At 42.3% G+C, this 144,179-nt stretch overlaps 1 protein-coding gene and 1 pseudogene across 2 annotated transcripts; both read left to right on the top strand.

Annotated features, from left to right (window-relative positions):
* Positions 1-24,963: 24,963 nt before the first annotated feature.
* Tek (TEK receptor tyrosine kinase) lies at positions 24,964-122,312 on the top strand. Of its 2 annotated transcripts, none has more exons than XM_038334959.2 (23): positions 24,964-25,353; positions 55,834-56,145; positions 64,321-64,431; positions 64,829-64,981; positions 68,986-69,117; positions 69,554-69,694; positions 76,740-76,868; positions 79,958-80,109; positions 86,557-86,701; positions 87,017-87,178; positions 89,176-89,310; positions 93,978-94,265; positions 100,998-101,297; positions 103,560-103,711; positions 105,016-105,226; positions 107,060-107,170; positions 109,475-109,665; positions 110,209-110,322; positions 115,501-115,571; positions 116,377-116,417; positions 117,274-117,370; positions 120,496-120,595; positions 121,333-122,312. In XM_038334959.2, exons 1-23 carry the CDS (start codon positions 25,302-25,304, stop codon positions 121,405-121,407), a joined length of 3,375 nt encoding a protein of 1,124 aa, XP_038190887.1. In that variant the 5' UTR covers positions 24,964-25,301; the 3' UTR covers positions 121,408-122,312. The 2 variants fall into 2 exon arrangements, with proteins under 2 accessions (XP_038190887.1, XP_038190886.1); XM_038334958.2 differs by having other exon boundaries at positions 24,965-25,353; positions 103,560-103,714.
* LOC119816313 lies at positions 70,376-72,208 on the top strand (annotated as a pseudogene).
* Positions 122,313-144,179: the final 21,867 nt, after the last annotated feature.

Genomic DNA, 144,179 nt, shown 5'->3' with positions numbered 1-144,179 from the left:
AGCTTGAAAGCCTGATCTCCCAAACATCTTCGGAGCCCATTTCCATCATGACACTGGATGCGGCCCAGCACGCTGCTGTGTTTTGAATGCTCTTTTAATGGACCTCTTCCTACCCACCATTGTTCCAGAGCTCTTACAGTAAGACCTTACTGTCTTGGAAAACAGTCAAAGTTCAGTAAACACAAAGAACGTGACAACAAACACCAGTCTGCTCGTTACCCGGGGTTATGGCAAGCTGTGTGTATTTTGTCTTTACGGATATAAATGGCAATGGAAATATGACCACAGAAAGGCATATTGGTACACACTTGTAACCCAGCACTTGGGAGGCAAGGACAGGAGAATCAGAAGTTCAAGGCTAGTCTGGAACACATGGGGAGACTATCTTAAAAAAAAAAAGCAGACCTTACAAATAAGATAGGTTTCCCTCCCCAGTCCCCAAGTCAGCAGTTAATAATTTCCTTAAATTTGGTGTTTGTTTCTCAAGTTTTTTTTTGCAATCATATGCAAAATATGCATCATATTAACAAAATACAGAATTGTTTTATATCCTTGTTTCCCCTCCCCCACTGGATACTATTTCATTGAAAGCTAGCTTGTTGTTTTATGTATCTGTTTGAACTGCTGTTCTGTATCTCACTGTACAAATGATGCATGGACAACTTCTTTGAACGGTCCTAGTAATTGGCATTTAAGTTGCTTCCTAGCTTCCCCATTCAAGCGATCTGGGTGCTTCCCATGTGTTCGTGTACACCTTTTAAAACATGGCTGGAGATGGGCGAGCTCACAGAGAACATGGGTTTTCAGTCAGGTTTCCCTAAAGAGTCCGTGATGAACTTGGCATTTTCAAACTTTAATATTTTAAAAAAGTGTTGCTTTAACCTGGTTCTTGGATGACGGTTGAAGTCCAGCACTGTCTTGTGTCAGGATTGGACATTGATTCTCCTTCTGGAATTATCAGTTCCTCTACATGTTGCCTATTTTCTGCTACATTTCTTTTTATTTCAGAGGATTTTTTTAATCACAGTTTTATATCCTGATCATATATGTTATTAGTTGTAAGTACCTTTTCTCAGGATGTTCCATTATTTTTGGATAAGGTAGTGGTTGTCATTTCATTTTTTGATAAGAAGAGTGTTTTTAATATTTATTGAGTTTTAAGTTTTTTTCATACAAAATATTTTGATACTATTCATTCTTTTCCCGTAACTTCTCCTAGGTTCTTACCAATTACCTATCCATTCTACTCCTGTTCAGACTGGGTTTCTTTGTAGCTTTGGAGCCTGTCCGTCCTGGAACTTGCTCTGTAGTCCAGGCTGGCCTTGAACTCACAGAGATCCACCCATCTCTGCCTCCCAAGTGCTGGGATTAAAGGCATGTGCCTTCACTGCCCGGCTTCAACTCTTGTTTCTAAAGGGATACCTTAAGAATGCAAACTGGGGACTGCAAAGACAGCTCAATGGGTAAAAGCTCTTGCCAGAGCACCTGAGTTAGGATGCCAAGAATCTATGTAAAAACCAGATGCAGTACTATAAACATCTGTGAGCCAGGCTTGCAGCTACAGCATGAGGGGAAGTGGAGACAGAAGAATTGGCCCAAAGCTCACAGGTCAGGAAGTCTGGAGTATGCAGTGGGCCAGAAGCAATAAGAGAAACCTTGTCTCAACAAAATGGAAGGAAAGAACCAAAAGTTGTCCTATTACCTATACATACCACATGCTCATCGTTGTATCTACACACCTGCACACACACACACACACACACACTCTCTCTCTCTCTCTCTCTCTCTCTCTCTCTCTCTCTCTCTCTCTCACTCACACACACACTCACAGTAATAATAATTTAAATTTGAAATTTAAATAGTAACCATATCAAAATTCAAAGTAACTGATATGTATTGGTATACAAAACTGGTATTGTATTGGCACACAAGTCTCACTATTCCTGTACTACTAAGCACATGGTAACAAACAAGAACAATTAGTTGATGGATAAGTGAATGGTCTTTATTTCAGTGCTGTGGCTTGAACCCAGGACCCCAGGGCATGTTAAGCATACACTCTACCAATGAACTACACTACCATTCCAGTAATGATTATTTGTCTTAATAGCATAACATTTAGAAATAATAAGCTTAAATCCCAGGTTGATTTAATCAAAATTTGAATTTTAAGAGTCATCAAAACTCTTAAAAGAGTGAGCAGTTCCCATAGACTCTTCCCGATGGAATGTCCTACTTCTCAGGTAAACCATACATCACAGGAGCCCCACAATTCAGCTTATGTTAGTAAGGAAGACCATGGTGACATTGCAGTGTTCTTTTGGGTTCCAAAACAATATGGACATAGAGCAGAAAAGTTAAGAGCCATAACTGGGTATGATGTCCTTGCCTAGTGTCAGGAGGATCACAGCAAAAGGATGTGCCAGCTGTGTAGCAAGTTCAAGGCCATCCTGGGCGAGCTACAGGAGACCTCATCTCAAAAAAAAAAAAAAAAAAAAAAAGAAAGAAAGAAAGAAAGAAAGAAAAAAGAAAAAGAAAAAAAGAAAAGCCTAGATTCGGGGGGGGGGGGGGGTCCATAAAGTCTGTTGTTCGGCCCAGCACTGCTACCTGTGAGCTGATTCTCAGTTTCAGCAACTATAGAATAGGAAAATGATATCTCCTTCAGTCTGAGTTGATATACTGAGGCAGTAACATAGTTTTCAATGAATGTGTTCCAGTTCACATTTTGAGATGAAGGCTATTATATAGTACCAGGCATTATATAATGGAAACATGTATATTTAATATTTTTTAAGATTTAAAAAATTATCTATGTGCTGTGTGTCAGTGTGTGGGAATGTGCACATGTGTTTGCCTAGTGACCTAAGAGGTGAGAAGAGGACATCTGATCCCTTGGAACTGGAGTCACAGGCAGTTGTGAGGTACTTACCATGGGTGCTGGGAACTGAACTTGAATCCTCCAGAAGAGGAATAAGCACTCTTAACCACTGAGCCATCTCTACAGCCCCCTAGATTTCAGTTTTGATTGACATTTAGGTTAGTATCATTACAGCAAGCAATACCTTTCCACAGGAGAGCAGATGTCCTCGGATGATGTGTTTCCTGCTGGGTTGGGGTGGTGCTGGTTACCCAGTCAGGGCTTTGCAGAGGCAGTGTGTTGTTGAGCTATAGCTCCAGCCCCACTTCTCTCATGATTTCTGGTGAATTGTCATAGTTGGGCAAGTTTCAAGTATTATTGCCTAAGCCTTTTATTTTTAAAAAAAATTGTTAAATCCCCTTAAGCCCCATTCCCATGTCAATACGTGGAAAAAGCCCAGTGTCTCTCCATCTGCTTTCCCCCTAAAGTCATTAAATTTTATGTAGGTGTATTTTATATGTACTTACATATAAACAAAGGCATTTTTTAGCATCATTAGTTAAAAATAGCCCATATTTTCTCCCTGAAATTACTTGAGAGAAAGAACAAGTTCTTTGGATGAAATTTGAATTTATCTTTTTTGCTTATTTTGGTTTTTTGTTTGTTTGTTTTTTGAAACAGTAGCTTTGGGGCCTGTCCTAAAACTAGCTCTTGTAGACCAGGTTGGCCTCAGATTCACAGAGATCCGCCTGTCTCTGCCTCCGGAGTGCTGGGATTAAAGGCGTGCACCACCACTGCCCAGCTTGAGTTTATCTTTGTAATGGCCACAGAGTGTTCTGGGATTGGGTAGGGCATTATGCAGTCTTTGGCACTGTAGATTATGCTATAATACACACCCATATATGTCCTTTTCTGCCGAAGCATCTGTTGCTGTGGGATAGATCCCTGGGAGTGGGTAGCCAGCTAGGATTTACACTTGCATTTTAATTTTAAAATTTTTGCCGGGCAGTGGTGGCGCACGCCTTTAATCCCAGCACTCGGGAGGCAGAGGCAGGCGGATCTCTGTGAGTTTGAGGCCAGCCTGGTCTACAAGAGCTAGTTCCAGGACAGGCTCCAAAGCCACAGAGAAACCCTGTCTCGAAAAACCAAAAAAAAAAAAAAAATTTGCATTTTTAATTTAATAACTAATTTTAATAGCAAGGCCGATCACTAGCAGCAAGCAATAGAGAGAATTCATCTTCTGTAGAGAATGCCGCTCACACACAGCCATCGCTTGCATGGCAATGGTGACAATAAAGGGTGGTAAGGAAGTTCCAAACAAAGGAGCACTCCACTGGGATACATCCTCCTTTTTATTACTGTAACTAGGAAGTGGAGTGAGGCAGGGGGATGGGGCAGGGGCAGGGGAGTTGAGGAAGAAAGATTACAGAAATAGAAAAGTTCTCAAGTTCACTTTCATCTAGAGCTGACTTTCCCCTCCACAGCGGGCAGCACTGTCCTGAAACAGGATGTCTGAGCAGTTTGGTAAGAGTCACGTGGCACTGCGCACTTTTCCTTTCAGACTCCTGGGCTTCTTTCGGCTAAGCGTTTTGTAGGTGCAGCACACCAGCGCATCCCACCAAAGCATCTTCATCTTTTCTGCGGTGGTGAACCAAGGAGGCAGAGCGCCAAGGATGAAGGTTCAGATGATGCTGAGCCCTGGTCTTGTAGTATGCTTAGATGCTCCAGGGTTAACTGCTCAGTTTACACGTTTATAGTGCATCTTTGAAAGAGGCAAAATAAAATATTTTGATTTTTGAGTACATGGTTGTAACTCCACTACTAGGGAAGCTGAGATACGAAATCACAGGTCAAGGTTAATTTAGTCTACATAGAAGACCCTGTTTCAAAATAAATAAATAAAAGTAATAAAATGCCATGGTTTGGAGTAAAAAAAAGTCTTCTAAAATATATTTATCAGACATTTGTGTCAAAAGGAACATTAACAGAGGCTAATTATATTTTAAAGTGTCTCCATTAGTAATTTGTATTAGGAGATATGAGTTTTCTGTATAGAATATAGTATATAATAAAGATTAACCTGATCTGCGCATTTATTTTTATTTTCCAGATCTGGTAGACAGCCTAGCACAGTGGTGCTGCTGAAGGTCCTTTCAGAGCCAGCCTGGTTGCTCAGTACCACTGTCTTTAAAGAGGCAATTGTTAAAAATTGGCTAACGGGAAATTGTTTAAGATCTGTAAACAACTCTCAGAAATCTCTCCTTCATCTACTAGGGAAGCACCCTGCTTAATCTGTGGCAGTAAACTAAGATTAAAAACACCTCTGGGTGGTGGTGGCGCATGCCTTAATCCCAGCACTCGGGAGGCAGAGGCAGGTGGATCTCTGTGAGTTCGAGGCCTGGTCTACAAGAGCTAGTTCCAGGACAGGCTCCAAAGCTACAGAGAAACCCTGTCTCGAAAAACCAAAAAACAAAACAAAACAAAACTGTAAGATAAAATCTGAAACAAAGCGCATACAGACTAACAAACAACTAAGACTAGCTCAAGCTGCTCTACAAATATGTTCTCTAAATAGGAAAAGAAGCTTTATTAGGCTACTGTTTCAGCTCCTGGGGAAATTTAGACCCCGAGAAGGGTACTTAGTTTCCTTTTACCTTCATTTTCTTTTGCATCACAACTATTGTCCCTAGACAAGGGCATCTTTGAGAACATTTATTTATATGTATTTTAGAAAGGAATTTGATAGCTTTTGAAAGAGCTAAACAGACTCTGTTTAGTTCGTTATTTTAAATAACATCAATTCAATTTAAGTGGGCAGAGCGTTTATAAGAAGGTAAAGAAACCTTTTCTCAAACCCTGTCAAAAAACAAAATGTTTTTTTTCCATTAACACTAAGTTGGCTCCTGTCATCAGTTCTCAGTTTGTTCACACCCTGGGCCTGGTTTTTCTCAGGCCCCCAGTGCACTGAAGAGAAGAGGGGAAGGCAGGCGCCAGCATCCTTTCCATCCTGGGACCAAGAAGGGCCTAACTCTTCTTTTAAGTCCAAATCTTCAAAGAGAGTAATGGCTAGAAGAATTAAAACTGTCAATCAAGGAACACACGGAGGATACCTGGCTAACACGGAGGCAACTCATAACATTGCTCCACAACTGGAAGAAGAAAGAAATCTTTAGAATTACAACTAATAAAACACACATGTGAATAGCTTATGAAATCTGCTAAAGTTCCAAGTGGGTTCTCCATTATTGAGAGAGTTTTCTGGGAGGGTGCTCAGGAAACCCAAAGATTCTCTAGCACAAGATTCATAAATCCAACACAAACCAGGCCTGCTTCTCTACTTAACGATACTTGTTCTGGCTAAGTAGAAGCTGGTAGCTGTGTGCTATTTATACTTTGTACTTATGGAGAAACCAAAACAGAGAACCCACTAAAGTAACTCTTCAACCAAGAACATGTAATCAAACTTCTACAGAGGAGCTTATCATTTGTAAGTGAATCCATCATTGTGCCATGTGGTATCCGGAAATATTAATGGTCTTCCTGCTCTTGATTATGTTTCCATTTTTGTTACCATTTACATTAATAAAACTATAGAATTACTAAGCATAGATTGTAGAACCTGTATGTTTCCATTTTTGTTACCATTTACATTAATAAAACTATAGAATTACTAAGCATAGATTGTAGAACCTGTGTACTTTGGGAAGAGAGAGGGAGAGAGAGGGGGCAGGAGAGGGAGAGAGGGAGAGGGACAGGGAGAGGGAGAGGGAGAGAGGGAGAGGAGGAGAGGGAGAGGGAGAGAGGGAAAGGGAGAGGGAGAGGGAGAGAGGGAGAGGAGGAGAGGGAGAGGGAGAGGGAGAGATCAGGGTGTAATGGTTCACACCTGTGGTCCCAGCACTTGGGTGACTGGGGCAAAAGGATCGCCATGAATGCAAGGCTAGTCTAAGCTACACAGTTCCAACATAACATGGGCTATAACATGAAACTATCTCAACACACACATCGCACACACACACACGTGTGCACACATCACACACACACACGTGTGCACACACATACGCATGCACATGTCGGGAAGGTGTTTTACATTTCCTTCTGTTTTCTGCCTAACCATGTCTTGCCTGCTCCCGTAGCCTCACCTCTTGCAGGCTTCATCCATTTGTCCTGTATCCTCTCCACACCTCAAAGCCCTCAGCAGCTCTCAGAGTTTTGGTGGACAGTGAGCAGGAGCTGATCTTTTTGTTATGAATAGTGTTCAATCCATGGGGTGTTCCCTACTTAGTAACTAATAAGAAGCCCTCTGTTTGGTATGCCCAACCTGCAGAGCTTAAATTATGCATTCTCAAACTTATTTTCAATAAGTACTCATTGAAAATTGGCCACACTTTCTGTGATCTTGGATGTTATTTATGGAATATTTCATTGTAAAACAGGAATGGAACTTGCTATCTTTTGTGGTTGTGGAAGATTAAGATAACACGGCAGTCAGCGCCTGTCCTGGGTTCTGAGAAAAACGATTGCTTACTGTCTCTTTTCTGAAAACCAGGGGGCGAATGAAATGCTTGACTTGTTCTAAAGAACTCGGGTTATCCTAGAATGAAGATTTCCTGGTGCCAATAAATGTCTCCTAACTAACTATCAACTTTAGGTATTCATATCTAGGAAATATGAACCTTTCCTGTTTATTTATTTTAAGAGACTCCCGTGATCAGATGTTTGAAACGCTACCATTCAGGACGTGAGAGATTCTTCTATTTCTTTCTACCACAGCAAGGCTTTTAGACATTTGTACTACAGTTAGATTCTTTATCATATTTTGGTTCCATCCTCAGGCATTAATTTCTAAAATTTTGCATGCTGTACGAATTTATTATTTGTAAACTTCTTTGGCTTGGCGAATCTGTAATGCCATTTATCTATCATTTCAATGCCAGGCAGAATTGCACTGTTGCCTTGAAAGTCTGCTGTGTTCTGTCGGTGTAATACTTACTCCCAAGCCCTGGCGCCCACAGTTCTGTTCACTGTCATTATAATAGTTTTTGTGTCATTATAGCCTTGTCCTTCCCTGAATACTGTATAACCGGAATCATCAGGCTACTTTTTTTTTTCATATGGCCTTGCGTTTTTAAAGAGTCATCTACATCTATGCTCAACTTGATGCTTCATCCTCTGTACCATCGACTAGTATTTCATTGGGTGGGTGCATTTGAATGCTTCTCTTGTTTGCTTTCTATTGCTGTCATAGAAACCATGACCAAAAACAAGGGAGGAAAGGGTTTATTTCAGCTTACAGGTTCAGGGTCCATCATTGAGGCAGACCAGGGAAGGAGCTTGAAACAGATGCTTGAAGCAAAATCAAGACAGCAGGACACCGGGGAGTGCTGCTCACTGGCTAGCTCACTTACAGCTACCTGCCTAAAAGTGGGCCCGCCCACAGTGGGCTGGGCCCTTCCACAGCGATTAGTAATTAAGAAAATTCTCTTGAGCACATACCTAGGAGTAGAATTTCTAGATTATACAATAATTCTGTGCCTAATCATAGGCGTACCCATAGGCCAAACCAATGGCGGCAGTTTCTTCCCAGGTGTGTCAAGTTGGTTAGCCATCATGGACATTCAAGACATGTTTTTATTTCATGCACAGGGTATCTTAAAAACTTCTGATATTAGTATTAGTCTTTTTACATGTCTTTGTCTTCTGTTTGTGTACCATTTCCTTCAGGTAATTTCTCTGGCTGTTTTTGTAAGCTTCTGTTCTTGCCTTAGTAGAAGCATCTGCGCTGGCTGGCTGCCTGCTGAGGAGTGTGAGACCTGAAGGCCCCGTTGCTCTGTTGACAGGGACACCCTCTGCAGCAGGACATTCCCTTGGGCTGCTCAGTCTCTTCTGAGTTGGTCCCTATCCGGAGGGGAATATTGCCAACTGTCCTGTCCATAAACTGGATAGGTGGGAGGCCCCATTTTAAATTCAATTCCAAACTTCAGCCTGACCCTACTGCTCGGTCTGTATGGACCAGAAAACCCAGCTTTGCCACCATCCAGAGAAGGCCCACGCCCTTGTGAAAGCCTCTCTGAAGTAGCTCACACCCACAAACACATTGTTGGTGTGCAAGTCTTTGAACATCTGTAGTATTACCTTGCTACTGTTTTCAGGTTTGAACATCTGCCGTGTTACCTTGCTACTGTTTTCAGGTGGACATTTTCCTCACCCAGCAATGACCCAGGTGCTCTGAGCAGTCTCTCCGACACATTCCTCCACCTTTGCCCTAGCTGACCTCTAACCTACTTTCTCTTTCTATGAATTTGGCTTGTCTGAACATTTTATATAAACAGAGTGATACAATGTGGCCTTTAGTGACGGAATTATTTTCCTTAGCCTCGTGTTTTCCAGCTCCATCTCTGTTGCTGCACACGCCAGCATTTCATTTTTTAACTGCCAAATAAAGTCCGTTGTATAAATACAACATTTTGTTCTTATTTGTCAGTTGGTGGTTTGGAGAGTTTTGCCCTTTGGGGTTTTATTATGACAATGCTTCTCTATCCCATGAGCATGTTTTCATATTCCTTAAGTGCCTATTTGGGAGTAGAATTTCTAGATTATACAATAGTTCTGTGCTTAATCATCGGAAGAAGAATCCGTGCTTTTCATAGGGTTTATTTACTTATGTCCCCAGAGCAGCACTCGAGGGCTCTAGTTCACCACGCCTGTGCGACACGACTTGCCTTTCACCACAGCCGTTCTCGCACGTGTGACATTTCGTTTTGTCTCGCTAGTCTTTTTTTTTTTTTGGTTTTTCGAGACCGGGTTTCTCTGTAGCTTTGGAGCCTGTCCTGGAACTAGCTCTTGTAGACCAGGCTGGTCTCGAACTCACAGAGATCTGCCTGCCTCTGCCTCCCAAGTGCGCCACCACCGCCCGGCTGTCTCACTAGTCTTAACAGACTCTTTTAGTCCCACCTTACCCTGTCTCTCCCCTCACACGTTGGTTTATGATGCTTGAGGTTTTTCTGAGGCATCTACTGCTTCCGGCTGGTCTCAGGGTCCCAGCGTTTCTACCTGTGAGCTCACTGGCCTGGGAGTTTCTAGCTTCCCAGATTTTGCAGCTTCCTTTGTCTTGTTTGCGTTCATGTCCAGCCGTTCGCTTTCATTTATTTTTAAGAGGGGAAAGTAGATAACACATAACATCATAGCACTATCCCTCAAGCAGAAGTTTGCTTTCGTTCATATTTACACTGTTACCAGATTTTTATTTTTATTGGTAAGGGGACGGAGGCCACGTGAGTGTTTCCTGTTGCTGAAGGAGGTGACGGTGCGAAAGGCACACTGACTGCATCGTTGCTCTTGGAAACAAACGCAAACAGACTTCACTCCTTCACGGTGCGTCTTCACTCTTGGGATCCCTGACATTTTATATGGATGTGGCTGCTGTTGCGTTCGTCATTTAGACTGAGTGGTCACTGAGACTGGGTCTTTTGTGCTGTCTGCAATGGATGGTCGCTGACTTCATTTTAAATACTTTAACAAAATAGTGCTATTTATTTATTTATTTATTTATTTATTTACAGAACCCAGGCAGTGTGCTAAACGCTGTGCTTGCACTGTCTCGTTTGGTGCTTTAACAGCCTTTTGAAGTTCATTCCTCCCAGAGTAACATTACACAAGGAGGCCAAGCCCCTAGTATCTCGTGGAACATGCTAGGGCAGGGTGGGAATAGGTGTTCATGTCTACCTTTTCTGATCCTAGGCGTCTCTGTCTTACTAGAGTTCTACACTGTACTTCCTGAAAGCCTTGGTTTGTTCAGTTTGTAGGCCGGCCAGTTTGGCTAAATCTGTCAGGGCAGTATGCCTACAAGTTATTTATGGATCTGTCACCAACATATCAAATTAAACATATACAATGGATTCAATACATTTTCCTATATGTGGATTTTCTGGATTGTTTGTGTTCTTCTTGTTTTGTTGAGATGGTCTCATTATGGAGCCCAGGCTGGCTAGGAGACTCTGATCCTTCTTCTTGGCCTCTGAGTGCTGGGGTTAGAGGTGTGCACCACACCCCCAGCCTTGGCTTTCTGTTCTTTGACCCAGGTTCAAGGCTACAGAATTTATTACTTAACCTTATTAACACAAAGCTAGAATGCAGAGTCATAGATGGTGATTCAAGTAGGACTTTGACAGCAGAAAATGACAAGCACAGGATCTGTACTCTTAGCTTGTGAAGAAATATTCTGCAAAACACAAGAGGAAAAAAAAAACCTCTTTACTTTAGGAAAAGTTAGTTTCTAATTCGGGTGTCTCTGTTAGATTCCACATTCCAACTGCCATTTGTCTCAGCATTCAAGGGGAAGAGCTGATGGCCACCTTGGGAGCACTATATGCTTGAGGAGACTCCACATAGCCTAAGGGTTCCAGGTTCAGGTTTTTTTTCCTTCTCCACATTCTGCCCCTGTCACCTAAGCGATAAACAGAGAGAGAGTTGTTAAGACAAAGGGAGAAGTTACCATAACTCCAGGAGGGCGGGATGTCTTGTGGGAAATTAGCCTGAATGTGCCAGGAAAAGAGAAGAGGCTATTGTACCCGCAGTGCAGAGGGCAAAGGGTGGTGGCCCCAGATAAAACCGGAGAACTTGGTACAGTGGCCTCTGGAGGGTTCCGCAAGTCAGGCCAACGTTTCAGGACAGATCTGGTGAGGAGCCCTTGAGTCATGAAAGGCAGGAGACTTGTGTGGTCTTACACTGAGTCCCCACTCTTGTATCCCTCAGAGATCAAAAGGCAGAGATTTAGGACTAAGTCTTTAATAGTTCGGGGTGGTACTTAGTTTTCAGAGGAATGTTGCTTAGTTATTCTTACTGTGAGGAGCCTGTGTTCTTCCAGCAATGTATTCTTACGGTGATGAGCCATTTATCATTTGTGGACACACACACATGGATATTATAAATCCTGTGGCAAAGATGGACTATCTTCTGAGAGCTTCCCGGGACATGTAAACCATCAGGATAGCAACACGGAACTGAACAAACTCCTGACTAGCTGAGATGTCTTCCTTTGCTTTTCCAAGTGTCAGAATAAACTCCAGTCCAAAACAGCTTCAAGTCTCCACATTTCGTGCTGTAGCATGAGACATAGTTATGGAAGTATCTGCAGGAGACAGAGTTAAATGGAGCAGAGTTGTTACTATTGGGAAGAGACAGTCTAATAATGAAGGGAGGACCGGAAGGCAGGTGTTCTGCCTTAAGAGGCCAGGTGCCACAGCAGACCCTGACTCAACTTTGCCTGTGGGGGCTACAGGAAGTCGTGTTCCGTGAGGATGATGGTGACAGCTATCATTCTTAGGCACTGTATTGGTGCTTTACAGCAAGTGACAGGGCCGCAAACTCAGACCGGCTCTAGTCTCCTCGCTGGCGCCCACCACCTCGCCGTCAATAAAATCCGCGTTTTCACCTTAGCATGTCCAATTCTCTCTGACATTAATTTTTTTAAGATTTGTTTATTTTGTACATATGAGTATTTTGCCTGCGTGTCTGTTTGTGTACTACATGCATGGCTAGTCCCTCTGAGGCCAGGAAAAGGTATCAGTCCTCTGGAACTGCAGTTGCAGCTGGTTGTGAGCCGCCATGGGTTCTAGATATGAACCCAGGCCTTCCGCGAGGGCAAGAGCTCTAAGCCCCCAAGCCGTCATCTCTCCAGCTCCTGTTCTCTCCAGCTTGGATGCTGCTTTAGACTCGTAGTTCATGTGTTTCGATGCAACATTTCAATATTCATCTATCAATGAGTTTTCTGGGCTTCAGTTTTTAAAAATTGAGCATGCCATTGCTCCCAAAGTGATCTCAGGATGAAACGCTGATCATGACAGTTTCTGACTCAAAACATTTTATTTCCAGTTGTTAAAACTTTAGTGGGGATACAAGTGGGCCCAAGTTTTGTTCTTGCTGCTTTTTTGTTGCTTGTTTGTTTTTTAATGGAAATTGTCTCTGGAAACACCTTTTCCAATACATTTCATCCTCTGTCAAACACCTACATTTTGTCCCGTGTGATATATTATTTCATACTTAGGTATTTTGACTTATATTATTGACCCATTAGTCAGAAATGCTAGCCTCTCCTCGCTCTAGTACCACGGTTCCCCTGGTAAGCAAAAACCTTGGCCTCAAGCTCCAGATTCGCTCTATGCAAGGTGAAAGTCTGAATGAAGACATGACCACGAGGAATAAAAAGTCTGCTGTGTTAAACAACAATAACAAAAAACACCCTCATAATTAATATTTTTTAAATAATGCTTCCAAATAAGGAACTCTGAAGATAACAATTTTTAATAAGGATAAACGGATAACTTTAACAACATCAGTAATAAAAGAAAATTTCTAAATTTGAAAAAACTTAAGAAATGAGTTACATACATGAAAAATTGTCAGAACTAAAAAGGTAACAGTCAGTCTGTAGTTAGAGGTGGAACCTTAACTTTTTCCTCTTAGAAACTGGAAACATAAACCCTGAAGATGAAGTCAGTAAGGTCTAGAAGCAATCAAGCCAAACTGAAGATTCCAGAACATTCCAGCAACAGTGGAGCACTCAGGGATTACCAAGAGTGACCACACTGTGGGCCGTAAAATAAACCTTAACAAATTTAAAATGGCTAAAGCACACAATTTATGTTCCCTAATCATAGTAGCGCTGACCTAGAAATCTTTTACAGAAGAGACCTGGGATATCCCTAACATTTTGGAAACAAAACATTTTTCTAAATTCATGGCATAAAGGGAAAATTTGAATTAAATGCAAAATAAAATCTAACGCTTCAAAATTTGTGGGCAAAACTAGAGGAATTTTCCCTTTTTCTGTTAATAATTTTTTAAAAACTAAAGCATAGCTACATTATTTCCCCATTTTCCCTTTCATTTTGTACATGAACACACACACACACACACAACTTGCTCAGTTTGTATAATGTTACTTGTAAATATATGACTTTAGGACTGATGACTTGGTATTGAATAACTAATTGTGGGGCTTTTCCCAGGGAAAAACATATCTCTCACTCTCAGCATCCCTTAGTTACCTATAACTCTTTGTCTATGGGTTGGGACCCCATGAGAGTCTCCTTCCATGTTAGGATGTCAAATGGTGTCATTCTTGTTCAGGTCTTCGTTAGGCCACCATCTTGACGTATAGCATTATACGATTATGTTAAAGAAATGCTGCCAATTATCATCATGTTTCTCCTTAAATAGATTGGAAAACAACAGATTAACTTCAAAACAAACAGAAGGACACAAGAAAACACAAACAACTAAAACAATGTTGAGCAAGTAACAAGTCCTGGCAAGGATACAGAGGAAAAAGGACTCAGTATACTGTTGGTAGGAAGGTGGTTTAGTAGAGCCACCGGGGAAACTTATATGGAGGTCCCTCAAAAAAGTACAACTAAGACATCCATATGAACCATGTAGCCCATCTTGTGTATATACCTGTCTTACTTTGCTTTCTATTGCTGTGATCAAACACCATGACCATAAACAACTTGGGGAGGAAAGGGTTTATTTCATCTTACAGCTTGTCGTCCATCACCCAAGGAGGTGAGAACAGAAACTCAAGGCAGGAACCTGGAGGCAGGAACTGGTGCAGAGACCATGGAGGATGTTGCTTACTGATTTGCTGCTCATGGCTTGCCCAGCCTGCTTCCTTAAATAACACAGGATCCTCTCTCTGACCAGGGGTGGTACTACCCACAGTAAGCTGGGCCCTTCTACATAAATCACTAATCAGTGTAATGCCCCCCTCCCAGGAATCTTCTAGGAGTGTTTTCTTAATTAATGCTTTCTCTTCCCAGATGACTCCTCAAAACTAGCCAGCACAATACCCAAATGAACGAAATCAGCATAGAGAAGAGATTCCTTAATACTCAGGTTTACTGCAGCAGTATTCATAATGACTAATAAAGTAAGTCACCCCAGGTGTGATGGATGGAGTCTTTGATGGAATTGAAGAATGGTTCAATAGTTATAGTTTTCCTTAGTTATGATAAAAGATAAAATAGATCTAAATATTGTAACTGTAATTCTTGCTTAATAACTGTTTTGTTACATGTAATTTTACTATGTTAAAGTTAAAGCCTTTCTTTTTTGTTTAAACAGAAAAAGGGGAAATGATGGAGGAGTGTCTATGTGTTACTTTCATTATTAATAAAGAAACTGCCTTGGCCTTTTAAGAGGACAGAAAATTAGGTAGGCAGAGTAGACAGAACAGAATTGTGGGACAAAGAAAGCCGAGTCAGGCAGACGCTTCAGGCAGTCGCCATATGCAGTCGCCATGCTTCTTTCCGAGATGGACGCAGGTTAAGATCTCTCCTGGTAAGGCACCACTTCGTGGTGCTACACAGATTATTAGATATGGGTTAATCAAGATGTGAGTAAGAGGCTGAAATTAATGGGCCAGGCAGTATTTAAAAGAATACAGTTTCCGTGTAATTATTTTGGGTAAAGCTAGCCAGGTGGCGGGACACAGCCCCGCCACTCCTTTCTACACAGGTGCCTATCAAAAGGGTAATTGAATGAAGAATTTATAATACATAGATACATATAATTAATAATAACAACAAATAATAAAACCTTGCCATGTGCAGCATGGGATTAATGATCATCATGGTAAGAGGAATAGCCAATCGCAGACATGTTGAAAAATTCTAAAATCTAGCTGGGCGGTGGTGGCGCACGCCTTTAATCCCAGCACTCGGGAGGCAGAGGCAGGCGGATCTCTGAGTTCAAGGCCAGCCTGGGCTACAAGAGCTAGTTCCAGGACAGGCTCTAGAAACTACAGGGAAACCCTGTCTCGAAAAAAAAAAAAAAAAAAATTCTAAAATCTGTGGCCGAACAATTTAAGTATGATTAGCATCATGTACTTGGACAGTAGCAAAACAACTGCCCCGCTTTTGATCTTCAACAGTGAGGGTTGGGTGTGGGGTAGGGGGTAAATCCATTTTTCTACTTTAGATCTAGTTTTAGCTGTGTGGTTCACTAAAAGAATGTTTCAGAAGCAATGGTGTACCAATGTTTAGCCTATGCTTCAAGAAAACTTCCTTATTTCCACTCATTCTCGGATTTCTGACCCTGCCACATAAAAAGGCAGGCTGATGTGCTAGCAGACGAGAGGTCTGGGGTCCATCCATCTCCATCTTCATGTCTGAAGTTATAGCTAAACAACTCACATTTTAGTGTGGACACAGGAGGCCGGCTGAGACAGAATGACCCAGGGCAACTGGAGTTCACAACAGAGGAATGAGACCCATAAGTAGACATGCACTCAAAAGAAGCCCATGTCAACTGGCTACAAGGTGGATGAACTGTGCAGATGTAGCTCAGCATTGGAGTGGTTTGTTATACCATCAGTTACTGCTGCAGGAATGGCTCACGGATAAGAGGACATCTGAACTTTATTTTCAAAGATGAGTAGAAGTTCACCTTTTCTTTTTATTTATATTTATTTTAAAGCTTTTTTTTAAAAAAAAAAAAAAAGAAAATATTGGGATTTGCTCCATTCCCATTGTGAGTATTTTTATTACATTTTCTCTTCTTATGCTAAAGATTGACCCCCCACCCCCACCCCGGGATAGTACATGTTAGGCAAGAGCTCTGCCACCAAGCTACATCCTCTGCTTGAGTTTTTCTTCCTTCGTTCATTCATTTGTTCCTTCCTTCCTTCCTTCCATTTTTCTTTACTAGGAGTTGAACCAAAGACCACTATGAAAATGGTAAGGGTTCTACCACTGAGCTATATCCCATCCCATGCCACGGCTACCATGGCAAACACTGTTGCCTCTTCATCTTCCCCTTTCCTCCTCCTCTGCAGTGTTTATTTTCAAGTAGGATCTCACTAAGCCTCCAGGGCTAGCTCTGAGCTCACTCTGCAGCCCAGGCATGCTTTGAAGTTGTGATCCTCCATAGTAGCGGGGACCACAGGCTTGCTCAATGAAGCCTGGCTAATTTTTGAAGGCTTCTTTCTCCTAATAGTTGAGGGTATTCTGGTCTCTCTTTGCTTTAACAACACAGGTTCATCAGAAATAAAGTACATAGCTCGGGCCTTAAGGGACTTAAGTGTATCTGAGAAGATACCACCTGTGCCTAGAAAATATCAGGAGGATAAAAAAAAAGGCATGGTAATGGGTGATTTATGGCCCAAAGGGTACCAAAGCAAAGAACGACGGAACCTCTTGCTGCCGGTACCACTCAAGGCATTTAATTACACAATGCTTGGTTTTGTTCTTTAACCTTCCTGTTATGATGCACTGCCACTGCTTGTGTAATTACGGACTTCAAAAGCAGACGGCATCCGCTACTGCTTGTCTCTTCTTCTAAGGACTTATTGTCCACTTACCAGTTATATGCTTACGACAGAGAAAAGGAATTAGTAAAACAGAAAGAGAAAGGAAAGGAAAATGGCCCCTAACAGGGTTTCAGGAAAGCGGTGGGGAGAGGGTTAGGTATTTTCCACAGCCGTCCCCCAGAGTGGGTGTTGTCGCTTCAGCTGTGCCGGCCTGGCTGAAGGCCAGGGCTCGATTGTTGAGGGCCCTTCCTCTGCTGCTAAGTGTTAAGGACAGCAGGTTCACAGAAAGCTTCATGGATGCCTGGAAGAAGCCAGAGGAGATGACGTGAAGGCTCAGTGCCACTGAGCAGCAGAAAGCAGAATGCCTGGGCTATGCTACCAGTCATGGACACCTGATCTGACCACTCAAGTCCTGTAGGCGAGGGTCACTTGTATTCAACCCGTTTTGCCAGCGAGGGTTTTAAATACATCTACTGCCAAGGCTCTGCAGCTGTGAGGACTCCCTTTCAGCTTCTTTCATATATTTTCTCATTGCTTTAGCACAGTGGTTCCTAACCTTCCTAATGCTGAGACCCTTTAATACAGGTCCTCACGTTGTGGGGATCCCCCAACCATCAAATTATTTCATTGCTGCTTCATGACTGTAATCTTGCTACTGTTATGAATTGTAATGGACATATCTGGTATGTGGGATATCTAATATGCGACCCCTGGGAAAGGGTTGTTCAAGCTCAAAGGGGTTGCGGACCACAGGTTGAGAACCAGTGCTTTAAGAGGTACTGGGCTTGTAGAAAGCACGAAGAGTAGAGTAACGATGGTTATTTTGTTTTGTTACGCCACAAAAACAATCAGCAGGCACTTGAAGGTTTTAGTAAGTTTAGTAAGTGTGAATGTATAAACACGTCACCTTGTTCTCACCAGTTCTTAATCAACACACCCTAACACCTCTGTCCCTCCCCGTTCATCAACTCCACCTTGTAGTCTAACATTTGGGCACTTTATCCTGTACTAGAATAGGTATACATTTTGTTGTTAGACTGTTTCCTGGTTTTGATTATTATCAATAATGCTCCCAGAACATAAATTTTAGAGCACATCTTTTAGTTTTGCTTGTAAATATCATAAAATAGTCCAAAGGTGGTAGTGGTTGTGGGTAGAGAAGGAAACCATAAAGTGTTTTTATTCAATATGTATTTGATACAAATAATTATTTTTCCCTTTTCAAAGATGTGGAGTCTGAAGTTGAGACACCTGAATGGAAGCAGCCACATCACACCGAGAGTATATTACAGATATGAAAAAGAAAGCCTGGTCTTGCCTGGCTTCAAAGCCCTTTTATCTATCGATCTATCTATCTATCTATCTATCTATCTATCTATCTATCTATCTATTTATTTTTATTGAGCTCTATATTTTTTCTGCCCTTTTCTTGATGTGCACATATGAGTAACAATGGAGATACCTTAATTTTTATCAGCCCACTGGATATTTCTATAAGACTTAATGTGAAGGGAGATAGAAGGGTACAAGATGGGTTCATGGGAGTAGAACAAAGGTGGGGAGAAAGAGAATTAACAAAAACTAGTTCTGTTTGAATATGTCATAATGAAACCTAAATTACAAAAGACCCACTCTATGTTCCTCTCTGTGCTCTGTCTTGGAGATTTAGTGGCAAAGAAATTAGGTATGTTCCCAGTTTTGTGGATGACGCAGTCAATTAGGGGGCAGAGGAAGACATACAAAAAGATAGACACGAGTGTATGATTAGGACCATGAAAGAAACGAAGAGGAATAGGGCAAACTATTCCTATTTAGATGGGGTGGTCTTCAAAGGCCCATTAGACACTGAAGTTTAGAGCAGTGGTTCTCAACCTGTGGGTCGTGACCCCTTTGACAAACCTCTATCTCCAAAAATGTTTACATTATGATTCCTAACAGTAGCAGCATTACAGTTATGAAATATCACTGACGTTAACTTTATGGTTGGGAATCATCACCCCATGAGGAACTGTTTGAAACAGTTGCAGCATTAGGGAGGTTAAGGACTGGTGGTTTAGAGGCTGAGAGCTAGAAGACAAATGACCAGGTGAGGGCAACCATTCCAGCGGATGGAGCGGCTGAGGGCACAATTGATGCCCATCTCCATGGTGGATGGAGCGGCTGAGGGCACAGTTGATGCCCATCTCCATGGTGGATGGAGCGGCTGAGGGCACAATTGATGCCATCTCCACAGCGGATGGAGCGGCTGAGGGCACAGTTGATGCCATCTCCACAGCGGATGGAGCAGATGAGGCACAGTTGATGCCCATCTCCATGGCAAGGCTCCTCAGGGATGAAGATGCACAAATGATGACCACATCCACTTTCTAAAGATGGTTTCTGAGAATGTCCAAGGATCATTCATTATGCCTTGGGAAAAGGCTTGTCTAGTGAAGGAAATGGCCTGTCTCTCTTATTGGCTGTCTCAGCAAGACAACCCATTTAAAAACTTCCCAACCTACTGCCCATCAGCTCTCCAGAACTATTGGTCCCAAAGCATATTGGGACGCCCCCATTCTTGTCCTTTGATAGGTTCTTTATACTCTGAGATCCAAGGCGCGGATATTCCAAGTAGAGAATCTTGGAAAGTCTGCCCGTGACTAGCTTCATGTTATACCTGTACATTATAACACATCCTAAAGATTCTGATTCGCCAGAGAAAATTTGCCCAGACCATTTGACCAGCTGCAAAGTGGAAACCCAGGAGCACTTAGGAAACTAAGTCACTATTCTGGATGATAATGGAAAGAAACAAATGGGATTATTATCTTTTTAATTTTAAAAGTTGCGTATTTCATTTTTATCACATTTTATTTATTATCACTTTTATAATATTTTATTCATTTAAAATACCAACCATAGTTCCCCCTCTATCCCCTCTTCCTCCTCTCTTACCTCCCCCCCCCCCAGCTCACCCCTATCCATTCCCTAGAAAGGGTAAGGCCTCCCATGGGGAGTCAACAAAGCCTAGCACTTTCAGTTCAGGTATGACCAAGACCTTTCCCCCTGCTTCAGTGCTGAACAAGGCATCCCACCATAGGGAATGGGCTCTAAAATGCCAGCACATGCACCAAGCGTAGATCCTGGTGCCAGTGCCAGGGGTCCCACAAACAGCCCAGGCTACACAACTGTTGCCCACATGCAGAGGGCCTTATTGGGTCCCATGCAGACTCCCCAGCGGTTGGTTTAGAGTCAATGAGCTCCCATGAGTTCAGGTCATTATTAAAGTGTCTGGAAGATTAAAATAAGCCACATCACTCTTCTGGATAATGGAGTATTAAACTTTGGCATCTTACCTTGCCTGCAGAAGGAAGACTGAGGTGGAATCAATCTTTCTGGGTAATGGAAGAAGAAAGAATTGGATTACTATTTGGGGGGTAACATTACATCTTACTGGCTAGCAGGGCAAAGGACACCAAGCTGCTTTTCAGAGTAGCAAAGAAAGCCACCCAAGTCGATGCAGCAAGATTGTCCTTTCGACTCAGGAGAAAGTCAACAGGGCAGGTGTGGCACATGCCCATAATGCCATCACTGAGGCTGAGGCAGAGGATCATGAATCCCAGACCAGCCTAGTCTGCTTAACAAGGCCCTTTCTCAAACAAAAATTAACCAAAAAAGAAAATAGCTACCCGGGGAGGCTGTGAGCAACAGAGACCACCTGAGTGGTCACCGAGCATAAGGAAAGCTTGTCTGCAAATGTAGGTGCTTGGAAATGGTCTCAAAGGCTTTCCATCACTGCCTCATACGGCTTGATCCTGGTGGACTTCGGAAGGCCTCTGCCGCCATGTTCTTATACAGAGCACATTAGCCGGGCGTGGTAGCTTGTGCCTATAATCCTGGCACCTGATAGTTTGAGGCAAGAGGATTGCCATGAACCTCAGCCCAGTTTGAGCTACTGTGTAAGACTGTCTCATCCCCTTCCCAGTTCTACCAGAAATCAAATGGACAAAGAAAAAAATCCAGACCACAGGCTTTCACTGTGACATTGGCGCGAAGAACTGCCCAGATGAAAGAGTCTGGTCCCAGCCTGGGAATGCCAAAAGTGGGACCATTGGTTTAATAATTTCATACTTATAAGATGATAGATCCAGATGAGAAGTTTTTTTTTTTTTCAAGTCTTTATAACTGAAGAAACAGGATGACTCAGAAATGACTAAGGCAGAGCTGGGATTAGAACCCAGTAAGTCAGATTCCGAGTCTGTTTTATATTGCCAAAACAGGACTTTCTTAGGAATTCTAGAGAATGCCTTTTTGGCAGAGCTCTTTAGACTTAACTAAGAACAGATTGGAAAGATGAAAAGAAACATACTAAAATCTAACAAAAATTAGGCACAGTGCCAGATAATTCTGCATATTAATATGATTATTTCCATTTTTGAGACAGGGCATCTTGTAGCGTAGGATGAATTCACTATGTAGTCAAAGATGACCTTGAACTCAATCCATTCCAAAGTGTTTGTGTCCCTTATTTGCACCACTGTTTCCCCAAATGTTTGATCTTAAAACACCTGTGGAGAACGGCATGGCGGCTCACACCTCTGGCCTCAGCATTTGGGAAACCCCCAAGATGGGTGGTGGCAGGCTAGCTATAACATACAAGTTTCAAGTCTGGGCTGCAGGGCTCCATGAAGGAGCTATTACTGCCATTTAAAAGGTGCTAAAAGTGATAACAGCTCTCAGAATCTTATGTCTGAGCTGGTTGTGGCCATGTCAGAGGAGCGGCAGGTGGCAATTGACTTCAGGAGATTGGCATGCCAGAATGTGAGGCACTACTGATGGTGAATCTCGGATTGGCAAGGCCTCTGAGGGCTTCGGCTCCAGAATGTCTCTTGCTTCTGCTGTGTCTTTACTTGCTTGCTGCTGCCATTTTTCTCTGGTATCTGGCGAGGTGTGAATGGGTAATGGGGGTGGGGAGGGGCGGGGAGATCCCCACTGCCTTTAATGTAGTGTGATTATCTCATGTAAATATCCCATTGTACTGGGCATTTTTACCTGTGGATTATTATGAAGATGATTTCCTCTTACAGTGTACTGTTTAACTGAAGCAATGATTTTATACAATCATAGTGTCTGCTTAAATAGGATTTTCATGACTGAAGGTGTTTAATAATTATAGTAAGGGACTATGATAGAGGTTAGTTTAGTGGAAACTTAATATAGGTAAAGGCAGGATATAGCATTGCCCCCACCCCTGATAAAGCAGGGACTGCAGAGGATAGAAAATAAAAACGAGGAAGTGTCATGCAGCTAGGACTTAAGAGTTTCCTTCGAGGAGCTGTGTAGACTGTGGTTTAGGTTAACGATTAAGAAAAACAATTAAGTCCCAGAAGCTAAGCTTGCTCGGGTTCTTTTAACCTTAATGTTGAGAGCTGTGTACAGGTTTTCAGTGTGCATCACAGCTGAAACAGAGCTTTAAATAATGACTTAAGGTTAAGATGTTTCTGTTAATGACTTTGAGATAGAAAATCTTGGGGAACAATTTAAATTTTAGAAAGACAGTTTTAATAGTTGAACAAGAGACTCTGGGAGCAGGAACAATGGCAGCCTGGCTATTCCTGGCTGATGTACCTTTCTGGCTGGGATGGGTTGGTGATCAAAGGTGATGATTAATTCCTTGTACCCATGTCTGCCCTCGGCTTCCTGATATAAAAAACTGTTGAGTGGATATGCACTCTGAGGATTTAAAGCAGAGCTGACTGGTTGTTTTTCATATATAAAAGTTTAGATTTGTGATTCCTGCAAGAATTTTTATAAGATTACCTTTTAAGATAGATAATAAAATAATTGATCCTATCCTTGTAACTGCAAAATGCAGCCTGCCAGTAAAAGAACTGACTAAGAAAAATACCTTGCTTGCTTACACTCTGTTAATCAATAACAACTGCTTGGACACGAATGTATGTGGGTTCTTGAAAATAACTTTTCACCTGTAATACACAAAATGCCTAATCATGTAAGGGAAATGGGAAACATGTCGCCTTTTTACATGTGTTCTTTGTAATCACTCACTTGAAAAATCGGATACAACCACATTATCATCTTTATATTGCTTGAAAGATTTTGCTGGAGGAGGAAAATACCAGGAAAGAGGTAGAAGGAAAGTTAGAAGGAAGACGTCGAGAGAGGTACAGAAGGGATACATGTGGAGAGAGGAAAGAAATGAAGAGATTAGGGAAGATGATAGACCCTAAAGGTGTGTGTGTGTTCCCCCCCTTTTTCGCTGGCCCCAGAGAGTTAAGTTTTGTCCCCTCTCTGTACCCACAGAGTTAAGTTTTACTCCCTCAAATAGAAAAGTTGAGTGACTAGTTCGCCAACTCTATGGATCCCCCTCAATCCCTGAGCTGCTGAAGGCTCATCTTCATGGCAGCAGTTCAAGCCAGTGTCCGCCCTCAGATGTGCCTGAGGACTGAACTCAGCTCTCCACCCCTCAGGCTGGAAGCATCCCTGGCTCTCAGTAACTGCTAGCAAACTGCTAAGGTTGAATCAGTGTTGAGGGGACTCAGGGGTGCTTGAGGCCAGAGCTGAGTGATCTCCCCGCTCAGGTCAGAAGCACTGTGGACACTAAAGATCATTTCTGAAATGATAACACCTAGGGCAGAAATTGTTCAAGACCAGCAGCACAGTCTTTTCCTGTGTCTCATGGGAAAGGGAGGGGCAAGTCTTTCTTTGTGCAAATTCAGGTGAAGTGGGATGCTTGCTTTATCCTTCAGGGAGAGATTAACACTGAGAACGAACGCTCAGCTGGATAAGCTTAGGGTGCCCCAGCTTGCTGGAGAACCCATCACTCCAGTGGTTCTGTATCTTTTGACCCATAGACTCCGCTCCTACAGACATAATCACTTTTGCTTGCTCTTTATAGAGATACCTTAATTTTTGTTTATATTTTCTATGTATGTATGTATGTATGTATGTATGTATGTATGTATGTATATATGTATGTATGAGGTCACATATGAGGTACACATTTCCAGGTCTCTGTCTTTCCATCACATGGGCTTTGGATTGAACTCAGGTATGACTTTACCTGCCGAGCTATCTTATCTGCCTGATATTTTTCAAAGATCTGGACTAATCCAGGAGTGGGGTTTACAGTTGTCATCTCAACACTCAAAAAGCTGAGGAAGGACCATCGTTCAAGGCTAGCTTGGGCTATAGAGTTTGTTTCCGGTTTACCAAGGCTATAGAGTAAGTGCCTCTCTCAATCTGCTTCTGAAATACTGTCTGCCAATAACCATGAAATTATTCATGTTACTAAAATCTTCCCATGCCAAGTTCTGCAATAAATTAGATCACCCTCAAATGAAATGCTAATAAAAATTAAAGCTGTAGCCAGTAGCATGCGTATATTTGGGCTCGGGGCCAACAAACAAGCCGTCTGGGTGTAAGAAAATAGGCTAATGGTTGTGGAATCTAGTCTCCCGTGGCTACACTGAGAGCTGACCTCAGCCCTGCTCACTCAAATTGATTGCTTTCCAGGTTATGATTCCTCATCACAGGAAGCTTCTTTGCCCAATTCACACTCTGCCAGTTAAACTCAAACACAGAGCAAATGCGGATCCCGGAGCCCCTTCTGTCAGGGATCCCGAGTGCACCCCAGAGAACTGCTCAGTCCGAGAAGGGCTGGTCCTCAGCGCATACCATACATAGGTGGAGGGCTTGTTATTCAATTCCTGGCCTATGAGAGGATACCCCTATTGTTCCTGAAAACGCTGACCAGGACCTCACTTGTAACAAAGATCCCTCTGCTCCACAATCCAGGCAAGGCAGGAGCCGAAGCAGGAAAGATAAGTGTTTGGATGAAGGGCAGGATGGATAGGGCTTGCCGTGCCCCCAGTCCTGCTGATACCAAGTGCCTTTAAGATACAGCCTTTCCCATCCTAATCTACAAAGGAAACAGGAAAAAGGAACTTAAAACTCCCTGCGCTCAGACAGAAATGAGACTGTTACCGCCTGCTTCTGTGCGATTCCTTCTTGCCTCCGACTTGTAAACAAGAGCAAGCAGACCATGCAAGTGGCAAGTCACGAAGTTGTGGGTTTTTGAAAGGCTCCCAGGGACCTCATGCTCATCTCTGGACGCTGGATGGGGAAATCTGGGGAAGTATGGACTCTTTAGCCGGCTTAGTTCTCTGTGGGGTCAGCTTGCTCCTTTCTGGTAAGTTTTGGCTCGATGTTTATTTATTATTTATTTGTATGTCATATTTTAAAACACAGTGACGGCTCAGCTTTCTCTCTCACCAATCCTTCATTTTGGTGATGCTGACACTTGCTTTTCTGTGACTCTCCAGTTTACACACGTAAAGGCTGAAGTTCAGATTCCCCGCGGGCGGCATGAGTTGGGTTTCCCAGCCATCCCTTGTGGATGCTGCCTCCTGGGTTGCCATGGCCTCTCCCAGGACGGGGTAGCCACTTTATTTGAAGGGATCTGCTTATTTAGGTGTATTCTTTCTTGCCTCTCATTCTGGTGTGTTTCCTTATCGCTAACAACAACAAAAAAAAAATCAGGTTGTAATTACTTCAAAGAAAGTCTTTTTTTTTTTTGTAGCAACAAAGTTCTTACCTATCAGAGTACAGATTGTCATTATTAAATAAAAACAAAGAGTGTTTTTCTGTTAAAATTTCAAATCTCGGTTCATTTCAATCCCACTATTCCAATTCGAGGCTTTTCTTTCTTTTAGGTAGGAGTCAGGGAAATTAGGGTTATGCCACTGCCTTTAGTCTTTTTGATGTTTCACACTGAATAAATCATAAAGAACAGCGCGATCTAACTTAGCAGTTACCAAGGTCACTGGATTCAGGACTTTACCAAATCCTGCAGTGGCCACAGGAAAGAGCTGGTAAGAATAAGCTTGGGTTTTGTGTGTGTATCACAGACACTACACAGTGGGCAACCTTGTAACTCACCCAGCATATGCAAAGCATGCTGGAGAAACATCAGGATCCAAACTGCGGATCACAGATGTATTATTGCCATGGGTTCCTCCCTAGTGGTTTGAAAATAGTCTAATTATCGTAATGAAAATGGAATTAACACAAGAAATGAGTTTGGGAAATTTTTACCAAACTTACTGGTGAGGATTTTATATAGCAATAGAAATTGGATATAAATGCTTGTGATGTTATTTTTGTATTTCTCTATATGCTTAAATGTTTTGTTATTAACCCAGTAAAGTAACATAATGATACATAATTTGCCTTACAGATAGCTCTTCAATTTTATTTCAACAACCGATGTATCAGAAATGTAATATTTTAAGAATAACACAAACTGCCAAAAGGAATGAGTATCTACGATGGTGTCAACTACTTATATAGTAATTCATAACTAGTATAAGCTACTACATGTCTATATTACTACTAATATTAATGTAGAAATAGGTTGATTTCTCCATTATTATGTCTTTAAAATAATTATCAAGAATGTCTACTTTTGTCTTGCTTTCCAAGTGTCAGATTTATTGGAGACATAATCTGGGACTGATTTATACCAGAGATTATAATAGTGCAAAGCCCAGGTACCAGCTTTTGCTCTGATGTAGTTTTAAGTTAAATAAAATGGTAGTATGCTTATGTGCACACACATGCATGCACACGCACACATAAATACACCTGATTTTAACTTACTATTTCCCCTTCAGTGACTTTGTTATGGCATTTTGAAATAAAAGTTCAGAAAAATTGTCATAAAATCAAACAGAAAAATTCTGTGACCAAAATAGTTGTCTCATTGCTGCTTGACTTTAATTCCTTGAAAGCAGTTTCTGATGGGAAGGTGACAAGCAGGAGGAGGCCATGCTCTTGTTAGAAGGTAGAATACAGAAAGGTTAGTTTCTGGGGAAGGTCTGTACTGATTCCTAATTTTTATTCTGATTCTAAGCCTCCATGAACGTGAATGTTGAGGCTCGGTGACCACAGCAACAGCCACAGGAGTCCCTTTTTCGAGTCAGTCTCCAACAGTAGACCTCATTAATGTGGCAAGGGATGTAGGGCTAATATGTTTATTGTCTGCTTGGTGGCCTCATATTCCTTTTTGGGGGGAACAAACATGATTGAAAAATAAAGATTTTATATTTGCCCATATAAAGGTTGTTCTGCATGGCAAATCAGCCTCTAATACATAACCTCAAAGAGGTCTGTAGCTCAACAACTCAAGATTCTGGACTTTGCTCCTTCTACTTGAGAATTATTGCCAAGTTCAGCTTGCAAATAAGTTCTCATAACTTAGTAATATTGCCCCACTTCTTAATTCACTATCTCATCAAACCTGGCTGCTTGCTCTAAAGAGCTAGATACCCTTAAAAAAATCACCTTTCTGTTTGATCATAAATGTCCTACATGATTTACACTGGTGGGAAATCTAAAGTCTTTAGGTCACACATCTTAAGCTATCTTTCCTGTCTTGTCTGACATTTTAAACAACTGGATTCGGAGATAGCAACGATGTTGTCTGGGGTGGCGGAGGAAATGCAATATTTAGGTCAGGAAAGAGGACCCAGGTGGCGCCTCCTCCTTGAGCTTGGGATCAGGACACCTCTTGGAGTTGTTTTCCAAAGGAAGAGCTGGCCTTCTTCAGAGATGTTCTTTTCCAGCCATTGCTGTTGTTAGCACTTCCCTCTCAGCCTTGCCCTGAGGAACTTCCGGGAAGAGTCCAAATCTTCTAAGATGTCTGTCCAGCAGGAAAAAGAGTTGTTCAATTCACTCTCAAAAGACCAAGCTGTGTCCTCTAGACCAGTGATTCTCAACCTTCCTGCTGCTGCAACCCTTTAACACAGTTCTTCATTTGTCATGACCCTCCGACCATAAAATTATTTTTGTTGCTGCTTCATAGCCGCACCTTTGCTACTGTTATAAATTATAATGTAAATATTTTTGAAGATAGAGGTTTGCCAATGGGGTTGCAACCCATAGGTTGAGAACCACTGCTCTAGACAGGATGGCTCTGAATTCTTCTGAAAATATCAGTTTGTTACTTGTGGTTCCACCTGTCAGAGGATGGGTGTTACCATGTTACCTTTGATTCCTCGTGGGTGGCTCTCTAGTTACCACATAGAATCAGGATTCAAGAAATTTCTTTAATCTAGAAGGGTTGGCCCAAAGCAGAAGATACTGTTTCAAAAATAGTTAAATGTCAAATTTGTTATTTGAGTTAAAAACAAATTATGAGCCGGGCGGTGGTGGCGCACGCCTTTAATCCCTGCACTCGGGAGGCAGAGGCAGGCGGATCTCTGTGAGTTCGAGGCCAGCCTGGTCTACAAGAGCTAGGTCCAGGACAGACTCTAAAAAACAAAAAAAGCTGCAGAGAAACCCTGTCTCGAAAAACCAAAAAAAAAAAAAAAAAAAAAACCAAATTATGAACGTTCATTGTTGGAGAGAAGTGGTTAGTTTAAAATTCTTGAGAATCATAAGTAGGTTTTGATAAGACACAAAATTAATAGGAGCTCTGCTTACGTGAAATATGATGCATAAGTTAGGTGCAAATGAGAAATGATATCGCCTCAATGTGCTGCGTAGAGTGTACCCATTAAATACCAAAGACCCAGAGAAACTTGACAGCCGATTGACAGGGAAGATGTAACAGTTTAAAATATAGATGAGGAATCACATGTTTGAGTTATATAACATCAAAGCTCAAATAGATAATGACAGCACACTAATCATTTGTCTTTTTGGATGAGAATAATCATTTCTCCGGGTTGCTATAGTATCAAATATGACTCTGCATGTCAAGTGCTTAGTAAGACCTACCTCAATGAAGCCTGTTTAACCAAAGGAGAAGCCTGCCACCAGCATCGCTGTGTGAAGCAACAGTGATGTCATCTCTTCCAGCATCTAGGTGAAGCTCTGATCCCTTACAGTCTTTTCTCATGTGTCTTGGCTCTTGTCTATGGAATCTTATCCATTTAGAAACAACAATTTAAAATTTAAATACTTTTTTTTTTTTTTTTTTTTTTTTTTGGTTTTTCGAGACAGGGTTTCTCTGTAGTTTCTAGAGCCTGTCCTGGAACTAGCTCTTGTAGACCAGGCTGGCCTCAAACTCACAGATCCGCCTGCCTCTGCCTCCCGAGTGCTGGGGTTAAAGGCGTGCACCACCACCGCCCGGCTTTAAATACTATTTTTTGTATGGGTTGTTTGGCTGCATGCATGTCTGTGTATTATGTGTATGCCTAGTGTCAGTAGACACAGAAGAGGGCACTGGGTCCCCTGGAACTTATGGATAGTTGGGAATCAAACCTGGGTTCTTAGAACTAGATGCTTTAACTGCCGAACCATCTCTCCAAACCCATAGAAATAGCATTTTTAACCCCCCACCCTGCAAACAGTGCAACTTTCCCTAGGCTAGTTCTTCCTTTTCATGTTTTGCTCCTAATCCCATACAGACCAGTGATGTCTCTTTGAGTTTGGGGCAAGTAGATTTAACTCAATTTGATTCTTAAAATTTTTTACAACTGATGCCATTCATTTTCTATTATTATTAGTGCACTCATTTAACTTCTAGTGATTTTTTTTTTAACTAAATAGAGTTTAACAGTTGTGGTAAGGAACACTTGGCACTCTATAGTAGACCTGGAAGAAATAAGGAATGTTGTAGACAAGGTTGAAGCCACATTCAAACACTATTTATAGTAGAGCAAGTTCATAAACAATGAAAGTAATAGATTTTGTTATCTTAAAAGGTTAATTTTTACATAAAATTATTTCTTTGGGCATCAAAAATAAAGGATAAATGCAAAAGGATGTTTAGCAAGACTTTTACTTAGTATTATGCATTTTATAATTGTTGAATACTTCCTATAACATATGCACAGGCTTTATTTGATAGACATTTAACACATTTTTGCAAGCCTTTTGATATCCATTATTTGTATTTGGTTTCAGTCAGTGGTAGTTTACTGAAGACTTACTTTGGGCCATGTCAGCACTGGAAACTAGGATAAACAAGGTTGACCCATCCCCCCCTTTACCTCACAAAGCTCATATTTTAGTGGGAAAATAGGTGCTGAATTGTAAGATTTTGTGATAAATGATGTAATTGTAATTAATACAAAATAAAAGTATTTACAAGGGTGATAGAATTATTTATTAGATTTCGTGATACAAAATGAGATCACAACATCTAAATTCTATATAAATATTTCTTTTTGGTTTTTGCTTTGCTGGGGATCAAATTCAAGGTCTCGTGCATGTTAAGCAATCACCCTATTAGTGAGCTAATTCCACAACTCTGAAACATAACTTTTTAGCAATATGTAGACACATGCATCTTTAATACCATCATTTAGATGGTAGAGACAAGAGGAGTGTGAGTTCAAACCAGAACTGGATTGCATAAGGCATTTAAGTCTAGCCTGAACTACACAAAGAATCCCTGTTTCAAGAACGAAAGACTGGGTATGTAACTCAGTAGCAGAGTCCTTGCTTAGAGTTTACATAGTCCAAGGGGTTGGTCTTCAGCATGATAATTGTTAAAATTATAATAAAAAGTAAGTAAACATTTAATTAAAAGTCATTAACCACTATAATGACTTCACTGACTGCTTATTTTAAAAAAGAGAAAAGAAATGGCATGGGAAACTTGCAGGTTGAGGTATTTTTTTCTCTTTAAGAACTTTTAAATAGTCACAAATATTTTTTATGAGTTATGCAGAGGCAAAGGTTTTGGAGACCAGTCTCCTTGTAACTTGTGTAACTTGTCTCTTGGACTGACTCGTAACTCTGTCTAGCCAGGCAGCTAACTTGAGATCCTCCTGTCTCTGCCTCCACGGTGCTGAGATGGTGGGAGGAAGCTACCATGTCTGGTCCAAATTATTTTAAACTCAGAAGAAAAACAAAGACTTTCTGTTAGCAGAAGCAACCCAAAAGTTGGTTGGTGGTATGAAACCGTGGGTCAGGCTGCAGGAAGTGGAGTGGAGTTGGAATGTAAAGTATTAAGGTTGGAGTCAGGCTGGGAAGGGCCTTGGGGACTACTTTAAATAGCTTGGATTTTGTTCTCTATATGTTAAAATTTAGCAGAGTGCTAGTCCCCTTATAACACATCCGATTTAAGCTCTGGAAAATTCACTGTCATAGTTGTGTGGAAGACAGATTAAAATGGTGGAGACTGTAGGTTGGGTCCAATATGGCTTCTCAGCCTTGTAAGCAAAAAGGCTACAGGGATGAACAGCAACTTCGAAAGAGGCTTAGGAGAAGAAAATGCAGGGTTAGCGATTGGTTGCATAAGGGAGAGGGGAGCAGCATTCTGGTTTGCGTAGAGATGGTGCCAATCAATTTGCCGGGAAATATGGGAAGTATGGCAGAAGTAACTGGTGGAAGAAGGGCTAGGGGAGAGCCAATGATGATTTTGTACATGTTGACGATGAGATTGCATTTGAAGGAAAACATTGAGCAAAACTTGTTTTTTGAGATCTGAAAGTCGAAAGAAGAAAATTAGGCAAAGGAGACACAGAAATCTTGATAGTGAAGGGTTTTTATAAAGAGCTAGCCGGGTACGGTAGAAAGAGAAACGCCAGTCAGATCTCTTTTGTGAAATCGCCAGCCACAGGAGGAGTTGTCAGGGGGAGGACAGCTAAGATGCAGGTACCAGGGTGACAGCCTCCAGGCCTGCGGCATTAGCCTACAGACGAGTTACTTTACAGAGAGCCAGGCAGCTGCACTGGCTGAACCAGATCTGGGAGAGGGGTCAGGAGATCAGCTGGCGTCACTCCCAGCCTCCAGGAAAGGCAACATCTAAAGCTGCCTCCCTTGCTTCTGGTATTTTAAACTGATAACCCAGTTCCCACCAGTCTGACCAGGCTCTTCCTTAGCTTACATCACAAATAGAGAACGAGTTTTAGATGGAGTCGTGCTTGCTCCCTTCTATCTCCAAGAGTCTATCTATCTATCTATCTATCTATCTATCTATCTATCTATCTATCTATCTATCATCTATCTATCTATCTATCTATCTATCTATCTATCTATCTATCTATCATCTATCTATCTATCTATCTATTTATTTAGAGCGCGCGTATGCCTGCGCGCGGTCGTGCGTCATGGCGTACATAAGGAGGTCAGAGTTTGGTTCTCCCCTTCCACAATGTGAGTCTTGGAGACAGAACTCGGGTCTTGTGAGCTTAGTCTTGTGAGCAAGCACTTGGCTGCCTCCCCTGTTTCTTCAGGAGTCTGACCATGTTCCCTCGCCAAGGCTGTGGGAGCAGGGATGAGGATCAAGGTCTGCCAGTTGGGCAGAGTCTTTACTCTCTGGTACATCTGCTGATGATGGGGAGTGAGCTTCCGTGGTTCTAGGACTGACTTTGTGTGCAAGCGACAGAGATGGAGACATCCAAGGATCAGTCACAGGAGTCGGTAGGGCTGAGAGATGTTGTGGGCGGCTGCTGTTTGCTCCCCGCCTGTCACGGCTTGATCAGGGAGGTGTGCGTGGTGGCCACACCCATCTCAACAGATCTGTCAGCTTTCCCGCTTTTGTTAGAGGGTGATATCATGCTTCCTGGGGGGAGCTCTGGAAGACAATGCGCAGCCACTTTCCTCTAGATACAATAGGCGGAGTCAGGAAGGTAGTATTGACATTGCTGGGGCCCAGGAGCTACTCGCTGCTCTGCGGCCATCAGATGGTGAACCAGCGTAACCTTGGCACGCTGGCCTGGCTCGCACAAGGCGTCTGGCTGCGGAGCCAAAGAGGACTCCACCCTAGGGACAGGAGTGCTTTAGACATCTGGGAATCTGGGATGGGCTTTAAATTCAGATCTCTATGTCAAAAGCAATCCAAAACAAAACAAAACAAAAAACCCAACCCAATCCAACCAAAACAAAACAATAGTCTTACCAGCAATAACAAAAGTGAGTAGTGTAGAGTGAACACGGATGTGCCAAGGACTTTAAAGTAACTTTTAACATCTTGTCTAGTAGGTATTGTTCCTCATTTTTTAGCCCAGAGGTAACCAAGGCTCACATGGTTAAATTACTTGCCAAAATCTAAACTGCGTGGCAGATATATAATATTTGGAACCTCCTAACATCTGGATTCAACAGATGTCATCCCTTCCGTCTGTGACTCGTATGGGGGCTGTCGGTCACTGGACACAGAGTGTCCTTTCCATCTAAGGACAGCTGTTGGCTCACTCGGAAGATGCAAAACCCAATAGGAGTTTAGAATTTGCCTGGGATTTTATGGGGACTTTGAATGAAAGAAGTTCATTCTCTTTCTTCACCAAGGTCGGAGTCTGTGGCCACTCAGGGAAGCTGGTGATCTGGATGAGAACTAGCCTGAGAGCAGAACAGAACCATGACAGGCACTGATAGTATTTAACGCCTGGGTCCAGCGCTGTGGGACCAGAGACCCATCCCTGTCTCTTGTGATAATGTGGGGTTTCGTTATTTGCTGCGACTACCTTGACCTGGTTTCTGTCTTCGGAAAGTGAAGCATCCCCAATGACCACGTACTTGCCTGGGAATGATGGGAAACAAAGCTAAGCAGAGCAATCCTTACAACATGCCTCTGGGCTGATTTCTGACAGGTCGCTTCAGGCTGCATCCTGGACAAGGCTAATGGCATTCATTCATGTGGTCTGGGGAAAGTTTTCAAAGGAAAGCTACTTAGCAGGACTTGCTACAGTGTCAGCGTGTGATAAGCATCCAAATAATCAGATATTCTTAACTGCTTCATGTCCAAAGCAGGACCTTCTTATGATGCCTGATGTTGGTCTGTTCAGAGCAGGCCTTCATTCCTGAGCTAATCTGTTGATGTATATATGGGGATGACTCTCTGGCTTCTTTGACTGCCTTAAGACCAATCTTGTATCAGAAAAAAAGGAGAGAGGGCCTTAAAGGTCTGGGTTCTTGGGCATCTGCTAAAAGTCTGGATTGTCAGGTAGGGAAATTCCTTGTTGGTGCACTCATCCAGCCAGCAGGATGGAGCCGCTACTTTCCCCAACTTCTGTCCTCTGGCTCTTGGCTTAGCAGAGACTCTTAGGGATGACTACCACCTGTAAGTGTCTGCCTCCTTTCAGTTACCCTCAGCCTATCTAGTTGACAGCTGGTGAACTCAAGCAGACTCTGTCACTTCTTTTTTTCTGCTTGTGGGGTTTTGAACCTAGGACTTTATGTGTGCGGGTCCAGATGTGACTACTGAGCGCCACACCCTGAAAGTTGGCCTCACTTGTGATGAAGCTTGTTGCTGCCTCTGCTCTGCTCACGTTTCCCCACTTCCTCCTCCTAGTTGCCCCCTTTACTCCATCTCTCCTTCTCCTAGTTGCCCCCTTTTTTCCGTCTCTCCTTCTCCTAGTTGCCCCCTTTTCTCCATCTCCGTTCTTGTGTCCTGCCGCCTGCATCTGAGAACACAGTGCTCTTCTTGGGTGGATCTCATCCTCTTCCTAGTTTTCTATTCGAACCTCCAACTTCAGAATCAAGGAGGACGAAGGGGGTTGTAGTAGGTTGTTTGAAATCCTTCTGATGCCAGTTTTGCCCACTGCATCAGCCTGTTGTGGCTCTCAGTCCCTCACATGATGGAGCTGTGCTCCATTCCTACTGGGTTCCTTTCAGTTTCTAAACCTTTACCCTCAAACCTTTGTGCATTTGCATTTTGTTGGGTAGTTTTTTTGTTTGTTTTTTGGTCAGCTTGATGTGAGTTAAAGCTATCTGGGAAGAGGACCCTCAGCTGGGAAAATGCCTGTTTCTAATTGGCCTACAGGTCAGTCTGTGGAGCATTTTCTTGATGAATGATTGATGTGAGAGGACCCAGCCCACTGCGGGAAGTTCTGCCCCTGGGCAGGTGGTCTTGGGCGCTATAAGAAAACAGTCGGAGCAAGCCAGCAAATAGTGTTTCTCCATGGCCTCTGCTTCAGTTCCTCCCGTGAGTTCCTGTCCTAACTTTCCTCAGTGATGGACTGAAGTGTAATATGAAACAAACCCTCTCCTCCACAAGTTGCTCTTGGTCATGGTGTTTATCACAGCCCAGAAACCTGACTGAGACATGTATATACTGTTTCCTCTGCTTGGACTACGTCACCTATCAGACATATTTATAATTAGTGGTTGAGCTCACCTGTTATTTCTAGAAATCAGTCTTGACCTTCCTGCATAAGTTAGGGGCCTGCCTTCTATTGAGGCAAAATAAATAAATAAATAATAATAAAAATGGCCCTAAGGGCAAAGGCAGTCACTCGGGATATAATCACATGGACTGAGAGCGAAGGGCCAGAATCGTACAGAAGGTACGGTCAGGTCAGCCATACAAGACTGGTGCTGTCAACTGACTGAGGAGTCTTAAGAAACAATATTCTCTCTGGTTCACATGGGAATGAAAAGGAGGGACATAGTTTCATTGTGGTCTTCCTCCATCATTGGTTAAGAGTTTCATAGGAAAAATACAGCTGGTGAGCAGTGGGGGCAGTGTGAATGGGCCCTGGAGGAGCTACTTTGTGCCTGAACCTGCTCAAAGTTCAGAAGTGGCGGCTGACCAGGGAACCTTTCAATCTGGCGCCTAGCAACTTTCAGATATAGGATGCTTGCCTCTGTTATTATATTTGGAACTTTGGCTTTATTTTTTGCCTACTATCTTTATTTGTTATTTAAATATTCTTAGCACTAGGCATATGTTTTACACAAGTACTGGCAGAGCCATGCTTAATAAGCAGGTTTGCTTTAGATTTAATGTTCTGAGTGTTTGTTCCTCTGAATGCTTTATACAGTAGAATTGCTCACATTAAAGTTGCATTTATGCTTAGGAGAATGTTTTAATTATAATACCCATACGTCTATGTATAGGTGAGTGTTCAATGGGCTATGTCATATTAATCAGGTATTCATATGCAGAAAAGATCAGCATAAGTCCAGGAGCCCCTGCATCAAGGGGCAATATGGGTAGATGAGGAAACATAGGGTCCCACCTGAGACGATGAGCCCAGAAGGGAGGAACTTTTACGAAAAACGGTGGAGGCATTAACAGGAGAGGAGAAGACCTAGAGAATCTGGCTATTGACTGTCATTGTTGCAAAATGTTTTTAGTGACTGGACAGGGGCTGGGTTGCAAACTAAGAAAGTATATCAGGTAAGCATAGATTGCTTTCTGAGAGATGTCTCCTGTCTGGCAGCTCCCCAATTCCATAGGCTTTTCTGTGAGCTTGATTAGGGGGTGGACTGACCAGGAGAAGGATCCAGGGTCTTCTCTCTACCATCACCGACTCAGGATAATAGAAGGCTGTGCAGGAGTTTGAAGGAGGTAGGGAGAGCATACTGTCCACTGCCGCTGAAACAAGGAATTATTTTAGGTTTGTGAATGTATCTTAATAGGGATGAGTGGCTTTTTTGAGGTGTGTGTGTGACACTTTGTTATCTAGTACAATAGTGAAATTGGCATTTTCATGCATGTATATGTATACTATATAGTATACTATATACTCATGTCTACTCTCATTATCCTCTCCTGCCCTACCCCCAGTAATTTTTTTTTGCAATTAATCTTCTTATTTTCATGTAATTTGGCAGGGAGTTGTGGATCTATGAGTTTAATTAGGTTGCTTACTGGACCCTGGGCAAGGGTATTTTTTTTTTTTTTTTTGGTTTTTCGAGACAGGGTTTTCCTGTAGTTTCTAGAGCCTGTCCTGGATCTAGCTCTTGTAGACCAGGCTGGCCTCAAACTGAGAGATCTGCCTGCCTCTGCCTCCTGAGTGCTGGGATTAAAGGCATGCGCCACCACCGCCCGGCTTGGGCAAGGGTATTTTTATAGGAGCATGAACAACTTACCAGTGACTACATGATTGGGGAAGATGTCTCTCCCTCCTCCAGCAACCATGAGCTGTCTACAGTTCTTTGGGGTAGGTAGAGCCTTGTGAGTCTTCCCTCAGGCAACAATTAACTGCTGAAAATCTAGAATCCTCAGAAAAACTTTAGTTTGTTGGTTACTGCCTTTTCAAAACAGAGAGGCAGAAAGAGTGGTGGGTGGAGGGGAGGAAGGGGAGGAAAAGAGAGAGACTCCCAATGTGTTCATGCTAGCCCCATGAACTAGCTGGTCCACTTCCTGCCTAAGCCGCCTGAGTCTACAGGTGTGTGCTGCTGCACCTGGCCAACCTTTTAAGAACTAGAGATCATGTGACATTAATGTTCTTCATTGTAAGAAATGCTGTTTCAGTTCAGCCTGCTCATTTGATAGATGCTGACAGAGATGCAGAGAGCTAAGCATTTTGCTTGAATCCCTTAGCTCTTGAGAGTTTAAATGTCTTCATTTGAGAGAGCGTGGAAGGCAAAAGGACATTGCTGTGGTGTAATGCTCTTGTACACTTGTAATCTTGTACAGATTTGTTACTTGTATTGGTTTAATAAAATGCTGTTTGGCCAGTAGCCAGGCAGGAAGCATAGGCAGGGCAATCACACTAAGAAGAGGAAAGGCAAAGACACAGTCGCAAGCCAGACGCAGAGGAAGCAAGATGAGAATGCCTCACTGATAAAGGTACCAAGCCACATGGCTAACACAGACAAGAATTATGGGTTAATGTAGGGTGTAAGAGTTAATAATAAGCCTGATCTAATAGGCCAACCAGTTTGTAATTAATGTAGGCCTCTGTGTGTTCCCTTGGGACTGAGCGGCTGTTGGACTGGGTGGGACAGAAACTTCAGTATATACATAAGCACTTAAAACGAGTCCCGTGTGGTTGCCTGGCTTGAAATCGTAGTCCTGCTTGATGGTTACATTGATTAGCTCTGTGCAAGATGTTACTCCCCAAACTCAGTGGCTAAACTGATTTAGGATTTGGTTCCTCACCTGTGTCTTGGGCTGCCCATGCTTGTACATCAAGGAGGTTCTGCTGCAGGCGGCAGCAGCTGGGGCAGCTCAGCTGCTTGCTGCCAGTGTGGAGTGTGGGTTGTTCAGCTGGCTCAGCTCATACACCTGCCTCTGTGGGCCAGCAGGTTAGGCTGGGTATTTATTTTCCTGATGGTATTGGAAACTCACAAGGGCTAAGTGGAAACTGGTAAGTGAGATTTCCTTAAGAACTCATTTAGGATAGCATTTAATAACCATGCCAAGCGTAAACTCAAGGACTAGAAAATACATTAGACCCTGCAAAGGCTAAAACAAGTACATGGATGTAAAGAGCGAGGAAGAGTTGGAGCCAAAAGTTCAATCTAAAGCACCTGCTGTTAGCTTTGAGTACAAGAAACTTCATCTGTAAAGCTTCCACTGTAACAGTACCCACATTAAGGTGCTATGTGGGGAAGAAAACGAGTCACTTCTTACAGACATCACATAGAGCAGGGCTTGACCATAGAAGATATCAAGGAAATGTTAGCATTGTCTCTACTTTATCTACCTAACATGACCATGCACGCACAGACTGGAACAGAAAGGTTTGACTTCACCATTTGTCTGGATTCTCAGTCCTTTTCCGTCAGCAGAAGGACCCCGAGGAGAAGCCTTCTAAAGAACCCTCAGAGAATTCATTTGTAAGAATTTCATTTTCTCGGTCTTGGAAGTACCTCAGAGCCACAGACTCCACTTCCCGCCCCTGCTTGGGCTTGCTCTGTTCTGCCCGGCTTCCCAGCCCCCCTCCATCCTGCGCATGTCACAGCCAGTGTCAGCACCGCAGGGCACACAAACCACCTGCCAAGAGGTGTGGAACCGGAGCCAGAAACAGCCGCCAGCTGCAGGAGCTCTGCCTCGTCCAGAGGCCTGGAGTAATCTAACAGGCCTGACACAGCCTGACCACAGAGTGACTCCAGACTAATTCCAGCATGAGTAACATGTGAGTCCTCCCAGCTGCTTCTGGAAGCAAACAAAGGCAGGGCTGCTGCCAGCCCCGGGGGAAGGATCCCCTCTGACTGTATCAGTGTTTTCCCAGGGATGACTCTCTCTAGGGAGAGCCAGTGACTTGGGCTAGCTTCTTTTAGGCATCCCCAAAGTTTCCAATAGATTAAGTTCTGACAAAACTCAGAAGTGTATAACCCTCACTTAGCCCACTTTCCCCCCTTATGGAAGGTGATTAAGAACACTGGTAACTGGGCAAAAGGATGTGGGCCAGAGCCCTATTCCACTACATATGACCTTGGACAGGCCATGTTGCCTGTGTGGAACAAGGATAACAACGTCACCCACCCTAACGAGTTGTGATATGAAGCATGACCAGTGTCTAGAAAAGTGGAAATTAATAACAAATATTCAAAACTATTAGCTGTCATTATTTCCCATCTCTCTGGGCAATAATGCTAAATTTTCCTCAAAGCCCCTGTCTTTAAGATTCTACATCTATTACTCTTCCCTTATCTGTGGTTTTCTTTTCCACATTTTTTGGTGCTTATCTGTTAATGTCAGGCCAAAAATATTGCATAGGAGACTCCAGAAGTAATCACACGTTTTCAGTTGCTCACCATTGTGATTCAAAATCTCTTCCTGTTCAGCTGCTCTGCCTCGCAAAGGCCTTTGTCCAGTGTGTCCGTGCTGTATACACTGTCTGCTCCCTGGTCACTGGAGCCGCTCTCTGGGATGCCATTCTAACCATTGTGGTGTCACAGTGCTTATATTCAAACAGCCAGCATTTTAAACTAGTGGTTGAAAGGTGATAAAATTGTCATGGCGTCAATGTGCATGCGCTAAGGAGACTCCACGGGCAAGGCAGTATAAGATGTGACCTTGTTAGGGAAAGAAAATGTATATGCTGAGGTTGCCGAGGTTTATAGTGCGAGTCTGCGGAACTGTGAAGAAACAAGAGGTTGTGTTAACTTCACTGTTGTTTGTCATCTGACAAATGCTTAGTTCATAAAGGCATTAAATGAGTGTGTTCATTAGATGAGTGTTCATGGATAGCCAAAACAGCATGCATGGAGTTGGGTATGTTCTATGATTTCAGACTTGCTGTGTAACATGGACCGTCCCGCCATGGGTAAAGGAGATTGCTGTGCACATTATTCTACTCCATGCCATTCCCTCTCAGCACACTTCATGGGTCCCCAGCCCTTTCTGTTCTTGAACTATTTTCCCCCAAGACTGCTGTTCATTTATTTACTTAGTAAATGAGTATAACGTAGATGACAACTTAAATCCTCTTCGTTCTACCATGTGGGCCAGAGTCTTTGCAGATATAATCATGACCAAAACATCCACCTTGCTATAGAAACCGTTGCTTCGCAGTGTGAGTTGTCGGTAGGCATTCAGCAGGTGGATATTCATGGTTGCTGTAAGCCCTGGGCACAGGACTAGCATCCTGCAAAGCTCTTGTCACAGCGTTTTCATTAGTAGATCAATACATAATTCCAACTGTTTACATCAAGTCATTTTTTTTTAAGTGGAGAAAACATCCCAGTCTTCTTGTGTTAGGAAACTAGATAGTGCTTGGAGACTCTTTCAAAGGTGAAATTGTAAGCCAAAAGTACAAAAATGTAAAAAAATGCCCCTAAATAAATTTACAAGAGATAGTTTGTAGTGTGAGAGCAGAGTGGGAGAACGCCTGCTCCACCCGAGCTGGTGAATTAAGAATCTGTGGTCTCTTCCTGCCTGGGAAATACTGCAGCATGGGTTTTGAGAACAAAAGTTAACCTTAGCGAGTAGGTGCATTCATAGAAACAGCTCCTGTAACTAATCAGGACCCCTCCCCTTTGCACAGACTGCTCTGTAGAATAGGAGTCAGGTAGGCACCCCGCTTTCCCCAGCTCCTTCTGGAAGTTTTAGCAGGATCCTGTATTTCGGCAGAAGCACGGCTTTCTCTCGTCACACTGTTCTCTATGTTTGCTCTGAGAAGCTTATCCAAATGCCCATCCAGTGCAGGATCTTCTCTGTGTTTTGGCCTTAGTGCTCAAGAAGAATGAGGTCCTGGGGGGCTGCCACTCCGTATTACTGCCTCAGCCTGTTCTCTACACAGAATAGTCTCTCATTTTGGAAGCATGATTCTAAACTTCTGCAGCTTCTAAGCAGCCCATCCAGTCCCAAGCTACGTGAGATATGCAAAAGTGATTAGATTCCCACTAAACGGATGACCTTGGGGGAAAGAGCTGACTTGTACTTTTATAAAAACTACTTTGTAATTCCAATCACTTTCTTCTTACATGTGATACAACAATGTTTTATAATTTTTATGCCATGTGCTCTAAAAACTGCTTCCTAATAGCTGGCCATGGCGGCGCAAGCCTTTAGTCCTAGCACTTGGGAGGCAGAGGCAGGAGGATCCTTGTGAGTTTGAGGCCAGCCTGGTCTGTAGAGAGTTCCAGGAGAGCCAGACTACACAAAGAAACCCTGTCTCAAAATACCAAAAGACAAATCATATCCCCAAAGATACTAGCTTTGAAACTTAACAAAATAATTATGTATTTTTTATATGAAAGAATAAGAATATGGTCTTCAGCAGGAAAAATATCAGTGAGAATTCTGAAAAAAAGAATAGTGTTTTGGGACTAGTTCTATTAGGTTTTAATGAGGACTACAATACCTTTTCTATTTTAAAATTATTGTTTCTATGTGTATAGATATTTTGGCTGTATGAATATCTGTGTACCATGTGTATGTGCCAGCACCCTGGAGGCCAGAAGATGACATCAGATTCCCTGGAGTTACAGATGGTTGAGGGCTGACATATGGGGCCTGAGAATTGAACCTGGGTCCTCTGGAAGAAGAACAGCTAATACACTTTCAATTGAGCTCTCTCCCCAGTCTCTATAGGAGCCTTATGACCATGGAAGGCAGTGTCAAGAGTATGGACACACAGATTATCAGAAAGGGCAAACCAGATCTGAATTTCTATAAAGTTTTGTTACAGTATAAAGGACACAGAATTGTGAAGGAATGAATGGTAATTCCAGGAAACTGGTATTTGTTTGGAAAAGAAGTTATTTAATAAACACATCTCTTATAAAGCAGAGCATAGTGGTATATGCCTATAATCATAATTCTGGAGGCCGAGGCAGGAGGATTGCCACAAGTTCAAGAGCAGGCTTGGTTACATAGTGAGTCCCAGACCAGACCAGGCTTCTGAATGAGATACTTTCTTAAAAAAGAAAACCAAAAACAACCGTATAAGACAATATCAATAAATCAAGTCTTCACAAGAAGGTGGAAGTAAATATATAATTCAGTTTTCACATAGAGAAAGATCTTTCAAGCTTAAAAAAGATGAAGGAAGTCAGAAAAAGTGAAAGTCCTCTCTGGCAGTGGAGACACTATGGCCATCAAAAGTAAAAATCAATTTACCTTGTCATGTAAAATTAGGAAATCATAAATCAGTATACCCAGAATCATAAATCGACGTCACCTCATTCACAATAATCATTACTATAATCACTATGTGTTCTACTGTGTGCCACATAGTCTTATTTTGGCACCAGGGTCTTGTAGTATTTTTCTATGTCGCACAGGCTAGTCTTAGCCTTGCCTCAGTCTCTTGGGTGCTAGAATTACAGGTGTATTTTACTATGTCTACATATACTCTTTTTTTATCAGCAGATATGTATTGTATACATTTATGGGGTACCATGTGATATTTTAACTCATGAATACATGGTATACTAGTCCGTTCAAGGTAAATTTATCCTAAACATTTATCACTTTGTGATGAAGAATTCTTACCCTCTTCATTCCCTTGCCCTCACTCCCACCTTCCATTCATTCTCTTCTTTTTGTTTCTTTCTTTGTTCTCTTTCCTTCCCTCCCTCCCTCTCTCCCTTTCTCTCCTCCTTCCTTCCTTCCTCCCTCCCTCTCTCTCTCTCTCTCTCTCTCTCTCTCTCTCTCTCTCTCTCTCTCTCTCTCTCTCTCTCTCTCTCTCTCCAGTGTAGCCCAGGCTGGCATCTAACTCCCTACAAAGCGGAGGATAACCTTAGGTTACTGCTCCTCCCACTTCCACGTCTCAAGTGCCGGGGTTGCAGTATGCACTAGCATGTCCAGCTATGTTAAACGTTCAAAATTCCCCTTTCTAGCTTTTAAAAGTATTCAAGGCATTATCACTATACACAGCCATCCTACTGTACAGTAGAATATTAGACTTCTGTATTATATTATACTATCTAACTCCATGTCTGTTTACCAACATTTCCTATCCCTTCATGACCCTGCTATCCCAACCGAACGTTACCCACACTTAATATATTGCAGCTATAAAATCTACAAAAGATGTCTTTTTTTACATATGAGTTTATTTATCCATCCTCAGGGTAATGCTTAGAGATAGGTATCTTGACCTCCTCTTACAGATGACCAGTCTGAAGTGTAGAGGCTAAATTAAATAACTTGTTAATGGTTCAGAATCACACATGGCTTAGTATGAAGAACACTACTCCCTTTCTTCTCAAGAATTCAATTTTGACTGTATTTATCTTTTTATTCTTTGTGTACAATACTGCCATCCAGACATAGCTACTGTTAGAATTTTCTAGATAAGGTTGAATTTATAGCCCTCTCTATGGAAATCATTTGCCCTCTGTAAGCATTCCTTGTGCGTTCCTGGAGTGCTTACATTCTCACTGTTCCTCTGACACTGAGCTTGGGCTCTGGGTCTGGTCTAGTTTACTTTAAACATCCCCCCTCATTCATTCTTGCCTGTGCCTCCTTGCTGGTCAACTTGCTAGTAACCTCTAGATTTTGAGTTGTGCAATGTAATAGTACGTGAATCCTTTTGAACCCTGGTATTTAGGCTGTAACTCCGAAGAAACTAGACTTCAATGGGTAACTGTGCGCAGGGAAGAACACTTCTGGTAGAAGGAGCAGCAGTAGCTGGAAAGGAAGGGCGCAGGAAGTTCGATCACCAGTATTGGAACATTACAGTAGTTCCTGTGAGGGAGAACGGAGGTTGAGAAGAAGTGGCTTGTGACAGGTACAGGACATGGAGGCTCTGGGCTCTGAAGTTAGGGCGAAGCTATTGACAATGGCACATCATCTTCAACCACCTGAAATTAGAAAAGTGGGCTTTAACAAATGGAGAGACAGCTCAGTGGTTAAGAACACTTGTTCAAATTGCAGAGAACCCAAGTTTGGTTCCCAACACCCACATGATGGATCACAACTATCTAAAACTCCAGTTCCAGGCATTTGATGCCCTCTTCTGGCCTCCATGGGCACCTGTATGCACATGTATACACCCAGGCACATATCCACACACATAAATAAATGAATAAATAAGGAAGGAGATAAGGTTAAGAGAAGAAAAGAGCCGGGCAGTGGTGGTGCACACCTTTAATCCCAGTGCTTGGGAGGCAGAGGCAGGCGGATCTCTGTGAGTTCGAGACCAGCCTGGTCTACAGAATGAGTTCAAGGACAGTCAGGACTGTTTCACAGAGAAACCCTGTCTCAAAAAACCAATTTAAAAAAAGGAAAAAGAAGAGAGGGGGGAGGGAGGGAGGGAGGGAGGGAGGGAGGGAGGGAGGGAGGGAAGAGAAGAAAAGAGAAGAGAAGGGAAGGGAATGGAAGGGAAGGGAAGAGAAGAGAAGAGAGCCTGGGCCATTCTACATCTCTGATGCATACTGGGATTTAGCAGGCACTTTTCTCTGGGGTGAGGGCAATGCCACATCATGCTGAGTGTTAAAAGGTCCAAGGGAAACCTGTTATTTATGATCCATGGTCTTTTGCATGGAGCATAGAGTCACATGTGCTCCTACTAGAATAGGTAAAGAACTCAGGCAAACGAGCGGTGTCACACAATGTGTAAGAAGAGACTGTCAGAAGAGGAAGGGCTAGGGATTCCAGGATGTGTCACATAGGCAGTCTCCTGCAGCCACCTCTAGTTCTTCCTTTGCCTGAGCCCGTTTCCTTGTCTGTAGTATGGAGATACAATATCCAGATCATGTGGTGCTAGCAAGAATTACAATGAACTTAATTATTGAGATAGGTACTTAATAATTTACAGCTATTGCATTATTAAAATAATTTAAATAATTTGTATAATTGAAAAATAGAACTAGCAGATACTTGATAGCAATGATCTGCAAACTGTTTTCTGTAAAGAAATGGGAACTCTAGGGAGGTGTCCAGGCCTGGGGTAATAAATGCAAAGCCAGCATCCTCCACCCCACTGCCAATCCACAGAAAGTATGGTTTTGTTTGTTCATAGGTATTGCTTATTGTCAGGATAGACCCACAGGCACAAGGTAGCAGTTAGGGAGAGCAGGGGCAAGAGAGGCTCAGGGACAAGGGGGTTGCGATAACAACTACCCCGGCAAACTTCTGCCATCTTTCTCTCTTGCTGGCGCTATCATCCGGTAGCCAAGATCTGGAAAGTCATAGATATCCTCCTTGGATCTAGAGCTGGTGGAGAAGGATGGGAAACAGCTGGAGAAGGGCAAGTGTATTGTATACTGGCTAGGTGTGGTTGTACATGTCCATAATCCCAGCTTCCTGGGATACTGAGGTTGGAGGAGGCTTAGGCACAGGAATCCAGGGCCAGCCCAGGGAACATGGTGAGAGCCTATGTCACACATTGATAGTGGATACATTGGCATAATATATTTGGCTTAAGGTGGAAATAGCCTAGAAATGCTAGGCTAGTATCTGATTGGAATGCATAATGAAGCTCTCTGATTTTCATTTTTTTTAGTTGGCTTTCCCTCAAGAGACTTGCCAGCCCACTTTCTCTCCATCTTTAAAAAATCTATGACTAGGGTTCACCTTGTTACTTAGGGTCTCTAGGGTCATGGACTATCTTTTGCTCACTATCTTTTGCTTTACAGCTAGTATCCACTTATGAGTGAGTACATACCATGTTATTTTTCTGGATCTGGGTTACCTCACTCAGAATGTTTTTTTTTTTCTATTTCCATCCATTTGCATGCAAATTTCAAGATGTCATTGTTTTTCACTGCTGAGTAGTACTCAGTTGTGTAAATGTAACAGTTGTGTAAATTATAGTCTATGACCCCAAAGAAGCTAAGTAGCAAGGTGAAACCTAAGAAAAACCATATTGATCCACCTGGAAAGGGGAAATAGACAAGATCACCTGGCAAAATTGGGAGCATGGGGGTGGGGGGAGAAGGGAGGGCAGAAGGGGAAGAAGAGGGGAGAAGGGGAAGGGGGAGGAGAACTTGAGGAAATGAGAGAGTCAAGATGGAGGAAGGACAGAGATGAGGGTAAGGAAAGAGACATTTTGATTGAGGGAGCCATTATGGGGCTAGCAAGAAACCTGACATCAGAGAAATTCCCAGGAATCTACAAGGATGACCCCAACTAAGACCCTAAACAATAGAGGAGAGGGTGCTGGAACTGGCCTTGCCATGTAGTCAGATTAAAGAATATCTTAAATGTCACCATAGAATCTTCATCCAGCAACTGATGGAGACAGAGGCAGAGACCCACAGTGGAGCACTGGGCTGAGCTCCCAAAGTCCAGTTGAAGAGTGGGAGGAGTGAGAATATGAGCAGAGGGGTCCAGACCGTGATGGAGACACCCACTGAAACACTTTACCCGAGCTAATGGGAGCTCCCCAACTCCAGCTGGAGAGGGAAGGAACCAGCATAGGACCAAACTAGACCCTCTGAATGTGGGTGACAGTTGTATGGCTGGGGCAGACTGCAGGGCCACTGGCAGTGGCACCAGGATTTATCCCTACTACTTGTACTGGTTTTTTGGAAACATATTCTCTTTGGTGGGATAAGTTGCTCAGCCTAGATATAGTAGGGAGGGCCTTGGACCTTCCCCAAAGCAATGTGCCTTACCCTCTCTAAGGAGTGAATGGGGTGGGTGAAGGGGAAGGTAGAGGGAGTGGGAACTGAAATTGGAATGTAAAATGAAAAAAGGTAGTTTGTTTTCTATTTTCAAATAAAATAAAATAAAATAAATTTTTAGAAAGTCTGACTAGTTAATAAGAGACAGCTGCCAAAAGTTTTGTGGGATTTAAAAATCAAACTGGCATCCATCCTCCATCCCCTTGCTTTAGTATTAAAATGCTAGTCAAGCATGTCTTTGTATGAAGAACATTATGAGGACCCAAGAGATCTACATGAAAGTGCCAGGTAGCATGTACCTTTTTCTTAGGAAAATGCTAAATACTTTCCTGGATTTTAAAACAACAACATCTGTAATTCTTGCCCCAAGGACTCAGCAGATAAAGACACTTGCCATCAAGTCTGACAACATGAGTTTGATCAACCTAAGTTTGATCACATGTAGGACAGAACCAGCTTTAAAATGTTCATATGCCATAGCATGCAGGTATGCATGATGTGAGTGCATGTGTGTGTGTCTGTACACACACACACAACATCACAAAGAAAGGAATGTAATTTTTAAAAAAAAAAATCAAAAAGAAATGTCAGGGAGGGCTATGAGGCCCCGAGAATCACCAGGTTTTGGTTTAGCCCCGTGCAGATATCTATGGCGATGTCTCAGGTGCATTCCTCAGTAACCTTCATCCTGGCCTGCCCAGGAGTGTGTCAAACGGCTTTTCGGTGTGCAGAGAGTTGGCTTCCTATTAAGGTCAACCCTACAAGAAGAGGGCAAGAATCAAAGGGCTTCAGAAAGAAACACACCATCCTCCTTAGCTCTCCGTTGGCCTGGGCCTGCTTCCTGTGCATGAGTGTTTGAAGTTTATGGGAGCACAGGCACACAGCAGGACACAAAGCATTAGCAGTTCTCTTTGCTGAGCCACCTTAGCTCCCAGACCTCGTAGCGAAACAATTATCTTTATCTGCATGGTCAACAGAGACTGTGGTTTCGTGCAGCCATACGTATAACCTTTTGCCATGCTATTACACATATCCCTTAATGCAAGAATCAATTCTTTTAGAAATTAGTTCCCATTTTAAAGTGAGGACGATGTGACAAAGGTTCGGTATGGATTCCTTCACTGTCCTCTGAGTGGCTGCCTGTGTGAGGCAACTAGCAAATCATAAAACAATTCCCAGGGCTTGACGTGAATTACTTTCGGTTGCTGCTGAAGTTCTTCCAGCTCAACCCGGTCACATTAGACAAAACAGTAGTCTGCAGACACAGCGCCTGGGCACTGGGGAGGTGAAGGCGAGCTAGTCCTTTTTTTTCCCTCTCTTCACTCCCTAAGGAAGGGGATAGACAAGTCGCTAACACATTGGAACCCTTCATTAATTCGGTTCGTTGTGTGTTCTTTTCTATTTAAATACTTTTTTAAAACTTAAAATGATAAAGGGAACGGAGTACTAAGTGCGCATGTGCAAGTCCTAAGTGCGCATGTGCAAGTCGTCAGCGCGGACCCACACGGTTTCTGCCCCACTCCTGGTCCCTGTGCCTCGCAGTTTATCAGCCACAGGTAGCCATTGCTTTGTTGATTTCTATAATTTTTAATACGTTATAGACGTTATCCTTAAGTGTTATGTGTAGTGATGTTTCCACCACGTGAAAAACTTTATTATATAGCACTCTTTAGCTGTGGAGAGGTTTCTGGCCTTTTCCATAGTCCTGTCTGTCAGTGTTTCCCTTCAGGATTTGATTATGCCTTTGAACGAACAGACTGGGAGTCTGTTGAAGGTAGAGACTATATTTTATTCTTCTCTTCACCACAGAATGTAGCACCAAACACAATACTTACATGTTTATTGACTAGTTTTATTGCAGTCTTCTTTTTGTCTGTATATGTGTATGTTAGTGTACCCGTGAGTGAGTAGGTGCTCATGCATGTTTGTGGGTATGCATGTGGAGGCCAAAGAAAAAAACCTTGGGTGCGATTTCTCGGTCATTATGCATCTTGTTATTATGGAAACAGGGTCTCTTGTTGGTCTGGGCTCACCAAGTAGACATGGCTGGCTGGCCATTGAGACCCAAGGAACCACCCGTCTCTGCCTTTCCGGTTCTGGGATTTCAAGTGAATACCAGTGTGCCAGGCTTGAGCATCAAACCCTAGGCTGACCGAGCTATCTCCCCTAGCATCTAGTCTTGTTCATTTTCACACTGTTCATTTATGAATGTGGGGTCTATATCGATTATGTCTCAAGCATTCTATTAATTGTTAGAGGTAGAATGATGGGCAAAGTAGATTTCTTTGTGGTATTTGCAATGGAGAATGGTAAATCATAGTAGATATATTGTCAGTCAGATATCAGTTTAAATTTCATATTTGTACCAAAGGATCTTGGATGTACTGAGCTTTTTTATAGTGAGTTTTCTTTTCTTTTGGAGACAGAATCCTTTCTATGCAGCCTAGGCTGGCTGCAAACTCACAATCCTTCTCTTCTTAATTCTAAGATTATAGACTATGCTCTGCCATGTCTGGCTTGGGATTTTAAATTTTTAACCTACAAAATGGACTACAGATGCCTTTTATTCAACATTTTGAGACCTCAAATACACAGTGTTTGTAAAGGCCGTAACAGTGTTTTCTGTACAGTGTATAATACAAACAGTAGCTTTCTTTCCTGGATGATGTAATAGGAAACTCTTGGTGGTCTAAATTTTTTTTTTGGTCAATCTCAGAAGGTGTCATGATTCTGGATTGCTTTCATGGTAACTGTATGTCCTTCGTTTTCAGTGGGCAATTCCTAGACACTGAGTGTGTTCAGGACAATGCATCGAACTGCCTTTTTATTAGGAGCTAAAGAACAGGGCATTGAAGAGATAAGGAGTCTTGTTTATTGCTGCCATGCAGAACAGAGGTGTCCTTTTGTGGGTGATGACATACACCTTTTGGGGCAGCATAGTAGAATAGGGAATTTGGAAGTCGACTTAGGTAGCAGAAGAGGCCAGAAAGAAAAAGCGGCTTGAGTTCAAGGACAGGGTCATGCCATACCAGACACATTTCCCGGTAATGAATAAACAAGGTTTCAGTTAGAGAATTCGCCTCTGTGTTAGTCAGTCCTATCATTGTGACCAAATCCATAAGAAAACGACTTAAAGGAGGAAGGGTTTCAACTGGCTTGTGACTTTAGAGGTCTTAGTCTATGATTCACGTCATTGTTGACTCCGTGCTTGCCATGAAGTGGCACATCACATGGTGGGAGTCTGTGGCAGAGGTTACTCACACATTAGCCACAGGAAGCGAGGAGGAGGAGACTAGGTAGCCTTCTGAAGCAAGCTCCCAGTGACTGGCTGCCTCCAGCAAGACTCTGCCTTCTCTTATACCTCCCCAAATAGCATGGCGAGCGGAGGTCCAAACAGCAAGCACAAGAGGCTGTGGCGTGCAGTTAATACTCAAGCCTCTTCAGGTTAAATTGGGTAGGAGAGTTCTCAACCCTGGGTATCTCTATTCTCTTTGCCTACTTCCCCCTTCAATGTCTTTTCTCCATTGTTCTAGTTTTTCTCAACGCTACCCAGAGTCGTAAATGCGCTAAATCCCTCACATCTAGTATCCATTAGGTCACTTATATTATTATCCTGGAATGAGAGAAAGGGTTCCTGAGAAAAGTGAGAACTTCAGGACTGGCATTACCTTTAGTACGACAACAGATCATTGATCATTGATCTCTCTTTTTTTTGTTGTTGTAAAATGTGTGACTTCTATCAAACAACCCCAGGCTTCAGTTTTTGAAAGTCCTCAGCTTGCTAGTACCGCACTCCTTCCATTTCAGACACCCCCCAGGGTAGAGTTTGCATGTCAATGCACACATGTGCCAAATGTCTAACAAAATCTAACTGGCTGGATGCTCAGCTTCATCTTTGGAAATAAAAAGGTTGCCACCAGTTGTCTGGTCCTAATTATAACTAACATGTATTATTTATTCTCTATGGAAATTTCCAGCATTTGAAGATGGGGAGACAATGTCTTTCCCTCCATCAGACAGACAAGGACCACATTTGGCTGGAAAGCAGGGAAGGGAAGTGGGAATGCCCTGGGAAGAAACTGGCTTGGCACAACACCTGCATGAAAACAGTTGTGGGAGGGACATAACCTATTCATATCCAGGATGCTCAATGCCTCGCTATTCAATGAAACAGTAACTTCCTTCATTGCTTCCAGTCTTGTGCATTTTGGTCATCTTGTTAGCTGTCTAGCGTCTTAGAAGGAATCTTGAGGATGAAGCCGTTGCTCAAACACTTGCTGTGTACATGAAAGGATCATGGGGGAACAAACGGAAAAGGGGTGACCCTGTGGCAAACAGAGTCAGGAAACTTGATTCCTTCTCTGGAGATGAGAAGGCAGAAACATCCTAAAGGTAATTTAACATAGGTTTAACAATGCAACAAGTAGATTTTAATGCCAACTTTAGGACGAATTTAAGAATTTAAAAAGATACCAGAAGGTAATCCTACTAAGTATTTAGTCATTTATTTTTAGAAACCTGACCAGTAGTTACCCTTCTGGGGAAATTCTTCTGTCTTTTCATGACTTTCATAGCCTCAGTAACTCCAATCCTCTTTTGTTCTATTTTAGAAATGTGATTATTTATATTGTTAGTGTGTGTCTACATCTGTGTCTGTGTGTGTGTCCTTGTGCACATGTGTGCATGTATGTGTTCCACAGTACACGCATCAAAGTCAGAAGACAAGTTAGTTCTCTTTTTCCACATTTACATGAACCCCAGAAATCAAACACAGATCACCAAGCCACCTCATTGACCCCAGTGCTCTTTTATGCCAAATATTTACAAACTTTCCATTCCTGTGCCAATCAAATCTTGTTAAGTTCACTATTAAACAATGCCATAGAGTTGTGCAATCCCCACTATGGTGCTAACATTATATTTATTAGTGTGATTAATTTTATATATCTGTCTTTCTTCTTTGTGGTAAGCCATGGGAGATTTGCAATCTCTAGGGCTTATCATAAAATAAATAAACATTGTTTAGTTAATGAACATAAAAATAACAGTTTTTAAAGGATAATTTTCCTCTTATAACTGTACTCCAACTCCAACAATTGCCCAACTTTTCTGTATAGCTTTTTGGCTCATCACAAGGGTCTAAATTCCAGAACTGCTTTTGGTTAAGGCATTTTGGGGTTTCCTGCCCTTCACCTGGATTTTGAAGTGCTTTGGGCCAAGAAAGAACCAATAGTCATTACAAATGCACATGACTTTAAGATATCCCTTTCTGTTATAAAAGCAAGGGGGATAGTTTAACCCTGTTTTCCTCTGAACTTGCCAGTCCTTCAAAACCAAGGACCCTGGTTAACCAGCAGTTGATCATTGGAGCCATGTGGCACTTGGATCTGGATTATGCCATTTGGAGCATACTATTGCTCTCTGATAGTGGATGAGTTCTCATGGACGTTCATGGTCAGATCTTTCATTCATCTGTTTAAAAATGAGTTAAAAATTGATGACCTTTGAATACATTTAATGAAAAAAATATATTTTTGTCAAATAAAATCAAATGTAGGGTCTAAATGTCAAAACCGTCCAGACTCGAGCGGCTCAGAAAGACTGTGAATGTGTGGGTGGGACGAGGAGAGAGGGGTTAAATCCATTCTGTTTATTTTTTTTCCCATTTATTCTCAGAAACTTCAAGAATACATTTAAGAAAGTGAAAGATAATGATTTCTTGAAATCATATTTTAAAGCATAATTTTTTCTCTAGTTTTGAATTCAATTTAATTTTTTTAAGCAGGTGTTGATTCAGGTCTAAAGTCATCCTGTGACGACTTCTAAAGAAAAGTATTTTCATTTCTTCATTGTTGTTAATATATTACTATCCACAGCAATGTCAGCTGGAGAAAATTCTAAGTGTGAAAACAAACATTAAGGGCTGGAGACATAGCTCAGTGGTAGAGCGCTTGTCTAGCACGCTCAAGGTCCTGAGTTCAACCCTAGCCTCATTAAAAACAGCAACGAAAAAAGGAGTTGGGAAGGTAGTTCGGTTGGCAAAGTGCTTGCCATGTAAGCGTGGAGATCCGGGTTCAAGCCCCAGAACCCGTGTGAAAGTCACGTGTACTGCTCCATTCTTGTAATCCCAGACCTGGGAAGGCAGAGACAGGCAGACCCCTGGGTCTTGCTGGCCAGTGAGCCTAACCTAATCAATACCCCCAAGTACCAGTCAGAGACCCTGTTTCAAATAACAAGGGGGGATGGCTCCTGGGAACAACACCTGAGGTTAATCTACATTCCTCACATCCGTATGCGTTTACATGTTTACATGCACATACACCTGTACACCCAAACATTGCTGTAGTTTCCCAAGGATTCCTAAAGACACGGCAGCAACAGCAGTGGTGTTGGCCTCCTGCAGAAGGGCCCACTGTGGCTCTTGATCCACTTTTTTCCAACAGAAGGGCAATGACATGTACGTTTTTTGCACTTACATTGACATTTTACATTGACATTTTAACTTGGCACATCTAAGTAGACAGTGAAAGATTTCCTGCCAGCATTTCCTGACCACCCAGTACTCCCCTGCTGGGTCACTTCTGAGCTTAGTCTCATGTATCACCTTCTAAAAGTTATAGAGACACATACATAGATATAGACTCTATTTTAAGAAAACTAAAGAGACAGTTTTAAATATATATTCTAAGACTCTAGTAGGTATTTTGTTACGTAGAGCCCATATATACAATCCTGTTTCTGTCATAAATGGTCTGTCTCTGTTGTAAATGGTTCCTGTTGGAAATGAACGCAGAGCTCACTGATGGAGGGGGGCTGATAAAATTGATATATGAAAAAGGTGGCAAATGCGACCAAGTTTAGACTCTCAAGCATTTAGTTCCATTTTTCATCATTGAAAGTAAGAAGTAGCTGAAAGGGGCTGGATCATAAAGAAACCTGATTCCTGATTCGTTAGTCTTTTCAAACCAACTGTGTTGTCCTGTATTTCCTAAAGTTGTAAAATGAGCCATAGGCCAGTGCTAAGGTTGAGATGGGACCAGACCTCATGGTTTTGGCAAGTCAGTTGACTGGGCCTAGAAAACGGGCTGGATGGAACTTCAGTTGGAGGAATAAGCGTGTTTCCTTCCTGAGGAAGGCCTTTTGTGGAACGCGCCTGGAATGAGGACATCAGGAGGTGCGGTGATGTTCAGTCAGGGGCTTGGCTGGGTTTGTGTATGGAATGGGAGGTGTGAGCTATTTTTGGAGGCTATCATTTCCCTTTGAGGTTTTTCTGGCTCATCCTATCTGCAACAATTTTATGATCTGTCTGTGTTGGCCTCGGCTGTCAACTTGATATAGCCCAGAGTTACCTGAAAAGAGAAATTTCAATAGAGGAACTGCCTGGATCGGCTTGACCTGTGGCTCTGTCTGTGGAGGGCCGTCTTGCTTATTAATTGATGTAAGAGGGTCCAGCACCGTGGGCACCACTCCTGAGGCCAGTGGTCCTGGCTATGTAAGAAAGCTAACTAAACATAAGCAGGGACTGAGCGAGAGAGCAAGCTAGCAAGCAGCATTCCTTCACAGGCTCTGCTTAGAGTTCTTGCTTAAGTTTCTGCCCTGACTTCCCTTAATGATCAACCTTGACCTGGAAGTGGAAACTAAATAAACTTTCTTTTTTTTTCAAAATATTTATTTATTTATTATGTATACAATATTCTGCCTGCAGGCCAGAAGAGGGCACCAGACCTCATTACAGATAGTTGTGAGCCACCATGTGGTTTCTGGGAATTGAACTCAGGACCTTTGGAAGAGCAGGCAATGCTCTTAACTGCTGAGCCATCTCTCCAGCCCCCTAAATAAACTTTCTAAGTTGCTCTTGGTCAGAGCATTATAGTATGTCAACAAAATGAAGCTAAGGCATTATTGCCAACTTCACATTTTTCTGAGATCTTATAGTTGAGGTTAGAAGCAAGAGGGATACTTTGAGATCAAGCTTGGAAAACTATGCTGCGCCCACACCCCTCTCATTCTCATATATAAAATGTAACCAACTGTAAGTCCTACTTACATTGACTTGACCTTGGCGTTCTTCTTCCCAATGAATCCGATAAGGATGTAACTCTCACTAAGACCATCCTTACAACACCACAGCATATAGCAAACAGCTTGCATGGACAACAAAGTGTGCTAGCAATACTGTGCCAAGTGCTCAGCTGCGATCTGGTAAATAAACTCCAGTCAGCCTCAGATCCTTAGCCACCTTTCTGTGACATTCTGTCAAAGTGATGACATTTGGTTTTGTTCCCTTGTAATCCAAGTATTGAAGGAAGAGAGAAGCTGGAGGAGGGACTGGAAGGGAGGGCGGTAGATGTACGACATGTGGATGGATAAAGGAAAACAATGAAAGCAAACAAAATAAGATTTCATTTTCTTCTATACCTGTCAGTCTGTCTATCTACACCAGTACCCCTCCCCACCATGCTTGGGTTTGAACCCAGGGCCTCACGTATGCCAGGTGAGCACTCCACCGCTGAGTTACTCTCCTAGCTCCATTTTCATTTTTAAAATGATATATACATTTAGTATGCTTAGTGGGCAGTATAATGGCATAAATTCATTAATTAAAGACTAATTATGAGAATATTATATGATCTTAATTACTTATCTCAATTGAGCAAACATTTAGTGAATGTCTAACTATGTCTCAGGCATTATATTAGAGAGGTATGGGGGAATATACATGCATACATACATATATACAGGTATACACACAAATATTGTTGGGAGGAATAATAGTTCAAGTATATTGCAGTTAGGATATGCAGTGGGGAATTGGATAATAAGTCCTAGAAGATGAAGATACTTGATTTCTTAGTAAAGAGTTTTGATTTTGTCCAGTGGAATATGGCTACATTTTAATATCAGAGCATTTTAAATGACTGTTCATATGCCTATTTTTAAATGAAGCCTTAGGCAAGAGGAGCTTGACCTGCGAAGCCATGTTAATGTCATCATCATGGGTCACGTTCTCTCGTTTTAGGAATGGCAGAAGGAGCTATGGACCTGATTTTGATCAATTCCCTACCTCTTGTGTCTGATGCTGAAACATCCCTCACCTGCATTGCCTCCGGATGGCATCCCCATGAGCCCATCACCATAGGAAGGGACTTTGAAGCCTTAATGAACCAGCACCAAGATCCACTGGAAGTTACTCAAGATGTGACCAGAGAATGGGCAAAAAAAGTGGTTTGGAAGAGAGAAAAGGCTAGTAAGATTAATGGTGCTTATTTCTGTGAAGGCCGTGTTCGAGGACAGGCAATAAGGATACGAACCATGAAGATGCGTCAACAAGGTAACATGCCTCTCAGTGATGGGCAGGTTGTGTCCACGGGGGACACACATTTTTTACCAGCTGCTCTTTTTGAGGTTGCACTAGCTGCCTAAGTGTAAAGAGTAAAGACACCATGTTCCTCAGCATGGCTTTGCTCTGCTCCCCACACATTAGAGATGAAAGGTATAATCCCTAGACTGGGACCAGTCAGGCCAATGCTATACATCATGTCTACTTCATAATTTGAAATGAAATATGTTATACATTCTAATTGTCTCACGATATTATGAGCATGTAATTATGTTGCTTGCAAATAATATGAAAATATCCCTGCCAAAATTATTGCCTACATATTTTCTTGATTTGATATTTTGTTTGGCCTGTTGATCATTGCTCCTAAAAGCAACTAATGTTTTAAAAAAAATAAATATGCTTTAAAAAATTACACAACGGTAGCTGGAGGGATGGCTCAGGACTTTAGAGCACTCACTTTTCTGGTAGAGGAGCTGGGTGTGGTTCCCAAGACCCATGTCAGGAGGCTCACAGCGCCTGAAACTCGAGCTCTAGAAAACGGATCCGCTCTTCTGGGCTTTGAGGACACCTGCTCACATGTGCACATACCCATAGACACATATCCATACTCATCCTCTAAATAAAGGAGGTCTCATGGCTGGGGAGGTAGCTCAGAGGCTAAGAGCTCTTGTTGCTCTCTCAGAGTACCTGGGTTCAGTTCCTAACATCCACATCCTGTCTCACAACCCTTCACAATACAGTCCCAGGGAATCTGATGCGCTTTTCTGACCTCCAACGGAACCAGGCACCAGACACATAGACAAACATGCAAAAACACTCATGTACCTAAGTAATCTAAAAAAATCTTAGACATTGACAAATTAATTAAGAACAGACAAAATCACTGGGAACTATCTATCTGTAACCAAATTAAGTTGGTTTCTCCTATTTTTATTTTTTGAACAATGATATTATGTAACATAACCACAAATAGGTATACAGCTGTATACATTTATAGCTCGAAAAACTAGACTTGAAAAATATGTAGTGTTTGTTGGCTCTAGCTATATTGGACTGACCTTGGCTGAACTTGGCTCAGTTCAGTATGTCTATTGTCTGCAGCAGCCTAACCTAGGTATGTTCTCATGGGCATGGAAGAGGAGGAAAAGAACAAATGCAAACTTGAGACGTTTTGAACTTTAAGCCAGGACCTCATGTTATTAGTTATGCCTCATTTTATTGCCCCAGAAAAGTCAAACAGCTGAGCTTAGAGTTAGAGCGAGGATTGCTACAAACATACACAGCAAAGAGAAAAATTTTAAAGAATGGGGAACTGTGACCCTCTTTGTAAGCTACCATTTTGGGAAGGAGAACACGCTTTACTTTTAGTGGTTGAGGACTTGGGCTTCATTTAGAAAATATTAGAACACAGAAGGAGAATTTTGAGAACCTCCTCTAACCAAAAAAAAAAAAAAAAAAAAAAAAAAAAAAAAAAAAAAAAAGACTCTGCTCCTGTCTCTTTCTCCACGGAGTGGGTATGATTCTGCCAAAACTGAAGTTTTAGAGCAATGGCATTTGGAATAGATGGTGTGCAACATTCTTCAGTGATGTGCTCGGAGGCCCCTGGACCTGGACAGGCAGGCAGATAGATGTCTGATAGCTTTGATTTGTCTGATGAATTTGATGCTGTTGTTCTATGAAGAAAGCACAGATTTCATAATGTGGTGACCTTGCCTTGATCTCAAAGGAGTGATCTGGCTCCTCATCCATCAGCCGCCTCTCTGAATGGCTGACACCACAAATAAATACTTCCTTTTAAAGTTTTTGTTACCTAAGCCTAGGGCTCAAGAGTTGCCATTTCATGAAAGGATGACAGTGTGAACACTTTCTTAACTCCTGAGCCACATCTCCACACCCCTCAGGGATTTCATTTTAGAAGCTAAAGCTGATGTAGGTAAGCTGAGTCCCTCTGCTCATTTTGAGGTAAGAACCTGCAGGACTTTTATGTTTTTATTTCTACTATTTTTCTTTTAGTTTGGATTATTTTTCGTGTGTGTGTGTGTGTGTGTGTGTGTGTGTGTGTGTGTATGACCACAGCAAGGGTGTAAATGTCAGATGACAACTTTGGAAGTTGCTGGTCTCTTTCCACATTCATCTGGCATTCAGGGATCAAACTCAGGTGGCCAGATTGAGAGCAAGTGCCTTCACCTGCTGTGCCACTTCACTGGCTCTCACAGGGCTATTTAGACCCTTAAAGGTATTTGCAAACCACCTGTGGCTCTTTTTACATGGAGGCTTTGACTCAGAATTTTGCTGAGCAAGCCTTGAGCTTTTGTGTTTGTATCAATGGGCCCAGAGACAAGTGCCTACTCTTCCACTGACTGTACCCTGGGTAGTGAGAGTTTAGAATCAGCCCCTCTCTGACATCCACCTGAAGTCATTCCTTTGAATTTGCAGTAAGTAAAATATTTGGAGGCGGCAAGCTCAATTTAAGGTCAGAAGTGATAAAAATCTGTATTCCTCACAAACAAAGGACTTTCCTAGAAAAACTATACTATTCACCTTTAAATGACAGCAGGGTAAGTGGGAAAGGCACGGGGCAGACATTCCCAGGAATGCAGCTCTCCACTGAGGGAACAGAGGTTGAACAAAGGGATATGAGGTGTGCCAAAGCTATCATGGCCGACGGTCAGCGCTGTTATTTTTCACGTGTCACTTGCGTTTGATTTGTGTAAAGCGGTGTGTCGTTTTGCTGAGTCTCCACATTCCTAGAGAAGATGATCTGAGATTTGTGCCCCATTTGTTTAGAGTATGGAGGGTCAACATTCCCTCGTGGGGTTGTCTCGAGGTCACCCTTAATGAATATAAATGATAATATGTAGAGAATACTGAACAGAGTGTTTGGACTTAAAAATTGTCACTAATGAGCTACCCAGACGAAGAGCCTGGGTCACAGAAGAAAAGGGTATTTTAAATGAGGCAAGGCAGGTAGACGTGAGCCACATAAAATGGGGGTAACTTTTATACTTTTACCCTAAAATCTGAATTCTTTCTCTACTATTCACCGGCTCTTCAGCTCGAAACAAGCTAGCTGACTTCTGTTTGTCTTGTTTGTCACTATCTGTGAAATGGGTATTACACCCACACTACACAGTTATGTTCAACTTTGAGTAAAGATTATGTATACATACATGTACACACACACACACACACACACACACACACACACATTGAAGCTCCATCCCAGAAGCACACTGATTTATACAGCTGTGCTCTCAAACGCTCGTATAAAATAACACAATTCAACATAAGGTACCCATGAACAATAGGAATGGAATTTTTATGATCCTAATTGCAGAGATTGCGTTTATGGCTCTACATAGCCTTTTGTATAGCAGCCTGAATATTAACAGTCCTTTCTTCAGCTCTGAGCACTGGCTTTGGAAGCACAAGGTCTCTACTTAAAGCCCCAGGCAGGAACTAGAGCAAAGAAGGGAGGCGTGAGAGTGGACGGCAGCCGTGGTCTGAGCATGGGAGCCCTGGCTCAGGACAAGTTACTCTTCATTGAAATCATAGCTTTTCCTTATTTGAAAATTAAGGAAGATAAAGATTTTTTATTAGATTTTTCTGAAAATCAAATGAGGCACTTACAGCTTAATAACCCTATCTGGTTCACGGGAAATAGGACACCAGAGTAGTAATTTAGTGGGATTTTTTTTTTTTTTTTTTTTTTTGCAGGGGGTTGTTTTGCTTGCTTGTTTTGAGTCAATGTCCGCCTCTGTAGTCCTGGCTGGCTACAAACTCTTGGTAATCTTCCTGCTTCAGTCTCCCAAGTGCTGAGATTAGAAGTGAGAACCACCGTACCCAGCTCTAGGGGGATTATTTCTCCTACTCAGAATTGTAGAGTGTATACTCATTGTGGAGGCATACACAAAGAGTGACACATTTTCTCTAGGATTCGGACAGTAAGAACATTTGATACTGGTGACTGGGTCTGTCTTTCCTGTTGGTCATTCAGTGGAGGAAGGACGTTCTACAGAGAGTAATATGGATTGTGCTATCAGGAAGACTTTCAAAACTATGTCTTTATGCTTCCGCTACTATGAACTCCATAGTAAACCATCTTGGGAGGGCTAGGGTGATGGTGCAGTCAAAAAAATGATGTGCTGCTTTCCTGTAACTACAAGGACCTGAATTGGATCCCCAGAAATCTTCTGGGAAGTACAAGTTTGCAATCCCAGAGCTGGGAGGCAGAGCCAGGAGGAACCCCGAGTATGGCTAGCCAGCTAGCTTACCCTATTGATAAAGCTTCAGGTAAACGGAAGACCATTTCTCATTAAAGAGAGCAGATGGAACTCCTAAGGAACAGTTCCAGAAGTTGTCTTCTGGTCTCCACATTAGCCCACACATATTCATGCATACCAGAACACACCATCATGGGAACTCACATGCCTGTCCAGGAACACAGCATGACAGGGACAAGCAGCAATCTGTTCCTCCTTGCTGCTGAATCATACACCTGGGGAAGAAGTAGAAAGTTCATTTGAGATGTGCCAAACACAGTTTAAGTTGGCTTACACACCCCAACAATTAAACTTCTTCTTCTTCTTTTTTTTAATCAATGAAATCTAAAACTATCAAGAGCAGTTTGCTCAAACCTCAGTGGAGATTTCATTTTGGGGTAGTGAGTTACAGATCAAAGTTTGTAGCAGTCTTAGGTCCAAAGATCTGTTTCAGAAGGAACCAGAGAAGAGATGGAAGTCTTTCCTTTTTTACTTTTTTTTCACCTGAGAACTAATTTTACAGTAGAATATCAAACTGCCTAATCATGATGATAATACTGAGAGGACGAGCCCTCTGTATCGAATTAACATAAATATGTTACGAATATTAAAAACAAAGCAAAACAAAAAACAGGAAAGAAGTTAAAATCAAATGCCCCCAATTCATTCTTCTCATTGAGACAGGGGCTTATGTAACCCAGGCTGGCCTTCACCTTGGTATGCATACAAAAGAGTATGCACCTTTGAACTTGGGCTCCACTTCCCAAGTATCAAGATTACAGGCACACACTACCCTGTCTGAGCTCTGCAATGTTGGGGGTTGAACCAGAACTTTGTTCAAGCAAGCACTCCACTGAAGAGGTCTCAGCCTCAGCCCACATTAATTTTTTTCCCTACAATTATTTTTGAGTATGTCATATATTGGAGACTATTTCCAGAAGACGTCCCTGCAGGACATTCCTCTGGCAACTTTACAAATGTTTCTATCTAAATTAATCTTTTTCAAATGCTAATGAGGGCTACTAAGACCCCATTAATATGTGCAGCTCATCATTCTTGTACTCAGCTGCCTTCACTAGCTAGTGAGTGTTGGACCCAGGAGAGTGAAATTCAGCCTGATGCAAGGCCTGGCTGCAGCTCCCATCCAGTGCTATCTTTTGAGACAGATGTGATCTTGTCCTTCTGGAGCCTCGAGGGAGCAGCAGGGGATATATTCTATAAGCAAGGCTGTGACAAGGAAAGTGTCACCAGGGGTCGCCTAGCCTGAGTTCTAGGGGTGTGTAAGGCCCTGCAGTTATCGAGCTACAGAATGGATGCATGGGTGGGAGAGGAGCAGGTGAGGCATACGGGAATGAGAGAGGATAGCATCTATGTCTTAGACCAGAGCCATCAGAGTAGGGATGAGGCCGTGTGAATCGTAAGCTGAGTAGGATGAGAGTGGTCCTGGGTCTTTATCTCTGACGACCCAAACTGAGCTCAGCAGTGTGCATCCAGGAGAAACAACTTTGCTTGCAACTTCGTCCTCATTGGCCTTCTCTTCCTGCCCCAGAGTGAGCAAATGAAGTGTGCTCGCAGTTTTCCCATCCAAGGGATATTATGCATTTCAGCTTCCAGTATAGGGCTCGGCAATCTCATTTATAAAATGAAGCAGTTGGCCTTGGAAGTCCTATGAACATAACACTGATATATAACCCGTGAGCTCCCTAATTTTAACAAAAACCTGGCTTTCCTGGAATTGCTGTGTGACCTCGAGCCAGTTACTTAAACTCTCTGTACCTCAGTCTTCTCATTTGTAAAATGGGGATAATGGCAGTGCTTATATCATAGGGATATTATGAAAAAGTAAACTCTTGTGTTTAGAACAGTGTTTGGTTCATAGCTCTATCAAATGGTGCTTGTTATGATCCAGGCAAGTCATAAGGCTTTGGTAAATGCACACTGAATATATAACAAGCTTTCATACCGTAAGAAGCCTGAAGTTGAGCATGCAACTTGACTCCATTGCTAGTACATGGCAAAGAATGACCAGCTTAGAGACATTCCTGCCGATGGCAGCCACAGACCTTCAGGGTGAAGGTGCCCCTAAGAAAACAGCGAGCTGTGAGACCGAGTCTGAAATAATAAAAAGCCACAGAGTAGAGGGAAAAAGCTACATTGGAGTCAAGCCTGAGGAGGAATCTGAGTTCCTTTCCGAATACAATGCCCAGGGAGAAGTCCCACGCTCAGCTAAACAATCTCCACACAAAGGGGAGAAAATATAAACAAACTGCAGGGAAAGTCACCAAGATGAAATGATCAGAAAAGTTCTCACAGGAGCCTCTCCCAGTCAGGAAGAGCTTTGTGTGTTAGGGTGGCCAAATTGTCAACATGAGAACGAGCACTCTAAAGTCTGCCCTCTATATCAATGTCCTCTGTCCCTGCCTGCCCTCTCCACATGGTGATCCATCTCAGTTCCTGCCGCTCACACCCGTATTACAAATTCACCAGGGATGTCATCTACTGATATTTGGCAAGGACACCATGAGTGCCTTGAGGCTTGGCTTCTACTGCTTTATGTTCATAACAGCCTTCATGGAAGATTTTCTTTCTGAACTCTAGATGAGAAAGCTGCAGAGGTGAAATGACTTGGTGAGAGCCAGAGGCTGGATTCAGGCCCAAGGCCATCTGTTTCCAGTGCCAGCACCTCCTTCTAACCTATACCTTGTTGCCTTCACGTTTGCCCTGGACATCAAATACATGGAAGACTTCACTTTCCTGGCTGTCCAGGGGAGACCTGGCAGGGAACTCTTCCATTAACAGCCGCTGCATATAGCCCCAAAATAAGCAGATCACCAAAGTCTTCTCAGCGTGGTTCAGAGGCCTTTCCTCCCTTCCCAAGGTGCTGTCTGAGCTAGCGGGTCTCTCAAGCTAGCCCCCATGCAAAAGGCATAGGCAAAACAAGAATGAAAGATACTAACCAGGCCACGAAGTCCTTAACAGAGCTCTGATTTCAATACTTGGTCCTGGGTTGAAATTCTATAGGAATCTTGTGATTTTGCCATCAAGGGTAGAATATTCTGCTGTTGATTTCTGATTTGGGTGTATTCTGACCAGAAAACTCTATTTTTGGGGCTGTGCTTTGTAACATTCATATAATTGGGGATAGGGTTCCAGGAATATCTGAAGACCTTTAATAGTATTCTTCAAGCCATCTGTACTTTTGCTTGGTAGTGTGTGGGGCTTGATGACTTGTCGGTTTCTCCCTTTTACTGTTAGCGTCTTGTTTTATGGGTTTCGAAGGACTAATGTTATTCTGTGGGCAAGCCGTGTGAGTGAGATTTCCTGATAAGATTTCACTAGATGGCTCCTAATCATCATATAAAGACTATCTTGATCCGTAAATTTTTTGGCATTAAAAATACTTTTCCAATATAAGTACTGCAAAATTAGTTTCTTTTTTTAATATTTATTTTTTTTATTTATTTATTATGTAGACGATATTCTGTCTGTGTATATGTCCGCAGGCCAGAAGAGGGCACCAGACCTCATTACAGATGGTTGTGAGCCAACACTGAAGTTGCCACTTCGGATCTATTACACTATAGGATACAGTATAATAGCAGATTTCAATCATCAAATCCCTACGTTCCCAGTAATTTTCATGATAAAATTGTCATATGTATATTGTGTGTATATATTTGTATTTTATAAAGGAAAGGGGCCTTCCTTTCATTCGATTCTTCAAAAGGCTCATACAGTCTATTATCTACTCCTGTTCTTCATATCGGAAAAGCCAGGTAATGCATGCCATGTGCTGGGTCTCAGCCTCTGGACTTCGGTGTTTTTTAGTTCCAGAGGAAAATGTAGGAACTCATTTTTGTGTGTATGTGTTTATTTATTCATTGTCTTTCTCTTTTCAAAGCTTCCTTCCTACCTGCCACCTTAACTATGACTGTGGACAGGGGAGACAATGTGAACATATCTTTCCGAAAGGTGTTAATTAAAGAAGAAGATGCAGTGATCTATAAAAATGGTGAGTCTGTTTCATCCCCTTCCATTTCTGTGGTACGAGACCCTGGGTAACCCCTAATCCATTAGACATTGTCATAGTGCAATTTCAATGGTAGTTGCCTAAAAAGTTGCTGTGATTCAACCTTGTCAAATTTTGCCTATGACAGAAGCCCTCTTAGACAGTGTGTTTGGTTCTTTAATTGAGCCAATGGAGATAGGGATTCAAATGTCCACGTGCATGCACGCATGCACATATTGCCTGTGGGTGCATGCACTAAAAGCTGACTGATAGAAGAAGTGAAGTCTCAAATCTACCCAGGTGAGATGTGAGGCTGTCTCATTGAGAGGCTGTTTGATTGCAAGGACAAACAGGAGCATTTCAGCACAGCTTGTTTTCCTCCACTTCTCTCCTTTGCCAGGCTCCTTCATCCATTCAGTGCCCCGGCATGAAGTACCTGAGATTTTAGAAGTGAACCTGCCTCACGCTCAACCCCAGGATGCTGGTGTGTACTCGGCCAGGTACATAGGAGGAAACCTGTTCACCTCGGCCTTCACCAGGCTGATAGTCCGGAGTAAGTGATGGAGATGCCGCCGCTCTGTACTGGTGTAGCTGTTAGGATTTGTGGTTGCGAGTTCTGGAAACTGACAGTTGCTACAGAAGCAAAAGGGAGGCATAGGCAGCATACCATGGACTCTGCGGAATTTGGCGCAGAGGCTAACAACCAAGTTACAGAAAAAATAGACTCTAGCGAAGATGTGGGGTTCAGAGATAGTGGAGTTGGACTAAGCTTTTCATCTAGGAGTTTGCTGTTACCACAGCTTGGGTCTAAATTGCTTTACCTCTGGGTCTTATATTCCCAATAGAAAGAATTAGCATGGTCTAAATAGATGTCTACCAGCCTGAACCAGGGGGCCACAGGCAAGAGTAGAGGCATAAAACAGAAGTCAGGACAGTATTGCAGGACCATTCCCACTAGAATGGGGCGTTGCACTGAGGAGGATGGTCTCACTGGGTCCTATAATGTGACTGTTGAGCCACCTGGGCTTCTAGGCAATCATTTCCTCCAAGTCCCTTGGATGTTAGATCATTTAACTCTCTAATGTGATCTTTAGTTTTCGATTTGAAGACTGCGAGAGTCAGAACTAGGGGACTTTCCTGTTCACCGTGATATAATCATCATCAAGGTAGAGGGTGCCAGAAACAGTAATTTTTTATGGAGAAATTGATTTATAGAAAGCAAGAGACTTGAATTTCCCCTCAGTCCTGCCAAGTGATCTGTGCTTTTAATCACTCAGGTCTTTGGGTCTAAGTCACTGTTATTTCTCTGATGATGGAATTCTCTCATTCATGGAGATGATTTATTTTGCTTTGCCTTGTGTTCGTTCATCATTCATTCATTCAATAAAGTGCAATGATAACTGTATTGAAAGGCATTGTGTTGGTGTTAAAGACAGAGTATAACACAATAAACCCCTATCCCTTGGGTAATTCCCAGTCAGAGCAGGTATGTAAATAATTAGATAAGTCAGCATTACAGTATAATAGAAGAAATATGGAAAGTGTGGCTCACCTCATTTATACCCTATGCCATGACACCTCAAGAGATATAAAGTAAAGTATTTTGTAGTTGGGATAATTTGAATTTGACTCAAGAGAAACCTGCTCATGTTCCCCCAACTGGTTTCTTGTGCAGTGCTCATGTAAAGACAATCTTTGAAGCATGATACAGGATGTTAGTAAACCTGCAGGATCCAGCTTTTGATGTCTAGCTTTTCTGCTACTTCTTCTTGACCTTTCCCCCAGTTCCCTTTATTCCACTACACAGGAGAGCTCAGATGGCAAAGGAGCAATTTGCATTCGTTTTTAAAGATAGTTCTTTTCGGATAAAATGCTATCTACTCGAGGCCTCAGAATCTGGGACAAATGGGTGTGTTGCCTTGGACCAGACATTAAACTGGTGAATGTCTGCTTGAGAATGGGAAAACCAGAAGGGCTTCCTACTCGTAACTCTCACCTGAATGTATGATTTCTGGCACAAGTGAGTGAGTACCACCAACACCGAGAAAATCCTCAGAAGATGTCACCTGCAACTCTGTTCTGATTCTGCCTTGAGAGACTGTCAGATCCCACAGAGAAGGGTGTAGCTGTAAGCTGAAAAGCACAGGTCGTGCCCGTGCTCCTGACTGGATAGTTGTAAATCATGGTTTCTCTAGTTTCTCTCTGTTTTGGTGAATTGCTAGACCATCTCTCAGAACTCAGGGAAATAATTCAGGTTTATTATAGAGAATACTACAGAGGATTCGGATTAATGGCCATTGGGCAGAGATACATGGGTCAAGGTGCAGGGACGGGAGAGGTAGCCCCTCCAGGCACTCTGCAGGAACCATCTAATTCAGAAGCTCTCTCAATTTTGTACAAATCATTACCCAAACTTCAGCCCTTAGTCCCTCCTAGAGATTACAGGTGGGACTAATGTCCCAACTCTCTAGTCAAGCCTTGATGTTTCTGGTGTCATAATGTTAGTTGAGGGCAGCGTCACCACCATAATTAGCATACAAGAATAATCTCATTAGCATACAAAGATGTCCATCACTTTGAAGGTTTTTGAAACAGGGTACCAGGAACTAAATATAGGAACAAAATTTTTATTTCTTAATATACTACATTGTCATCTGTAAAAACGTTTTAAATGTTTGGTTTTTTTTTTTTTTTTGTAAGATGGTCCCCTGAGAGTCTCCTAGTTCAGACTCCCAGGTGCTAGACTCACAGACCTGAGCCACCATGTCTCGTTTACAGCTTTTTGTAAAATGTCAAAACATGAGTAGGGATTAGAATTTGGAGCTTAGCTGGTCTTTTCTCATAAAGCAAAAGATCCCACTTTAATCTCCATACTGTTTTCTGGTTGGCGTATATGTCATGGCTCTGTGCTAGCATCTTTAATGAAGCTACTTGAGAAGTACTGCTAGTGTCTAGAAACATTCAAAGGAAGCTATGATCACCCTATTTAACAGTAACCCACAAAGTGACTAGTTTGGTGTTTAGGAGGGAAGCTGGAGGCATTGTTTCCTTTCCCATAACCACAAAGCATCTCGTCTGTGTGAACTCAAGCATATAAACATTTAACATTTTGTCTTAGGAATCCCACTGGTGGTATTTATAGATGTCAGCATAAATTTTCTCCTTGACAAAAGATTTCTTAAAACATAGTTTTTTCCCTTTGTGTGCCACGAATACATGATTTCTTAAATAGAGAATCACAAAGCTTGAAATAAAAACAGTCACGTAAGCGGATATTATTTGGTTACTAACAAACTCTTAGTTTCTCCAACCCAAGAGATCACCCTGTTATCCCCTAGAGTTAGTCTTTTCTCCGTCCTGGGATTGGGAATGAAACTGGGCTTCAGCTACAGGTAGACACACTCGGCTGGGGAACGCAGTCTCCTGCGGGAAGAGCCTGTTCCACTTACATCGTCTGCCATTCTGGTTACCATGTGTAAGCGCCTCTCACTATTCATGTCGGTTCCTTTCTCCTATTGTAGGCCAGGGAACCTAGCTGTTAGCGTTCAGCCATCTGTAATTTTATCTATTATGTGGAAAGCTCTAAGAAGTGGTGGGTGTTGATAGTCTTCCTGATTGCTTTAGAGAAAATACTGATAGCCAGGAGTTCTTGCCAAAGAGGTTTGGAGCTTACATCAGCCGCAGGCATGTATCCAAGCTGTGAGATTAGTGCCTGGGGACAGTGATACTAGTTCCCTACATGAACTACTGAGCTATTGATGAAAACTGAAACTAAGTTTTCAACCACAGAGGGCTGTACTAGCGCTCCCAATGTTTCTGTATGTTTGAAGTTATTCTTGAGTCTAATCCACAATCTAAAATTACCAAGTATTGGAAGAAATCATGGAAAATGAATCTAGGAGCAGTTTTACCCCCTTGAGTCGCGTTTGCCTGTCTTCGTGTTTTCCTTCACTTGTTCCTTATATAGCTTCCCCCTGAAAGACTGTGTGGACCTGGCTATTTCTTTTTCTTGGCCTTAGCCTTCCTTCATCTACTCCATGTAGACTCAGTGTGCAGGCTTGCTGGGTTTAACTTCCTGGCACGAGAGTTTTTCATTCCCATGTTGTGAGTCTAAAGTTTGGATTCCCGCCAGGTTCCTTGGTGGTTGAGATGCCATTGATCCGTATTAGAAATGCTTCAGTCTTGGACCATCCCATGGACATGCCGAAGTTCCTTTCCTCACAGCGCCTCTGCCTGGAACACATCCTCTAGTCTCCTCTTTCTTGCCGTTTTTGTGGTCCTGCACACCCAGTACACATCCCACTCCCACAGAAAGTCTTCCTTGATGCCCCTTTCTATCAGCAAGGCAGGATTTGGTACTCCTTGTCTCTGCTTCTGTTGTTATTTACTGTTTAACTCTTTTTCCCATGTTACAGTATGAGCTTTCTGCGTGTAGAGACTGTATTTCCTCTCCGTTCCCCATTGCCCACGGAAATGACTGTCATGTGTCAGCTGTTCAGTAACAGTGTGCTGAGTGAACACGTTAACATCCCACCCCCATGTCTTTCTTAACCACAGGATGCGAAGCTCAGAAGTGGGGGCCCAACTGCAACCGCCCCTGTACTAAATGCATGAACAATGGTGTCTGCCATGAGGATACTGGGGAGTGCATCTGCCCTCCTGGGTTTATGGGGAGGACATGTGAGAAAGGTAAGGGAATGTACGTGGTGACTAAACCATGGCTTGAAAGACCCGTCATTACCGAATGGAGTTTAAAGTCCGGACAGAGATGAGAAGGGGCTAAGTGGCTTTCCTTAGGTCTATGGTGCCATCTTTGTGGATTAGATACTTTTTCTAAAAGTTACTTACTGCAGGCCACTGGAAGCTCATAACAGAACACACCAAGCTGTGGTGCTACAGTCAAAGCGAAGGTTCCTGACCTGGGAAACGGTGCTGGCCCTGAGCCCCTCTCTGTGACACAGTTTCCTTTTTTGTGAAGTGGACCGTGATGGCAGGCTCATCCCGGCCCCCACCAGCACACAGACTGGAATCTCCCGCTCCAGGACAGACTTTGAAAGTAGAGTCCAGCGATTCAAGGGGTTGCAGTTTGACTCTGAGTCAGTCTTTGTGTCTTCTTCTCCCACAGCTTGTGAGCCACACACATTTGGCAGGACCTGCAAAGAGAGGTGTAGTGGACCGGAAGGATGCAAGTCTTACGTGTTCTGTCTCCCAGACCCGTATGGGTGTTCCTGTGCCACAGGCTGGAGGGGGCTGCAGTGCAATGAAGGTAGGTCCCACTTACCCTGGGAACAGGAAAAGCTGCAGCTGGTGCAGGGAGGGCATGCAGCTAGCAGACATCACCAAATAGGAGCATTGCTTGGTTATTTACTTACTCCTGGGTGCAGGAACTGCAATCCCTGGCATTTTCAAGAAAAAGACTTTATTTGGACAGTGAGACTCTGGACCTGGGAGTAGGTGTTTCTTGTGCCCATCACCTAGGAATCTTGTTAAAACACAGATTCTAACTTGCATGGTTCTGGACTGGGGTGCAAGGGTTGGCATTAGTATCAGTATCTAGGCAATTATGTTGCTCTTGGGTTTTAGACCATGCTTTGCATAGAAAGATTAAGGAAAGTTTTATTTTATTTGATTTACACTGTAAAATCAGGCTTTAGGACAGATCCAGATGAGATTTTGTTTTGTTTTGATTTTTGAGATAGGGTTTCTTTGTAGCTTTGGAGCTTGTCCTGGAACTAGCATTTTTAAACCATACTGGCCTTGAACTCACAGAAATCCAACTGCCTCTGTCTCCTGAGTGCTGGCATTAAAAGTGTGTGCCACCACCACCAGGCCAGATAAGATTTAAGGTTCAGAGGCAGATGGTGGCCCGGCCCGAGAGGAGTGTCGGCGCCACCACTGCCGCCACTGCCCGTCACTGTGGAGATGGTGTAAAATATGGATTTGTGATATGAATTCATTTGAAAAGCCTCTTTTGGGGTATGACCATGATTTCTGATGAAACCAAATTGAAATAATTTTCATATTTGTGAGTGTGTATTAAATTTTTCCGTTTGACTTAAAGTACCATCAGAAAATTTGCATGTTGCAAGATGATTCTAGTCCCCTCTTTAATTTGGGTACTTTTGGATATGTTCCTGCTGCTGTACTTCAGTGAGTGCAACAGGAGTGGTGGGAAAAAGTAGGGAGGACTTCCTGCTGAGGATGTTCTAGAGCCAGTGCAGAAGGAGGAGGACTTCCTGCTGGGGATGTTCTAAAGCCAGGGCAGAAGCCTCATGAAGGTCCTGGAGAAATGGGGAAACCAGTCATCATTCCTAAAGAGGATCAAGAAAAGATGAAAGAGATGTGTGAAGCCAATCTGTTCAATTTAATGGCAAGTGAGATGGTTGCACTCAACAGATCTTTACCAGATGTGCAGTAAGAGGGGTGTAAAACAAAGGGATATCCAGATAACCTCCCTATAACAAGCATGGCGATTGTTTTCCACAATGAGGCATGAAGCAAACCCACTTCTTCCAGCAGTCCATAGTATCATTAATTGCTCACCAAGACACATGATGGAAGAGATGGTTCTTGTAGATGATGCCAGGGAAAGAGACTTTTTGAAAGGATCTCTAGAGAGTTATGTGAAAAAAAACTCAAGGTGCCAGTTCATGTAATCCAACTGGAACAATATTCTGGATTGATCAGCGATAGATTAAAAGGTGCTGCTGTGTCCAACGGCCAAGTGATTACCTTAGATGCACACTGAGAGTGTACAGCAGGGTGGCTGGAGCCTCTCTTAGCCAGGATCAAACATGACAGAACAGGGGTGTGTCCAATCATTGATGTGATGATGCTTTCGAGCACATGGCAGGCTCTGTCATGACCTATGGTAGATTCAGCTGGGAGCTCAATTTTCGTTGATATCCCATTCCCCAAAGAGAAATGGACAGAAGGAAAGATGACCAGAATCTTCCTGTCAGAGTACCAACAATGGCTGGAGGCCCCTTTTCAATAGACAGAGATTACTTTCAGGAAATTGGAACAAATGATGCTGGAATGAATATTTGGAGAGGAGAAAACCTAAAAATTTCATTTAGGATTTGGCAATATGGAGGAACTTTGGAAATTGTGACTTGTTCCCACGTTGGTCATGTGTTTTGCAAAGCAACACCTTACAGGTTTCCAGGGGGGACAGGGCAGATTATTAATAAAAATAGCAGACAGCTTGCAGAAGTATGGATGGATGAATTCAAGAATTTCTTCTACATAATTTCTCCAGGAGTTACAAAGGTAGATTCTAGAGATATTTTATCAAGACTTGGTCTGGGGCATAAACCACAAGGCAGACCTTTCTCTTGTTACCTAGAAAATATTTACCCTGATTCTCAAATTCCACATCACTCTTTCTCATTGGGAGAGATACAAAATGTGGAAACAAACCAATGTCTGCATAACATGGCTAGAAAAGAGAATGAAAAGGTTGAACTTTCAATTGTCACGGCATGGAAGGTAACCAGGTTTTCTCTTCTACTGCCAACAAAGAAATTAGAACAGATGACCTTTGCTTGGACGTTTCCAAACTTAACGGCCCAGTTACCATGCTCAAATGCCACCTCCTAAAGGCAACCAGCTCTGGGAGTCTGACCCAGTGAAATTAACCCTGCAGCATGAGAACAGTAGCCAGTGCCCGGATAAAGCCCTGGAAGAGGACTGTCAGGTGCCCGGCATTAGAGACTGCGCTGGAAGCTGGCCCCAGCAGTGGCTTCTTTGAAACATCACCCTTCCAGAAATATTCTGAGACCAAATTTACAGCAATAACAACAAAAAGAATAAAAGTAAGGATTAACAGGGCTACCTCAGCATACGTTTCTGCCACATTCTTCAGTGGCAAAAAGGCGAAGTGTTTCCCTCTTCTGTGGGATGTAAGGTTAATCTGCCTTAAAGACTCAGATGCCTCTCGCCTTTCACTTGCTGTGAACCAGCTTTCCTGTCCCAGCATGCGAGACTGCAAAGTAATGAGACTGCTCACACTGATGTTTACAAGGACGGAAGAGTCTTGCACAGTGGCGAGTGGCCTTCCGATCCCAAACAGGCGCGGAATGAGCTCTCTGGATAGATACACCTTCCACAGCTGTTGTGCACGTCAGCCATGTCTGCTGAATGTGCCTTGTGAAGACGAGATCTCCTGATTAGAACCAGTAGCTGGAATATTAAATATTGATAGAAAAGTGGAAAGGAACTGGAGCCAGGTTCAGAATCATGACAACATTTTTACAACAATAAAAATTATATCAAGAAGCGTTTAAGGGAAATTAAAACAGAGTTATGAGAAGTACAATTTGTTATAGTATCGGATTTCTACATAGATTTTATACCTCAGTGGGGAAAAATGGATTCCAGTGACATGCATTTTGTTTTCATCTGTGATAGTCATATGGATGCCTTTATTTTCCTTGGGGTGCAGAAAATGAGATGGGGTGGAGCTCTGCACATAGTTTTGATTCCTTTTTACAGTATTTTTATGTGGTTTGTGGGCTGTTGGAATTGTAAGATTTAATTGCCTTCTTTTAAAGAAATGGAGATTTAATATGCCTGGTCTCGACTGAAAAGTTAGAGATATCTCAGTTGCTCTTGGGTCAGTTGGCTTACAGACTCTCTCTCTTACCCCATCTCCCCGTCTTCACCCAGTTTCTTACCGCAATTTCAACTTTTCAACTTGATTCAACCGATTGTCTTACTACCCAAGACTCCTGCTGCTGCCTCCAGATTTATTTCCCTGCAGTGACTCCTCAGCTCCCTGTGAGTCACTTCACACAAGGCTTACTATAGTGGTTGTTTGTTTGGGTGTGTGGAGATCGTGGACCTGATGGGCTATTTTGAAAACCTTTTCCACTCCACACAAAGATGGGCTTCTCTGTCAGGTGCCCATTTAGATTAGGCTTGAGTTGTCATGTTGATTTGCTGCTTTTCCAAAAAAAATAAAATTGCTGAAAATAAAAAAAAAAAAAAGATTTAAGGTTCAAAAGTAAAGTTAACTCCTGTTAACTTCGTTGCCCTTACTCAAGAACTAATGATTGCTACTGCCAAATTCATTCACAAATCCATTATCTCAGACTCCTCTTTGTGTGTATGAGCACCCTTGAGATCTAGGTTCACCAAATTTGAGGTACACAATGCTATATACCTGCCTGGACTTGCAACACCACATCTCTAAGAAGGTACTCAAACTGCACAACTAAAACTTTGTACCCTTGTCTAACATCTCCCCACTTCCACCATTGATCCCTGGAAACCACTGTCCCATGCTTCTGTTTCTTTAGATTCCATCTCCAAGAAAGAACATACAATATCTGTCCTTTTCTGCCTGGCTCATTCAGCTTGGATGATGTGCTTCAGATGCACCCATGCTGTCAAAATTAGTCATAGAATTTCCTTCCCTTGTGAGGTTTTCTCTCTCATACACGTATACACATGCACACATGCACACACACAATCATTTTATTTGTAGAATTTCTGTATTGTATGGTAATTGTGTAATTATTTGCTTGTTTTAAGGGAGCTTCCATGTATTTTTTTGATAGTTACATGCCTGTCCAGAGTGTGTGAGTGTTCTTTTCTTTATATCACCCACATTTGCTAACTTTTGTCATATCGATAACAGCCATTTTAACAGATACAAGATCATGTTGCACTGAGATTCTAATTTGTGTTTTCTTGAAATTGTCTGACTGTGGGCTGCCAGTGATCACACCAGGGCCATGTGCATGATGAGTTGAATCACTTACCTTTCCCTGATGACCAGTGTTGTCAAACGTGTTTCCATGTACATACTGGTCATCTATGCATCTTCTAAGAAGTTCTTTTGTTCCCGTGAAAATATACCATTGGAACTTTGATATAGATTGTGCTGACTGAGCTGAAAATGCAAGCTGCCTCTTGGCTCCTTGAACACATTGTCATGTTAAAACTACCCACCAGGAAAAACCCAAGGGACAATATTGCTTTTAAATCAGTTGACAAGTAAAAGTAATGCTATCGTTGATCAAAATAAGACCAGCTCTCCAGCAGAAGCCAATCATGGTCTACCATTGTTGTCTGAGGAAATACGGTCCTCACAGGAAATGTCTAGTTCCTGCTCCCCTTGAAGGAGCTTGCGAAGTTCAGAAGTGCAAACAAGGGCAGAAATACTCTGTTGTGAGGAGAAAATAAGGGACAAGGCAAGACAGCCAATAGCATCACAAATTCTCTTATTGTAGTTTTTAGTAGTTTAACAGATATTTTTCTTAATATTTGCCCCTCCTTGTGTTTCCTGAAGTATCAGATGTCAACAGATTGGGGGAACCTAAAGCACTATTTCTGTTTTTTAAAGCTGTTTATTTTGTATATGTGTATGTGTGTGAATGTGAGCATGCCTACACGTAGACATCAGAGAGAAACTTCCGAGAGTCAACTCTCTCTTTTTACCACGTGGGCCCGGGGGTCAGATTATAGCTGTCAGTCTTAGCAGCAAGTGCCTTTGCCCACTGAGACATCTAACCCAATGATTCTCAACCTGTGGGTTGTGATCCCTTTGGGGGTCACATCTCAGATAACCTACATATTAGATGTTTACATTACATTTCCTAATAGTAGTAAAATTACAGTTATGAAGTAGCAACGAAATAATTTTATGGCTGGGAGAAACCATAACATAAGGAACTATGTTAAAGGGTCACAGCATGAGGAAGGTTGAGAGCCACTGAATCCAGTCCTACAGCACAGTTTCTGCAATGTTTTTTCTACAGTGCTCTTTCCACTCGAAGGAGTTTCACCTTAGCTATTGTTCCAAGGGCACTGATCATTGCTTCCGTCCCTTTCTTCCTTTTCTTCAGGTTGAATGTCTGTGGATATAGCTTCAAATTTGATGTTTTCTTTTTCCATCTCCACTGTTTCTGAGTTCGCGTAGCTTTCTTGTAGTTTAGATACAGGAATTGTCTTAGTTGCTTTTCTATAGCTGTTTAAAAAAATACCCTAAAAAAGCAACTTAAAAAATAAAGGGTTTGTTCTGGCTTATAATTCAAGAGCACCTTCCGTGTGGTGGGGACATCAAGGTAGCAGGAGCTTGCCGCAGCAGGTCACATGACACGCACAGTCAGAAGGCAGAGAGTCATGATGCCGTTGCTCAGCACGCTTGATCCTTTTTATGTCCTGGGATCCCAGCTCCTTGGACAGGGCCTCCCACAACTGGCTGGTCCTCCACCCACAGTTCACCTTATCAGCCCATTCCCTCACAGGCACACCCCGAGCGGCTCATCCTCCAGGTGTTCTAGGTCAAATTGATAGTTGAGATTAATAATCAATTAATAATCACTGTTTTCTCACTGTAGTTTTTGAGGGGTATTTTCACATTTCTCTGCTGAAATTTCTCATTGTCGTGGGTGTTCTTTCTGTGACCTCATTGAGCATAATTATTTATACTTGATTTAAAAATCGTGTCTTCTCTTTCTAATAGTAGATGCTTGCAGTTAGTTGCTATTGAGATTTTCTTTTCTTTTTTTAAAAAAATTGGAACATAGTTCTCTATTGTTTCTTATGTTGAGCAATTTGAAATTTTACCACGAGCACCCAATATTACACTGTGGGGATTCTGAAGTACGCTACATCCCTTAGAAGGAATGCTCATTTTGCTTTGTTCTATTTTAGTAGGCAACTACCGAGGTAGGACCACACTACAGGCTGTGACTCCTGGTGATCAGGTCAAACTCTTCTGTTAGTTCACTTTGTCTGGGCTTCTCTCGCTAGGCTGAGCCTGTGTGGTTCAAGGGTCAGCCAAAGAGCTGAGTTTTCTTTCTAACTCACTATTTCTGATTTCCCTTTTCTCTCCAGCTACTGATTTCTGCAACTCTCTTCCCCAGTTTGTCAGGTCAGTGAGATGACAGATATTTTTGTGTTTTATTCTCTCACACAGTGTCAGTATGTCTCACATAGGGTTATACCCAACACTTAGGCAAAAAGCTGAAAAATGAGAAACACACCATTCCTGTCTTCCAAATTTCAATTCCCCTTTGGAAATTCTATCATTTCCTCTGCCCTTCATACCTTCTCCACTGATCTAGAGTAATGGTTTTCTGAATATTGTATTTAGAAGAGTGTCCTGGTAAGAAGTTACTGAGTTCTCTAGGAGCAAAACTGCTTAGCCTTTAAATCTCAGTAAATCTCACAAATGACACACTGCTGTTTATAAGTCAGAGAAGTTGATAGTATGGAAGGAAACCAAAACTAGCCATTGAGAGCCTTAGTTTTCTTCCTTCCTCTATGCTAACGCTGGTTTATGACATCTCTGTTTCCAGCATGCCCACTCGGTTACTATGGACCAGACTGTAAGCTCAGGTGCCGTTGTACCAATGCAGAGAGGTGTGATCGGTTCCAAGGATGTCTTTGCTCTCAAGGATGGCAAGGGCTGCAGTGTGAGAAAGAAGGTAAAGCAAGGTAACCTGTGGTCAGGGCGGTGCTCGGCGTATCTGAGGAGAGCCCTTCTGGTGCAGTTCCTGCCCTGGCATCCTAACATCTTCTAGCTTTTTCCTATATGCTGCGCGCATGTGTACGTACACACACACACACACACACACACTCACACGCACGCACACACTCACACGCACGCACGCACTCACGCATGCACGCACATACACCAAAATAAGACAACAACAAGAAACACCATTCTAATTCTTTCTAAGAATCTTTATTAATTTCTTTCCTATTGCTGTGATAAGACACCATGGCCAAGACAACTTATAAAAGGAGTTTAATTTAGCCTATGGTTAAATTAAAAGAGACTCCAGGGGGCTAGAGTCTCTTTCTGATGGCTGAGTAAAGGCATAGCCATAGGTAGTTGGAATTGCAGGAAAGAGATCACATCTTGATCCACAAGCAGTAGGCAGACACACACACACACACACACACACACACACACACACACACACACACAGAAAGATTAAGAAAGACAGAGAGAGAGAGAGAGAGACAGACAGACAGACAGACAGACAGAGAAACAGAGAGAGACAGAAGCAGAAAGCAGAGTACACACTGGAGATGACCCAGAGGCTTTTAAAACTTCAAAACCATCCTCGGCAACACATCTCCTCCAACAAGACCATATTGATTAATTTATCTCAATTCCACCAAGTGGGGGCTAAATACTAAAACACCGGGGCCCATGGGTGCCATTTTCATTCAAACCACCACAGAATCCTCATATGACCTTCGACCTTCGTTTCTCTCTACTCTGAATTAAGCCAAATGCTTGCTGAGATCTTCAGCTGCTTCTTATGATCCCTTCTGGAGAACCAGACTTGTCCTGGGTCTGAATAACAGGGGAACAATTACTTTGGAAGGACTCGGACAAAAACTACTTGGAGAAGAGTGAGAATTGAGGAAATACTTCACTCACTTACCAGGGTTTTTTTTTTCTTTTTTTGAGGTGTGCCCACGCTGAGTGTATGAACATTTCAATTCCTTTTCCTACACACTGTATGTAAATTCCACCTAAGCTCAGCTATAGCTGTTCATTTATAATGTACAGATTGCGGCTGCTTCTGTGCTCTTTGGCAAGTTTTGAATCACCATAGAGAACATAGCTCATACAACTGAAAATGTTATTTCTCTTTATAGAAAAAGTTCACTAATTCCTGCCCAAATGTACTTTTTTTAATATTTAAAGAAACCTACTATTAGGGATTGTCAGAAATTAGAAATGAGGGCCTGGAGAAATGGCTCAACAGGTAAGAGCACTGGCTGCTCTTCCTGAGGACCCAAGTTCAGTTCCCAGCACCCACATGGTGGCTCACAACCATCCATAACTCAAGTTCTAGGGAACCCACTGTCTTCTTTTGGCCTCCACAGGCATACATATGTTCAGGCAAAACATCTGTATGCATCAGAAATAAAAAGCATGTAACACATTTTACTAGTGTAAATGTGATTTAGGAAGAAATACATTTTTCAACTCTATCTTTGCTCACAATAGGGCAGCTAGCTGGCTGGGCTTTTTGTCCTTGTGACATAATACCTGAGAAAGTCAGCAAGACTGCCCACAGGTGAGGTCACATGATGCCACAGGAAGACAGAGGGATTCAAGGACCAGACTTATTCTCTTTGTGCTAGTCTACTTTTGAGTGACTAACTGTGCTCCCATAAGAATTACATTAATTTTTTTTGAGATCATGGCCCCAGTACCCTGGTTGTCTTGCACAGAGGTCTCACCTCTGAAGGCTTCCACCACCTCAAAACACAGCCATATTGAAGGTCCAGTTACCGGCACACAAAACTTAAACCAAAATCCAACGATGCTAGCCATCTCTGTATTTAATTAAGATAATTAGAGGGTTTTTTCCTATGAAAGATCCTGTACTTTAATTAAAAGATAACTAATTCTTCACAGTATAGGTAGTAGGCACATGGGGTCTTCTGTTAATGCCAGGGAATTGTTCTTCTCATTCAACATCGGCAGTGCCATTTTTATTTGACTAGCTAGAGATTGCTTTGCGGAGTTTGTCTCCTGTCACTTTTGTGATGCAATTGTGTATAATTTAAACCATTCCTTTCTTCTTATTTCATATCATGTACAGACTTCCCAGCCAATGAAAGAGCCCTCATACTTCCACACTGAGGCTCATGTTGTTGACCGGCAACGTTATGAGGCTGTCTCCAGAGGTTCATCCACTCATTCATTCATTTACTATCTGTCTATTTCTTTACTTATTTTGTAATGGTACACTTTGAAAAGCAAGATGGGGACTGAAAGCTAGCTCTGGGGGAGTGTGTGGCTATGATGACCATTTTAATATTGAGGCTTTTCCCTTCCTTCCAAGTCCACTGAGGGAACACAGCCCCGTGGAAGAAGAATGTGCACCATGGCTTCAGGAAGCCCTGAGCTTGAGGCTGAGTTTTGAGGTTCAGTCCCTTCTTCTCTAAAGTGGAGATGACAGAAGTGCCCTCAAGTGTACTACTCAATGATAAAAACAAAATAGCTGTAAAGTTCTTGAGCACAGTGGCTTCTTCCTTTCTTTCGTCCTTCCGTCCTTCCTTCCTTCCTTCCTTCCTTCCTTCCTTCCTTCCTTCCTTCCTTCCTTCCTTCCTTCCTTCCTTTCTTTTCCTCTTGCTGTAGTAATCTACTCTGACAAAGCAATTTAAGAGAAAAAGATTTTTTTCGGCTCAGAGTTCAAGGTAGGTCCCCATGATGACGGCATGGTCGAGGCAGCAGGAGCTGAAGAGGATGATTGCATTGAACCCGAGTCAAGATGCGGAGAGCAGCGAATAGTAGCACTGGGTTTCTTTTCCCTGGTTCAGGATCCCTAACAGGGATAGTACCACTCACAGTGAGTGCGCCTCTCCACCTCAGCCTTTTCATCTCTTGCAGTGTCTCTTGCAGACAAGTGCATAGACCCATCTCCTGTTGATTGTAAGACTTGTCAAGATTAGCTCAGCTACTGTGAGTGGTTACAGTAGCGATCGCTGTTACGTTGAAGATTAGATTACATGTATCTAATATCTGTATTTTTTTTTAATTTAGGCAGGCCAAGGATGACTCCACAGATAGAGGATTTGCCAGATCACATAGAAGTAAACAGTGGAAAATTTAACCCCATCTGCAAAGCCTCCGGTTGGCCACTGCCTACCAGTGAAGAAATGACGCTGGTGAAGCCAGATGGGACAGTGCTCCAGGTAAGCGTCATTCCTCAGTATGCCCGCTTAGCATCCTAAGATGGCTTCAACTCAGTCATCTGTCTCCGAAAGCTAGGTTTTACTCGGGCTTAACCCGCCCCTGACTGGTGTGTTGACAGCTGTGATAAAGTGGCATGTGCCTGGGGTGTAGAGTCCACTCGCTGCATCACTGAGACTTCCTCTGTGTGGGCAGCGCTGCGGTGCCATGTTGAGAATTTGCCATCCCATTGGGGCTGTTAGTGCAAACTGTCAAGGATAGCCCCGTCCTATAAATGTCCAGCTGTGTGTGGTGAACTATGGACCATGCCAGGCCATGCAAGGCCCTGCCCTCACATTATCTCCATGTGTCTAAATTCTATATCAAAAAGAACAGTGTGGCCTAGGGGCCACACAGAGATATTTAAACCTATGTAGTTCCTGGATTGTTTTTTTTTTTTTATAGTATCTACTAGTCCATGTTCTTTAAATGGGAAATTGAGACCATTAATATTCAGAGTTAATATTTAAAGGTGTGTATTGATTGATGCCATCTCATTGATTTTGTAATGTTTGGTATTTTTCTTCTCTCTTGATTAACTATTATTCTAGTATGACTTTGAGTCTTGCCTATCACTTTGTGGGTAGGTTTTTCTTTTCAGTATTCCTTCAGTATTCAGAGTTAATTCAAGTATTTTCTGTAATATTGTCTAAGTGGTAATAAATTTCTTTAATCTATTTCTTATTGTTGAAAGTTTAAATTTTCTTTGATGACAGATAGCTTTGTTGAGTATAGTTTTCTGGGTTGGTAGTTGGACTTGAAATATTTCAAGTTCTCTGAACTTTTAAAGTTTCAGTAGAATATCTGCTGTTATTATTATAATAGGTCTGTTTTTATATGAGACATGGTGTTTCTCTCTTGCTACTTTCAATGATCTCTCTTTGTCCTAAGTATTTAGTGTTCTTAATTATAACAGAACAAGGAGGTTCTTTTATGATCTGTTTGTGTGGTGCCGAAATGACTTCTGTATCTGAACTGGCATCTCTTTCCCTAGCTCTGGGAATTATTCTGTTATAATTCTTTTGAAAATATTTTCTATGCCTTTAGAATGAGATTCTTTCTCTATGCCTATAAACCACTGATTTGGCCTTATCAGAGTGTATTGGAATTCCTGGTTTTACCTTTTTAATAATTTATCTTTGTCTTTGTTTGATTTCAGTTATTACAGTTCTTCATCCTTCAGTTTTAGATATTTTGTCCACTCCTTGTCCCAGGCCATTTCTAAGACTTTCTGCAGTTTTTTTGATTTGACCCTGATTTCATTTCCAGCATTTCAGACTGTTTTCCTATCTCTTTGTTTGAATTCCTCTTTCACACCAGTCATCAAAATTCATTCAATCAAAAACTGTTTCAACATCTGCTGGTTTGTGTCTTTGAACACACTTATAATCAATTATTTTGAGTTCTTTATCTGCAATTTTGTAGCTCACTCCCACTTGATGGCCATTATTGGAAGATTAGTGATGTTGTATTTTGGAGAAGGTACATTGTCTTAATTTTCACGTTTCTTATGTTACTGTGTTATGATTTACAAATTTGTCTTGTTTTATTTTCTGGCTTTTTTTTAAGTAGCTGTGTTCTTCAGTTTAAATATTTGTAACAGTCAAGTGGTACTTGGATGTCATAGAATTGAGGTGTAGAAAATAGCTCTTCAGAGTGTCTGGTTTAAACTCTAGATTATTTCTGAGCAGGTTACTAACTGTGAGAACAACCGCAGCACCTGGATATTCCCACTATGCAAATGTTATACTAGCCAATGCACAATAGCTGCCCCTTTTTACTTCAATAACTGTTGGGGATACGTAACCAAGATTAACACGGATGTATTTGAATTTCATTTAATAATATTAGGAGTGGGATGGTGAGAAAAGATAAGGAGAAGTCAACTAGATCGACTTTGAAAAGAAAAAAATCAAGTTGATAAAGAAGCTAGGAGGGGAAAGTTAGATATTGTCAGGACACATAGACTTCAGAGATTGTTAAAGCTATGGAAAGCTGTGTTTAAGAAGGAAAAAATAGAGGATAAGGATGAGAGAAAGAGAAAAAAATCATAGCAATAAGGAGGGCATGGCTCATGAGGTCTTGCTGAAGGGAATAAGGAAGAATGTCAAAGAGGATGCTATGTGGAGAAACAATAACAGGTGTTGGAGGAAGCCACTTGTTTTGTTCCCAGCCGCTTAGCCCTGAAATAATCACACAGAAACTGTATTAATTAAATCACCGCTTGGCCCATTAGTTCTAGGTTTTTATTGGCTAACTCTTACATATTAATTTAACCCATTTATATTAATTTGTGTATCACCACATGGCTGTGGCTTACTGGCTAAAGTTCCGGCGTCTGTCTCCAGCGGAGCTATATGGCTTATCTCTTGACTCTACCTCCTTTCTCCCCACATTCAGCTTAGTTTTCCCCACCTACCTCTATTCCCTGCTCAGGCCCAAGACAGTTTCTTTATTAATCAATGGTAATCACAGCATACAGAGGGAAATCCCACATCAAACAGGCCTGAAACCTAAATGAGCAATATATAATCAGAAGCATGACCGTTATGTGACATATGTACAAGAGTGGAAACTAAATGAAGGAAAAGAAGAAATAGAAAGAATATGTCTAGAGTACATTGTTGGCAGAGCTGCCCTGAGGTGAAAGATGAAGTTCTCACACTCTTCTGGCTGTAGCTGGTTCCAGACAGTACTGCAAGTGGGAGGAGCAGGGGAATAGGAAGGAGGTTGTAGGTCCTTCTTGCTGTTCTTCCAGCCCTCTGCAGGTCTCTTCTGGTCCTGCAGATCAGTGTGTGAAACACAGCTTCTGCAGCTCTCTCCTGGGCAGTAGACAGGACCTGTAGCTGGACTCTGATGCTAAACTTTCCCTTTTGCTTTCCTGCAGGGATGTCCCTGGCTTTAGGCAGTTCACTAGAAAACTTCACCTCTTACAGACTGAGGGCTTACTGTGTACCTTTTTTTGATTCAGAAAATTTTTTGAAAAATTATTTATTTTTTAAAATTTTATTTTACATTCTAAGCACAGTTTTTACTCCCACCCCTCCTCCTGTCTTCCCTTGCCTTCCCTGCAGGCCACCCCCCCCCATTTACTCTTCCCAACAGGTAAGGGTTCCCATGGAGAGTCAATAAAGTCTGGCAGATTAAATTGGGTCAGAACCAAGTTTCTCCCCACTGCTTTAAGGCTGAGCATGGCATCCCACCACAGGGAATGGGCTCAACAAGCTAGCTCATGCACCAGGGATACATCCTGGTCCTACTGCCAAGGGCCCCTCAGATTGTCCAAGCTTTACCACTGATTCTTATATGGAGAGCCTAGTTCAAGCTACAGCTGTCAGTCTAGAGTTCATGAGTTTCTGTGAGCTTGGTTCAGCTGTCTCTGTAGATTTCTCCATCACAACCTTGACCTCCCTTGCACAATATTCCTTCCTCCTTCTCTTCAACTGGGTTCCTGGAACTCGGCCTGCTGCTTGGTTGTGGATCTCTGCATTTGGTTCCATCTTACTGTGTATTCTTGACACTGTTTTCTTTTCCTAAGTTTTAATGATGACGCTTCTACTTCACCATCTTCTCCAGAAGTCCTAAATACAGAGCTGTTTCAGTGACTATTTTGCTACTTGTTTTCCATCTTTGTTACAGATCTCTCTCTTCTTTCTTGTGTTTTTTGTTTTGCTTTGTTTTTTTTTTGTTTGTAGCAAAGTGGTTTTCTTCAGTGACATGTTATCGTTCCTTATTATTTTTTGTTTATCTATTATAGAGTTTTGCTTTGTGGTTACAATGAGGCTTGGTGATATTTTTATATAATCGTCTGTTTTCAAATGTTATTGTTTATAAATATAAGAAAAGAAATAGGGAGAGAAAAACACCAACACAGAGAAGCCACGTCTGTACAGGTGTGTGTGTCTTGGCTGATAGGTTGGACCTTGTGCCACAGGGCTCACATCTGGGCAAGGTCAATAATGCCTTACCCCATACTTCCAGCTGCCCACTCAGCACCTACCGTGTCTTGAATGCGAGCCAGCATGAAGGAAATTTCTAGTTCATTGTCAGCCCTCCACTCTGTGTCTTATAACCAAGCTGTGTGGAGTCTTCTGTAGTATGACCTGATCCCTCTAGTTCTGATCCCTCTTGTCAGCTGAGAGGACAGATGAGAACTGTGCTGTCTGGGGGTTTCTGGGGCCTCCCAGGCTCACTCCTGTGGAGGTGTTTCATACTTGGAAGTAGGATCTAAGTTAATATTCCACTGTTTCCAAGGGCAGTGGTGTCCAGTCATGCAGGGCAACTTCTTTCAGTCGTGTTTTGTGAATTTTTTCATGTGTGTTACAATAAAACAACATCTCCTATATGACTTTTTTATTTTATTTTTATTTTTTTCACCACTATACTAACAAGATATAGGACTTTTTTTTATACTCTCTTTATTCCCAGCTAACCTTGTCTCTCCTTGTAGCTCATTTCTCTAATCCTCCCACCTCCCTTCTTGCTTTAATATTACCATTCAGTAGTTTCTCTCTTCCTTTTCCTTTTTCCTGTGTCCGACTGCCTCCCTCCTTTTCTTAGTTTCCTGGCTTCTGTAAGTTCTCCATGTAAAGCAAACAGAACTAAAGAGTTGAAGCTGAGACTCACATATGAGAGAGAACATGAGGAGTTTGTTCTTCTGGGCCTAGGTTACCAAAGGGTTCTCTTTGGTTCTGAGCCTCACTGTGGAGGTCCCCTTATCTTGTATAATGCCTTGGCACCTACCTCTCTCTTTCTTCTTAGCACACAGTCTATGTTGTGATGCCTTGGCCGGGAGAACAGCAGGGCAGGCTGCTCTATAGCAATCAATGCTGTGATGCTGGGTCACCCTGGGAGCCCAGAGCCATCTAAGACCAGGGGTGGAGCCAAGGCACACTTTGCTGTGGGCTAGCTACTGCTGGGGTGCACTCAGCTTATTGCAACCCCTCAGAGCTGATAGTGGCCCAAAGAGAACTCCAAACAACTGGAGCCATGGATCCCCACCTGGCAACCAGGGTAAGCCTGGAGACTTTGTTTGCAGCCAGTATCCTCAGGACAGGCCCCATGTTTGATTTCCAAGCCACAATTCTGTCTCCAGTGCGAGGACTCTTACTGTCTAATGTGCTCAGCAAGGTCAAGGGACGGGCAGTGGAAGAAATCCCTGGGCTGCTTGGGCAGACAGATGTTCAATTGGACCAGCATCTGGTTGGTCAAGGTCAAGGGTCTGCACAGTCTTGAGGATTTGTTTGAGGCTCATACTCTGGCTGTAAATGATGCAACTGAAACATAAGTTTTTTTTTTTTTTTTCACCAGGGGACATGCAGTCCTACTGGGTGCCAAGTCTGGAAGCCCTGTTCTTAAGCACTAATCTCTGGATAACGGAATGTTGGATCCACCTAGTGCCTGGTCACACTGTTTAGCACTGAGCTCCAAGGCAAGGGCCCATGCTCACTTTCCTTCCTTGCTCATCAGTAGATGCAATCTTGCTCTTTGCTGTGACCCAAAGGTTGGGTGATAGAGGCAGTTCTCGATGAACAATGGTCCAACAATTTAGTTTACAGAATACATACTGGCAGAGGCCATGAGGCTCTGCCTGACGCTGAGTTTCACTGTGATGTGCCTGGTGCTAGCTCAAGTCTAAGCCTTGGACTTGATTCCCCCACCCAAGTAGGAGGAATCTCTTTCCACAGTGTGCTGCTTAGAGTTGAGGGAACTCAAAGTCAGTTTACTTCCCACCTTCAGCAGTATCCCTTTTCATATTTTCATGATAAAGCCAGACACTGGTTTCCCTCAGCTGACTCCCTCAGCTCCCGTGAAGGCAATCTGGAGAAGGAATAGTTCTTTGGGTTTATTGTTGTGAAGAGACCAGCACTGGAGTGTCTCATTCAGCCATTTTCTTGGTCTTCTACCCATAACATTTTATCATTGTCTGCCTCGTGTCTACACAGTAGGGAACTGGATGGGTAATTGAGGAAGTAGACAAAAGGAAGAGAGACACGTGTCTTTAGATTCGTGTGTCTTTTCCCATTGCACCATATGCAACAGCCCCTCAAATACGCAGGGAACTACTTGGTCCTTCCATCCTGCCATCTCTGTATTAGATTAGAAGAGAAAAAAATGCTACGCAGAGCAGTTTTTAAAAGAATTAAACTCCTTGCTGGTAAGTGTTTATTCCACACTTCCAAACACAAATACAACAGCAGGATCCGGGAGGGCAACAGTCCAGTATAAACTTTTGGGGCTGCTACAATAGCTTTGGAAAGAAGCCAGTGATTATATTAGCATTGTACTTGGCTCCTCAGTCTCTCCTAGAAAACTTCCTGCTAACAATGAGCAGGAGAGTGTGTTATGGACCTTTGTGTTTAAGTAGCCCAAGAAACGTTAATATGTTTTTCCGTGTTCGACTCTTCTAGCCAAATGACTTCAACCATACAGATCTTTTCTCAGTGGCCATATTCACCATTGACCGAATCTTCCCTCCGGACTCGGGAGTTTGGGTCTGCAGTGTGAACACGGTGGCTGGGATGGTGGAAAAGCCTTTCAACATTTCTGTGAAAGGTATGTTTCACTCGCTATGGTAAGGGTATGCTCTTGAAGCAATGACAGGGCCTGGCGGGTCATGGCATACATTTTAGATTTTAAGCCTTCCCATAATCAGAACCCACTGAAGGGTTGTGGCGATGGCTGTTTTAAAGAATTATTTTTAGTGTAGATAGCAGTAAGAAGGCAGAACCGAATCAGAGCTCTTACAGAGGTAACTATGAGATTAAATCCAGCAGGGAGCTTCAAGGGGCAGATCCTCCTTCACCACTTGACAACAATAGCAAACCCCTAAAACTCAAGAATGAATCTGACTGCTAACCTTTTATTCAGTTCTTCCAAAGCCCCTGCATGCCCCAAATGTGATTGACACTGGACACAACTTTGCCATCATCAACATCAGCTCTGAGCCTTACTTTGGGGATGGACCCATCAAATCCAAGAAACTTCTCTACAAACCTGTTAATCATTACCAGGCCTGGAGACATATTCAAGGTAAGGTCTGGATACAAGAGGTACCAGCAGGAGGTCTAGTACCAGGAAAAAGATTTCCCCCATATATCAAAATTTCCTTCTACCCTTATTAGCCTGATTTTGGTACATGAAGAGGCCAGGAAAGTTCCAGAAATGACTTTCAGAATGCTGCTGAGTACTTTGGGACAAAGATGTAGCCATATTGTGGGTTACTATCTGTATCTGCACTCCTTTCTAGGCCTCTGAGCCTCCAGTTTAAGAACTATATCATGTTTGGCCATGGTGGAAAGTGTGTGTTTCTACCATGACAACAAGAAAGTCCAGGGCCACATTGGAAAAGTAGAGGTGCTTAGTCTGCCCGAATCTTGAGAGCAATTACTTCTGTTCTGCTAGATTTTCTTCTTTCTCATTTCCTATCTTGTTTTATCCTGAAGACTCCTAACACAAAGGGTTTTATAAAAATTTGAACATGGAAAAGTTTAGTCTGTGGCCAACAGGATTGCACTTGGGGTAGGAAAAAGAGAGGCAGTGGAGGTGAGAGCTGCCTGCCCCTCCCTATTTCGGGAAGGGGGGAAGAATGCAGCAAACTGAGACAAAAGATGATGAATGTCATGAAAAAGATAAATGTATCTTAAAACATGTATTTTTTTATTTGCTGTGTGATAATGTAAAACCATATTTTTTTTTTAAAGAAAAGTAAGTAAAAAATAAAAAAAGCATTACCAGTTGCTCATGCTGTTCTGACTGGGCCACCATGCAGGCAGCCAGTCATCAGTGCCCTGCAGGTGGGCAATGTGGATCTGGCCACTCCTAATTTCAGCAGGTTATGCCCTACATGTCCCTTAAATTTCCTTTGTTGTATTTATATAGACACTTGAGAAAGTTATAAAAAATAAGACAAAGAGGACCAGATAGCTGGCTCAGTGGTTAAGAACAGTCTTGCTGATGCAGAGAGGACCTGGGCTCAATCTCCAGGACCCACATGGCAGCTCACATCTGTGTAACTCCAGTCCCAGGGGATTAGAGGCACTCTTCTGACCTCCATGAGCACCAGGAACCCACATGGTACATGCAGGCAACAAACCCATACACACACACACACACACACACACACACACACACACACACACATATCTAAAAATATAAGAAAAACAGGGTTTGGCTCAATAACGCAGCTGAGCTTGACACAGTGAATAGACAGACAGCACTGTTTATTACCGAACTCCTTGGGCTCCATTGTAGACCCGGCCCAAACTTGGAATCTCAAGGATCTAAGGTTCTTTTGTGGCTTTTCTGTTTCCAACATCAATAGTGTGTGTGTGTGTGTGTGTGTGTGTGTAATACGGTTTTAATAATAAAAATGATCTTCTAAGAACTGTTAGAAATAGTCCACTTTTTTCTTACCAATAAGCAGTTTATCATAAGGTAAACCAGAAGTTAAACTTTGCAATATCCACAGATATGAAGACAGAGATGAACTGACTAAACAAATGGTTAAGAGCAAAGTGCATGCCGGCTGTTTGTGGAAACTGTTTTTAAAAGGCTCTAGAACCCTCATTGTGAGGATACGGCTATTAGAGATCCATTGTCTGCTAACATTAAACAAAAACCTTCTGGGCCTTTTTTTTTTTTCTCTTGACAGCTTGATTGCAATCAGTGTGTGTCCTTGAAAAGAATGAAAATAACATTATTTTATATTATGTTAATCGACCCTCCCAAGTCTGGCATCCTGTGTGGTAGATCTGCGAGGCTTAATTTTGCAATTGAAAATGTAACAATGTAGACATGGCCTAGAAGTATACGTGCTAATGCACACACTGAAACCTGACATACCTGTTCAAAGGCCTAAATTCCCTTCCTCTGGAAACGGTGCATCCTTGAAGATGGAATTACCTCTTTGTTTCACCAAGACACTGCTTTTTAAAAACCTGATATAGTTCCCCTTGCAGGAGCAGACGCTCTGTTTAAGCAACATAACAGGACATGAACTGAAGCTTTCTGGACTTTCTCTCTGCCAGTGATGAACGAGATCGTCACCCTCAACTACTTGGAGCCTCAGACTGACTACGAGCTGTGTGTGCAGCTGGCCCGTCCTGGAGAGGGCGGGGAAGGGCATCCTGGACCTGTGAGACGATTCACAACAACGTCTGTTGGTCAGTTGAAGCCAACAGCCATTTATTCCTGAGCTGGGTGGGAGCGGGTAGGAAGGGGAAAGAGGAAGGAAGACCAGGAAGGGTGGTGTCGGCTGAGTGGGTGGGTGGGGACGGAGGTGGAAGGAGCTCGCTGTGGAGTGGGTGGGAAAGTGACAGGAAGGCTCGAGACTTCAAGCCAAGCAGATCCTTTATTTGGGCTGGACTGCTGGTCTGTCTCCCTGGGGGAGGGGGACTGTGACCATCCCAGGGACAGAGGAGGAAGCAGATGAGCCTGCAGGAAGGCAAGGTCATCCCTGAGGATTTGAGATTTACTTAGCAGCCACTGTGTTGAGCCTTGACTTCTGTATATCACCCCCAGCTTCCTGTTTCCATCCCAAGGGACCATACCAGGCTTCTGCCACAAACACACTTCAGAAATACAAGTTTATTTATTTAAAAAAAATAATTTCTATTTTCAAAGTAATCCATGCCCATAGTTCAAACATCAAATAGAAGGAAAGGCTTTTGTCTGAAGAACAGTCCTCCTTGTCTCCACCCGCCTCCTCCTTCAGCCCTGCTTCCTATCACTCAGCCTCCATTTCCATGTTAAGCTGTTTCTTTGTGTTTACCTTCATGTTGCTAAGTCAGTAGTTCTAACGTTAGTATCCATCAGAATCACCTGAAGAGTTTGTTAAAATAAATTGCTGGATCCTACTCCCAGAATCTTTAATTTTTTTGTTTATTATTTTGTGTGTTTGGGTGTTTTGCCTGCATGCATGTCTTTGCAATACATTCATGCAGCGCCAGCGGAAGCCAGAGGACCTCAGATCCCCTGGCACTGGAGTTACAGCTGGTTGCGAACCATTATGTGGGTTCTGGAGATCAAGCCTGGGTCCTTTGGAAGAAAAGTCAGTGCTCTTAAGCCCTGAACTATCTCCCCAGCCCCATCCACCCTGAATTTTTGACACAATAGGTTTGAAACAAGGTTATGGTTCAACAGTTAGGGGTCTCTCTCTCTCTCTCTCTCTCTCTCCTCTTTTTCTCTTTTTTTTCCTCTCTTCTTGCTTTCCTCTCCTCTTGCTTTCCTCCCCTCCCCACCTTCCCCTCCCCTCCCCACTCCTCCCAACCCCTCCCTTCCCCCTTCCCCTCCCCCTCCCCTCCCCTTTCCCTCCCTTTGCTTCCCCTCCCCTCTGCTCCCCTCTCCTCTCCTCTATTTTCTTTCTTCTTTGTTTCCAGATAGGGCTTCACTCTACAGTCCAGGCCTGGCATTCACAACTTAGCCCGTGTTGACCTCTAACCATGGTCGTCCTCAGGCCTCAGCCTTTCCAGAGCTGGTCACAGTGAGTCACAGCTACGGAGCATTTCTTGGTTTATTAGTGTTTTTCATCATCCCCTAGTCTTGCACTGTGTGGATGGAGGAGGAGCTCTCCATGTGTGCACACTCCTTGGTGCTAGCCTGCATTCCAGTTTCCTGCTACTTGACGCTCCTCTGAAACCCTGGAGTGACATGTGTAACATTCTCTTTCTCACCTTTGACTTGTTCCACATGTTCCAGCATTTTTTCACTATCTCCCCATGAGTGTTTTATAGTAGCACGTTCTTCTGTGTTCTCTTTGCAGTACCCTGTGTTGTATAGTAGGGCAAAGCTGTTTAGCCCTGCCTTAGCTTCCTTGTCACTCAGAACAAGTTCCCAAGACACAGGAAGGAAAGATGTGTTTTGACTCGTGGTTTCAGAGGATTTGTTCCACGGTCACCTACTCTATCTGTGTAGACAGAATATATTGGTGGAGGGAGCCCATGGCAAAGGGATCTTCTTCCTCTTATGGTAAGCATGAAAAGCAGTGTAGAAGACAGGGCCAGGCACCAGACAACTCCACATCCAGTAAGTTAATCATCTACATACGTTTTATGTCTCAGTATTCTAGAATGTCCAAAAGCAGCACCAGCCTCTGAGAGCCAAGTTTCTGGTACATGAGCTTTTCAAGGGATAACTGGCATCCAAACTACAATAGCTTCCAGACACAGAAGCTTTTAGCTGGAGGCCCAAAGCTCGGAGTCAGAGGTTTATTGCTCTAGACCCTTAAAGGCTTATGGCCCAGAACTTAATGAACCAACACCTAGCACCTAAGTTACAGCTCTAGAACTTTGGCTGTTTGGTTCCTAAAGCCTTCATCTTAATAGTTATCTACTGGTACTTGTAGTTCTTCTTGCAAGCATAGCTCCCACCCCCAGCTCCTTAAAACTTTCTCATAGTCCTCTATAGTCCCAGAGTCCCCACCACCTCTCTTGCCTTCTTAATACTTCCACTGTCCTCCCTTCTTATAGACTCTGACATCCATTTCTCTGTAAACTCTCTAGTCACTTCTAAGGGGACAATAAGAAACGGCAACCCACCCCTACAGAGTTTTGCTATATTTTTGATTATGATGAACCCCTACTACATATAAGTATATGAACCTGCTATATATATGAACCCTGCTATGTATATGAAAGATTCACACACACACACACACACACACACACACACACACACACACACACACACACATCCCTACTATGTCATTACACTGCACTTAGAGGCAAGTGGCAATTCTCCCATAGTTTGGTATTGAATCAAAAGAGGAAGGCCACAATCTGACTCAAATGGAAAGTATTCATGGGGCAGAACATGAAAAAAAAATCTCCCCAGACCTGCAGCTCTGCCCTCCAGTCCTCAGAATGCATTCCAGCCACGATGCATTCAGAGGCCTCTTGGAATATTTCAAAGCACTTGTGGGGTCAATGGAAAGGGAACTCTTGAAGGTGCCTCTTTCCCACCAAGTGAATTCTGCTGATGCTTGCTTTTCAGTTTGTCTGGAAGCAGCACTGTTTGTTCTAACTGAGGTGGGGAAGGTGAGGGATGCCTGGAGAGGGGGAGGTGAACATGTTCTGAGCTCATTGCCGAGAAAAAAAAAAAAAAAAAACAGCCAAATCTGGGTGAAGGTAACTGTGTCGCCAAATGGAAGCTGACATAGAGATGGCTGCCTATAAAGGTCCTCCCACTACCCCAAGTGAAGGTGGAGGAATTTTACAAGCGTTTTCCGACACTCGCCTGTGTTGTGTCTTTATAAGCTGTCCGAGGATGGCTTCTGTAGGGTTCAAACTCTAGAGACTAACAGAAGGAGTAGACGTCACCTCTCTTAATTTTCCTAGATCCTAGTGACAGAATCAGTAAGACTTTCAGAAAGATGTCAAGTAGATGTGGGCTCAACTTCTAGTCTCATTAGTCTATAAACAGCTGGGTAGGCTCTCGGGACTCTTCTTGCTTCCTTTGAAAGAGAATTTGAAGTGTTTTTCAAATTCCTTTTTAAAATAACACCATAAAGAGTTGGGGCCTTTTTTCCTTAAATATGAGTCTTATTACACTATATTGCACATAAGAGTTTAATACAACAGGGACACTATCTATTCTTGTGCTGTGACCACCATTTGTAAAGCATTGTCATGGTCTAAAATGTTCTCACGCTATGCAAATCAACCCCCCCCCCCATTACCAGGGGTGATGATACCACTGTCCTGAAATCAGGAAGGAATGTTCTTTTCATGCTTTAAAGGGACTTTTTATTTGGAACCTATAAATCAATTACTGTTATTAATTGAAAGTAGACATATTCTTCCTTTATTCATTGATGTGAGACAGGAAAGGAAAGGAGGGAGGGAGCACATATTGACAAAATTCCTAAGACTTCCCAAGCCCTTACATAACCATTGTCTCATTCATGCTCCCGTGTCTGGAAAACGAGACTGGCTGTGCCATTTTACAGGCGAACTTAGGTTATAAATTTGCCTAGATTACAAGATAGAAGTGGGATGCTCTTGTTTCTCTATTTTTAAAAACTCACATTATTTCTTTTGGCAACTTCTCTGGTACCCCAGATTCCTGGGTAAGTGTGGCCAGGCAAGAGGTGTTTGTAGTTGGTACCATAATGGGGTCAGGATGGGGCTAGGGCCAACCCCTCACCATAGTGAGTGTGATACCTGAAATTCCCCAGCTGGGAGGAAGTAACCAGACATTTATAGCTTGAAAATGTCTTTCTCTAAATGGTAACGAATCAAAACCCTGAGTTCATTTCTATCAGTTTCTCTGCTTCCCTTTCTAGTTGTGGACTTGACTTCTAGGGGGTTTCCATTATCCATAACACTATACGCTTTTTTGTTGATCTCCTGCTCTTATTCATTTCTGGTAACCCTTGGGATGGCTCTATAATTTCATTAAAGAAATTTGATGCTTTGCTCCCCCCCAGTCATTTACTATTTTAAGTAATATTGTAATGAACATCTATATGCACAGATATTTTCATCTTCCCTTGGAATATTTATTTCCCCAGGATAAGTTTCTGACAGTCAGGAGCTAAAGCCAAAGGATATGGATGTTTTTAAGGTTCTTGGAAAACTTACCCATGCTGCAAGTTGTTCTCAAGAAGGCTATAGTTCTGTGTTAAAACCACCCAAAGTATATATAAAAATTACCGTAAAAATTTACTGTTGTGTTAGGAGGGGAAGGGTCATGGCTGCTTGCTTATATTTTTTGGGTAGCTTGTGGACATTTTATGTAGTTCTAGAAACCAAGATTGTCTTTGCAGATGCCCTCTGGAGCTGCCATTACTTCTCTCCAAAATGAAAATAACCATCTCCTGGTGACTTTCTAGGACTCCCTCCTCCAAGAGGTCTCAGTCTCCTGCCAAAAAGCCAGACAGCTCTGAATTTGACCTGGCAACCAATATTTCCGATCTCAAAAGATGAAATTTATGTCGAAGTTGAGAGGAGGTCCATGCAGAAAATAAGTGATCAGCAGAACATCAAGGTGCCAGGGAACCTGACCTCGGTGCTGCTGAACAACCTAACGCCCAGGGAGCAGTACATTGTCCGAGCCAGGGTCAACACCAAGGCCCAGGGGGAGTGGAGTGAAGATCTCATCGCCTGGACCCTCAGCGACAGTAAGTAACGGGTGCTGCTCCTGCCTCATCCAGCAAAGTTTGCCCTCTGTCACTTGAACTTGACTTCTAGCACGAGTCTCTAGAGGTCATAAGGACATTCATTATGTGGATGAAGGCAATTAGCATTCATGGAATCATCTTAATGTCCGTTAGTATTTATTATACTGGAAGGTCCACTGGGATTTGGGCAAGACCATGCTGCAATTTCTCTGTCCTTGCTATGGACTTGTTGATTAGTAACAAGAATATCAGTAGCAATAATAAAGTTCTCTAGGGCTTTTCCAGCTATAGGATAATTTTTAAGGATTTTCATTATTATGTATCTTTATATATATGAATGCTGATTCATGATGAAGGAGTCTTCCCTAATTTTATAAACAAAATAATTTTCTTTGGAAATTTTTCATAACATACATTATCAGAGTTAAAAAATATTTATGAGAGCAGTAAAAATCTCTTTTCTTTAAAAATGTCTTCTAGTCCAAGCTTTTCTGTATTTAGATTGGTTATTTGAAACCCCAAGGTTCTTTGTAATATTGAAACTTCTTTGACTTTGGACAGTGAGTCTAACTTGATTCATGGAATGAGGACTCTGTCTTTGCAATCTGAAGCCTTGGAAAGATAGCCAAGAGAAACCTATTGGCCATCCCACCCGCCACGTGATCATCACTAACCCCAAAGTCAAGGCTGTCTGCTTCAGCTGGTTCTCTTTGCTCAGGAACATGTAGGAGAAACAGTTCCATATTTCCTCAGTAATACCTTCTTATACCGGCAACTCATGGAAGTCTGCAGTGTTTTGCCAGTGTTTAGGGATTATTCGTCACTGACATAGTTAGAGTTTCTTCTGTACTGATAAAACACCACAACCCAAAGCAGCTTTGGTGGAAAGGGTTTATTTGACACACACACCCCATGTTGCAATCTACCAAGGGAAACCAAAGCAGGGATTTGAGGCAGGAACGAAAGCAGAGGCCATGGTGGAACAATACATATTTCCAGGCTTGCTCGGCCTCTTCTTAGACACCTCAGGGGCTCAGGGGTGCCCCTGCTCAGGTGTGTGGCCCCACCCACAATGGGCTGGGCCTTCACAAAGCTGCAGTAATTATAGGTCAACCTTTTGGAAGCATTTCCTCAATTGTGGTTCCCTCTTCTCAGATAGATCTAGCTTATGTCAGTTGAAAAAACAAAAACAAACAACCAGAACAAGCATTCACATTATACACACACACACACATTTATATCTATAAATGTAGATACATTCTATATATTTAATTGTGTGAAAGTTAGAAATTATAGAATAGTACAAGTATGTCGTGTAACACGACATAGAGAATGAACAACTATCATACTTTGTCAGATGTATTTATTTATTTATTTATTTATTATTTTCCTCTGCTCCCCTTCCTTCCTCTACTCTCCCCTTCTACCCTCCCCCACGGTCCCCATGCTCCCAATTCACTCAGGAGATTTTGTCTTTTTCTACCATCATCCTGATTTCCGCAGTAGCTGCATAGGTGTCCCCAGTAGATAAGAGTTGCTCTTCCTTTCCATCCCCACCAGAGCTTGTCATTTATTTTCTTGATGGCAGCCATTCTGCTCACTGGGTAAGGTAGGATCCCAACACAGGCTTAAACTGCATTTCCCTGATGGCTAAGGATGCTGAACATGTTTTTAAATATTCACGGGCCATTTGAGTTTATTCTTTTGAGAAGTGTCTGCTCATCTCATTAGCCTCTTTACCAACTGTGTATCTGAGATTTCCTGCTCATTTTGTTAGCCAACCTGCCAATTAGGGATTTGAGGTTTTTCATAATGTTCAATGTTTTGAATTCTTTATAAATTGTGAAATTTGGTTAATTGTCAGATGTGTGATTGGCAAAGATTTTCTCCCATTTCTTAATCTGTCTCAGTGTCCCACAGATTGCTTCCTTTGCTCCACAGAAGGTTTTTTTTTTTCAATCAACTTTTAGACTGTTTTTCTACACTATTAGGTTTCTTTTAAGAAAGCCCTTACCTGTGTCTATATCTTGAAGTTTCCCCCTGTTTTGCTGTAGCCATTTGAGAGTTTCAGGCCTCAGTCTTTAATAACTATTTTGAAATGATTTTTGCACAGGGTGAGAAATAGGAACTCAGCTTCATATTTCTATATTTGGATATCTAGTTTTTGTAGCATTATTTGCTGAAGAGGCTATCTTGTCTCCAGTGTGTCTTCTATGACTTTGTCAAAAGTTAGGTAGTTGTAGGTATGTGGCTTTATTTGTGAGTTCTCTGTTCTAGTTAACTCATCCACGTGTCTGTTTTTGGTGGCAGTACTGTGTGACTGTGGCTCTGTAACTATTTGGGGATTTTGTGCTTCCATATAAGTTTAGGGATTTTCCATAGTTCTGTGATAAGTGTTATCAGACTCTTTCAAAGGATTGTGTGGCATCTGTAGACTGCTTTGGGTGATATAGCCATTTTCACAGCGCCAATCTGTGAGCATGGGAGGTCTTTTGATTTTGTAGCCTCGTCAACTTCTTTGGTGTTTGAAAGTTTGCATTGTAGAGGTCTTTCACCTCTTGGTTAGGTTTATTCCTAGATTATTTATTTGAAGCTACCACAAGTGGGATTTTTTTTTCTTGGCAAGTTGACTATTGGTGAGTAGGAAATAATGAGTCGTTGTCATTTTGAGACAGAATTTCATGTATTACAGGTTGGCCTTGCACTTGCTATAAAGCTGAAGATGTCTTTGTTCTACTGATCCTTCTGCCTCTTCCTCCTGGGCTGAGTTATGGAACTCAGGCATTCACCATCACACCCAGTTTGTGCAGCGCTGGGGTTGGGATGCAGGGCTTCATGCATGCTAGGTGAGCTCTCTGTCAACTGAGCTACATTCCCAGTTCCTGGCTTGTTTGGTTTGTGTGTTTATTTTGTATCTTGCTACTTGTTAGAAAGTGGTTGTCATATCTGTTTCTGTTTGGGATCTTTAGACCACTTTAAGTAGAAGATCATGCTGTTTACAGATGGGGATAGTTTAATTTTTAGATTCCTATTTATAACCTCCATTCTTTCACTCTATTGTTGATTTTTGCCATTGATGTGTGTTTCTTGGAGACCACAGATAGTTGGATCTTGTCTTTTAACCCATTGAGGAGTTCTGGCTCTGTTTAATTAGAGAGTTAAGACCACTTACAGTTTTGGCAATTGAGATTTGCTAAAACTTGTAACTTAGTCAAGTGTTCTTCTGGTTAGCTAGATTCTTGCTCACTCTTTCTTCTCTATTCATATTAGTGGTTTCCAGTGTGGTGTACAGTGTTGGACATGATGGATTCCTTCTTGCTTCTCTTCGATTCAACTTTTCTTCTCATGAGAAACTTATTATTTCCTGTGCTCTCAATTGAGGATGTCTTCTTTCCTCTTCTGTACATAGTATTCATTTAAGCATCTTTTGCAGGGCTGTTGTGGTAGTTACAAACTGCCCTAGTGTGTGTTTGCCTTGAAACGTCTGTCCTTCCTTTGTTGTCAGTTTTTATAGATACCTTTGCTGGATAGAATAATTCAGGTTGGCAGGTCTTTACTTTCAGGGACATCTAGGGCTTCTGTTGAGAGTTCTCATGATGTCTTTGTAAGTAGATTCGAGATTTTTCTCTAGCAGCTTTTAGCATTCTTTTTTGTTCTTTTGGCATGTCAAGTGTACTGTGCTGTGGAAAGGTTCTTTTATAAATGGCTCTTGTGCTTGCATATCTATTTCTTTCCTAGATTTGAGGCAACTTCTATTCAAATTTCATAAATTATGTCTTCATGCCTTTGGTTTTTAATTTCAGGTTTTTCTACTCTATGGATCCTTACTTAAGTGTGAACTTTTGATTACATTCCAAGGTTTTTAATGTTGCAGTCATGCTCATTTATTTTGTGTGTGTGTGAGGGCGCGCACACACACACACACACACACACACACACACACACACACACTTATAGGTGCAAGTAGCTGTGCATGTGTAAGAACCCAGAGAGGAAAATTGGGTGTTCTGCTCTTTCACTCTCTGCCTTATTCCTTTAGGAAAGGGTCTCCTATTGAGCTGGAGTTAGGCTGGTGGCCACAAGCCCCGGTGATCCTCATGTCTCTCCTGGTCCACAGCACTGCATTACATTCAAGTGCGTGGTTACACCTGGCTTTTGACATGGGCGCTAGGATCTAAATTTAGTTTTTCTTGCTCATGGAGGAAATGCTTTTGTCATCTCTCTAGTCTGATTTTTTTTCTAAAGTTGATATTTGAACATAATATTTTCTTCACTTTTCCTTCCATCCCTGATAGTTTTCTGTCTGCTTGGTCTACTCTGTTGGTAATCCTTCTCACTCCGAGGGTTTTTAATTAGCTGAGTTTTTAATTCCTGAAATTCCTGCCAGTCTTGCTTTTTATGTTGAATTTCTTTCCTACACTGCTGATGTTTCCTCCCAGACTGCTGATTTTCTCAACCATTTTGAGAGTTTTGGTTGCGAGGTGGTCTTCTCACTTCCTTCACCTCTTTACTTGTGCCCTCTTTGAGGTCACTGGTTATTTTTACAAGTAAATTTTGAATTCTTTATCCAATACTTTACCCATTCCAGTATTTTTTAATTCAGCAGTAGCAACATTATGATTGAAGAATTCCTGTCACCTTTCTTTTTTAGGTTTCTTGTTACTGTTATAATCTAGCAGTTTGGATGCCTCTTCTCAAGTTATATGGGATTCTTTCAGTGAGCAGTAACCCTCAGAAAAGAGAAAACAACTACTTGTAATAGCAGCAGTGCTAAACTGGACAGGGATAGATATGCGCCTTAGATCAACTCAAGACCACTCATACCATCCAACAAACAGATAGTGACCCTAGGACAGAGAATGGCAAAACTCCCTAAGAACGTACTACATGTTCAGAGTTATGTAAATTTAGTGTAAATGTAGAAAGAGTAAATGAATGATATAAAGGGAGAGGCCGGTGAAAGGGAAAGTAGCGAAACAGTTAAACAAACAAAGGCCAAGGAAGAATAGAAAAGGAAGCATGAAGTTATGAAGGCAGCATGGAAAGAGAAAGACAAACATTTTTTAGGGGTGGAAGAGATGGAACATCTGATCATGTGCTTGTTTGAAATGTGAGCTCAGAGCCCTAGCATCCAGTAAAAGCTGGGTGTGGCGGGCTGCATGGGTAATCCTAACACTGGGGAGGTAGAGCGAAGAGGATCCCTTGACTTCACTGGGGGGTGATTCCATCTCAAAACTTAAGGAAGACACCAGCTGCCAACCTCTGGCCTCCATAAACTTAGGCACACACAGTCATGTGCAAACCCCATACAAATACATACACACATATTTTTAATTGAAAGATTGCCCAATAATGAAAACTTCATGAACAAAATTAGATAAATGTGAGAAAGGAACAACGATGAAAGCATAAAAGTTCTGAAGAATCAAAGTCAGCCATTACTAAAAGTATAGTCAAATAAAGAGGCACAAAGAACAAAAAGGAAAACAAAAAAGGACGATTTTGCTTAAGAATAAAACTATATAATAAACCAAACCAGAAGGACGTACAAAAAGGTTAACTTAAAAGGAAGATGGGAAGTTTGAAACCACCTCCTCTCTTTTATCCAGACTCTTGTCATCACTCTATTACACAGGGGCAGCTTCCAATCTGCCTTCTTACTCAGGAGTCTTTAGCATGCCGTTTATCAATTTCTTTTAACATTTATGTTCTTATCCTTTATTTATTTATATGTGCTACCACACAAAAATTGCAATGCCTGTTCTTATACATGTTCCGTGTGCACAGGGTTGACAGCTTCGCTAAGGGAACATGTCCAGAAGTGAATATCACGTGTGGAGTTCATCTGAAAGAACCTAGGGAGTGTGTACTGGGCCCAGGAGGATAAAAACACCGCCTCTGTCCACCTCCATGTCCCCTCCCTGTGTTGACATCACTTGAGGTTGTTGTCAGCCAGGGTTAGTTTACGGATCTTAAAAGCCCACGGTGGTTTATATAAGGTTGCTTGGCGGGTGTCTCAGGGAGACTGCAGGGATGGTTCTTAGGAACCTCAGAACATGTTTTTCCAACCCTGTCTGGATCCCTGAATGGAATGTGGTATCGCTTTCCTCAAATCTCTGCAGTCTTGTCTACAAGGGCTTAGCACAATTTCTTGCACATACGCTAGTGTGCATACTATCTGTGACTGTGTTTGGGGTAAAGAGAAACATGCAACACTGTTGGTAAGACAATGGAATCTGGGGCGAAACTACCAGAGATGAATCTTGCATCTTTTCTCTAACAGTGGTGTGACCCTGACTGAGTCCCAGATCTCTCTGTGTCTCAGTCCTTACAGTAAGGAAGAGAAAATGAGTCAAAACCTGGACCAATTAGAGGAATATGTGGCATATTTTAAGCACCATATAAATGTTAGCCTTCCTAGTCTTTTCATTTCCTCCAGAATCAAGAACACTGTGGATAGGTAAGGGAAGCAACAGCATTCCCCAAGCCTTCCTTTCCTGGAAGGAGACAAACACGTGATATATATACAATTATCGTCATCTCTGGGCCAGTCTCTCACATCTACAGAAGTCACACTCCAGCCAGTGGACTGGAGTCAGCCCTGAGGAAGTGCTGCTTCTGTTCATGGCGGTGGATGGTAGTAAACGGGCTGACATAAGTCCTCTCTCATAAGCGTATTTGTCTATGAGGTGGCAGGAGGTTTCAAGTAAATTCTTTTTCTTAAATTTCCAGTTCTTCCCCCTCAACCAGAAAACATCAGGATATCCAACATCACTGACTCCACAGCTCTGATTTCTTGGACTATAGTGGATGGCTATTCTATCTCCTCTGTTATCATCCGCTATAAGGTCCAGGGCAAAAACGAAGACCAGCACATTGACGTGAAGATCAAGAATGTCACCATCACTCAGTACCAGCTCAAGGGCCTAGAGCCAGAGACTGCATACCAGGTGGATATTTTTGCTGAGAACAACATAGGATCAAGCAACCCAACCTTTTCTCATGAACTGATGACGCTTCCACAATCCCAAGGTTGGTAGAAGACTGATATCCCCATAGGGCACTTTTGGAAAGCATCAGAGAATCCTGTCTTGAGATATTTGCTCCATAGAGCTGTCATGGGTTGTCATTCATTTGTCCTAGTAAACTTTATCATCACTATATAAATCCTGAAAATCAAAATTTCTTGAGAAGGCTCTTTACTGATCCATTTTCTATTATTAAACTTAGAATTAATTAGCCTCAAAGTACATCCTATTCAACAGTCTAAGAAAAATGTGAATAATATAAATTTCAATTTTGCGGACAGAGAGGTACATAGAAACTGATGATGGGAAGCAGCTGTGTAGATACTTCAGTGGGAGGGGAGGTTCCCTGCCTTTCATTTTTTTTAAGATGAATTCTTCTTTTTCAATGACAATATGCTATTCTGAGTTTTTCTCCCTTTCTTGTGTAATCTAAATCTAAAATGGTTGTAGGTACTAAATGCATGCTAACTAAACTTCACTATTTGTACTGTAGCTCTCTGAGATGCATGATTCCATAATGCCAGGTGCACTATGCCCATTGCTTGCAGCTGGTAAAACATGTTGAATATAATTGCATGTTCCAGGGCCCCAACATCGATATAGCCACAGCATGAAGACAGATTTCTCATCTGTGCAAATGGTGCCATGTGGCACTCTTCAGTGACATATTCATGCAAAGGAATGTAGTTAGAGATATCAGAGGAAAAGGCAATTGTGCAAATGTATAATTTGGACCACAGTTTACTTTTACAGAAGATATGATAGTTCTTCATTCTGTGATCAGGGTCATATGTGATTTTAAAATGCAATAAAAGAAACTATATATTCATTGATGATTCTGGAATATTTTTGAAAAATCCAAGGAATGATGTATCTGCCAAATTATGCATGGAAATTGTAGTTCTCAAATTGCATTCTTTATCAGTTCTTCATTTTTATAAGTATTGTAGTTTGGTATAAAACACATATAGATTCATTGTATATAAAAAACAATGTGAAAATTTTAAACCAAAACACATCAAAACAACCCCCCTCACCACTCTTGATGCTTCTATGATCAATACATAGAAGGAAAGATAGATGCATATAGAACACTTTTAAGAAATGAGATCATGGATGGTGGTGGTACACACCTTTAATCCCCATACTTGGGAGGCAGAGACAGACATGTCTCCATGAGTTCTAGGCCAGCCTGGTCTACAAAGCAAGTTACAGGACATCCAGGGCAACACAGAAAAACCCTGTCTCAAAAAAATGGTATTTTAATCTGTGTCTTGATTAGTTAAAACCTACTGAGTTTAATCTCATTGGGATATAAAGGAAAGATGTAGAAGGTTTTGAAACAGTCATAAATGGATTATTTTGACATAAACCCTAAATGTAAAGCTTTATTTTTTTCCCTTATTGTTCTTTCCTAACTCCTGCCTTCAATAATCACCAAGTTCTCTCCACCCACTCTTTAAAACAGGGGAAAATACATAAAAGAGACATCATATGTAACATGAGGGCCAGCTTGTTGGGGTTTCTGTCCCACCCAATATCCCACAGCTGGCAAGCCCCAAAGAAAATCACACAGAGATCTCCATAAGATTATAAACTGATTGGCCCATTAGCTCAGTCTTCTTATTAGCTCTTGTGGCTTATATTAACCCATTATTCTTATTTATGTTTGCCACATGGCTCGGTACCTTTCTCAGCTGGGTAGGACTCATCCTGCTTTTTTTGGTCGTCTGGGCAGGAGTGCAAAAGAGCTTCCTTCTTCCCAGAATACTCCTGTTCTCATCACCCCACCTCTACTTCCTGTCTGGTTGATCCACCTATACTTCCTGCCTGGCCAATCAATGTTTATTTAAAACATGATTGACAGAATATAGACAATTCTCCCGCACCACTCATATCTTATGGGCTCTATGCTGTTGGCATCAGGACATTAAAGAGTTTCTAGGGAAACTGAGCTACAAATCACTAAAAATTAAACCACTAGTTAACTAAATAATGTTCATCCATGTGGGTCCCTACTTGGAAGCAAAGTATAACAAATGGCATCAACTGGAGGCCATTTTGAAAGCATATTTGTCAATCCTAGAGATCTTGTCACAACCATGTGGGTTAGACCCATTCCTTCTGAGTTTAGGAATAACTGAGTGTAACGTAGGAACCAGGCAGGCTGGGTGGTTATGTTCCCATTGCACTGTCTTTCCCAGCAGATGGTCTTGGCCCATCACCTAATCTAACTCAGCTGCTTCCCTTCTGCTCTCCTGCACAGCATCCACAGACTTTGGAGGGGGGAAGATGCTGCTCATAGCCATCCTTGGGTCGGCTGGAATGACCTGCCTCACGGTGCTCTTGGCCTTTCTGATCATGCTGCAACTGAAGAGAGCAAATGTCCAAAGGAGAATGGCTCAGGCCTTCCAGAACGTGGTAGTATCTCATCTTTTTCCTAGTTAATAAACACAGGCTTACCCAGAGGGAGACCTTTGCTTTAGAAGTTTTTCTTCCATCTACAATGGGAGGCAAATGACTGGAATTTCTTATTCATACCAGATGAGTTTGCGAGTGAAAAAGACAGGCTTGATAACTTCACAGAGGGCTGAAACTAAAACAGTATTCCTCCTCAAAATGTGATAAGTCAGTTGCCTGAGAGAATATTTCAGTAGAATGGACTGCTCATTTTTTTTTTGATAAAGGACATGAGGATAACCAGACCACAACATAATAGTTTATTTTCTAATTATGTGTGGCATTAAATGATTTCCCACACATTTTCCCATTCTTAGTTCCTATTTCCTATTTCTCAGCTCTCCCTCGATGCCATCACCCTCTGCTATGTGTAAGAGTTGTGTATGAATATACTTCTTTTCCTATGAACAATCTGTGGTTGGAATTTGTGGCACATGATATTGCACTTGACCAGCAGTAATTTTGGAATACCAAAAGCTGGGCATTTCTGAAGCTTATAGCTTCAAGGTCTGGAGAATACATTTGTGCCCAATGTTGCCAACTTTGTATATGAAACACCGAGCACAATGCTGTGCTTCTGGTGAAACCTAACTCATGTGTGTGAGTCCTCAAGATTCTCTTCTATGGAGGACGGAGGGACTTCAGTGTCTGAGTCCATGCCAGAGCTGGTTCGACTCTGGCTATTACTGGAGAGAAAGGATGGGGGCGGGGGCTGGGGGATACGCTGAAGCTTGTCATGGTGTCAGTGATTGGTCAAGAGTCTGCTAGTTGCCACTTGAGTTCAGGAGAACAAGAGGTGTGCTGGATTTTGCCGTAAGCACCAGTCATTCTGGGCTACAGTAGGCTCTAGAATTCAGACTTGGATGAAAGAGCATGGGATAGTAGCAAGGAGAGACTAGGCGCAAGATGGTGTTAGGAAGGGCCTCAGTGAGGCATGCCCTGGGACCGCCATGAGTTACTTTTCCACTAGAACTACAAACTGATCTCTGTACAGCAGGGTGGGATGCAAACATGTCATTCAGGCTGTCCTCTCTCCTTCTTCAGCTTTAAGGCACTGCTAATGGGCAAGGCACATGCAGCACTATAGGCCACAATTTCGTTGGCATGGGCTTGCAAGGTGAAAACTATCTGCATTCCTGTTGTAGAATTTATTTATTTTCCACCTGTGTAGATACAAACCAGATGATCTTGTGCACTTTAGGATAACAAATGGCCTGACACAAAAATGATAAATATATATATATATATATTTTTTTTCCCAGAGAGAAGAACCAGCTGTGCAGTTCAACTCAGGAACTCTGGCCCTAAACAGGAAGGCCAAAAACAATCCGGATCCCACAATTTATCCTGTGCTTGACTGGAATGACATCAAGTTTCAAGATGTCATCGGAGAGGGCAACTTTGGCCAGGTTCTGAAGGCACGCATCAAGAAGGATGGCTTACGGATGGACGCTGCCATCAAGAGAATGAAAGGTGGGTGGGTTGGAAGACAGCCTTTCCCTGGGGAGGGAGACAGCCATTTCCTGTTGAGATCTTCCCTTTGTGGCCATATAGTATTCAGCCCAGAGGTTGCAGATGTGGTTGTTGTGTGTGCAGATGCACGCCCCTTCAAAGGTGGTGTTTCCTTTATGGTGAAGCCTGTGGTAGATCAGGATGTGGATGTGAAGGACAGAGGTAGGAGCCACTCAAATACCAATAGATTGGTTCCTGGAGATTTGGGAATGCGGGTGTTCTGCCACTTGCTGCTTCTTTGGGGGAAGTGTCGTCATTTCTCACAAGACTCATTCTTGAAATTGAGTGTGCATCCGAATTACCTAGACGACTTGCTCAAAGACAGACTCATGCCCAGCCCCCACCCCATCTCCCTTGTATAGTCTCAGTTTTTGATTTGTAAGTCTGGACAAGGTTAGAGAATTTGCATCTATGTTTCTATGTGAGGCTGATTCTGTGGGTTTTCATGGTTTTTTGACCATACTACTGAACAGTGAGGACTGACTTTAAATCTGCTGCGTGCCATGTAGGATTAAGGCACCAGGAACTAAATCAAAGTATTATCTAAACTTAGAGATAGTTTCTCTCTGTCCATGGGTCTCTTTATTTCTCTCTTATTCTCTCTCTCTCTCTCTCTCTCTCTCTCTCTCTCTCTCTCTCTCTCTCTCTCTCTCTCTCTCTCTCTCTCTCTCTCTCTCTCTCTCTCTCTCTCTCCTTTCTCCCTCTCTTGCTTTGAGACTGGTCTCACTGTATCCCAGACTGACCCGAAACTCGTCTGTAACTGACCTAAAATTCAGGGCAATTCTCCTAGCTCTAATGTATATGCATGAGCAGTGATATTTTTTAAAATAAACACACACAAACAAACACTTTGCTTATTAGCCATAGATCCTTTTTCTGTTCTGCTTTGATCACAGCACGTTTAGGGAACACTGAAAACAGTAAGGAGGGAGGGGATTTGGAATACAGACTTAGGAAGTCGGCTTTTATTGGCGTCCTGCCTGAACCTGTTTTTTGTTTTTCTTATTTCATGTACTGTGAAAAAGTAGAGCAGCTTAACTGTGCGCCACTGCAGAAAATTTTCACAGGTGGAGCAATACATTCTAGATCAGCCACTGACAATATGCTGATTTTTAAGAGGCGTTGGCTCTCGAGACCAAAGCTACACTGTGAGGGTCCTGTGATAGGAGCAGGGCAGTGGGCCTGGGATGTCCGGTCCATCCCTATTACAGAAGCTTCTGACCCACCTGATCGGTTGGAACACTCTCTAAGCCTGTTCTGGTCCACACACATCCACCAGCACCCCTCCCCTGATCGTGCTCCTGTTCAAAAGCCAGCAAAGCTGACCTGTCAGCTCGGCATTAACCAACAGTCTTTCCTCCGGTCCAAACCTGATAGTTCTTCTCACCAAGTGCTACAGAAGAGACAGGACAGGAAGAGTCGAAAAGCTGCAGCTCAATTTCCTGACTCTTCAGCAATCTTAGAATATGTCCTCACGAGAGCGGTAGTGCTCATCAGGGCTGGTTTTGCATGGGAGGGGACATGGGTTAGTTTGTGGATACATCTTCCATTGGATTGCTGGTATCTAGCAAGTGAAGGCCAGGGATGCCACTGAACATCCTCCCATGCTCAAAATAGCTCCCAGTAACTCGTACTGGTCCAGTCACCCTTAGTGAGTCTGGGAAACTCTGCTTTAGACAGAGTTTACCAAACCTCTGATGGTGACTGATCCAGCAGTCCCAGGGTCCAAGACAAGACAGTTCCCTTTGGAAAGGTGCCATGTAGTGACATTACAACCCTTGTCTTCCTTTCCAGAATATGCCTCCAAAGATGATCACAGGGACTTCGCGGGAGAACTGGAGGTTCTCTGTAAACTCGGACACCATCCAAACATCATCAATCTCTTGGGAGCGTGCGAACACCGAGGTAAGATGCTCCCACCCCTGGCAGATTTGAAAAGATAAGATAGGAACATTCTGTAACAAAAGGAGGAAAGATAATAATCTTGAGAACGTTGCTTATTTTAAAGCTACAGTTTCAAGCTGAATATCTATCTAGTCCCTTGGTTAGGGGGTGCTGCTGAGGCTAAATCATTAGGTAGCTGAGTTGGCTTAGCTATGAATAGACAAGACACACACGGCTTCTTCTCACCCTTATCCTTACTAACCAAGGGAGTATTTAAAAATTGGAATTATTACTAGACAAACGCAGGAAGTCTTCCTTTAGGATCAGAAACAGCAGAGTGCATTGGCTCCTGTGAATTGAATTTTTTTATTTTTATTTTTTTGCTTTGAGTTAGAGCCTCACCATAGCCCAGGTTGGCACGGAACTCACTCTGTAACCCAGGCTAACTCTTCCAACACTGAAAAATTGGTGTTCTGAGTTTTGAAGGCACCGATATCAGCAAAGCGTGGTGATGTGAAGCACCGATAATGCTTAGGTTAAAGATGACGTCAAGTTCATATGTGACAGTCTGGGCTTTAGCTGAAGCATTTTTATTTCAGCTATATTGTAGCTTTACAACTGCTCGGTGTTCCCACAGTTTCAAACCTAGGAATCGGGATGAGTCCAACGTTTGCTGCTGTAATGTATGTAATCAGCTGAGAAGGGGGTGCACAGGCAAAACGTTTTTTAGGAGTTTGCCTCTACCGTCATGCTTCATGGGTTTGTAGTTCCCAGTCTGCGTCTCAACAAAATTCCTCATGGAAAAGTTTGCTCCTACAAAATAGAAAAGCTCCATGCTGCGCTTATTTATAAACCTGACAACCTTTTGCTGACTTTCTCGGCAAAAACATCTACAATACAAAAGAGATGACTTCTATTTCCTTGATTTCTTAATCTAAAAATATGGGTGTTTTAAGCAATATATCATCCTACGATCCAATAAGGGTGTAATTCTGAAAGCCAGATCACGTCCGTTAGATTAAATAATGAAGTAGTGACATTTGTTTTTGAGTTATTTCCTGGAAACAATAGTTGGTGTGGGACAGCAGTACTTTAAAAAAAAAAAAGTCCAGGGCTGGAGAAATGGCTCAATGGTTAAGAGCACTTGCTGCCCTTGCTGAAGACTTGGGTTTGTTTCCCACACCCACATGGTAGCTCTTAGAACCACCTGTAGCTCCAGTTCCAGAGGGATTCTAATGGCCTCTGTTGGTCTCCATGGATACCTACTCCTGTATGGTGTACATAATGCTCCCAATCAGGCACACATATGCATAAGATTAAAATAAAAATCAGACAGTAACTGAAATGGGTCTTAAAATTTTGTTTTTATCACATAATTGCTTGTATCTTAAGAAAAGAAAGCACACTCATGATTTTCCTTTCTTCATGGTATAATGGGGTTCACGTGGGAAAACTTTTCTGTCTTTCTTTAATTTCCTGGCAGGAAAGGTGGGACGAATTTCAGTTTCTTAAAAATATCTTTAAGTTCAAATCCACTTGATGTTTCAAAATGATGGCTTGGGCTCTAGTGCGTGCACACACATGTGCACGTGTACACGAATATCCTTCAAAGCAAGAAAATCATTCACTTTTACTGCTTTTTAGCAACAAGGAAACGATTAGGAAAAACAATGAGACAGGCTTTCTCTAGGAACTCTGTTGTTTTGCTTTATTCTCCTAAATTCAAGCTTTCTGATTGTATAAGCAAAACACAATTTAAAGACTAGATCCCAAAATATAATTTAAAGACTATATCCCTGCCAGGCATTTGCCTAAGGGGCACTTAGTCACTTAGTGCAATTTTCATGGGAAGAGAAGGCAGAGGAGAAAGTTATGTGCTGTGGCTCCTTCCTCTCTAGACATTTAGCCGTTGGTCCACTGCTGCTGGCGATACAGACCAGATGATGTTCCCGGCCTATGTTAGCTTCTTGATGAATCTTGAATGAAGTTAATGGCACTATGACGAATGTACCCTGGGGAGAAGAATGCCTTGGGTTCCCTACCCCAGTGTTAAGGAGTTGGTGGAAGCATTTCAGGAACAGCATGAGAGTTCACATTTGTAGCAACAGAGGAGTGGTGGGGGGGAGACTGAGTTCAGGGCTGGTCCTTTAGACAGCTGTGGGGCAGTCTCCCCCATCGCCCTCCTGTCCCTAACATCATTACTTGATATGTCTCTCTCGATCAGAATGGAGTTTGCTAGCCAATCCCCAATACCGTAACACATCGTAAAGATTCCATTGCTGTTCAGTCAGTATAAGATGACTGTCTCTCAACCCTTGCCTGCAGGCTACTTGTACCTAGCTATTGAGTATGCCCCGCACGGTAACCTCCTGGACTTCCTGCGGAAGAGCAGGGTGCTAGAGACAGACCCTGCCTTTGCCATCGCCAACAGCACGGCTTCCACGCTGTCCTCCCAGCAGCTTCTTCATTTTGCTGCCGATGTGGCCCGAGGGATGGACTACTTGAGCCAAAAACAGGTTTGTCCTAAGAACCTTGCTTCGGGCACCTTTCTGTGGAGTTCTCTCTGGAGGGCTCCCATGTGTCTAGATAGTTTTCCATTACCTTTCTTCTCTGGTTCCTTCTCAGTCTCTCTGAGTTAAGAAACTGATACTTTCCACATGCATAGAAAGACTCCAATTCCCAATACTGATGGCATATTTCTCTAAGGGCTTTAAAACCTTGTGTTTAGTGAGGTGCCCTGACCTTTTCATACTGAGGTTTGCCACTAAATAATACCAAACCACAGAGGCTCTAATTGCTGTGCAAAGCCCCGTTCTTCCTCCCACTTATAAAATGATTCTTACACAATGTGAGGAGTCTCTCGGCAGAATCTACTGTTTTGGAGTTGCGGAGGGACCTGGATACTTTAAGGGACTTGGATTCTGAAGACCTTTTAAAGGCCTTTTCATGCTGTCGTTTCTTGTGCATCTCTCTAAGTCCTTGACCCAGAACATTCTGCTAACAAAATGAAGACTACACCAAGCATTATTCTGAAGATACATGATCTTTTGAAATTTTAGTTTATCCACAGGGACCTGGCTGCCAGAAACATTTTAGTTGGTGAGAACTACATAGCCAAGATAGCAGATTTTGGATTGTCACGAGGTCAAGAGGTCTATGTGAAGAAGACGATGGTGAGTTCTGAACACAGAGGACCTCTGTGTCCCCCTAGAATATCATTGCTGTGGCGACTGATGCATCTGGCAGTGTCCCCATGGGTATTGTGAGGCCCCTTCAGCATTCTTTCAGATTTGGGTTCCTAACATGACACTGTTGTCACTGAGGACATACACAATTAATTCTCTTAAGAGGCTCTTGGTTTTGTTGATAAAATAATTTTAAAGTGGACCCAGAATGGAACCCAAGGACAACTCATTAAATTAAAGAGATGGGTGGGGCCCTGCATGTTAGGGTGAAAGGGTTGGAGGAAGGAAATGGAAGAGAAGGAGGGAAAAGGTTACATATTTAATGTGTACAAGTGAAAGATACACCCTAGAGGGCAGGGTGGACATCCCAAGAAAGAGAGTCAAGTACCTAGGACTTCGTTTCCTGTCCTTTTTACTGGACAGGGCAGAAAATTGTCCTTCTCTAAGGTGACATGGCTTTTGGAATGAAAGTAATAACTACACTTACCTGTCAGGAGATGTGTAAGCCTTTGTTTCTTTGGTTGAGCCTGTGGTCATGTCAGAGCGGCTCTGGGTGACCGGCACTGAGGATACGGCTGAGCTGGGGACTAATAGCTGTACTCACTGTCGTCACTTTGCGCTAAGCTGTGTGGCCTGGGTAAAGCCCTGCTATTGGCTTGCTTTGATCTGGCAGCTTGTTGCAAGCAGTGGATGGGTGTTCATTACTCACTGGAGTTATAAGGAACCTAGAGATTTCCTACTATAGTGCTTGATAGCAACCTTTCAGTTTTTTAAAAATCTCTCATCTATCACGATAATTTACTGATCACCGGCCACGTCATGTGTCTCAAAGGCTACTCGTATATCTCCAGGGTACCTGGGAAGCAGGTGACTGAAGAAGAAGCCTTTACCCTCTCCTTCCTGCCCATTCCTCTATCGTGTCCTCTTTTCTCAAATAAAGAGGCTTCGTCATGGTTAGCCATGCAATGGAATGTTTAAGCCTCATGGTCAGGTTGTTCTGTCTGTATCCAGTCTAGACCTGATGAGCTGCCAGTCCCCAAGCCTGAATCGCAAACAGGGCAGGGAAATGAAAACCTGTGGAACAAATAAGGGAAGTATGCTGTCACAAGAAGACCCTCTAGAGACGCTGTAACTTATAAAGGCCTGTTTATGATTGTCCTCTCAGTAAAAGATACATCCAATCAGCCCAAATCAAAGCTAATTAAAGCACTCTTTCCTTGTGATACTCGCTCTACCAAACAAGATTTTACATTCGAATACAAGATCCGAGCAGAATGGAACATGTAGTATTTGAAGCTGAGAGAAGTCAGATTGATCATCCTTTGTTACCCACTCAAGAATAAAAAAGCCCTGAATGCCATGTCCCATAACACCATCACACTGATGGTACATTCCCTAGGTGGGCAGAACATGGGTGGGTAGTGCAGGGGCAAGCCCTGCGTGGCCACCATTCTGGCAGTCGTCTCCAGTGGCTTGGCTTTGTCTCTCCCGGCTCTGCTGATCATCTCTAGGACTCAGTTTTTCTGGGACATCCCCACTTGTCACGAGAAGGTCTTTGAGTCTGTGCCTCTGGCCTCTTAACAAGGCTCAGGACTCTGCATCATCCTAAACATGCTTCCCTTTCTTTGCAAAACACTTGTTTCAGTTACTGACAGAGCAGAAAATACTGAATCCTTTCTAAAAAGGAAGTATCCCTAAGTAGTCACTTTGACATATCACTTTGATACATTTTTTATAAATGACCCCTGTGCTATTTATTCCTACGTCTATATAGTTATAAGCTTAGATGTCGTCATCATTTCTAATCTTCTATTCCTGATTCTTGAGGAGTGTGTATAGCGGAGCCTTACGTGTCCCCGCATGGCCCTTTAGTCTTGCATCAGCACCCTCAGGAGATGCAGGTGGCTCCCTGAGAACAAGCTTCTGGAAAAGCCCTTCGTTCCTGGTCCCGGGAGATGGTGCCCCATTCAGTGCAGTGTTTCTCCTTAAAGAAGGGGGAGCTGTCACTTGCCCACATAGTCCAGCTCCCCAGCTCTTCACCCTAGTCCGCAGAATCACCTTCCTGGCCTCACTCTGGCATTTGGTCGTTTGTAATCCCAGCTGAGGGCTTGGGAGGGTATGTGTTGGGTGATGTTTAGTTTCATGTCCTGAAATGCCATTTGGATGCCTTTCTCAGATCCTCAGTGAAGGTACTCTTTGGCTTGACATCTCATAAAAGCAAAAGTTTCTCTCAGGGCTCAGGAGGAAAGGATGCTGCTCGGGCAGAGCAGTCAGGACTGAATTCAGTCTCCCAGAGGCAGGGTAAAGTGCTTAGCAGCAACACAGACTGGGAACAGAAGGCAAGATGGTTGCAGGGAAGGAAGGGTTGGAAAGGAAAAAACTAGACGGTGGGCAGCAAGATGCCGCCCCACAGCAAAATGGCTGCTTTTTCAGGTGCAATTTCGAAATCAGTGGTTTGAACCTTACAATCATCAGCAAAACTTTCAAAAATAGATTCTGAGTCCTACCTTCTAGACATAGACTAGGTCTACAGTATCGAAAAATAATTCCCTCCTTTGTCCTAAGACTCAAATCCAGTTAGAAAGTCACCCCCACAGTCCTGTTACTATCGCGTTGATTAGTGTATCTTATTGAAAGGTCAGTGTTATAGCAATGCAGGTTCTATATCCGGGTAAGTCCATTGACGCCTTTTCTCCCCTAGCAGCCTTTGTGTTCCCTTTCAGCACTATGAAAACTAGGGAAGTTCTCTGCTCAGTTCTAGCTTTCTCTAAGTCCTACAGCCAGTGTGCTGTGTCTTCAGCAATAGGGTCTTTTAGTTTAGTTATGGAGGAACAATGGCAATAGCCAATGTTGATTTTGGAGTGTCCGGGACCTCACTGACCAATAACTCATAAGAAGGCATCCCATGCTTGGTACTAAGATTCTCATTTAATAACCCAAGCCCTCTGGGGGGGGAGCATTGTCTACCCATGTAGGGTGGCTCTGTTCCAAGTCCTTTTGAATTACACTTTTAATTAGCCTACAATACAGTATATTGCCAAAACTATTTTTATTTTGGTTAGCCTGATCCCGTCCCCTTCACCCCAACCCTTGCTTATACCTTACACTCTCTATTTTTCCTCCCTTCTACTGCCATAATCACATGGGTTCTACTCCCTGCTCCCTATTTGAAGGTCCTTTCCTGTCCCTACTTGCATGTGCCGGTTTTAGTTTCCTGTCCTGCACAGACACTCCAGATTAAACACACAAATCTAAAAATTGAAAGCTAGGATCCAGGTGTTTATCTGTCTGGGCCTACTATTTTTTCTCAGCCCTCATAGCGATCGTAGTGTTGAAAGCATTACTATGAGCCGCACTAAGCAGTTTTATGTTGCACTATCATTAACAGACAACAGGCATCACCTCACTGATGTATTGTGAGATCATTTATAATAATTACAGTCAGTTCGAGTAAGTAACAATGATACTTAGTCGATACTTTCAGGCAAAGTGCTCAGATAGACACAGACTTAGCAATTACAACAGTTGAATTGCCCCAGGTACAGGAACAAGTGTGTGGAAGCACAGAGACGGCTCCCTGAACCAACCCCAGGGGCAGTCATGGAGGGTTTCCTGGAGGAGGTCAGCTCCTGAGTGACGTAATGAACGTTGAGAGGATACTGGATATGAAGATGAACGGCATGAACTAGAGGATAGGGCTGATACAGGGGTCTAGAGTCAAAGAAGAGTATTGACTTTGGGGGATTAAATAATACAGCGAGGATGGGGATTCAAGTTCAAGGTTGGAGGAGACAGCAGGGATAATGTCTTGAGGATCCTTGAATTCTAGTCAAAGCTTGTAAAACTCAGGGAAGGACTTGTGATCTTGGGACATGGATGCTAAAGAATGTATTTTAAGGTTAAAAAGATACACATACTTAAAAGAGTCATTTAGAACAATCATTCTGTATAGAGAACAGGTCGTTAAAGGGTGAGATCTATCAGGTAGAGAGTTCACTGAAGAGGATGCTATCGCCGGGCAGGGGCTGAAACAAGGGGATGGGGACAGCAAAAGAGGACAGGGCCCAAAGAAACCAAATACAGAAAACCTGAAAGCACATGTGGAGCCTTGGCAGTAAGGAAGTCAAAGCCTGTGGGGTTGAGGGGGGCGGGACGAGCAAGCAGTTGGTGTGACTGTACTTTCCATTCTGTGGCTGCAATGCAAGAGCGAGTTAGAGGAGCCCCGTGGGAGGTGTGCTCAGGGTGGCATAGAAAGAAGGGAAGTGTGAGTGTGAGAGAGAATACTGAGTGAGCAGGGAGATGGGAGGATCCTTTCAAACCTGAGCCGAAAATACAGAATTCTCCCTTGGGGCTCACAGCCATTCCACAAAGAAATGGGAGAGGACTGTTTAGAACCACCCTGGAGATGAGAGGAGCTGGTCTCTAGAAGGCACCTTGAGAGAATGCCTGCAGAGGTGGGTTGTGGAAGATCCCCAGAGCCTTCTGATTTAATAGGCTGATGTTCACTCTTGAAAGTTTGGGCATATCTCTGGACAGGGGAGAGGGAAGAAGGGAGAAGCGGATCTCTTAATAGTGAGCCATGATTATTGGGTTGCGTTAGAAGCTTCCACACCACAGAGAATTTGATGGAAGTAGCAACAAGCCTCCAAAGGTCCACAGTATCCAGGCTCTATCTCATTTCACCCAGCCTGAACACAGTAAGACACTGAATGATCTATTACCTGTGGCCTAAAACATTTCCCTTCCCTATCATCAGACGCCTAAGGGAGCCCAGACATGTTCGCCTCTGGAAAGAAATCCATGGCCTGTCCTAAGGTGGTTTCTACAGCTCAGCCCTCGCCCCTTGTTCCCGTTATCCCCTTTCACATTACAGTTATATATTCCATTTCTGTGCCTGTCCCTATGTAAAAACCTGCGGGTGCCCCTGAAAGCCACGAGGTAATCAGGTGAATAGCTGAATGACTATCAAACGTGCACATTCACATAGATTGGCCCACGTCAGACTCCCTGGGGTAAGGCTTACATTATCTGCATGCCTTTGAAATTGAAAACATGCCTGTGGCTGGAAATTCACACCAACTCTTCACAGGTTTGCTGGGCCTTACGTCTGGAATTGTAAACACAAAGCCCTTCCCGCGTAAGTGATATCTCATTGGTTCTCTCTAGGGAAGGCTCCCAGTGCGCTGGATGGCAATTGAGTCACTGAACTACAGTGTCTACACAACCAACAGTGACGTGTAAGTACATGCCTTACCGCTAGGGAGTTTTTCTAGAAAAGTACACATTGAAGTTCTACAGAGAAGCGGGGACAGCCTGTACCCCGAGGAGGAAATAGAATCAAAGGAAATGAAGACCCAGATTGGGTCTGCTGTAAAATTACAGGTGTCAGGTCTGAGGGTATTCTTCACCCATCACATACAGACTTCAGGTGATGACCTCTAAATTCATGACCTCTAAAGAGAGAAAGGGCATAGGGCCTCCCCATGATTCTACTCCCTGGCTCTATAGTAATAGGGCCGTGTCTTCCTGCAGCCTGCATGACAAGTCACCTTGCCTTGGACACTCTTTGCAGGAGGAGAAAGTGAAGCCAGGAGGGTGGGGATGCCTGTCCCGGAGGCCTTACTGAGGTCTGAGGGAGGATGAGCCTGTCATTCACTGTGTCCTCACTGCAGACAAGCACATAACTAGGGTCTCCCCACTTTTCGAAGACTCTTCTTAGGGGTTCCACATGTTCAGTAGTTCATAATGACCATTTAAACATCAGACAGGGAGAAGGGACGCAACTCCCAGCTGTCTGGTGTGGAATCCATGGTCTTCTTGCATTCTCTGCTTCCTGGGCTAAGGGATGGGAGACGTGAGTCTTTCTCATTGCAGTCCACTGTTGACCCAGAGGAGCTCATGCTGCGTGCCCGGCCTCACCCTAGACCAGTATACTATTAGCATTTCCTCTTTTGATAAAAGCTTTCTTGCCAGGGCTTGTGGGGCAGAGACCTGAGGTCACCCTATTAGCTGATCACTTGTCTTATGCTGTCCCTCCCGCAGATGGTCCTACGGTGTATTGCTCTGGGAGATTGTCAGCTTAGGTGAGTATTTAATTTACCCAGTCGTCGAAACACTGTGCAAAGGGCGTGAACCCTCCAGAACTTCCTCGTAGCCTAATTCCACCGAGCACTACTTAATTTTTCTAATGCTGCCAGGTGGAACCTGTGAATAGAAGTGTTTCCGAAGATGAGTACAATTGCCCACACTTCTCTTTCTAAAAGCTGTGTGTTGACATCATACTTAACATGAAGGGTCTCATGGCTGTGAGCTTCACTATAAATTGTTTCTGTCTGTGCATACATGTCGGAGAGCTGTAATCAGTTCCTCACAACTGGAGATGGGTACTATGTAGTCTGTAGAAACCCCATCTCAAAGGCTATTTAGTAGTGCAGGATAAAGCACATGCCCCAAACCAAACACTTCATGTATGACATGAAACTGGTTTTACAAATAAGTATTTTTTAAACCATAGGTGCTATATTGAAAAGTAATGAGCGATATTATAGAATTTCTCTTCATTGGGTTTATATTCCAAGTTTTTCCATGATAAATATATAGCTTTTCTAATTTACGCTGTACAGTAACTATTGCTGATAAACTAGGATTTGCGTAAATACGAACTTATATGTCATTGGTACCTGTGATGTGCTCTGCATAGACTCAGGGAAGAGAAGCGGCACTGTTGGGAATGAAGCCTTGGTGGGTCCACCGGCGGAGTGGCAGTGTTGTGGGTGTTTACTGATATAAGCCTAAGCCTGTTGCACAGTGGGGTTGTGGAGGGAGGCAATGGCGTGATCACCTTCTCTATATCTTCCTACTCCTCCCTGCTTAGCATTGGGCAGAAAGCACAGCTTTCTGTGTCTGTGGGACTCACACGTCCTACTTCCTGTGTTCCAGGAGGCACCCCCTACTGCGGCATGACGTGTGCAGAGCTCTACGAGAAGCTGCCCCAGGGCTACAGGCTGGAGAAGCCTCTGAACTGCGATGATGAGGTGTAAGTCAGGCCGGGCTGAGGCTCTCCCTCCCTTCTCCATGTGAGTCACATGGAGAAGTCGTTAGATACTTTAACACACCTGTATTGAGATCTCAGCGAGGTGAAAAGGGATTCCTGCTAGGAAGACCACTATGTGATGGGCAGTAAGTAGCAGTTGTCCCTGCTACTTACATCTAGGAGAGTTGTGACGGAACTGCTCTCGACAAGGCTGAGAGAAGGAAGGACAAGGATGGAAGAGCATGAAATACACAAAATCGTTCATGAACAAAGTCATGCAGACTTTTTATTCAGGTTGGAGTAGAGATTTCAGAGTTACTCCATTAAGCAAAAGCTTGATCACACTCTTGCTTCTTTTGAGATTAATTTTCACAAGGAAGATCAATTCATGTTAACGATGCTTCCGTTCCAGAACTAGTCAGCAGAAATCCCTGAGTGACATGATTTCAAGAGTACTAGGTCATAGGTTGAACAAGCAGGACATTGTGCAAACTTTAAGAGAGAAGGAGATGCTACTACTTCCCCTGGTACAAGAGGAGTAAACGTAGGTCACCCTGGACAGACATGAGTGATCAAGGGACTCCAAGAGGATGTGAATAAATTCTGGAATAGAGGTTGTAAAAACACAGTTGAATGAAAAATGAAAGTTCGGCTATGAAAATGTATTTTTATAAAATGAGAATCTTTGGAGAAAATCCAAAATGAAAATTTTAGGAATTCAAATGAAAGTACAGAGAAAAGTCTAGTCAATGATTGGATCAAGTGGAAAACAGAATTATCATGTCTTGAAGACAGGATAGAGGAATCAAATAACTCAATCAAAAACATGTTAAATCTTAAACAAACAAACAAAAACAACTGAGGACTAGAACACACATACGATACTGTAAAAAGACCGAGCCTACTAAATCATTGGAAGTAGAAGAAACCCAAGTCAAAGGTACAGAAAATATTTTCAACAAAATCAAAGAAGGAAACTCCACAAATCTAAGAAAGAGATGCCTATCAGGTACAAAAGGCATTTAGAACATCAAGTAGAACATGGAAACTCCCTATGTCGTATGATAGTCAAAACACTAAATGCAAAGGGAAAAAAGGATGTTGGAAGCTGTAAGAGTGCAAGATCAATCCATGTATATAGAAAGGCCCATCAGAATAACAGCTGATGTTTTCCATAGAGACTATGAAAGCCAGAAGGGCTTAGATGGATGTTCTACAAGTTATGAAAGAACAGAGTTACTAGCAGAGACTACAGCAAGCAAAACTGTCAGTGAAAATTGAAGGATAAAGGAAAGCTTTATATGATAAAAATATTTTAAAATTTTATGACTAAGCTTTCCCTACAGAGGATGTTAGAAGACAAGATTTAAACATATCTAAGAAGACACAGAGAATAAAAAAATTCCAGATGTTAAATCAAAATAGGTATAACAAAACACCACAAAGTAATAAAATAAGGGGAACTAATAAACACTGTTTAATAATAATTAATATTTCAGTATCAATTCCCCTAATAAAAAAGACAGATTAACAGATTGTATTTAAAAAACAGCATCTGGGGTTGAAGTGATGGCTCAGACATTAAAGAAAAAGACTCAAAATCTTTATTTTCTTAAATAGATGCCATCATTTTGCTGTATTCTTAAAAAAATAGTCATCATCTACAATAAATACCACTTTAGGTTAAAGTGATGAAAAATCATTTCAAGCAAATGTAACTAAGAACCATGAAGGAATAACTGTTCTAATATCCAACAAAATATTCTTAAAACCAAAATAGTTCTAAGAAAGCGACACCTCATTCTCATTAGAGCAGTGGTTCTCACTTCTCCTACTGCTGTGACCCTTTAATACAGTTCCTCATGTTGCAGTGACCCCAACCATAAACCTATTTCGTTGCCACTTCATAACTCTAATTCTGCCACTATTATGAATCTTAATATAAATATCTGTGTTTTCTGATGGTCTTAGACAACCTCTGTGAAAGGGTCATTTGGCCACTAAAGCGGTGGCAACCCACAGGTTGAGAACTGACACATTAAAGAAAACGTACAGAAGAATGTTACAGTCTTAAACATTTATACATCAAACATAAGAGCACCTGATCTCATAAAAGAAATACTATTAGATCTTAAGACCACTAATGGACCACAACACAGTGAGAGTGGGTGATTTCAATTCCTCTCTGTCATCAGTAGACAGGTCATTCAGAAATCCTGAAGATAAAAGACATCTTAAGTCAGAGACCCAATAGATACCTGCAGAACATTCCACACAAACTAAGGAATATACATGCTTCTCAGCAGCCCATGCAACTTTCTGGAAAACCTGCCACATACTAGCACACAAGGCAAGTCTTACAAGTAGAGGAAAATTAAAATCACATTCTGTGTTCTATCTGACCACAATGGAATAAAGCCGGATATTAACAGCAATTGAAACAACAGAGATTACAGAAATTAAACAACACAATTCTGAATGGTAATTGGGCCAAGGAAGAAATCAAGAATGAAATTTAAAATTTTTTTAATTGAGTGAAAATAAAAACACAATATGCAAAAGTCTATGGGACACAATGTAGGTGGGCAACAAAGGAAGATTTATAACAGTAAGTGCCAATATCAAAAAAGCTTTAGAAATGTAAGATTAATAACAATGTATCTGAAGTCCTTGTAAAAATAAGAGCAATCGGCCGGGCGGTGGTGGCGCACGCCTTTAATCCCAGCACTCGGGAGGCAGAGGCAGGCGGATCTCTGTGAGTTCAAGGCCAGCCTGGTCTACAAGAGCTAGTTCCAGGACAGGCTCCAAAGCCACAGAGAAACCCTGTCTCGAAAAACCAAAAAAAAAAAAAAAAAAAAGAGCAATCATATCTAGAAACATATAATAAAAATAGGGGCTGAAATCAATAAAATATAAATGAAAACATGCACAAAATAATCAATGCAAATAAAAATAGGAAGATGAAATGTAATAAAGGGGAGGTTCTTTGAAGAGATTATGCCTGTCAGCGTCATGACCATACATCCCTCAGTGACTAACTTTCCTTTCCCTCCTGCCCCACGCTAAGGCAGAGCTGTGTCTGAAGCACAGTAGGAGTTGATCCTATCTTTCATTCCTTATGTTCAAAGGTATGACCTAATGAGACAGTGCTGGCGGGAGAAGCCTTATGAGAGACCATCCTTTGCCCAAATACTGGTGTCCTTAAACAGGATGTTAGAAGAGCGGAAGGTGAGCACAGTTTGATGCAGATGCCCTTGCCCTGGAATTTTCATGTATCCAAGGTGATCTGTTATTAAAAAATCACTGGAACAACTCAACAAGCTATTCTGAGAAGAGCCTTAGGCATTACAGCATGATGGATACACTCCCTAATTTTGAGGAGATAGAATTTAGGGGGAAATAAGATTTCTCTGTAAGATACAGTCATTCACACATACACTAAAATACAACCTGCAAATAGTCTATTAGAGCTGGAAGGAATCTCATTCATGTAGCCTGCCCTTTAGTTTTATCAGTGAAGAAACAAAGAAGTAAAGTGATCTGGCCAAGAATACAGACACAGCAAAGTCAGCCTATAGTACAGTGTCTGGAGGGTAAGAAAGTCTATTGAAACATTTTAAAAGGTGATTGATTGCCTGTACCATTTTAGGGGTCAACAGAAAAGTCTAGGTTACCAGGAGAGATGAAGAGTAAGTGTAGTCAGAGGACAAGCCTACACCAGCTGATCTTTTCAGGAGAGGCCAATGAGACACTAAAGATACTCAGAAACTACGGCTACAGGGTGTAGGGAATCTTATTTAGAAGCCATGGGATACACTCAGAAAAAACATTGTCAACTACACAGAGGGATTGAGAGCTGGTGTCCCCCCCAACTATGAAAGATAAACCAAAGGGCATTGACCTAACTGCCCCTGGCAGAGGCAGAAGCAGTGCAGCGTGGGTCTGATCCTTTCTCATTTTTTCAGACGTATGTGAATACCACACTGTATGAGAAGTTTACCTACGCGGGAATCGACTGTTCTGCCGAAGAAGCAGCCTAGAGCAGAACCCTTCATCTTCAGCTGCCGTTTGCCCTTCGCTGGCGTGAGAGCGCCTTGATACCTGTGCTAAGCGAGCAGCCCTCTGCCAAGAGATGTGCCATAGAACTGTACATATTGTGCTATGTGTTTGGGACCCTCAACATAAAGCCCGTGCGGACCTGACTCTAACGTGACTGTATATACTGCTCGGAGGAAGAATGTGCGGAGATCGGAATGCCTGTTTGTGGTTTCAGAGAATATATTTTTCTAAAAACACGGATTGCACAGGAAGGTGTGAGTGCAGATACTGTAACGCAGAATTTGTTATTGTCCTAGATGTGTTTTTTATATTTACCTCTATAATTGAATGCTATAAAAAAGGTTCTGCTGTGTACACATACAATACTGTTAATAAGCCTAACAATTCCCTTGACAGCACAGGAAGAAACGTGAGGGAAACATACAGATTATATAAGAATGTGGGTTACTCCCCAGGAGTCTGAAGAGAGGGTCTCTCCATTTTGCCCCTCACCTACAGAAGCCAGTTCATTTGGTCAGGTGACAGTTTGTCCTGTGTTTCTACAGCACACAAGTTATTCCAAATTGTTACCACCTGAAAACTTCCTTAGGAGACTAAGAACATTTAGAGATATAAGCAAGGTCAATATGTTGATTGGTGGGACTTTTAGTCTCTCTAATAATCTGTTGTATATTCTAAGGAGTAAAACTAGGAATTTAGGAACGATGTGTGACATTTGTGACATGGAGTTACTATTCCCACATGTATCGCACACTGACGTATCCCTACATGTATTGCACACTGTAAAAGTTTGTAGTTTTGATCATCTGTGAATTTACTGTTGGTGCAGTAGCCACTTGCTGCATTGGTTCTTCCTGTAGGTGAATAAATGTCTCATCTACCCACATCCTGTCCAGGAATATATCTCATAGGTATTGGAAATATATTTCTAAGAAGATGTCTTAAGATGCATGGAGTAAGTGAGTTTATGACCCTGGACAGGAATGCAAAACACACAAGGCCAGTAGGTGCTACAACTCTACCTCTTAATTCATTGTCTTGTCTTAAGGGAGTATACCTCCAAATGCATTCTGTTTTAATGATTTTTTATTATTTTTATTGTACTATATATTTTTCTCCACTTCCCTCTCTTCCTCCCTCTCCCCTTCTACTCTATCCCATTGACCCCCATACTCCCAATTTACTCAGGAGAACTTGTCTTTTTCTCCTTTCTACATAGATCCCTCTATGTCTTTTTTAGGGTCCTCTTCATTGTCTAGGTTCTCTGGGGTTGTGGACTGTAGACTTATTTTTCTTTGCTTTATGTCTAAAAGTAACTTTTGAGGGAGCACATATTATATTTGTCTTTCTGGGCCTAGGTTACCTCACTCAATATGGTTTTTTCTAGATCCATCCATTTGCCTGCAAATTTCAAGACATCATTATTTTTTTTTTTTTTACCACTGAATAGTACTACATTGTGTAAATGTACCACATTTTCCTTATCATTTCTTTGGTCGAAGGGCATTTAGGTTGTTTCCAGGTTCTGACTATAACAAACAAAGCTGCTATGAATAGTTGAGCACATGTCCTTGTGGCATGATTTAGCATCCTTTGCATATATACCCCAAAGTAGTATTATTGGGTCTTGAGGAAGGTTGTTTCCTAATTTTCTGAGAAATCGCCACACTGACATCCAAAGGGGTTGTACCAGCTTTCATTCCCACCAGCAATGCAGAAGTGTTCCCTTTTCCCCACAACCTCTCCAGCATAAGTTGTCATCAGTGTTTTGATCTTGGCCATTCTTACAGGTGTAAGATGAAATCTCAGAGTTGTTTTGATTTGCATTTCTCTGATGACTAAGGATGTTGAACATTTCCTTAAGTGTCTTTCAGCCATTTTAGATTCCTCTGTTAAGAGTTCTCTATTTAGGTCTGAACTCTGTTTTTTTTTTTTTTTTTTTAAATGGATTATTTGTTCTTTTGATGTTGAGTTTCTTGAGTGATTTGTATATTTTGGAGATCAGTCCTCTGTCTGATGTGGGTTTAGTGAAGATCTTTTCCCATTCTGTAGGCTGCTGTTTGTCTTGTTGACCGTGTCTTTTGCTTTACAGAAGTTTCTCAGTTTCAGGAAGTCCCATCTTTTAATTGTTGCTCTCAGTGTCTGTGCTACTGGGGTTATATTTAGGAAGTTGTCTCCTGTGCCAATGCATTCAAGCATACTTCACACTTAGTCTTCTTTGAAGTTCAGTGTGGTTGACTTTATGTTGATGTCTTTGATCCATTTGGTCTTGAGTTTTGTGCACAGCAATAGGTATGGATCTATTTTCATTCTTCAACATTTTGGTATCTAGTTATGTCAGCATCATTTGTTAAATAGGCTTTCTTTTTTGATTTAATATTTTTAGTTCCCTTGTCAAAATAAGGTATTTGTAGGTGTGTGTATTGATATCTGGGTCTTTGATTCAATTCCACTAGTCGTCCTGTCTGTTTTAATACCAATACCAGGCTGTTTTTAGTACTGTAGCTCTATAGTAGAGTTTAAAGTCAGAGATGGTGATGCCTCTAGAAGTTCCTTTATTGTACAGGATTGTTTTGGCTATCCTGGGATTTTGTTTTCCATATAAAGTTGAGTATTGTTCTTTCGAGATCTGTGAAGAATTTTGCTGGGCATTGCATTGAATCTGTAGATTGCTTTTGGTAAGATTGCCATTTTTTAAATAAACCTTTTTTTTCAAAGATTTATTTATTTATTATGTATACAACATTCTGTCTTGATGTATGCCCGCACGCCAGAGGAGGGCATCAGATCTCAGTACAGATGGTTGTGAGCCACCATGTGGTTGCTGGGAATTGAACAAAGGACCTCTGGAAGAGCAGCTAGTGCTCTTAACCTCTGAGCCATTTCTAGCCCCAAGATTGCCATTTTTACTATGTTAATTCTACCAACCCAAGAGCAGGGGACATCTTTCCACCTTCTGGTGTTTTCTTCAATTTCTTTCTTCAAAGATTTAAAGTTCCGTCATACAGGTCTTTCACTTGTTTGGTTAGAGTTATCCTAAGATACTTTATGTTATTTGTGACTATTATGAAAGGCAAGGTTTCTCAGATTTTTTTTCTTGGCCTGCTTATTATCTGTGTACAGGAGGGCTACTGATTTTTTTGAGTTAATCTTGTATCCTGCTACATTGCTGAAGGTGTTTATGAGTTGTAGGAGTTCCCTGGTAGAATTTTTGGGGTCTCTTATGCATACTATCATTTTGTCATCAAATAGTGAGAGTTTGACTTCTTTTCCAATTTGTATCCCTTTGATCTCCCTTTGTTGTCTTAATGTTCTAGCTAGAACTTCAAGTGCTATATTGAATAGATATGGAGAGAATGGACAGCCTTGTCTTGTTCCTGAGTTCAATGGAATAGCCATTTAGTTTGATGTTAGCCGTTGGCTTGCTGTATATTGCCTTTATTATGTTTAGGTATGTTTCTTGTATCTCTGCTCTCCCCAAGACTTTTATCATGAGGAGCATTGAATTTTGTCAAAGGCTTTTTCAGCGTCTGATGAAATGATCATGTAGTTTTTTGTATGGTTGATTACATAGACAGATGTTGAACCATCCCTGCATCTCTGTGATGAAGCCTACTTGGTCATGGTGGGTGATTTTTTCTGATGTGCTCTCGGATTTGGTTTTATTGAGTATTTTTACATTAGTGTGCATGAGTGAGATTGGTCTATAATTTTCTTTCTTAGTAGTGTCTTTGTGTGATCAGTGATTGCTAGTTCCTGTTATTTAATTTTTGTTGTTGGTGATGTTATTGTGTGTGCTTTTTCCTTCTTTGGGATTTGCTGCTGTGAGATCATCTATTGTCTCTGGTTTTGTGGGTGTAACTGACTTCCTTGGGTTGGAGTTTTCCTTCTAGTACTTTGTGTAGGGCTGGATTTGTAACTAGGTATTGTTTAAATTTGGTTCTGTCATGGAATATCTTGTTTTCTCCATCTATGGTAATTGAAAGTTTTGCTGGGTATAGTAGTCTGAGCTTGCATCCATAGTCTCTTAGAGTCTGCAGCACATCTGTCCAGGACCTTCTGGCTTTCATTGTTTACATTGAGAAGTAAGGTGTAATTCTGATAGGTCTACCTTTATACGTTACTTGGCCTTTTGCTTTTGCAGCTCTTAATATTCTTTATTCTGTATATTTCGTATTTTGATTATTATGTAGTGAGGAGACTTTTTCTTTTTGGTCCAGTCTGTTTGGTTTTCTGTAAGCTTCTTTATTTCCTTAGAAAACGTGTATTTTTTTTCTGTTATGAAAAATTGTTTTATTTAATTATAGCATGCTTTGCACTAATTAGCCATATCTTAGATTAGGTTTTATTTTCCTGTAAGCTTCTTATATTTTCATAGACATGTCTTTTTTTAAGTTGGGAAAGTTTTCTTCTAGGATTTTGTTGAATATATTTTCTGAGCTTTTAAGTTGTACGTCTTCTATCCCTGTTATTCTTAGGTTTGGTCTTTTCATGGTGTCCTATATTTCCTGGATACTTTGTGTTCCACTTTTGTTAGATTTAACATTTTCTTTGACTGATGGATCCTTTTCCTCTATCATATCTTCAACACCTGAGATTCTCTCTTCTATCTCTCTTTTTGTTTTTAGTTTAGAGAATCCAGGAACAACTTTTTTTATTTTTTATTAAAAATTTCTGCCTCCTACTCGCCTCCCATTTACCTCCCCCTCCCTCTCTTCTATCTCTTGTATTCTGTTGTTAGAGCTTGCATTTGTGGTTCCTGATCATTTTCCCTTACTTTCTGTTTCCAGAATTTCTTTGGTTTGTGTTTTATTTATTGTCTCTATTTTGGTTTTCAAGTCCTGAATTGTTTCTTTCACCTGATTGATTCTTTTTTCTTGGTTTTCTTAATGGGTTTTGTTGATTTCTTCCATTTTTTTGTTCGACTTTTCCCCTACTTTTTTGAGGGAATTTTTCATTTCTTCTTTAAGGGCCTCAAATATTTCCCACCGGAGCAAAGAAATCCAATCAGACCAAATTAAACCAAATTAAATGCCCATGTTTAATAAACGTTGCACTCTCGGGTGACCTGGAGAGCATGGCGGCGAGGGAAAGAGACAGAGGGAGGGCCCATGCAAATCCAAAAACCATGTGTTCCTCTTTCCTGCACAAGCTTAAATACCCTGTGGGGTCAGCACTTGGCAGGCTGGGAGTTTGGAGTCCAAGCGCTTAGCAGGCTGGGAATTAGAGTCCAAGCGCAAAGTGCTTGGCAGGTTGGGAGTGACACTTCCAACTTAATATTACATTCCAGCCTCTTTGAATATAGGGATGTTACAGGACTGGGGTCTCACTTACGGCCAAACATCCCAGAGTCTTTAGATATAGGGGTGTTAGCTCAATTCTGGCTACTTCCTGTGGACATAGGAGTGACATGGGAGAGGGAAGTTGGGCTCACACTCAGCGAAAGGTGTGGCTGGAATGGCATTCAGTTTTTTGTCATCCTAGAGTCTTCAGGCAGCTGATTTTTGTGGGAGATGAGAGGACAGTTGGCTAGGAGGAAAAATATTGTTATTACTGGTCCTATACATTAACTGCCAGAAAGACTGGAACAGGAAAGTGCCCTGGTTGGATAGGTGAGGTTCGGCTGTATCAGATACAACCAGATTTTAGTCGGTAGATGTCCTTCATCTAGGAGAGTTGATACCAATGGTGAAGTTCCAGGAGCTGGTCCAGGTCTTTTGGTGTTATCTGGAGAGCACTTTGTGAGTTGGTTTTGGCCCAGGCAGCAGGAGTGGCCTGAAAAATATGCTTGAAACTGGCTGGGGTTAGCAAAAAGCTCTAGAGACTATTAGTTTACCAGACCTGATTTTGATACAGCAGCAGAACTTTTCCAGGGACCTGTGAGAGAACTGGAACAGATTTACATCTTGGTGTCATAGCAAAAGGCTGGGAACCTTGGATTTTTAAGATATACACCTGAAACCTGTTAATCCTGGACTATGAAGCCTGTTAAAGAACAAGCAGTACCTTAAGTTGTCAAATGCCCTTAGACAGATCTGGGAAGGATAAATGAGCAAAAATGAGACTGCTTTTTAGCTACACAGGCAATCCCAAATCCTGTCCTAGTCCTTGGAAAAAAACAGTCTTAGAAGCAGTGCTTGCCATTAGCTGTTGAGTATAAGAGGCCCAAAGATTTTTTTCTGTGTGGGGAAGATTTAGTCTACCTGGCTTGGCAGAATGAGGAGATTAATTTCCTGGTGAAACATCCAGAAAGCTGAAGAAGTAAAAGGCCACTTTTGACTCCTGTGTGGGTTATGTGAACCCAAAGGCAAGACATGGAGGCGGAAGGTTGTCTGTCTTCTTGGAGGAGCTAAAGGGTGCTGCAGAAGCTGGGTGTCTGTGTTAGAAGCTCTTGTTAAAATGCCATAATCTAAGATCTATAAAGGCACTTGAGAACCAGGTACCATTACCTGTTATTTTAAACTGGGCATCTAAGCTAAATTTAGATGTGTATTTTATCCAATTCCAATTAATTACAGTTTATTAATGCTAGTAAATGTAAGAAGGTTAAAAGGAATATATTAATGAGTCAAAGAATCTTAGAATGAGCACACATGCGCACAGAAACATTTATAAAGTTACAGAGACATACTGTGGCCACATCATTCTAACAGAGAGAGAAATAAAACACTTTAAGAAACCAGTGTTAGCTGACCAAATTAAAATCCCCGACTTCCGTTTCCTCCATAGTCGTTCTGTTCCCCACCCCCTTCCTTGCTGCTTGCCACTTCCCTGCCAAGCCTAACTGCGCTGGGATTCTCCATCAACTGTTTCCCTGGCCTTTGCCCTTTATGCTGGAACCACTCTGCCCAGCTCTGCTCCCCCCTCTTCCTTGCTGCTTACCACTTCCCGGCCAGACCCAACTGCTCCAGGATTTTTACACAGGTTTCTATCTGCCCCTCCCCTTGTAGCTGTCAGCTCTTTGTCTCACTCTGCTAACTACACTGGGATTTTTAAGTTGGTTAGCTGACACAGGTTCCCCTTGCAGTGTCTGCTAAACTACAGCAGGATTTTAAGTTTTTAAGAGTCAGAAGAGGGGGCAGGTCAAACCGCGTGATGAGTCAGCGGAGAAGAAGAGGCGGGGGGGGGGGGGGGGGGGGGGGGCGAGAGCACACATCTGAAAAACGTGGGCTTTTGGAGCATTGTTTTGTTTAGGTTAGATAGCTCCAATTTAAAAGGATTTTTGTAAACGGCCATCTAAGGGCGTTTTAGAATCGGCTTGGAATTGCAAGAAACCCGTTTTAAGCACGTGCCTGTGTGACTCGAACCGGTTGCAATGCATCCACCAAACAGAGCCCTGGAGTCAAAAAGATGGGGGTGCATGAGAAACGAATGGGAATGTCTCCAAACACATTCAAGTCTCATCTCAGCAAAAGGCTTGGCTTTCGCCACGTGGATCAGGCTTCCGGCACGGCCGGCCGAGACTTCAATGAAAGCCTAAAAAAAAAAAAAAAAAAAAAAAAAAAAAATGAACGGGTTACCTCCAAAACCCTACCCGCATACAGTTTAAAAGGGGAACTCACTAAGTGAAGGGGAGCTTGCCTGGCAGAGGGGGCACATGTGAAGGGTGTTTCCAGCAGGCAGCCCTGGGCCCACAGGAAAGAAACAGACCCTTTTCGGTGGGACCTCTATCTGTTAGGAATATTTCCTAAGACGAGCATCTCTGCTGGTGCAAAAAAAATCCAAGCAGACCAAATTAAATCAAATGAAATGCCCGTGTTTAATAAATGTTGCACTCTCAGGTGGCCAGGAGAGCATGGCGAGAGAGAGACAGAGAGAGAGAGAGAGAGAGACAGAGAGACAGAGAGAGAGACAGAGAGAGAGAGCCCACACAAACCCAAAACCCACGTGTTTCTCTTTCCAGTGCGAGCTTAAATACCCTGTGGGATCAGCACTTGGCCCAATTCAGTATGACAGATAGCAGGTCAGAGATTGATATTTTAGCACTTTGGAGAAAGGTACTCTTAGCTTTCTCAACCCTAGACCCACAGCTGGTTTCTGGAGCTCACACTCCTGTCCTGGGCTCCATTGCTATACAAATTGCAGTCACCACAGCAAGGAAGTTCAGACTCCAGGCCCTGAATTTAAGCCTCCAAACAAGCCTCTCCCCTCACAGAAATCAGCCCCATCCTAATCCAAGAGCTGCCCTTAGCACACACCAGAATCCTATTCCTGCTCCCTGGCCACACCCCAGGCACTCATTACTCAAAAATAATATGGTATCATTAGTGTGTATGCCCCAAGCACCAGGGCCACTGGTCCTTCAATGCCAGAGTGATGGGTCATTCAAATATGCCGGAGTTTTGTGCCTCAGTTATTTGAATGTCTTGTAGGCATCACTCATCAGATACCAATGCAACTGCAGAATAGCACACAAAGCAGAACTGGAGCCAAAGGGATCCACTTAACCCCAGCTTCACCCATAGGAGAGAAAGAAGTAAAGCATTAGTAGGCATTACCACCGAAGACGCCAGCAACCTTATCCCCTATTGTACATGTTCACGTTAGCTGCTGAGAATCCTTGTGGCTTTCCTCAGTGCCAGAAGATAGTGGCACATTCGCTGATGTTAGGAATGTGTCCCACTCACCACACACCCCTGTAACCATTCGCAGGGAATGTCTTTCCACAGCAAAGCAGATCTATAAAGTCTGCAAAAGGTATATTTTCCACTAAATGCTAACATCATAAGCAACAAGAAACATGAAAGTTCAAGGAGACCAAATATTAACGAAGGAACACTGTGTCTTGTACTGATTCCAAAGAAATATATGTATTCCTAGCAGAGAATTCAAACTGACATTTTAAGGAATTTGTCTTCAATTTGCAAGAAAACATGGAAAAATAATGCAGTGAATTTGGAAAGCAGAAATTTAGGACATAAACATACACACATATGTGTACAATTCTGGAATGGAAATGTATTACAAATGGACTGAAAATTCAAAGAGAGGGCATCAACAGCAGCTTAACAGAAGGAGTCTGATCTTAAAACACATTTGAAAATATACAATCAGAAGTAAATAAATGAAAAGAAGCCAAGGTAGCTTCAGGGTCCTCCCTCTCTGCCTCCATTCCCTGGGGATGCCACAGATCCCCTGGGGACACAACCTTCCTCTATCACCCCTTCCAGTTGTAGCAGTTATCAATACCAAGAGGAACTAAACTTGGGGTCCAGCTGGTCACTCCAACCTGGGAATTGGAAGGCAATCTTCATTTCCCTTCCCTCTTTCTCCTATCCTCCAATTCCAATTCCCCAGTCTGATCCCCAGCCCTGAAGCAGACCACCTGCAGGGGTTTGTTCCCTCTCTGCCTCCACTCCCTAGGCACTCCACCAAGCCTCCTGGCAGACCTAGCTTTCCTCCTTCCTGAGGTTCCATGCATCCCCTTTCCCTTCCACCCCATCCTCATCCCTTCCTGTCAGCCCCCAATAACTAGCAGCGCATTCTACCCAGGACCCCCAGTGGCCAAACCTCAGAGGGACTCAGAAGTATTCGCTACCAGGCAACCCACAGCCACCGAACATTCCTAAGATCCAGAGATGGCAACAGAAACCAAGGAATGGAGCAGCCACCCAACAAAGACAAGACATGACATCGACACCCAGAATCACAATCACCCCCAACCAGGATGCCTAGACACTAGCATTAAAACACCCAGGAGACTATGTTCTCACCAGAACTCAGAAACCCTGCTACAGCAGGCCCTGAGAAATGCAGTGTAGCTGAAGCACAAGACAAGGAGCTAATCAAAACAGCTATTATGAATATTCTCAAGGATCTTAAAGAAGATATGAATAAATCCCTTAACAAAGCCTGTGAAAAGCCGGGCGGTGGTGGCGCACGCCTTTAATCCCAGCACTCGGGAGGCAGAGGCAGGCAGATCTCTGAGTTCGAGGCCAGCCTGGTCTACAAGAGCTAGTTCCAGGACAGGCTCTAGAAACTACAGGGAAACCCTGTCTCGAAAAACCAAAAAAAAAAAAAAAAAAAAAAAAAAAAAGCCTGTGAAACCCTAACAAACAGTGAAATGAATGATAAAAATAGTTCAAGACATCAAAGTTAGAAATAAAATCACTAAAGAAAGCCCAAACTGAAGTAAAACTGGAAATGAAAAATTTAGGAGTTCAACGAAAATATCAGAGGCAAACCTCACCAACAGAGTACAATGGATGGAAGAGAGAATCTCAGACATTGAAGACATAATAGAAGAAAAGGATACCTCTGTCAAAGAAAATGTTAAATCTTAAAAGTCTAGTCCCAAGACATTTATCAGAGTGGCTATAGTATAGGGCCAGTTCAGGCGCCCTCTCCTCAGCTGCTCAAGGAACAAGCTGGGGACATCTCCTTGGACACTTGGGAACCCCTCTAGAGTCCAGTCTCTTGCCAACCCCCAAATGGCTCCCTTAATAAGATACATACATCCCTGCTCCCATATCCACTCCTCCTCTATCCCAACCATCCCACCCCCACAAGCTCTCCCCACCCTCCCCTCTCCACTTCTCTCTCCAAATCTCCCCTCACCCCCATCCCACCCCCACCCCCAAGCTCTCCATCCTTGCCTGGAAATCTTGTCTACTTCCAATATCCAGGAGGATAACTACATGGTTTTTTTTGGGGGGGGGGTTTCACCTTCCTATTTAGTTTCTCTTGGATCATAAATTATAGGCTCAATGTCCTTCATTTATGGCTAGAATCCACTAATGAGTGAGTACATATTATATTCATCTTTTTTGGGTCTGGGTTACCTCACCCAGGATAGTGTTCTCTATTTCCATCCATCTGCATGCAAAATTCAAGATGTCATTGTTTTTTACCACTGAGTAGTACTCTAATGCGTATATATTCCACACGTTCTTTATCCATTCTTCCATTGAGGGGCATCTAGGCACTCTGATGAATGTCTTGCATACCACTATAGAACCTTCATCTGGCGATGGCTGGAGATAGATACGGAGACACACATTGGAGCACTGGACTGAGCTCCCAAGGTCCAAATGAGGAGCAGAAGGAGAGAGAACATGAGCAAGGAAGTCAGGCCCGTGAGGGGTGCACCCACCCACTGTGACGGTGGGGCTGATCTGATGGGAGCTTGCCAGGGCCAGCTGGACTGGGTCTGATGGAGCATGTGATCAAGCCGAATCTCTGAACGTGGATTACATGGATGGCTGGCTGAGAAGCCAAGGACAGTGGCACTGGGTTTTGATTCTGCTCCATGTACTGGCTTTGTGGGAACCTAGTCTGTTTGGATGCTCACCTTCCTGGACCTGGATGGAGGAGGGAGGACCTTGGGCTTCCCACAGGGCAGGGAACCCTGACTGCTCTTTGGAGTGGAGAGGGAGGGGAAGGGAGGGTGGGGGGAGGGGGAGGGAAATGAGAGGGGGGAGGAGGTGAAAATTTGTGATAATAATAATAATGATAATAAGAAAGAAAAAAAAGTCTAGTCCCAAAACATATAGGAAGTCTGGCACATTATAAAAAGATGAAATATAAGAATAATAGGCATATAGGAAAGAGAATAAACCCAGATCAAAGGCACAAAAGATGCCATAGAGTAGAATTTCTCTAAGCTAAAGAGGTTCCTATCAAGAAGCACACAGAACACCAAATAGACTGGACCAGAAAAGAAATATTCTATGACAAAGAATACTATACACTAAATATGTAGAACAAAGAAAGACTATTAAAAGATGCAAGGTAAAAAGAAGAACTGCCGTATAAAGACTGACCTATGAGAAAAGGCCCCTGTGGCCCCAGGGTCTCATTGTTCCAACTCTGAACATCCACAAACTGAAGCTCAGCACACAGGACATAGCACACAGCACATAGGTCCTAACTTGAAACCATCTTCTCTTTCCATGCTCACTCAACTCTAGAAACCACTGTGGAGATGGTACTTTGAAAGGCACTGGATAAAACTTCATGCTGTAGTTTCTTCTTTTCTCCGAGGGAGTTTGAGAAAGCCACACATGGTCAAAACTAAACTCCATAGCAACACACAGATTGAGGATGTTCTTGCGCAATATGATTATTATTTTTTTTTTATTTTATTTTTTTTTCCTCATGGTTTATTTTTTTTATATTTAAAAATTTCCATCTCCTCCCCTCCTCCTCCCCTTTCCCTCCCCTCCTCCTCCCCCTTCCCTCCCCTCCTTCTCCCCCTTCCCTCCCCTCCCCTCCACCCATACCTCCCCTCCCTCCCTCTCAAGTCCAAGAAGCCATCAGGGTTCCCCACTCTACTTTCATGCCATCTTTCCCTTTCAAAAGAACCAGTTCCAAGCCAGACTTTGCATTTTCACTAGAATTATGACCTTCAAACAGTATGGAATATTTTAATAAGTATCAACCATAAGATGACCATCTCTAATGTGACCATCTGTCCTTAAAATGAAGCCTTCAGTCTCTAAAACAAACTTCATACTACCTGTCTTCCAGGTGTTCAAGAACTCAAAATGTAATCAGAAGCAATAAAGAAAATACAAACTGAGGAATTATGGAAATGAAAAATTTAGGAATTCTAAGAGGACGTACAGAGGCAAACTTGACCAACAACATATAAGAGATAGAAGACAGAATCTCATGTATTGAAGACACAATAGAAGAAATGGATATATCAGTTAAAGAAAATGTTAAATCTAAAAACCACCTGATACAAAACATCCAGGAAATCTGGGACACTATGAAAAGACTAAACTTAAGAATAATAAGAATAGAGGAAGGAGAAAAATCCCAGCTCAAAGGCACAAAAATATTTTCAACAAAATGATAGGAGAAGGAGATGCCTATAAAGGTAAGAAGCATACAGAACACCAACTAGACTGGATCAGAAGAGAAATTCCCCTTGCCACATAATAGTCAAAACACTAAACATACAGAACAAAGAAAGAATATTAAAAGCTGCAAGGCATAAAAAGCAAGTAACATATAAAGGAAGACCTATTAGAACTACACCTGACTTCTCAACGGAGACTCTAAAAGGCAGATGCCTTGCAGATTCTAAGAGACTATGTATACCAGGCCAGACTACTATACCCAGCAAAACTTCCAGTCATCACAGATGGAGAAAATAAGACACTCCATGATACAGTCAAATCTAAACAAAATTGACCAATAGATTCAGCCCTATAAAAGATGCTAGAAGGAAAACTCCAACCTAAGAAAGTTAACTACACCCATAAACACACAGGATATAAGCCAGGCTATAGTGGTGCATGCCTTTTATCCCAGTATTTGAAAGGCAGAGGCAGGCAGATCTCTGTGAGTTTGAGTCTGATCTTGTCTACAAAGTAAGTTCTAGTACAGCTAGGACCACATGAAGAAACTCTGTCTCAAAAACAAAAACAAAAAATCCAAACAAAACAACAAAAATAAAACGAGAAACCCACAGAAAATATGTAATCTCAAACCAGCAAAAGAAGGAAAAATGTACACCCACATGCACCACCAACAACAATAAAATAACAGGAATCAACAATCATTGGTCATTAATATCTCTCAATTTCAATGATTTCAATTCCCTAATAAAAAGGCAGACTAACAATAGATCCATCCTTCTGTTGCATCCAAGAAACAAATATCAACATCAAAGATAGACATTACCTTGCTATAATAGATTGGAAAAAGATATTTACACCAAATGGACCTAATAAGCAAGCTAGTGTAGCCACTTTGACATCTAACAAAATAGACTTAAAACTTACTAATAGAGTCCATTTCTCCTCCAAAATTTTATGCCCGCATGTAACTTTCAGCACCACTGTCTTCCTAGATACTACCCAGAATAACCTGTTATCTCTGTTTACATCATTCAATAGCTTTCCTATTCCAAAATTCCAAAGCTTTCAACATTCCTCCAAAAAAATAACAGGGTCAGGCTCATTATAACTATACCCCACTCTTGTTACCATTTTTTAAAATTAGTTTTCTGTTACTAAGGTAAACTATCATGACCAAAGCAACTTAAGGAATGAAATGTTTATCTCACGTTCATGTTTCTACAGGGATAGAGTCCACCAGACAGCAGAGGCACAGCATGGTTTAGGAGTAGGATGCTGGCTGGGTTTCCTTACTCACATATTAAATTAGTTATAATAAAAAGCATTTGCTCAACTATGTTCATAGCAGCATTATTTGTAATAGCCAGATCCTGGAAACAACCTAGATGCCCTTCAGTGGAAGAATGGATGAAGAAACTGTGGAATATATACATGTTAGAATACTACTCAGCGGTAAAAAACAATGACATCTTGAATTTTGAATGCAAATGGATGGAAATAGAAAACACTATTCTGAGTGAGGTAACCCAGACCCAAAAAGATGAACATGGGATGTACTCATTCATAATCGGTTTCTAGCCATAATTAAAGGACATCGAGCCTATAATTCGGGATCCTTGAGAAGATAATAAGAAGGTGAACCCAAAGAAAAACATATAGTAATCCTCCTGGATATTGGAAGTAGACACGATCGCCGGGCAAAAATTGGGAACTTGAGGGTGGGGCGAGACGGGGCCAAGGGAAGATGGGGAGAGAAAAGCGTGAAGGGGAGAATGGGGGGAGCTCAGAGGAATGGGATGCTTGGGATACAGGAAGGGTGGATATGGGAGCAGGGAAGCATATATCTTAATTTAGGGAGCCATCTGAGGGTTGTCAAGAGACTTGACACTAGAGGTGTTCCCGGGTTTCCAGGGAGACGCCCCCAGCTAGTTCCTTGGGCAGCTGAGGAGAGGGAGCCTGAAAAGGCCAGTTCCTATAGCCATACTGATGAATTTCTTGCATATCACCATAGAACCTCCACCTGGCGATAGATGAAGAAAATGACTGAGCCCCACCTTGGAGCACCGGACTGAGCTCCCAAGGTCCTGATGAGGAGCAGAAGGAGAGAGAACATGAGAAAGAAAGTCAGGACCATGAGGGGTGCGTTCACCCATGGAGACGGTGGGACAGAACTAACGGGAGATCACCAACTCCAGTTGGAATGGGATTGATGGAACATGAGACCAAACCGGACTCTCTGAATGTGGCCGATGGTGGAGGCTGACTGAGAAGCCAAGGACAAAGGCGCTGGGCTTTGATTCTTCTGCATGGACGGGCTCTGTGGGAGCCTTCTCAGCTTGGTTGATCACCTTCCTGGACCTGGGGGGAGTTGGGAGGGCCTTGGTCTTAACATAGAGTAGGGAACTCCAATGGCTCCTTGGCCTGGAGAGGGAGGGGGGTGTGGGTGGAGGGGAAGGGAGGGAAGGGGGAGGAGAAAGGGAGGAGATGGAAATTTTTAAATATAAAAAATAAACCATATATAAAAAATAAAAAAAATAAAAAAACCCATCTTAGTCTATGTTGACCAAGGTTTTCTGTCCTGCCCAGTTCCGGCAGTCATTACGTCCCAAAGAAATCACACAGAGGTCTACGTTATGAACTGATTGGCCCAGTATCTCAGGTTCTTCTTATTAACTAATTCTTATAACTTATATTAGCCCATATTTCTTGTCTATGTTAGCCATGTGGTTTGGTAACTTTCAAAAAGACAGGGAAGGATACTTCATACTCAAAGGAAAAATCCACCAAGATGGCATTTGAATTCTTAACATCTATACCCCAAACACAAGGGCACCCACTTTTGTAAAATAAACATTACCACAGCTTAAATCACATACTGACTCTCACACATAGATAGTGGGAGAGCTCAATACCCCACTCTCGCCAATGGACAGGTCGTCCAGTCAAATACTGAAGTTAACAGGTGTTATAAGCCAAATGGGCCTAACAGATATTTACCAAACAAACATAAATGAATATACCTTTCCTCAGAACCTCGTGTGACTTTCTCCAGAACTGACCACAGATACAAAGCAAGTCTCAGCAAGTAGAGAAAATTAAAATAACACCCTGCATTATCAGAGCACCACAGATTAAAGCACCACTAGACATCAACATTAGAAAGCTTACAACCTCATGGAAACTGAACAACTCTCTACTGAGTAGAAACTGGGTCAAAACAGAAATAAAGAAATTAAAGACTCTCTAGAATTCAATGAAAGCGAATACACGGCATACCCAAACTTATGGGACAGGGTGCAGGCGCTGCCAAAAGGGACCTTCACAGTACTAAGTGCATACATAAAAAAATTCGGAGATATCTGTTGTAGAAAACTATTTTAAAGTGTTATTTTGTTTATGCTCTGGAACATTTGTTTAATGATGCAAAGATGTCTTGGATTAAATAAAATTCACCTGGTCTGGAGGCTGAGTCAGCAACTGGCTGACAGAAAGTTGTTGGGAGGAGCCAGGTGGAGAAGGGTTTAGAAGGAGGGGAGAGGAAAAGCACACTTCTTGGGTGATGTGGGATGAGCAAGGTGAGCAGCTTGCTATTCAGCCTCTCTAGGAAGCAGGATCCTGAGTTCTTCAGCGGGATAGAGATTTAGATAAATTCCTTTTGTATCTTTTCAGAGTCAGCGCCTGAGGCAACAGAATTTCCTGCAGGTTGCAGGTTGCAGGCTGCAGGCTGCAGGCTGCAGGCTGCAGGCTGCAGGTTGCAGCTCTTGCTGCTGAACCAAACAGCTGCTGGTAGTGGAGGAGTTGGAGTTGCTGACTAGGACAGCCATAAGTTCAGCAACAATTAAGAAAGAAAACAACAGATATCTCATAAGAGCATCTTAAGGCACACCTGAAACAAAGAGAACACATATAATCAATGAAACAGAGTTTTTTTTTTCTTTTAGAAAAATCAACAACATAGACAAAACCTTACCCAAACTAACTAAAAGACGGAGATAGACTATCCAAATTAACAACAACAACAACAACAAAAGGGTCACATAGCAACAGACCCTAAGGAAATCCAGAGAATCATAAGGGCATACTTTAAAACCCTGTACTCCAGCAAATTAGAAAATCTAAAAAAAAATGGATAATTTTCTCGATAGGTTTGCCTTACCAAAATTAAATCAAGGTTAGATAAACAATTTAAATAGACCTATAATACCTAGTGAAATAAAATCATTCATTGAAAGCCTTACCCCAAAACAAACAAACAAAAAACTCAAGGCTAGATTGTTTCAGGGCAGAATTCTACAAGACTTTCAAAAAAGAGCTAATGACAATTCCTTAAATTATTCCACAAAATAGAAACAGAAGGAACATTTTTCCAATTTATTTTTATGAGGCCACAGTTATGCTGGTATCTAAACCACATAAAGACTCAGCATAGAAAGAGAATTAAACATTGATTTCCCCCATGAACGCAGGTGAAAAATTACTCAATAATATACTTGCAAACCAAACCCAAGAACACACCATAAAAATCATTCACCATATAGGCTTCATCCCAGAGATGCAAGGAAAACCAATAACTATAACACACCATATAGACAAACTGAAAAAAAAAGAAACATGTCTTATTAGATGCAGAAAAGGCCTTTAACAAAAATCCAACACCCATTTATGATAAAAGTTCTGACGAGATTAGGAATAAAAGGGACATTCCTAGAAATAAGAAAGGCATTTTACAGCAAACCTATAACCAACATCAAATTAAATGGAGAGAAACTCAAAGCATTTTCACTAAAATCAGGAACAAGACAAGGTTGTCCATTCTCCCCATATCTATTTAATATACTACTTGAACTTTTAACTAGAGCCATAAAACAACTGAAAGACATTAAGGGGGTATAAATTGGAAAAGAAAAAGTCAAAATATTATTTGCAGATAATATGATAGTGTATATAAGTGACCCTAAAAATTCCACCAGGGAACTCCTATAGCTGATAAACACTTTCAGTGAAATGGTTGGATACAAGTTTAACTAAAAACTCAATAGCCCTCCTATATACAAATAGCAAAGGGAAAAAAAAGTCAGGGTGTCATGTTTCACAAGAGCTGGAAATAATATCAAATATCTCGGGACAACTATAACCAAGCAAGTGAAAGACATGTATGACAAGATCTTCAAGTCTTTGAAGAAAAAAATTAAAGATATCAGAAGATGAAAAGATCTCTCATACTCATGAATTGGTAGGATAAACAAAGTAAGAATGTCCATCCTACCAAAAGCAATCCACAGACTCAATGTAATCCCTATAAAAGTTCCAAAACAATTCTTTATAGACCTGGAAAGGACAATTCTCATCTTCATATAGAAAAGCACAACACCCAGGATAGCTCAAACAACCCTGAACAATAAAACAACTGCTTGAGGTATCACAATCTCTGATTTCAAGTTGTATTAAAGAGCTATAGTAATAAAAACCACAGGGTTTTGGCATAAACACATACATGTTTATCAATAGAATTGAAGACACAAATGGACACCTAATTTTTTATTAAAAAGTCAAAAAATTCACACTAATAAAAGATAGTATCAACAACTGGTGTTGGTATAACTGGATGCCGGCATGTAGAAAAATGCATATGGATTCGTATCTATCACCTTGCCCCAAACTCAAGTCCAAGTGTATCAAAGACATAAACCCAGTTACACTGAACCTGATAGACAAAAAAGTGGGGGTAGCCTTGAATGCATTGGCATGGGAGACAACTTTCTGAACAAAACCAGTAGCATAAGCACTGAGATCAACAATTAGTAAATGGGACCTCATGAAACTGAAAAACTTGTATAAGGCAAAGGAGACCATCAATTGGACAAAGCAGTAGTCTACAAAATGGAAAAAATTTTCACCTATTCTGTATCTGACAGGGGCTAATATCCAAAATATAAAAAGGATATCAGAAAACCAAGTAAATAAAAGTGGGGTATAGATCTAAACAGAGAATTCTCAATAGAGGAACCTTAAATGTCTGAGAAGTACTTTGAAACATGTTCATCATCCTTAGCTATCAGAAAAATGCAAATTAAAACTACTTTGAGATTCCATCTTACAGCTGTCAGAATGGCTAAGATAAATATCAAAGGTGACAGGTCAGGCTGGAGAGGAACCCAGACCCAGAAAGACAAATTTGGTATCTATTCACTTATAAGTGAATATTAGCCATTAAGTAAATGATAACCAAGCTACAGTCCATAGACCCAGAGAGGTTAGGTAAAGAGGAGGGATCTGCGGACCGTAGGGGCTTCCCAGGAAAGGGGAAATAGAATAGATTTTACGTGTGAAAATCCGTGGTACAGACAGAGCACTCACAGGATGACAACTGAAAGGTGACAATGTCTAACCTTAACTGGAAGTTAGAAGTGTTAAAATGCTAGAAATCTCAAAAATGTTGCCACTCTGAATATCCGTGAATTGTCACAAAGAGCAGTAGTTCTTGATTTGGGGGCAATAAATGACGAATTTCAAAGTTCTGAAGATAGACATGATTAATTTGTGATGAAAAGCTTCAGCGATGTTGATGAAAAACACGTTTTAATGAAAATGGCAGCTACGGGGAAATGGACACAGAAAATGCTTGCCAACAGGAATCAATTTTACTTCCCACTTCCGCCCCCTGGTGGGTGGTAAGGTACTAAGCACTGGGGAACGCTGGGAATGTGTTCGCACACTTTATAAATAATAAAGTCATCTGGAGATAAGCTAAATGACACGTGTCCGTTTTGGAAGCCTGTGAGATTATTTTTTGTTTGTTTTTGGTCAAAAATTGCTTTTTAATATGACAAATCTTGTAAGCCTGAAGCTAAGCAGGCAAAAAAAAAAAAAAAAAAAAAGAATTATGCCATTTTAGCCTCAGACTTGCCTTAATACTACAATGACTACATATTAGAGTCTGAGCCCCATTTACAGACAAATGTGTTGAACATAACAGGTCTAGAGATAAGCTATTTACATATCTCCAATTGGTGACAACTGGGACCCTTCAAATGTGTGACTGACTCACAGAACTGCACACTGCCTCACACAGCAAGGCGGCTCCTGTGTCAATGAAACACTGTGTAGAGCATTAGGCCCACCTTTGTTGGGTGCGTGCCTTGACATTCCGACCAAGGCCCTGGATGTTTACTGGATACTCCAAGCATAGAACGAGTGCCATTTCCACCCACCACAAAAGTCTCAGAGTCAGCAAACAAAATTCCAAAGCATATGGATCCATAGTCCTGAGATAAACTGAATACTGACACAACCTAAGGATCAAAATAGCAGCTGGGCCACAATCCCCGGCAGTACCTCCTTTGTTTTTTTTTTTTTTGTTGTTGTTGTTTTTTTTTTTTTTACTAGAATAATCATGTGCTCCTCCCTCTTCAAAAGATTCATTTTCCTTTCTTATGTGTTAACTAACTCTTCTCCCAAAAACATTTCAGATCTGAGATGTGGTCCAATTATGCTCTTATAACTTGAATTTATTTTAGATAATCTGCAGGTTTTAGCAACACATGTTTTGTGGAATATTATCTTAAGATGTGTTACATTTGTTTATGCTGTGGAATATGCGTTTAATAACGCTAAGATGTGTTACATTCTTATATGCTGCGTTTGTTTAACTCCATGAAGTTGTGTTACTTTGCCAATCTAAATACTTGATTGGGCTAAAAAGGAGCTGAATGGCCAATAGCAAGGCAGGAGAAAGGATAAGTTAGGGAGGCAGACAGAATAAATAGGAGTAGAAATCTAGAAGGAACAAGAGAACAAGGAGAGGCAGACGCTAGGGGCCAGTCACCAAGCTGCCCAGCCATCCAGCCACCCAATCTTCCAGCCACCCAGCTACCCAGCCAAACAGCCACACAGCTACCAAGCCACCCAGCCACCCTGCCACCCAGCCACACAACTACCCAGCCATCCAGCCACACAGCCAGCCACACAGCCAGCCACACAGCCAGCCACGCAGCCACACAGCCACGCAGCCACACAGCCACACAGCCACACAGCCACGCAGCCAGCCATGCAGCCACACAGCCAGCCACGCAGCCACGCAGCCACGCAGCCACACAGCCACGCAGCCACGCAGCCACACAGCCACGCAGCCACGCAGCCACACAGCCAGCCACGCAGCCACACAGCCAGCCACGCAGCCACACAGCCACACAGCCACGCAGCCACACAGCCACGCAGCCACACAGCCACGCAGCCACACAGCCAGCCACGCAGCCACACAGCCACACAGCCACACAGCCACGCAGCCACACAGCCAGCCATGCAGCCACACAGCCATGCATCCACACAGCCAGCCACAGAGTAAGAGTGAAAGTAAGAAAAGGAAAAGGCCCAGAGGCAAAAGATAGGTCGAATAGTTTAAGGAAAGCTGGCCAGAAATAAACCAAGCTAAGGCCGGGCATTAATAAGTAATAATAAGCATCCACATATGATTTATTTTGGGAGCTGGGTGGTGGACCCCCAAGAGAGCAAAGAATAACGAGTAAAAACCAAACAACTTCAAACATGCATCATTTTTACACAACAAGCTTTCTCCCGAATCAACAGCCTTCAACTGACCAACCATTTTCTATTAAGAAATGTATTGAAATTCGAAACAATATACTGGAAAATGAATTGTTTGAAAAAGGAGAGAGGAGATAATGTTAGCAATTCTGTGATCGAAACTTAACATCTGATTTTTGCTTTCTCTTTAGATAAGCTTGGCTATTCAGCCAGACATGCATGCTGTCATACGCTGTGCTTACTGGCTGTTATCATTTGGAAAGTGTTGTTAAGCAATACCATGAGAAACAACAGGACTCTACCCACGCCATAGCCTAAACTTTACCACCTCACCAGAAGCAGGCTTAGATAGTTTTGAAATGTGAAGCTGTGCCAAGATTTTGAGTAAGACAGCACTTTTCTCAGTCCTGCTGTGCCCAGTACAGGGTCCTAAGGTGCTGGACACTCAACAGTCACCAAATGTCAACCTGAGACCGTGGCTATGGGTTTGCTGTCTTGTGCCCCCCCCAAAAATAGACACAGAATCTTTTGGGAGTTGGTACTATGGTAGCAAACTTTAATGAAGACTTATATAAAAGTGAGAAATTGAGAAAAATGAGAAATTAAGAAAAAATGAAACTTCAGAGAGAGGGAAGAACTTCCACGGGAGTGGCAGGTGGAAAGCTATGGAGCACCTTTGTTATAAGTTGTTATGGTTTCATAACAGAAATCTGACTGAGGTAAGCTCTATTGAGATTGGTTACTACTCTGGGCTATGGGGCCAGAGCCAATAGGGCATGTCTTTCTGCCCCAACCAAGGAGATGACCATGATCTCTGTTCCTGGAGTGCTGACCCTGTTATGGGTGGTTGAAGCCCTACACTGTCCATTTATGACTTTATCTTTGTTGGGTTTTCAACCTGATGCTATTGGTCACTTGGTCATAATTACGACCCTCTGACCTGTGCTGGTGTCTCAGGTGTTACTAGTTACTAATTACACTAAGTTCCCATATTTACATGCTAAGCATGTAGCTACCCTGTGGAAAAGAGTTCACTTGATCACAGTCGACAAGATGGAGCTGCAGGTTTTCTTGATTACCCCACATTTAGCTCCTGTCTGAGGGGTGGTCTGAGGTGGTCTCCTCGGCAGAAGCGTCTTGTGAAGCCATCCTTACTGGCAATCTAAACTGTTACCATCAGCGGCATTAGGAGCAAGAATATAAGAAAGGGGAATAGAACCTATGCATGTCTTTCACAGGCTTGGGGATTTGGCGAGGGGGTAGTGCTTCCTCCTTCTCATCTGTTAGGCTTGGTATCGTACTTTTATGCTTCGGTATTCCAAACATCCCCTTGTTAATCCTTACTATTCCTCTGTTCTCGCTGACTTGTGAACAGTTCAGGAGTTTTCATCCTGCCTTAG

Source organism: Arvicola amphibius, chromosome 6 (assembly GCF_903992535.2).
Source record: "Arvicola amphibius chromosome 6, mArvAmp1.2, whole genome shotgun sequence".
In the NCBI taxonomy this organism is placed as follows: domain Eukaryota; kingdom Metazoa; phylum Chordata; class Mammalia; order Rodentia; family Cricetidae; genus Arvicola; species Arvicola amphibius.
Note: the sequence above shows the minus strand (reverse complement) of the source record. Positions and strands in the feature narration are given on the sequence as shown.

Excerpts from the sequence above, each read along its gene's own strand:
- Tek (XM_038334958.2), top strand. The coding sequence starts at position 25,302 with ATGGACTCTTTAGCCGGCTTAGTTCTCTGTGGGGTCAGCTTGCTCCTT. Across the intron at positions 25,354-55,833 it reads GGTCAGCTTGCTCCTTTCTG|GAATGGCAGAAGGAGCTATG; the intron begins GTAAGTTTTGGC and ends CTCTCGTTTTAG. Across the intron at positions 76,869-79,957 it reads GCTGCAGTGTGAGAAAGAAG|GCAGGCCAAGGATGACTCCA; the intron begins GTAAAGCAAGGT and ends TTTTTAATTTAG.